Source organism: Crinia signifera, chromosome 3, assembly GCF_055691185.1.
Source record: "Crinia signifera chromosome 3, ASM5569118v1, whole genome shotgun sequence".
In the NCBI taxonomy this organism is placed as follows: Eukaryota; Metazoa; Chordata; class Amphibia; order Anura; family Myobatrachidae; genus Crinia; species Crinia signifera.
The window spans coordinates 262,564,074-262,685,969 of record NC_139219.1 but is presented as its reverse complement, the minus strand read 5'-3'; the positions used below and the strand labels follow the sequence as shown (position 1 = coordinate 262,685,969).

At 43.4% G+C, this 121,896-nt stretch overlaps 2 protein-coding genes across 6 annotated transcripts in view; one reads left to right on the top strand and one right to left on the bottom strand.

Moving 5' to 3' along the window:
* The first annotated feature begins 15,836 nt into the window (after positions 1-15,836).
* Positions 15,837-106,499, top strand: LOC146064466 (guanylate cyclase soluble subunit beta-2-like). 2 transcript variants are annotated; one of them, XM_083177986.1, is made up of 16 exons: positions 15,837-16,776; positions 24,401-24,474; positions 27,424-27,518; positions 53,205-53,365; positions 57,717-57,816; positions 60,839-61,017; positions 65,644-65,758; positions 66,252-66,355; positions 66,968-67,184; positions 67,396-67,716; positions 71,910-72,058; positions 74,252-74,398; positions 91,788-91,942; positions 94,549-94,766; positions 94,839-94,940; positions 105,041-105,173. In XM_083177986.1, the coding sequence occupies exons 1-16, from the start codon at positions 16,774-16,776 to the stop codon at positions 105,043-105,045; spliced, it is 2,145 nt and encodes a 714-aa protein (XP_083034112.1). In that variant the 5' UTR covers positions 15,837-16,773; the 3' UTR covers positions 105,046-105,173. The 2 variants fall into 2 exon arrangements, with proteins under 2 accessions (XP_083034112.1, XP_083034111.1); XM_083177985.1 differs by having other exon boundaries at positions 15,839-16,776; positions 105,057-106,499.
* A 4,421-nt stretch (positions 106,500-110,920) lies between these two features.
* CCDC195 (coiled-coil domain containing 195) overlaps positions 110,921-121,896 on the bottom strand; it is a 36,611-nt gene continuing 25,635 nt past the window's right edge. Inside the window, exons 3-4 of one of the 4 annotated variants that reach the window (XM_083177984.1) lie at positions 119,292-119,383; positions 113,252-113,392 (exon numbers count right to left, since the gene is read on the bottom strand). In XM_083177984.1, the coding sequence (XP_083034110.1) occupies positions 113,382-113,392; positions 119,292-119,383 (103 nt within the window). In that variant the 3' untranslated portion in view covers positions 113,252-113,381. Of the gene's footprint in view, positions 113,393-115,428; positions 115,832-119,256; positions 119,384-121,896 lie in introns of those variants that run through there. The other 3 variants (XM_083177983.1, XM_083177981.1, XM_083177982.1) reach the window with 3 other exon arrangements.

Below are 121,896 nucleotides of genomic sequence, written 5' to 3'. Positions count from 1 at the left end.
AAGATGCATGGGTGTCTCAGATGCACCTACATATCACCCAGATGGAGCGCCTCTCCACCGGCGTCCGCATCATCCACTCTCCACAGAAGACAGGATATCATGCAGGCACCAGCGCTATGTGAGAGGCACTCACAAGCTTAGCAAAGGCAGCTGTAAAAGTAAGGCAGCCGTTGGCCAACGTCAGAAGCCTAGGAGCGCTGATAACGTAGCTTAGAGCTGGCGAGCCGCAAGCTGGCGCCGTGCAGGCGCTACGTCTGATAGCGTAGCTTAGAGCTGGCGAGCTGCCAAGATTGAAATGGCAGAATCCAAACGTAGCGTACCGCAGAGCTGGCGCCGTGAAACTACACAAGTACTAACCCTACATAGTGCATACTGCCACAGCATCCCCCCCCCCCCCCCCCCCCCCCCTACTTCCTGGTTTAATTCTCTGCTCTCCTCCTCTCTCTCGCCGGTCTCTTAGTCTCTTGGTGCCGCCCTGTCATTTTCTCCTCGATCCGCCCCTGGTGTCATAATATGCATACATACCTTCTGTTGTAATAATATACAGACATAAGTTCCTTATGTCATAATACAGAGACACCTACCACATGTCACAATATGCAGACATGCACTTCAAATGTCAGACACACATGTTTCCTATGTTATAATTCTGTGGCAGAGAGCATCTCTCCATATGAGAGTAATGTGGAGGATCCAGACCAGATTTTGGAGCAGTAGCAGAAGGAAGGTTGTGTAATCAGCAGCACCTGTGATCTCATGATATAAGTGTTTCCAAGCGATAGGCCAGGGTGTGGGGCTATGCTAGGGACAACTGGAGCATTTTGGAGTCTGTATTATGATGTGATTACCTGTATACTGCTTGCTGTAACTACACTTGCCTGTGGAACTGATCTGGTATGCTGTGACCTGCTATAAAAAAATAAAGGCCAAAGACTTCATTTGAACCCAGTGTATGTGCTCCTTTTCACAACTGGCGCCTGAACAGGGACAGATCTCAGCTGGACACTATATATAGCAAAGAACCATGGGTAAGCTACTTGTGCTAAATGGGAAGGGGTTGTTTATTGCTCTTCTCTCTCTTACACATTGTGCAGCTGGCCTGGAAGCCAGGAAAAGGTTTTCACTTGTGGTGTGCTTAGTGAGTTGGTTAGCCTATTCAATCCAGCTGTGCTTGCAGTGAAAGAGGCATGTAGCCTTAAAGGGCCACTGCATTATTGACAGACTGTTTGCAGTTTCAGTGGTCAATAAAGCATGCAGGTGTTGGCTTGATCTGTTTTTGTGAGTCTGGCACAGTACTGTACATTAAAACCGCCTAAGTTGACTCTTAAAGGGGAAGTACAGGGTAACATGGAGGAGCTACTTAAAAAGTTTACTAAATTGGCAGCTGGGCAGCAAGCTCAGGTCCAAATGATGTTTGAGGGGCAGCATAAGATGGCTGCCAGTCAGCAGCATCTGGCTGAGCAACAGCAAAACCAGATACAGAACAACAAGCCCAGATTCATGAGGAGCTAAAAGAGATGGAGGGCAGTTGGGAGAGGGAACCGATGCTGTAAACATGCGCACAGTGTCTTCAAAAAGTCAGAGAAACTGGAGGCATAGCCAGCAGCTAACCTAGTGCTGCCCATGCCCCACATCTGCAAAAACAGGGTGTGACATTGTGGGTGTGCTGCAATTATAGGCCACACCCCCTATTTTCCCCGCAGCCAGAGCACCTAAAATTGGGAGGTATGCTTACACTCCTTAATCTATAAAAGTGTTTCCCAAGCCTGGAAGTTATAGCCCACTCACAGTCTAGGTACACAGCATAGCCATGCTTGAGCACAAGTGGATTAATTACCTCAGTCAGTTTGCTTTACCCTTTGTGCTGATGCAGGGATAGCACTAAAATCTGGCTGGTGAGTGTGCCACGAGGACTGGCTCTAGCACTAGCCTATACAGTACAAGGGATTTTCGGTCACTTCATCATGGAGGCTAAAGTGCTTACCAGCTATGCATTTTTTGCAACAGCGTGTTTCCTATGGAGCAATCTACTCAGGAGCATTGAAATAACTTTTGATTGCACAATGCCACATTTTTTTATTGTGTCTTCAATTATTTTGAAGTGGGTGAGCTATTTTATTTATTAACAGTTTCTTCTATAGCACAATCCGAAAAATATACTGGTAGGTCAATTGGTTTCCAACAAAAAAATTACCCCTAGAATGTCTGTGTGCATGTGTACATGTGGTAGGGAATATAGATTATAAACTCCACTGGGGCAGGGACTGATGTGAATGTTCAAAGATTCTCTCTGTAATGCGCTGTGGAATATGTATGCGCTATATAAGAAACTGTTAATAAATATATTGCATACATATTCCGCATCGCATTGCAGAGAATAGTTGAACATTCACATCAGTCCCTGCCCCAGTGGAGCTTACAATCTATATTCCCTACCACATGTACACGCACGCACAGACATTCTAGGGTTAATTTGTTGGGAGCCAATTAACCTGACAGTAATTTTTGGGACTGTGGGAGGAAACCCATGCAAGTACGGGGAGAATATACAAACTCTGCACAGTTATGGCCATGGTGGGAATCTAACCCATGACCTCAGTGCTGTGTGGCAGTAATGCTAACCATTACACCATCCGTATTATTATTTATTCATGCAGGTGCTTCAGGCAAGCAAACACTACTGTGACCATTTTATTGAGATTTAAGAGAGACGATCTCAGGTGAATGTGTATATTCTAAGCAGTTAGCCTCATGAGATAAATCATAATGATATTGCCTGTGTACTGTACCTTAGACCTACGATTATGCGCCAAGGTTTATATTTATATAATTTTGTTTTTACATAAAAAAATGGCAGTTTGTGGCCACTTTCCCTGTTATATGGTTAGAAGATGGTGCGGGAACAGAGGGACTGCAGTGCATGATGCTGATGTATGTGCTACGTGTTCTGTTATTATGTGCTTAGTGTTTTCTCTTCTATTGACAGTGGGCATGGTAGAGGAAAGCACTGCTTTAGCTGGGCTATTTATCTAAATAAGATGAGATGCTTGGGTTGATATATCACATTGGCTGTCACAATTCCTAGACCAGTGTTTGGCCATCTTATAACCTTTGGTATCTGTCAGACAATTACCTTCCATTACAGAGTGTGCCGTTTCAGTAACTATGGCTGTCTAGGCTATTACCTGTTCACACTTCACTGGTTACTCCTGTACATGGTTTATTTCTGTACATACATTCTGTTTGTTACTTTGAGTCATCACATTAACTGCACAGACTATTCTGCTCATTATATTGTAGAAAAAAAAACACATTTTATGGAAAGCATTGCCAGGCATAGCCCCACAGAACTTCCCATCCAGGGTATATACCTAATGCACCCGTTCCCAAACTGGGGTGCCGCTGGTGGTCCCGGACCAATTACAATGATTTATGGTCAATGTATAAGATATATTAGGCAAAGCCAGTGCTTGTGGCTTCCCACCATAAATATGTGGACAAACTGAATCCTGTCCCTCATCACATAATTGAACCTAAGCAAGCAAGCAGTATAAACACAATTGACTTATTGTGAATTTAAAAAATATATATATTAAATTAAGAAACCTTAGACTTATGCTGTGTACACACGGGGGCGATAGGGGCTGAAATCGCTGGGAATATGGTCGCTGAGCGACCATATTGCCAGTGATTGGAGTGTGCACCAGCGATAAATCGCCGGGTGTGCGCTCCCGTTTTCAGCCCCTGAATGGTCGCTGGTCGGAGGAGCATGCTCCTCCGACCAGCGACATCCCCTGCCTCTTCTCCTGGCAGTGTTTAAATTTTCATCTGCGACCATCTCTGGTTGCAGATGAAAACGGGACACGGGGCAATATGATTGCTGAGCAATATATTGCCAGCGATCATATTGCCCCGTGTGTACGCACCTTTAGAGGTGCTGTGAAAGAAATTCTGATACTCTAGGCATCGGATTTAAAAAATGTAGGAACCACAATGACGGGGACACCCTGTGACACCCGATGTAGCTGTGCCGTGAAAAGGGGGCATGGCTTCATGGAGGGGGTGTTGCATTTCATCCCAAACCATCACTCCAAGGTCCACGAGATGCTAGGCTGCCTCCGGAGACTGCTGTGGCTGCTGTGCCAGCTCCTATATAGTGACGGCAGCCAGGTGCTGCACGTAAAGTTACAGTGCAACACATGGCTCCTGTCACTGAGCAGAGGAATGCATTTTGGGGCAGTACGGTTAGCATTACTGCCTCACAGTGCTGAGGTCATGGGTTCGATTCCCACCATGGCTCTAACTGCGCGGAGTTTGTATGTTCTCCCTGTACTTGCGTGGGTTTCCTCCGGGTACTCCGGTTTCCTCCCACAACCCAAAAATATAATGGTAGGCTAATTGGCTCCCAACAAAAATTAACCCTAGAATGTCTGTGTGTGTGTGTATATGTGTGGTAGGGAATATAGATTGTAAGCTCCACTGGGGCAGGGACTGACATATATTCTCTGTAAAGCGCTGCGGAATATGTATGCGCTATATAAGAAACTGTTAATAAATAAAAGTAAATACATTTTGGTGTCACCCGAATGCTTGTGACTCCTGGATGTGGCATCCACCCCAATCGTGATGCTAATGCCACTGATTCTGAATTGCGTTCAAAGTTTAAAAAAAACAGCAAATATTCGTGTCTGGGACATGTTCCATCTGTCCCACCTGCAGTGCAGCTTGGTTTTACCAAGGTGCAAAGTTACTTCATTTTCAGGAGTAAAGGTTACATTATGGTGACCTCTTTGAGGGGAGAAGTCTCCCGCAATCCCCCTTGAGCCGCCCGGGAACCTTCCGAGCGGCAGGACCGCATACGATACATTGTGTAGGGGGTGATTCTGGTTGACTCATTAAGCAGCATATTTTCACTGCTTAGCAAGCAAACTGACGCCGCCCGTGCAAATGCCCCCCCCCCCCCCCCTCTGAGAAGTTCCGGACATCCCCACCCTTTTGCGAATGGATATTTTGCATAAACATCCATTCGTATGGTAGCGTACGGGGCCAAAATCATTCGATGGTTGCCCACCATCGAATGATTTTTACCCTCTTGCGGCATCCGATCCGAGAATGGGCCAGGTGGCTGACATCCTGTGACCTAAGCCGCCCGCCTGCGTTTGTATGGGGACGCCCAGCGTTTTTGTGGTTACGCCCAAGAAACGATGGGTGTCCCCATGCAAACGCCACCTGCCCGCCTCAATCCGCCACCCCCGCGAATTCCTCGTGACTATACTAGTCTCCGAAGTTGCTCGCACAGCAGCTCTGCACATGCACATATGCAGCTATGCGCAGAGGCTAAACATCAGTCCCCGGTGAAAATTTGCCAGGGACCAAGCAGATAAGAATGATTCCCCAAATCCCAGTCAAGCCGGTAATAATGATGTAAAGGAGCAGTTAGTAAGATTTAATGATGAAAACACACTGATACTTTCCACGGGTGGCTCGTGTATTGTGCAAGGTCATTCTAGTTGGTTTGGATTTTCAAGCAGACTGTTGTTCTGCTGATTTCATCGATAAATATTTTAATGATATGACAATAAATCGTTCAGTGCATGGTGGCACTGAAATATTATTTGCCAGTGGTTGGATTGGCAGAAAAAAATCTACAGTGTATGGTCTGCATTAGACATTAGTGTTTAATCATACCTCTAATTTTCATGGGACAATCATGTTTTTTTGGGACTGAACTGTGGCCCCCACCCCCTACAGGCACCAGTGTCCCGCAGTGGGAGGCGGCAGCTGGGAGAATCCCCTGTCACTTTCTGAGCAGCATCTAATTATAGAGACAGAGAGGCTAGGGGTATGGTCAGTAGCTCACAGAGCACTGGCCATACCCCCGTTGCCACGAAGCCATTGGAAGAGACTCAGGGCCTACAATAGTTATGATTCTGCGGCCGATTTTCTATTCAGTCGCTGCATCCTACTGTTTACCATATACTAATGCTGAAATCACTCAGGTAGAAAATCCATACAACTGCACAAGAAACAGACCCAGAAAGACTTGAGTTGAACCACTGCTCTATAGTGACAGTTTGGAGCTTAAAAACACTGTGAAACAAGTTGCCAGTATAACACCTTTTATAACCAATTACATTTGTAGTCAGCATCTCAGCTGGATGCAGAATAGATTTTTATGTGTTACTCCAGTTACATGTGTGATGTGAGGAAAAAGTAGGTTAAACGCACAAGTGAAAACAATTTCTGTGTACCATATTCTAGTGAGTTCTCCCATGGTCATATATTTCTAAGACACTGTAATTATAAATAAATACAATAGACAGTTATAAACGTAGCGTTAATTTGCAGCAGTTTCTGCTGTGAGTTGATATTATTATAATTATCATTTATTTATCTGGCACCACAAGGGTTCTGCAGAGCCTGACAATACGTAGATGAGCGAAAAGGACGACTTACAGTACAAGGAAATTCAGCATACGTACAGTAAATAAAGACACTGAAGTAGCTATTAGGGTGAAAGAGACCTAGAGATAGGTACCATTGCATGGAGAAAGGAGTTATAAAATAAACATTTTATATATATATATATATATATATATATATATATATATATCTTAAATACACACACATACATATTCTAAGAGAGGAAAAAGCACATGTGGAGAGAGGGCCCTGATCGTGAGAGCTTGCATTCTAATAAGGATGGGCAAACAGACAGTAGTGACACAGAAGGGGGTGGAAGAGAGCATACACAGAAAGTTAGGATGAGGGATGGCTGGGTTTAATGAAGAAGTGGGTCTTGAGAGCCCATTTCACAGGGAGGTGGAGATTCTGTTAGGGAGGGGTAAATAACTCCAAAGATAAAAAGCACAACGGCATTTCAATTACTTTACTTTAAAACAAGTTTTTAACTAGTGATTCCCTAACTTGGTCCTCAAGGCACACTAATACCACTTTTCCACTGAAGTGTTGTGTCTGACGAAAATGCATCAGATCCAGGACCAATTTACACGGTGGCACACGGGTGCAGTAGCAGCAGCAGAGCGTCTCAGCTGTAGTAGACCTCTACCAGGGAGAGAAGGCCCATGTGTAACCTTCTACGGCCGAGACCCCTCCTCTCTCCTAGCACCATTGTCCTGGCTCCAGTGTCTGAGCACTCAAACTCTATTGCTGTAAATGGGAGCCAAGTTCAATGTCCCAGTGTACCCGTTTACACTGCCCCTTAATCCGGTCCTTCCTGGAATTTAAGGCCCCCATACACAATTTGGGCAATTTCACTTGATTCCGACAGATAGGTGCCAAGAAATCATCCCAAATTGCAAATGTATGACATTTCCGATCGGATCCGATGCATGGTTCCGCGCCCATCGGATCAGAATCAGAGGTCGGACGGGCTGCATATAAGATCAGTCTTATGTTCAGCCATCAGTGGCACCCGCGATGTATCGCATCCGATACGGTGTGAGCGGCGGATGGTGGGGAGAATTTAAAATTCCTATTCTAAAAACTGGGTGGCCACTGATTGGCTGAGAGAGCTCTCTCAGTCAATCAGCGGCTGTCTGAATAGGAGGCCGCTGATTGGCTGACAGAAAAATGTGAAAAAATGGCACATCAAGTGTCAAATCTTAAGGTGCCCATACACGGTGCAAGGGTGCTATGCGATGCGATGTGCGCTCCCATGGGCATCCCATCGCACAGCATATAAAGTCTGTGCAGCCCTTGTTTTTTTAACTAGGTCCTGATCGTATTGCATCGCATCGCATGCGATTTGATCGCATGTGATGTAAGGCTATCTAGTTCAAAACGCACGGGAATATTGTACCGTGTATGGGCACCTTTAGTGAGCTCTTCTGGGATTCCTGGTCACTGGACACAGATGAACCCTTTTCCACTAAGACACAACCCACATTTTAGCGGCAGTGGAAAATGAGGATGTTATTCTAGGTTTTAAAGATGTTCATGGTTACTCACAGATGGGTCCATCAAAATGGCCAAGGTGCTAATTACAGGTGTGGTTGAAAGGATCTATAGTAAATAGATGGACAGTGAATAGGTTGACAACATATGGTCAACAGTTTCAAACGGCCGACATGGTCAAAAGATTGGCACAAGGGTTAAAGTTTTTGGGGTGCCATTTTGCAACACATGTGACCCAAATAAAGTATACCCTTTGTGAGGTCTCTTTGCTTGCCATGCTTTGGGCAAGGTGGTACGCTGCCCTCATCTCAAGTTACTTTCCCCATTTCTTATTCATGTGAATGAGAAATTCCTCAAAAGTTGAAAGAAAAAAATTAAGAATTTGTGTCATCCATTTGTGCATTGACCATTGTCATGTCGACATTTTGTACCTGTTGACCATATGGGATTGACCTACTGACTTTCTAGACCAGTGATGGCTAACCTTGACACTCCAGCTGTTGTTGAACTACACATCCCAGCATGGTCAAATAGTAAAACTGATGCAGGGCATGCTGGGATGTGTAGTTCAACAACAGCTGGAGTGTCAAGGTTAGCCATCACTGTTCTAGACATCCAGCGACTGGAACCCACTTAGGTCCAGGGTTCATTGAGGTGTGAGCTCAGGAGCTGCTGTACTGCACAGGGACTAGAAACAATGGGTGAGATTTAATAGGATGAGAGATTCAGAGAGTGAGAGATTTGTTGGAAATCTCCAGGTTTTTTTTTAAAGCAGCAATCATGTACACTGCTAAAGCAGTATAATTTGGCAGTATAAATGATTGCTGTTTTAAAAAAAAACGAGATTTCTAAAAAATCTCTCACTTTCTGAATCTCTCATCCTATTAAATCTCACCCAACAAGTGTAAACAGTCAGTGTATAAGCAGACTATTGCTAGCGTCCTCAGAAATAGGAGAAACAGCTGAATATATTTTCTTCACCTTGGGACTTCCCCCAGAGGAGCCAGTAAATCAGTTTGCTATCAGCCTGTTTTGAGTGATGAATAAGTTATCTTCTATTGTCTAGTGATATAACAAATAAGATACTGTATGCCAATTTTTGCATATATATATAAATGTATATAATTTTTATTTTATAATAGTTCCACAAAGTTTTAAAATAACTTCCAAATCGATTCTATTTGTAACAGAAACTCTCATAATTGTAGCTATTATAAAAATAATTGCTTTTTGATGAGATGTTTCCTGGGCTGAAGGGCATTGGGGAATGAAAGTCAAAACCAATTTTAATAATTATTGACTAAATATATCGGTTTAATAAAAGACTGTTGAGCGGTTCTATGTAACATGACTATTATCAAGAAAAGACCAATTTAGAATATAAAATCTACCACTCATATATTTTTGGGAGATATATACAGCACTCATCCAATAATCCATTATAATTTATGAATTGCAATGAATGCTGCCAGTCTACTCTGATTCTGTATCTCCTTTCTGGCATATTTCCACTTATTTCCCACTAAGTACTTTACATTCTGTATCATATACTATGGGGTGAAGAATAAAATATTTATATGTTCTTGACATTATAATTACATTAGACTTTTGAGAAAGTGGAGCAATTTGGGATTCAACACTTGCATGAAGGTACTGCAAACATGCCCTCTAACATGTCACCTAAACTCCATTACTAAATGTTCAGCTCTTGAACTCTGCATTTACTATTGCAGCTACCTACAATGAATTCATTAATTGATGTTTTAGAAACACACATTATGCAAACGAATTCTGCACAGATGACTGCAACATGAACTCGAGTGAGAATTTGGATACAGAACATTTTATTTTGAATAGAAGGAGATGTAATGTGTGCAGTAATATCTTCCAACAATTCCAATTTCTGCTGTGCTTGGGTAGGTAGGGGGAGAAGACTATTTATTTATTTATTTATTTATTTTTGGTTTAATATAATCTTGCTATTATATAACTTAGTGATACATCAAGGAATATCTTTTATACAGAATAAAATCTAAAAAACAAAAATTATTCCCAGTAACACTGGTCGGTTATTACTGTAAGACAACCTTTGGCAAGAATAATGAACAAAGACAAATGTTTAAAACCCAGTGCAGTCTATTAAATAATTGGGAGTTGGACATAATGAATGACTAAAGGGATTCACATTTTAATATCTACATTTGTATTGTTTGTTTGAGGAGCAATCTTATTCATGGCTTATCTGTAATGTGCTACAGCAAATGTTCAAGACCTTGCAACATTAACCCTTTGCCACACTGTGAAATTCTCTGCTTGAAGTACAGTCTATCTCAGTTACAGATAATTGCAGTTACTTGTGTAGAATTATATGCAGAGAAAAGTGTTTCTATTAACTTACACTAATCTGTCCCAGAAACCCACATTAATAAACTATAAATCCTGGTCTAGACCTTTTTATATCTGGTGGAAGGGTCTATCCTGGAGAAGTGACACTGCTTATAAACCTGCATAATGGTGATCGCAGTACAAATTTGTTCTCAAAATGGGCTAAACTATATGCACTGCAGGTGGGGCAGATGTAACATGTATAGAGAGAGTTAGATTTGTGTGAGTTATTTTGTTTCTGTGTAGGGTAAATACTGGCTGCAGTATTTTTACACTGCAATTTAAATTTCAGTTTCAACACACCCCACCCAAATGTAACTCTCTCTGCACATGTTACATCTATCCCACCTGCAGTGCACATGGTTTTCCTCATCTTGAGAACACATTTTTACTGCATTCAGATCTAAATAAGGGCCAATATTCCTGAATATTTTATTTTAGTGTTACAATTTTGACCATAGTACATGTCTAGCCTACAGGGGGCACATGTCAGTTCATAATAGTTTAGTACAGAGCCCTAGTTACCTGTCTGATGCAAGAGTTCCCAATCTTTCTGCTCCGGTGTCCAGAAAATAATATCCCATATAATATCAATTTATAGTATAGTATTATATAGAACTATTTACTGGAAAATGTGAGCTCCAGCACAGACACCCCATGATGAGGCCCTGCCACATCGCAAAAGCTCCAGTGCCAGACCAAATCCCTTATTCATTTTGTGAGATGCATAACGGTAACATACTTTTAGCTAACTGTGTTGACCTGTTATGAAACAATCTTTTTTTTCCAGATCCGTTTTATTGTACTTGCCTGGACAACAACCCCAAAGGAAGATGTAGACTAGTGAGATTGCCACAGGCAATAAGTAACATGACTGACGGAGACTCGCAATAAGTAACATGACTGACGGAGACTCGCAATAAGTAACATGACTGACGGAGACTCATCTTGAATAAGAATGCTGCCATATTCACAGATATCGCAGTGGTAAAGTTAAATTGACAACCTTATTGTACAGTATTTTTACTTTAAACATAATGTGACTTAATATCCAGCTGAATAGTCATATTTCACACTCTAAAGTCTGTGTGGGTAATTCAACTTTTGGCATCTTTATGGACTTTTAAGAGCAGATTTATTTTAATGTTGAATTTTAAAGACATTTAATACAATTCCGTTACATAAGAAAAAAACAACAACATTAATATCATCTAATACCAATAAATGTACACACCGGTTTACTCACAGGCCTGATTTTGAGATAGAAGTAAAACAAAAATAACTGTGCACCTCGACAAACCAAGGTACTGTAATGCAGGTGGGGCAGATGCAAAATGTGCTCAAAGATTTAGACATAATCGCCTACAGTATGTCTCATATCTTCTCTCCAGGGAAAGGCCGGATAGCAGATGCTGCCTGGCACTTCTGGGACAGGGGTGGATTGAGATAACATTAAGCCTGTGATCCACAGGGCCACTGTAGGGGACAGGGCTAAATAATACAAAATACATTTGCATATTTTAGTCCTGTCTTTTCCATTTGTCACTGGAGATCCCTTGTTAATCTTCTCATTCTGCCGCTATTGAAGCTCGGTGCCTCGCTACGCTTGGCACACCATTTTATTCTCCCACCACGCCCTAGTGGATGGTAGGGCATGAAATAGCTCAGGTGAAAAACCCCAGGTCGACAGTCAAAAGGTCGACATGGGGATTTTTACTGTCTTTTGAGCAGACATGTGCCGACAGGAGGTATTTCATGCCCTACCATCCACTGGGGCGTGCTGGGAGAATAAAATAGTGTGCCAAGCATAGCGAGGCACCGAGGCCGAAACATGGCGAGCACAGTGAAGGGATGCAGTGCACCTTAAGCTGTGTCCATGTCGATTGTGTCGACATTCGGGTAAAAAAAAACTATTGTTGACCTAACTCATGTCAACCTTATGACCCTGTCGACCTAACCCATGTCGACCTAATGGTGTCAACCTAATGACTGTTAAACAAGTTGCTGGTGACCAACTGATCCACAGAGTAGCATGTACTGTAGGTCATAGGTGATTGGCTGAGGGGATTCCCATTGACAAAAGTCAGTGGAAACCCCATCATTTACACAGAAAATCAGCATATGCAATCACACATGCTGCTCCTCAGTCCGACTGGTGCCTACTTTGGACCAAAGAGGACGCATCTATACTGGATTTAGGTTAGTATTTTTTCATTTTTACACAGGTAACTATGAATTCAACAGGACAAGTGGACCGAGCCCACATATTGACATTGGTGAGTATGTGAGCATGTATTTGTGTATGTATGTGGCTTAATTAAAGTTATATTATCATGGTGTGTGTCTGTGTTTTTATTTTAGTATTGTTTTGGCTGTAGATCTACAAGTACTAGAAGTCCCACATGCTGGTACCTGTAGTTATCCAAGTACCAATATGCAGGGGACGCTTGGTGGGACTTTTAGTCAGGGTGCCGGGGATGGCCCAAGGCTTCAGCCCTGGACCTTGGGTGTCCTGGAGGGGGGGGGGGGGGATTTTATTGGGGGGGGGAGCTCCCTCTCCCACAGGGACCCCAGCCAGGGCTGACCAGTTGGGGGTAATGTCATGGCTGCGGGACCTATATAAAAGTTTTGCCCAGCTGTAGCATTTCCTTACTGACTGGTGGAGCCTTGTGCTGGTTTTAAAAATATGGAGTACCCCTACTTGTTTTGTCCCTGTGTAGTTTTGGAACCAGGACTGGTCCAAGAACCTGGTGCTGGTTGTAACATACAGGGGGACCTCAGCCATTTTTTTTCCCCTGTATGTTGGCAATCAGCACTAGCTCAAAGAGCCCGGGGCTAGTTATGCTTGGGAGGGGGGACCCTATGCCATGTTTAGATTTAATTATTTTTAATGATTTGCACACTTTTCCAGACAGAAGCATGCACAGATCTCATGGATCTATTGAACCTATTACATTTGCAACTTTTAGAGTTTTCAATGTGAAAACATCTCGGTGCAATTTGATACAGTATGTATGCTTTTTTAGACTACCTTATTACAGTAAGTGTGTGATATTTTAGCGATTTTGCTACAAAAATCAGATGAGTTCAGATTATTATTATTTTGCTTTCATTTTTTTTTGCAAAAAAAGAACATACAATGCATACAGAAAATGTGCCAGGGCATGTAAAAATGGAATTCACTTATTATCTGATTTAAGTGTATATTAATATTTGCACGGGAATAGGCAGAGCTGTTTCCCACACCATATAATAAATGAAATGCAGGACAGTGGGGAATACTATTCCAGAACCAATTTCCCAATTTTCCATTGCAATCACAGTATATAGCTTTCATACTTGCCTTGACTGGTTTAAGCAATTACTCTATATTGTGATTATATCTGCTGATTTGTACAGTGCCCTCTTGTATGAAGCAAGTTCATATTCCTTTTGTGGTTCATGAGTTGTTTACCCATGAAGGATTGCTACTTTGTGGATTTCTCAATAAAACCAATTTTGGACTTCCCTATATTACTAGTGCTGGCTTTGTAACCTACAGCTGTTGGCAATTATAGCTCATTAAATGTAGGTAATTAAAGGTTATTTGTGTTACACATTTTAATAAAGTTGTGACTGGCCATTGTCCACAGAAGAGGATTCCGTTTGGTATGTGGTAATGGCAATAGCCATGAGATCCAAGTCTTTCAACCAGTTACCGTACCTGGCATCATACAACCACCAATGTGACACATTCTGTATCAGTCTATATACAGTAAGTGCTCAACAAAATCTGCAATGTTGGCTTATAAGTGGTGATGTGGGCAACTGCAAATTGGGGCTCCATGTATTTAGGGCCTATTCACTAGTGCAAAATGTGGCACTGGTTATTACCACAATACTCCGCTATCATAAAGCCATTATATAGAGTACCTAAAAAAACGCAAGGCTTCCTGTACACTTCTATAATGTATGAGGAAGAAAACTGCTTTTTTTGGGGGGGGGGGGGGGGGGGGGGGGATCCAATTAGTCACAGAGTTTGCTGCATAGGAAAAAAAACCTCACACCCAGAACTACTTATTTGAAAATACTTTTCCTTGCAGGGTAAACCCCAGGTTAATGAGCACTAACCCATTCATTCTGCATAAAGGGGGTAATTCAGACCTGATGGCATGGCCGCGAGTTTGCAGCAGCCAGCAATCAGTTAAGCCCTCGTCCTGCTCCATTGAAATCTCGCCTTGCGATTAAATGTGCTCGCTGTGTGAATGGACGTGTGCAGATGCACATCTGTTCACACCCATGTGAATACGTCCAAAATCCTGTGGATCAGGCACACCATCTAATGAGTTTTTCGTAGTGTATAAGTCATCGCAGGCACCGCATAGCCCGAGACTTACTCAGCGCTGCAATGAAAAACAGGCACATCCGGGCCAAAGCTGACATCACAAACCCTCCCCTAAGCCGGCTTGGCGCGCCGGTGTTTTCTCAGACATTCCCAGCATTTTTCTAGACACGCCTACGTTTTTCTTAGCACCCACTAAACAGCTGGTTATCACCCCAGATGCCACTTCCCGTCAATCACCTTGCGTACAAGCAAGTACTATGCAAATAGAAAAAGCATCAGGATTTCATAGCAGGATGGCCTTGCTATGGGCCGCACGCATGCAATGAGTATTGATACTCGGCCACTGTGTGAATTCGCAGACATGCAATCAGGTCTGAATCAGAACAAAGTTTGCACCCAATGTATTCCTCCAAAGATATCACACCCCAGGAAATTCCTTTTAAAGCTGGTTTCATGCAGGGTAAACGACAAATAGCCAGCTAACTGCATTCTCCCCATTATGTTTCACTGAACTATTCACTATTATCATGATTAGAAGACTTCTATTAGCTTTACACTGCTTAATACAAATAATGGTATTTTGGACATCTAATAGTGTGTACAGACAGTAAGATTTGGCTTCCGATGTAGCCGATATAGTGAACATCGGAAGCCATGCTTTTTTTGCGCTGATGATGTTCGCTCCTGTGTGAGCGCAAATCGGCAGTGAAATAGAGAGGGCAGGCAAGACTATATAGTGCAGATCTGCAGTATATAGTCTAAATTGTGCCCCTCTATCATGCCGTGAGATGCGAGTCCCGATGCGATCTGATCACATCGGGACTCACATAGCACGGCATATCGCCCCGTGTGTACACACCATAACATAATATTCAAATTAATTTATCATTTGCATTAATATTATTATTATTTTTATTATTATTGTTATTAATATTATTATTTTTGTTGTTGTGAATATTATTATTGTTGCTATTATTGTTGTTGCTTTTATTATTATTATTATTATTGTTATTATTATTATCTTTATAACCCCTTATTATAGATTTGATAAACAAGCGGTTAACAATTGCGTGTATTCTGTATTAGCGTTTCATGTAATGTGCTCCCCGTAACCAGTTACACAATAGGGCCCCATATGGCTCTGAAATGGCATAAAATAGAAGGGCATGTTGGCACTTACAGTTCTACAACAGCTGAGGAGCCACACGTTGCCTAAATGCTGCCATAATTACTCAATGCTACAGCTTGGCAACGTGTCAAATGAATCAGAACGCTGAACACAATAAGTCGTAGCAGGGCTGTGGGATATATTTGTTCCATGGCACGTTGTATTAATACCATTAGACAACAAACACTTCAATATGCAGCGCTGTTTATAGCTATAGGCTTTGGTATGTATCATAATCACAACGCATTGACTGCTAGCGTTCTTAGGAATACATTATTATTAGTACCTATGATTACAGATGCCAATGAAAGGAGACTCAGGAGAAGAATACATTATCCTTGTGTCAAAAGCTCTCCAGCAGACTGTGACTTGCATAAATGGTTTGGGATTGAATCCGGACCATAGCCGTGAAGGGGATATATCATCCTCACAGACACACTGGCTGGGGGTGCTCCTACAGCACAGACTGGTGCAGACTCCCAGGGAAGGACTGATTTCAGCACCACGAGCTGTGGACAGCAGCCCCCACACTGACTGCGGAGCCTGGGATTCATACACTTGCATTGTGTTTTCCATGGGGTCACGAACATCACATAGCACCAAAGGCTGGATATCCACCATCGTGCACTGGGGAGTCTTGCCACCATTGGATATCATTACCAATGCCTATAAATCAGCTCTGGGATACTACAGGCTTGTGGAACTTTAGAGAAAGCAGTGAATTCGCCACTACGCAGGATGCTCGTTGTGCTGTCTGCAAGGAGACGCTAACCCTTTCATTTACTATAAATCCCTGGATTGTTACACCAAGCACACTCAATGAGCAATGCTGGTCTGCGATTGGTATTCCCTACAACTGATAGTAACTTTATGGCAAGCAGAAGCCTAACGTTTATGCAACACCAATAATCTTTTTATTCTATTTTATTTTTTATTGTCCATTGTAGTGGGAGAGACAAGAGAGAAGCAGCCCAGTAAGATGGTAAGTCTGAAAGAGGCATTGCACGTGTTTTGTATGGAATGTAGAACGTACAAAGGCTCTTTTACACTCGGTAAATAATTAGGATGATGGAGCAACATGTATTATATACACTCGATGTGTTTAATGTACTCTGTTACTGTTCCACTGTTTATATTACCATCAATATCCTATCTAAACCATTAACAAAACCTAAGGAATGTTTATGATAATGTCATTTTAGAGGTGTAACCATATGGCATGATTTATATATTGACATTCCCAATATAAATAATATTATATAGCGATCCCAAGACATTCCCAATATACTGTATACATAATATACAGCAATCCCTAGAATTCCCAGGAATAATGTGCATGAAGCCTTATAAAGGTAACAAGACAGAACTGTGTTTATTTGCAGCATACTGTATTTTGATACCAAAATGTACACATTAAAGTGTTGATTACTTTTTTCACCTGTTTATCCAAGATGACCAGACCCACTGTACTATATTGAAAGCTTATTCATTCAATATACTGCAATTACTGCGTAAAGCAAGTACTGTAACTTAAAGGAAATGCCAATTTTTGTGGCTTGTGGATGTTTCTTATACATAATATTCATCATTAGTTAGATACAATCTGTTTGAAGTGTATCTAACAAACAGCAGTCATTGAATTTTCACACATTGTTAAATGCATTCCTACACACACACACACACACACACACACACACACACACACACCATTTTGTAATATTCAAGATGAAAATATATTTGTGCCATTATTTTAATAATTTAAACTGGAAGAGAAACATTTATGACTATACTGACTTTAAACCGCCAACACTCATCGCTTACATCACAGGTTCTCAAGTTCTGTCCCTGACTCCCCAGGGCCACACACAGTTAAAGTTCTCCAGACAGAATCACATGTGACATAATTAGCTCCACCTGTGGATCTTTTGCAGACGAGTAAAGAACGTACCTGTGTTCCTGCTAGTGTCTGAACTTTAGGTCAACAATAATAAGGGTGACAGTCAATAGATTACTATTGGTTGACATGCATTAGTTTGACAAACCTCTGACAATGGTCCACACACGTCATGGCTGATATAAGTTTTTCACTATCTCTTTTTTTACTTTTTCATACTTTACCATCCACATGGACTATGAGCGGGAAGAACAATATGTGCTGAGTGCAACAAGGCTTCTTGTTTGAAGCCACGAGCCATGTAAGGGGAATGGTACACTAATTGGGGGTCCATGTGTTACAAGACAAAACTGTAAGCCCCAAAAACTGCCCCTTTTTCACGTAGCAACCATTTTCATGCTGACATTTTCTATGTTGGCCTTGTGTTTGACCTTGTCAATCTAGACACTGTCGGCCTTTGCCTTAATGAACCAAACCTGCTTCTACCGGAAAATTATTTGGGGTACTGAGGAATGAGTGTGAGAAATGCTGTCTTGTGTGATCATCATTTATTTATACTGTTTCATGGTTAAATTGAATAGTGTAATAACTGTCATACAGTATTAAAGTGTTGGTTATTTCCAAAGTATATCAGAGCTTAAATATACTACTATGCCCAGTATACAACTCTGGTCAGACCACAATCACCTGCCAAACTCATGAATATTTAGAGAGTTATGTAAGGACAATTACCCCCAAATATCTTCTGGTCAGGAGCGTAACTACCACAGGTGCAAGGGATGCAGTTGCTATGGGTCCCGAAGTTGAAGAGGGCCCATCTATACTGTATATATTTGCTATATACAGTTGCAAAAAGTATGTGAACCATTTGGAAATACCTGTGTTTGGGCATAAATTGGTCATAAAATGTGCTTGGATCTTCATCGAAGTCACAACAATAGACAAACACAGTCTACTTCAAATAATACCACATAAACAATTATATGTTGTCATGCTTTTATTGAACACACCAAGCAAACATTCACAGTGTAGGGTGGACAAAGTATGTAAACCCTTGGATTTCATTTAATATAATAACTGGTTGACCTTCCTTTGGTATCAATAATGTCAACCAAACATTTCCTATAGTCTATCAGTGTAGTATATCAGACCTGCACAGGAGGAATTTTGGACCATTCCTCTTTACAAAACTTTTTCAGTTCAGCAATATTCCTGGAATGTCTGGTGTGAATTGCTCTCCTGAGGTCATGCCACAGCATCTCAATCAGGTAGAGGTCAGGACTCTGACTCGGCCACTCCAGAAGGCTAATTTTCTTCTTCTTGGGGCAGCACGGACGGAGTAATGGTTAGCATTACTGCCTCACAGCACTGAGGTCATGGGTTCGATCCCCCCATGGCTCTAACTGTGCGGAGTACATTATTCTCCCCGTGCTTGCATGGGTTTCCTCCGGGTACTCCGGTTTCCTCCCACAATCCAAAAAATATATACTGGTAGGTTAATTGGCTTCCAAAATAATAACCCTAGAATGTCTGTGTGTGCGTGTACATGTGGTAGGGACTATAGATTGTAAGCTCCACTGGGGCAGTGATTTAGGGGAATGGTTAACTATACTCTGTAAAGCGCTGCGGAATATGTGTGCGCTATATAAGAAACTGTTAATAAATAAGAAATGTAAATAAAAATTCTGTAGAAGCCATTCTGTTGTTGATCTACTTCTGTGCTTTGGGTCATTGTCCTGTGGCATCACCAATCTTATGTTGAGCTTGAATTGGTGGAGAGATGGCCTTAAGTTCTCCTGCAAAATGTCTTGATAAACTTGGGAATAATTTGTCAATTATAGCAATCTGTCCAGGCACTGAGGCAACAAAGAAACCCCAAACCATGAGACCCCCTCAACAATACTTCACAGTTGGGGTGAGGTTTTGATGATGATGTGCTATGCCTCTTTTTCTCCACACATAGGCCCTTATTCTGGTTGGTGCGGTAATATCCGCGTGCGTTCGTGCCGCCGATGTTTTGTGTCTGCGCATGTGCAGAGGCGTCTCTGCGCATGTGCGAGCGGGGCGTACGGCCAAATCCCGCATGAAATGTGAACACTCTGACCAGGGGGTGGAGAGGGCCGTGAAGGGCTATTTGGGCTCATTACCATATGCGTACGCCCAGCGTTTCATGGGCGTTCCCATGCAAACGCTGGGCGTACGTATGGTAATGCGGCCGTGACGCACGTGTATGGGGCGGACATATGACATCGCCGGATGTCAGCTGCCCGCCCAGATCCCTGCTTTTGCACGGAAAAATGTCTGTGTGGTCTGAGGTTGCGGGAGCTGGTGGAACACTCGGTCCTGCATTCGATGTTCTGCGACCATCGAATGATGGGGGAGGTTCCCTGAGATGGAGGAGGCGTATTCCATGAAAAATACACGTGCGGTCCGTTCGGACAGCTTCTTGCCGCGTACGGACGGAGTTGGCGATCCGTATGGAAGGCGGGGTTTCGCACACACGGTCCTGGCCGCATATTCGGATCCGGCCGCACCGATCAGAATAAGGGCCATAGTTTTGCAAAAAACTCAACTTTGGTTTTATCTGCCTTCAGAATATTTTGCCAGTAGTGCTGTGGAACATCCAGGTGCTCTTTTACAAACTTCAAACGTGCAGCAATGTATTTTTGTAGACAGCAGTGGCTTGCTCCATGGTGTCCTCCCATGAACTCCATTCTTGTTTATTGTTTACATAGCATAGATTAGTCAACAGAGATGTAAGCATGTGCCAGAAATGTCTGTAAGTCTTTAGCTGACACTCTAGGATTCTTCTTCACCTCATTGAGCATTCTGCGCTGTGCTCTTGCAGTCATCTTTTACAGGATGGCCACTCCTAGGGAGAGTAGAAAGAGTGCTAAACTTTCTACATTTATAGACAGTTTGTCTTAACGTGGACTAATGAACATTGAGGCTTTTTAGAGATAACCCTTTCCAGCTTTATGCAAATCAACAATTCTTAATCGTAGGTCTTCTGAGAGCTCTTTTGTGCAAGGCCTGGTTCACATCAGGTAATGCTTCCTGAGAATAGCAAACTAAAAACTGGTGTGTGTTTTTTTATAGAAAAACTTTAACCAACACCTTCAATCTTGTCGTATTGATTGGACTCCATGTTGGCTGACTCCTGACTTCGATTCGCTCTTGGAGAAGTCATTAGCCTAGGGGTTCACATACTTTATCCACCCTGCACTGTAAATGTTTGTTTATATGATGTGTTAAATAAAAACATGAGAACATATAATTGATTGTGTGGTATTAGTTTAAGCAGACTGCGTTTGTCTATTGTTGTGACTCAGGTGAAGATCAGAACACATTTTATAAACAATTAATACAGAAATCCAGGTAATTCCTAAGGGTTCCCATACTTTTTCTGGCAACTTTACATTTTTCACGTTTAGTTGGCACATAGGGGGACTTACAAACTGTTGGTACTATGCTAATAAATATCTTGTAAAGCCCCTGTTTTTGGTCCCAAAAAATAAGGCTAAGGATGGAGAAGATGGACAAAAGGTAACTTTAAGGCTCACAGCCAAAGAAAAAAGGGTGTCTGCAGGGGTGTTGTGTCAAGCTGCTCCTACTGGTGGTGTCAAACCTCTAAGAATTACTTAGCGGGGTGGAGCGCTAGGAAATTGATCAATTGGGTAATAAAGGTTAAAAATTAAACCACATTTATTTACAAAAAAATAATACAGTAATAGATGGGTATAAAAATTAAACAAATTCAGTTAAGTTATGCATACTGTATATATAAAGAGTATTATACTCAATAAAGAAAGGAAAATCAAAGGTTATATACTTATTGTGTGAAGTCCCATTTGTTTCCTCTCGAGAGGGCTCTTGAATGTTTGAGTAAGGTCAGTTCTCCCAAATCGGATCCATTGTGATGATAGTATAAATGGGGGAGTCCACTCACCCTTTCACCTCTTGATCCTGTCCCCACACACACACTCATCCTGTCACCTGCTGGACCTGTCCCCACACACACACACACACACACACACACACACACACACACACACACACACACACTCACCCTGTCACCTGCTGGACCTGTCCCCACACACACTCACCCTGTCACCTCTTAGACCTGTCCCCACACACACTCACCCTGTCACCTGTAGGTCCTGTCCCCACACACACTCTGACCCTGTCACCTGTCGATCCTGCCCCCCCCCCCCCCACACACACACACACACACACTCACACACTCACCCTGTCACCTGTTGGTCACTCTGAAGTCTGGTATGTGGCAAAAATTGTATTTGGTGCAAAAACAACAAATGTCTCAAAAGACCAATGTCTTGGGGCCACAAACTTTTTGGCGGGGGGGGGGGGGGGGGAGCAAAATTTATAGCTATGCCACTGTCACTAACATATTAAGCATGTAGAAGTGCAACCTGGGTGAGCAAGACAAATACAGTAAGGGCAATTTAATTTCTCTGAGGCACACCAAGATGTAGAGCCATCTCACAATATGTTTTTACCTGGAATATCTCTTTTGAGTACTGGGCAGCCAATACAACTATACACAATGATAATAATAATTCCTATCAGCAGCATGCGCTAGCTTCTTCTGACTGGCTGATTTCTATGCCTCCAGCTGATAGCAATTCATTAGCAGGGCATCTATGTTATGTGATGTCTATTCCCATTACTTAATTGTCATTTCCATTTGGACAAATGCAGGAAAGAAGATTCCAATTCAGATTTTTTATATGAGAGATGAAGAGATGCAGAGTTGTTTGTGTTTCATCATATTTTGTACTGAAATTGTGTTGTTTTCATATAACTGTGAAAATACTGTTCTCTGTTGTGTATATGGTACTTTATATACTTATTCGTAACCCTCGAAAGCCACATATCAGCATTATTGTGGGGCTTGTTATGCCTAACATGCATCTTCCACAGATTCGGCTGTTTTTTTTTTACAATTCGAAATAAGCAACGTAGAACATTACTGATGACGTGCTTTTCTGCCATACGTTCCGTGTACAAATGAGTCCAACTTGTGTTACAGTTACCAGCACTGTAACCAGGGGCAGATTGGCAATAGATGCCACTAGGAAGAACCTCAGTGGGCAGGCATGCCTGTGGGGGCTGTCTGTGACTGTTAGAGGATAGAGGGTGATAGACTGGTGATGTGAGTGTGTTAGGGGGTAGAGGGTGGTAGACTGGTGTTATGGATTTGCATAGGGGCTGATTCCAGGAATTTCCCAGGCTGGTTTTCCATCCCAATCCACCCCTGACTGTAACTGAGTAGCAGTGCACCCTGTGCTGGCCCCAGCCCTAAAAATATGTGATGTCATGCCCAGGAGGTGTAACTGGCAACTCTGGTAAGCAGAGATCTGTTCAGAGGATCCTAAGGACATTCTGTTCCACTCCACAGGCTGCAGGGTGCCAGCTCAGAGCACCACTTTGACACTTAAGACGGCAGTAGCATTATGCTGCGACATGTGTCGTACTTCAGCGATGATGATCCCCTTCCCCCAGGGCCCTGCAACGGCACTTGCTAACCCTTAGATATGATCCTGATAGCTTCATTCAAACATTTTATAAAAGGGCAATATCCAGAGGATATATGATCGGGGATCAATCTTCAACAACCAGCGCTTTAATATCTACCGCACATTCCTTAGGGATAGCAGACGTCTCCTTTTCTCCCAAATAGACATACACAATTCAGGGTTCCCTTCAGTCTTCAACGGACACAATGTCCTTTCCCATAGATGACATAGGAATCCAAAAGAGAGGAGAGATACACAATTCAGGGTTCCCTTCAGTCTTCAACGGACACAATGTCCTTTCCCATAGATGACATAGGAATCCAAAAGAGAGGAGAGATATAAAGTGTAACACCACTTTATTTCACAATGTGTCCCAAAAGTGAGGAGAGGAGTGGATTTACCGGAAAAGATGGAGAACCGGATAAAGGCTCTCATACAAGCATAGGTGGAATAGGATGAAAAAACCCGGGTAGGACCCACAGCAAATGCCAGATGTGACGCTAGAATCTCCTTGAAAAAGGACACATAGATGTCCGAAACATGTTGGAGGTGCTGTGCTTGGACATAGGGAGTGAGAGAGGTGGAACTCACATATATATCTCTCCTCTCTTTTGGATTCCTATGTCATCTATGGGAAAGGACATTGTGTCCGTTGAAGACTGAAGGGAGCCCTGAATTCTGGTTACCCCTGAATTGTCTATGTCTATTTGGGAGAAGAGGAGATGTCTGCTATCCCTAAGGGATGTGCGGTAGATATTAAAGCGCTGGTTGTTGAAGATTGATCTCCGATCATATATCCTCTGGATATTGACCTTTTATACTCTGCTTGTTTGCCGACTTGGGGAAGCCGGTTTTAGGGGGTCAGACCTCTGACCAGCTGCAAAAAAACTGTTTGCGCAGGATTGTGTTTAAAGTTGTGTTTAAAGTTGGAATCACCATTCTATAATTCACACATTTATTAAAAACATTAGTCTCATTCCATTTCAATCAGTGTGGAAGTATTTATTTATTTACAGAGAAATGAAACTGTATTATTCAAGGACAAACTTTTTTGTTTAGCGTGGTAAAAAAAAATGTGCAGTATGTTGTATCAAATGTAAATATTCACTGACTTTATTATGTAAAAAACTCTGCTGAATATCTTTGTAATTCCATTATATATTTCCTTCCAGTATGGATTTATTAACACCTGCTTGAAGTCGCTAGTAATCGAGAAATATGGTGAAGAAACATGGGAGTTACTAAGGTGATTTGTGGAATATATTGTATATTGCCTGTAATATCACATTCATATTTACATGTATGCCCGTAGTAGTTATACACCACCCCAGAATTACTGTGCAGGGCCAAGTAGGAGGTTGCACTAGTTCCACCTCACCATTAAAGGGGGTGGAACTCATGTAGAAAAGACCCAACGCGTTTCATCTCACAGAGACTTCATCAGGGGAATATAACAATCTTTTGGTTATGGTTATGATGTGTGAATAAAGTTGAGCCCTCTTTGGGTATGGTGACATCTATACATTCTTATATGGGGAGTGATCATTTATTTGCCCCTATTTATCTAAAATATCCATTTCATGTGATATTTTTAAAATTGAAAAGCAGTATTCTGCCTAAAATACTATTTGCTCAGGTATTTCGGTTAGCCTCCTCTATTATGGGCTTAATATCTGAACCTATGTTATGGATATATGTTTCCCCATCCAGTAATAAAAGTAACATGGTCTTCAATAACGCTTCTGGTTCCTCCAGAGAAGGCCGACAGCTAATGGTGTTTTGAGTGCACATTTAGATTTAGCTAGATACAGTAGGTAGCAAGTTTGACTTAGGAACTGATTCAGACTTGTTCATACGTGTGTGTCTGAATTTAGCTCCTTCTCCAATAGTGGGCGGTTTGCGAATGTGCGTTTATTTACCTAGTGCAAACCAGGGGCTTTGCCGAGCCATTCGCTCCAGAGAGGGGCGGCGGACACGTGGCTGGAGCAGGGGAACGTCAAGTGTTTTATGAGCATCCCTATGACAATACTGAGCGTTCCCCTGGGAATGCAGGTGGGCTGATGTCTGCTGGGGGCAGGCGGCTGATGTCACATGATGTCAGCACCCGCCCCCTTTTTTTCTGATCTGCGGCTGTAATAAGTCAGTTTAGAATGACTTTTATCACCGTAGGGGAGAGAAATCATTCAATGGCTGGCGACCATCTAATGAATTCTCTACCCTTCGGATGCATGCGAGGGGATGTGTTCTAATACACAATACTTTGCCTGCTAGCGAGGGGATGTGAGTGATGCTGGTGAGGGATGGGGGGCAGCGTTCATTCGGCAGGGCTGCGCTGACCTGTTTGCTAGGTTGCGAGTGTACACAGCCTAGTGAACAGGTCTGAATCAGGCCCTTAGTGAGGGAGTGTGTTCCACAGGAGGGTGATGGAGCAGGAGAAGTATTATGCCCCTTTCAGACCGCACTAAAAAAAACGGTATTTTGCCGATTTTTAACCGTTTTAAAACGGTAATATGTGCGGTCTGAAAGGGGCAGAGTGATTTTACCGTTTCCAAAAAAACTGTTTTTGGAAACGGTAAAAAAGCAGGGTCCTACCCGTTTCAGACCCGTTTTTTTGGGTGTCACAGCGGGTCTGAAACGAGATTCCTCTCCCCCCACCCACCTCTGGGCAGCGCAGGGCAGGGAATAATCGCACTGGGGCAGGGGGTCCCTGCAGTGTATGTAAGATCAGTGGCGGGGTCCCTGCAGCGGATGGGAACTAGTAGCTGCAGGGACTCCGCCATTGATCATATACTGCAGGGACCCCCTGCTACCAGTGCGACTATTCCCTGCCCTGGTAGGATCCGGGCTGTGTAGCTGGCTGCTGCTCCCCGTGTCCCTACCTCCAGGCTCCAGCGTCCACAGACTGCACTTAGCCTGAGTGAGGCTCAAACGGAAATCCATGGTAAGTAGGGATTTCTGCCCTTATCACGGGTGCCCCTAACACAATAACAGGCTGCTCTGGACACAAGCCCGGAATCTATGGGTTAATCTGGGCTAGCCATGGATTTACCATGTTAGGAGAAGGACTTGTAATTGAATAGCTCCAGGTATAAAGCTGCAAGCACTCTTCCTCACTTAGGGGGTGATTTTCTATGCCTCAGAAGGGGGCGAACTCGGTGAAGATGGGGGGGGGGGGGTGTCAGCACATGCGCTTACTTGCACATACGCAGATCCCCTGTGCAAACGCCTTCGGTGGGATGTTTGCATGAGTAAGGGTGGGGGTGGGGGGGCCTTCCCCTGGGTATGCAGGTGGGCTGATGCCTGTCGGGTGCGGGCGGCTGACATCACATACAGTGACTTTTATTTCTGAAGGGGAGAGAAATCATTCAATGGTCGGCGACCATCAAATGATTTCACTCTCCTTCGGCCACATGTGAGGGGTTGTGTTCACATACATCCCCTCGAGGGGGGATTCGGTGGTGGGGGTGTTTGGCCAGGCGGTGGGCGTCATTAAGCCGTTCGCTAAGCGGCAATTTACTGCTGCTTAGGTAGCGGCACCGAATCACCCCTATCTCCAGAATGCATGTGAGCCCTGGAATGCGGAGGGGAAGATGCTCACTGAATGAGGAGAACATCAGAATGGAGGGGGAGTAGTTTTTGTAGCAGCACCATTTGTGATATTTTCACATAGGATAGGGGAAGGATTGTAACGGGAGAAGCTATATACAGCAGGAAGCCACAGTGTCACCCTATGTACAGCATACTGTTCTCTTGTTCTACCCTTAATTATATAAGAGATGAGAAGAGAACCATTCAGTGGACCCCCACCAGTAGTACAAGACTAGGCACACACCTGTCTATAGGCTTCCAACTTGGTACATTCTTCATTTCTCAGTGCTCATCCGCTCTTGTGCTGTGGCAGGGGAGCTGTGAGTGGCATGTGCATCATTATGTTCCTACTGATAATTAAGTGCTGGCGCTCATGCAGATGATCTATGTATAGAAGACCTAAGCCAGATGTGTGCAGCTCATTGTAGTCTACAACGGCAAATTGCGTTTCTTCAGCCTGTTCATATAAATAACTGCAAACTCCCAGCGTTTCTGGGCAGAACAAGCTAATGTCACATCTGAGGATATTCTCTATTATAGATTTCCATTTGTCTGCTAAATAATGAATATTTTTACCAACAAAATGTATCCATTTGTCTTGAAACAGAATGAAAACTGGAGTGCAGGACACATTTATGACGTATGAAGTTTACAAGGATGAAATAACATTGCAATTAGTTGAGAAAGCCTGCCAGATACTGGGTAAGTCTGCATGTAAAACAGGCAATAATATTCTGTGTTCTGGATCAGTAAAGGTCTGATGTAGAACATACAGTATATGTGTATATATATAAATATATATATATATATGTGTATATATATATGTATATATATAAATACACACACACACGTCTGGTGTAGGACATACAGTACATAGATATACAGGTCTGGTGTAGGACATATAATATACAGTTGTGCTCATAAGTTTACATACCCTAGCAGAATTTGAGATTTTCTGGCCATTTGTCAGAGAATATGAATGATAACTCACAGACTTTTCTTTCCCTCATGGTTAGTGGTTGGGTGAAGCCATTTATTGTCAAACAACTGTGTTTACTCTTTTTAAATCATAATGACAACAGAAACTACCCAAATGACCCTGATCAAAAGTTTGGCCTGATCACATGCACACAAGTTGACACAAACTGGTTTGAATGATCTGTTTGCTTGTAATCAGTTTGTGTGTATAAAAGGTCAGTGAGTTTTTGGTCTCCTGAAAGACCCTTGCATCTTTCATCCAGTGGTGCACTGATGTGTCTGAATCCTGAGTCATGGGGAAACCAACCAAGAACTGTCAAAGAATCTGCAGGAAAAGGTAATTGAACTTTATAAAAAAGGAAAGGGATATAAAAATACATCTAAGCAATTGAGAATGCCAATCAGCAGTGTTTAAACTCTAATTAAGAAGTGAAAAATGAGGATTCTGTGGAAACCCAATCACGGTCAGGTAGACCAACAAAGATTTCTGCCACAACTGCCAGGAAAAGTGTTTGGGATGCAAAGAAAAATCCACAAATAACTTCATCTGAAATACATTTGGAGCGATGAGACCAAAATTGAACTTTTTGGCCACAACCAGGGGCGGGCTGGGCCGGGGGGGCAGGGTGCCTCACCTTCTCCTCCACACTGTCGGCGGCCGTGTTCCTGTAGGCTTTGAAAACATGGCCACGGCTACAGGAACATGGCCGCCGGCCTCCAGTGCTACGTGGAGGAGGTTCCGGCAGCCTATTCCCTTTGATGCGCCATGGGTGACAGACGCTGGGTGTGGGCATCATGACAATGACGCCGCCCGCCCAATGCGTCTGGAGCAGCAGCCAGCAGGCAGGCGGAGGAGTGGACGGGGAGTCGGGGACTGTGGCCGCAGGAACTTGGAAGCATCAAGCAGCAAACACTGTAGAGAAACTGGGAGCCGCCGCAGCAACAGCAGCAGGTGAGGATTAAACTCACATATATAAAAAAAAAAAAAATGTGCTGTTTCCTAAAGTGTCCTCCTTTTAATGTGTTAAGTGGGAGCAGCCTGTTGTGTCCTCCTGTTATTATGCAGGGGGAGCAGCCTGTGGTGTCAATAATGCCATGACACCACAGGCTGCTCCCCCTGTATAATAATAATGCCATGACACCACAGGCTGCTCCCCCTGTATAATAATAATAATGCCATGACACCACAGGTTGCTCCCCCTGTATAATAAATTATTATACAGGGGGAGCAGCCTGTGGTGTCATGGCATTATTATTATACTGGGGGAGCAGCCTGTGGTGTCATGGCATTACTTTTATTATACAGGGAGAGCGGCCTGTGGTGTCATGGCTTTATTATGATACAGGGGGAGCAGTCTGTGATGTCATGGCAATTGGCATGATTATTATACAGGGGGAGCAGCTTGTGGTGTCCTGTTTTTAATGAAAGTGAGCAGCCTGTGGTGTCCTGTTCTTTATGCAAGAGAACAGCCTGTGGTGTCCTATTTTTTACGCAAGGGAGCAGCCTGTGGTGTCCTGTTTTTTTACTCAAGGGAGCAGCCTGTGGTGTCCTGTTCTTTATTTATGCAGGAGAGCAGCCTGTGGTGTCCTTTTCTTTATTTATGCAGGGGAGCAGCATGTGGTGTTCTGTTCTTTATTTATGGAGGAGAGCAGCTTGTGGTGTCCAGTTCTTTATTTATGCAAGGGAGCAGCCCATGCTGTCCTGTTTATTTATGCAAGGCAGCAGCCTGTGGTGTCCGGTTCTTTATTTATGCAGGAGAGCAGCCAGCGGTGTCCTCTTCTTTTTTTATGCAGGTGAACAGCCCTGTGGCAGGGGCGAATTGCGATAACGGGAAGTCAGGCAAATTTTCAGTGTGCCGTGTCCCACACCCCTCTCAGTGGACATTCTCCTACCAAGCCAGGCTGATGCATACAAAACCTAGGCTGCCACAACCGGAGCTTCTGCACTTGCGCAAAATCTCAGTTAACCTGGAGCCACATGACAATAATGTGCTAGGCCAGGGGGTAGTGTCACTAGTCCCCCTGCATCATAAATTAGGCTGGCTGCAGGAGACTGTGCGTGTGGCAGCTGCGGCCACTCTCGCTGCCATCGGTGAGCAGCTCCGCCTCCTTCAGCTACTCAGCTGTTTAAGGAGGCGGAGCTGATCAGCTATGACAGTAAGAGCATCCAGAAGCATCCGCAGCCAGCTGTAAGCATGGCAGGGGGGTGGAGTGGTGTGTGCAAAAGCCCTCCGCCGGCTACTGTGAGTTTGTGTTTGCCAGTGCCTGGCTTTCCCTGATCCTTGTGCGGGTAGCAGCCTGCGGTGTCCTGATATTATACAGGGCAGCAGTCTGTGGTGTCCGGTTATTATACAGGGGGAGCAGCCTGTGGTGTCCTGTTTTTATACAGGGGGAGAAGCCTGTAGTGTCATTATATTTTTAACGAAAAACCTCCATTTTAATGATGGGCTGTTACTTATGGGCCAGTGCTCTAGACTTGCCCCCCAGGCTAAAAGTTGCCAGCCAGCCCCTGGCCACAACCATAAACGTTACATTTGGAGAGGAGTAAACAAGGCCTATGATGAAAGGTACACCATTCATACTGTGAAACACGGGGGTGGATCGCTAATGTTTTGGGGATGTGTGAGGTACAAAGGCACTAGCAACTTGGTCAAAATTGATGAAAAGATGAATGCAGGATGTTATCAGAAAATACTGGAGGAAAATTTGCACTCATCAGTCCGGAAGCTGCGCATGGGACATACTTGGACATCCCAACTTGACAATGATCCAAAACACAAGGCCAAGTTGACCTGTCATTGGTTACAGCAGAATAAAGTGAAGGTTCTGGAGTGGCCCTCTCAGCCTCCTAACCTCAATATCATTGAGCCAAACTGGGGAGATCTCAAACGTGCAGTTCTTGCTAGACAGCCCATGAATTTACAGGAACTGGAGACTTTTTGCCAAGAAGAATGTCACGACTGGGGATTGGTGGACCCAGGAGTGACCTTGGTGGATAGCTGACAACCAACGGAACCAGAAATCAGAGGCAGGTGGATATGATGAAAGACGTTTATTGCACAATGAAAATATGGTACAGGTGATAATGTTAAGGGAAGATGGGTAACAGAGTCTGTAATAGTCTTGGGAAAACTAGTGGAAATGGCTGGAGCTGGGAGAAGTCACTATGGGAGTTGTAGCTGGAGATGTAGAGGTATTGAGGACCAGAGGAACACAAGGGCTGGCAGCTGGAGGTGTATGGGTACTGGGGACTGGAGGTACACAGGTGCTGCAGCTGGGACTGTTGAAGATGGAGCAGAAGCACAGGTGCCAGAAGCCCAGAGATGATGCATCAGAAGCACAGGTGCCTGGAAGCACGTAGTAGCTGTAGCAGGAGCACAGGTGCCCGGAAGCACGGAGTAGCTGTAGCAGGAGCACAGGTGCCCTGAAGCACGGAGTAGCTGTAGCAGGAGCACAGGTGCCCTGAAGCATGGAGTAGCTGTAGCAGGAGCACAGGTGCCCTGAAGCATGGAGTACTGTAGCTGTAGCAGGAGCACAGGTGCCCGGAAGCACGGAGTAGCTGTAGCAGGAGCACAGGTGCCCGGAAGCACGGAGTAGCTGTAGCAGGAGCACAGGTGCCCGGAAGCACGGAGTAGCTGTAGCAGGAGCACAGGTGCCCGAAAGCACGGAGTAGCTGTAGCAGGAGCACAGGTGCACGGAGTAGCTGTAGCAGGAGCACAGGTGCCCAGAAGCACGGAGTAGCTGTGGCAGGAGCACAGGTGCCCGGAAGCACGGAGTAGCTGTAGCAAGAGCACAGGTGCCCGGAAGCACGGAGTAGCTGTGGCAGGAACATAGATGCCCGGAAGCACGGATTGGCTGTAGCAGGAACCCAGGTGCCGATGGTCACAGGTGCTGGTAACTGAAGGTCAGCAGTGCAGGTAAGAGGTGACCACAGGTGCAGGTAACTGAAGGTCAGCGGTGCAGGTAACTGAAGCACAGGCGCTTACAGCCAGAGTGGTTCAGGACTTGGGAGCTTGTTCAGAGCGAGCTCCTACAGCATGGAGCTTAGAAGCGACTATGCACAAGCAAGGTGTGTATCCAGATCTCAGAGGATAACCCCTCAGAGCATCACCGATTGGGCAGCTGGGTGATTGGGAATAGCAAAACCTGGAACAGTCTCTGAGTGAGGCCAACAGGGAACTTGCATGATTAAAGTTAATGGCTGAATCAGAACTCACCCAGGTGCTCATTACTAGCACAGGCTCAGATCACATGATAGTCTTGCTGCAGCAGGCTGGGATACACAGGACTGACAAGCAGGTATGACAGAACAAATATTACAGGTTGGAGGCTAGTTACAAGAACCTTTCTCCAAGCTGTAAGATCCTGGCACTTGTATGATAAGTATAGAAAAATATTTATATAATTAGGTGTCTTTCTTAACACCTACTGCTGCACTCGTCCCAGTGAGCAAGCCCACACTCAAAGTAGATAAGAACGACCAAAAAACACAGAAAAGGGCGCATTGCGCTGTTGGGTGAAAGATAATCTCTGAATAGCTCTGTCTTAGCAGAAATGAAAGTTGACACTTTTTAAACAAAATAGTACTTTATATATAATGTTGCACTTTAAAATTACACAATTAAATCACATTTCAACAGAATAAAAACCTTTAAATAGCATCCTCCACTTGGAATGAGAATTAGTCTTGAGAAAGTTTCCGGGCTATTGAAGGAAAAGCGTTTACGTCATCTGTACTCAACGTTGGGCCTCCCACTCCGATCTAACATGCTGTCAGCTTCAAATGCCGCTTCTAACAGCAGCTCCCGGCGGCTCCGGATTGTCTATCTCTGGCTCACAGTGCCGGTACTATACACAGCGTCTCCCCCACCAATTGCAGAGAAGGACTTGAGCCCAGCACCTCCAAGTCTGCGGCTCACTGAGCTATGTACAGCTACTGCGCACAGAAGCAACGCTACATATATCAGCGGCAACAGCCGATGCCAGTGGGTTGAGATAACAAAACTGTGCATTACATCTGCTTTGACTGCTAAACAGGATCCACAGGTAGCAGAGGGACTTTGAGCTAATACTAACTGCTTCATGCCACTGAAGTTAACCGGCTTTCTCTACTAACAATTAAGCTATCAGAAGTGCATGTGTGCCTGCATAACTAAGAACAGGCTTCAATACCTATTATATGCTCATTAACCCATTACCCTGCGGACCTCACTATCCACTATACAGACAGCTTATTATCATTCAGGAGTGATTGTTTATTATAATTTATTCATAAACCAACGGAGACCCAACGACCTAGTGCTATCATCTTTAGCTATTGTGTTTCTAGATGTATACTTTTTTTTCTATCGAAATGTGATTTAATTGTGTAATTGTAAACTGCAACCTTATATATAAAGTACTATCTTGTTTAAACAGTGTGTCCACTTTCATTTCTGCTCAGACAGAGGTATTCGGAGATTATCTTTCACCCAACAGCGCAATATACCCCATTCTGTGTTTTTAAGCAGGTATGATAGAACAAACACACAGAGTTCAGGCAGGATTGTAAAAGTACCCCCCCCCCCCTTTTACGGGGTGGCACTTCGGGAAACTTTGAAGAAATGTCACAATTCTGCCTCATCGTCAGTACAAGTGGACATCCATCATCGATGTAAACAGAATTCCCACTCGCTCGGACACGATAATGAGGATGACTTCCGTCCGAAAGAAACACTTGACTAGGTCGAAGAGGACCACTGGAGAGAGACGAGTCTTATTCTTCGTGGATAACTGAAGTATTTTTGACTGGAACTGAGAGACAAGAAGAAGATCGAGCCCTTGAGGCTAGGACTGCACTAAGGCTCAAATTACATCTTGTACGATATCCATGGGCTTTCTGATAGCCATCTGTAGCATCCAACTGAATTTTTCTCAGATGTAAGACATGGCAAGATGAAACAGCATTTTCATGAAAAGTACGGATTATTACCTGTTAATATGCTTTCCTCTACTCCACCATGGCAGCCACCAATGGGTTAAGTCCCCGAGGGTAGTCTATTGGAAAGGAAACAGAAAAAAAAGAACACTGGCCCCTATATAAGCCCCTCCTATACAGGTCTCAGTGTCTTGTTATAGAGCATAAATCATAAACATACATAATTTTTTGGGATGGGAACTATGCTGCCATGGTGGAGTAGAGGAAAGCATATTAACAGGTAATAATCCGTACTTTCCTCTACCTCCCCATGGCAGCCACCAATGGGTAATACCCAAGCAGTTTCATTCACTGGGTGGGCTAAAACAATACTGGTTATCTCACCTTAATCATGTAATCATGAAGATATATATACATAACGATTCTTCTTCTCTCTTTTTTTTTTTTTAATCTTTTATATATATATATATATATATATATATATATATATATATATATATATATATATATATATATAAAACAATAATTTTGGAGAAGCAGGCACTTACCATAGGCAATTTTTCAGGGTCGAAGCAAAAACTTTTATTCAGTCATAGCTGGAGTCGACGTTTCGATCCTCAACAGGGACCTTTGTCAAGACAACAAGTATCCAAAGGACTGGAGGCACAAGGCAGTGCAACAGAACTTAGCACTTTCAATTTTGCGTCTGAAGATGCCGCTACGTCCACCCTATAATGTTTCGTGAACGTGTGAACTGACGCCCAACATGCCGCTTTGCACAGCTCCTCCAAAGATGCAGATTCCTTCTCTGCCCACGAAGCTGACATTGCCCTTGTTGAATGGGCCTTCAGACCTACTGGAGGCTGCTGACCCCTAATTCTGTAGGCTTCAATAATTGCACACTTGATCCATCTGGAAAGGGTTGCTTTACTGGCCCCTAATCCTTTATTTCTTCCTTCTGTAAGAATAAACTTTCTGTTTTCCTACAGTCCTTTGTTCTCTTCAGATACACCTTAAGAGCCCTCACTACATCCAACTTATGTAACCTCTCTTCCTTAGAGTTGGTAGGGTTCGAACAGAAAGATGGGAGCACGATCTTTTGATTGATATGAAATGCTGAGACCATTTTAGGCAGGAACTGGGGATTGGTCCTCAGCACCACCTTTTCTTCAAAGAATTTCAAAAACGGCTGTTTTGCCCATAGGGCTTGTATCTCCGACACTCTCCTGGCTGAGGTGATGGCCACCAGGAAAACTACTTTAATTGTTAGCCACTTTAGTGATATCTCATGAAGGGGTTCAAACTGTGAATCTACTAACGCATTAAGCACCAGGTTCAGATCCCAGGGTGGTAATGGGTTATGGAATGCAGGTTTAATACGCCTTGCTGCTTGCACAAATCTTCTTATATATCTATTGTCTGCTAATTTCCAGTCCAGCATTGCCGATAATGCCGAAATCTGCACCCTGATGGAACTTGTAGACAAGTTTCTGTCCAGTCCTGCTTGTAGAAACTCCATCACTGTTGGTAACTCTTTTGGAGATTTATCATTTGATTTATAGAAGGTAACGTATTTCCTCCATACCCTATTATATGCTTTTGACGTAGAACCCTTTCTTGCCCTGAGAAGAGTCCCGACAACTTTACCTGAGAAACCTCTCCTCACTAACAGCTGGGTTTCAGTAGCCATGCCGCTAACGTCCAACTGAGCGGTTGACTCTGCCATACTCCATTCTGACCTATGAGGTCTTTCCGATTCAGCAATACCCAGGGACCGTCCACCTTCATCTCCAACAATTTGGGGAACCAAGCCCGCCTCGGCCAGTATGGCAGTACTTCTATAACTGTCGCTTTCTCCTCTTGAATTTTGTTCAGTAGTTTCGCTATAATCGGGAAAGGGGGAAACACGTATACTAGAGTCTCTTCCCACCTGACCGTCAGTGCATCCGCCTGCTCTGCTTGTGGTTCCCAATGTCTTGAGAAAAATCTCTTTACTTTCGAGTTCTTTCCTGTTACCATAAGGTCTATTTTGGGTAGTCCCCACATTCGCACCAACTCTTGGAATATCTCTGGCGCTAACTCCCATTCTCCTGGCCTTAACTGATGTCTGCTGAGACTGTCCGCTTGCCAGTTGTCCTTGCCTGCCACGAACACTGCTACCAGACTGTTCACCCGGTCTTCTGCCCAGGCAAAGATTTTTGACACCTCCGTCATCAGATCCCTGCTCCTCGTTCCTCCTTGTTTGTTGATATAGGAGACCACGGATTGGTTGTCTGACCTTATAATTACATCTTTCCCGACTAACCAGTCTTGCAGATGATGGCACGGAAGCGGTACATCTGTCAGAATGAACTTAGGTCTACAGTCATTAGGTCGACCCCACTAGGTCGACTAGCAGGAAGGTCGACCTGACTTAAGGTCGACATGGGCCAAGGTCGACATGACTTAAGGTCGAATTTGCATAAAGGTCGACATGAGGAAGGTCGACTGGTCATAAGGTCGACATGGGTTTTTCACTGTTTTTTTATTCGAATGTCGACACAGTCGACATGGACACAGTTGGCAATGAGAATCGGACCCTCGCATCGCTCGCTTCGCTCGCAATGCTTCGGGCACGGTGCCTCGCTGCGCTCGGCACACTATTTTATTCTCCCACCATGCCCTAGTGGATGGTAGGGCATGAAATACCGCCTGTCTGCACATGTCGGCTCAAAAAACAGTGAAAAACCCATGTCGACCTTATGACCAGTCGACCTTCCTCATGTCGACCTTTATGCAAATTCGACCTTAAGTCATGTCGACCTTGGCCCATGTCGACCTTAAGTCAGGTCGACCTTCCTGCCAGTCGACCTAGTGGGGTCGACCTAATGACTGTAGACCTAAGTTCATTCTGACAGATGACCACATCCCGATGGCACGCCATACCCATCTGTCTTTGACAGATTGGGACCAAACTTGCCCGTATTCGAGCAGCCTGCCCCCAACCGTCAACCTGGCGTCATTGGCTGAATTGTCTAGAGGAATATCTCCCCTCTCTTCCTCTTTGGCCACGAAAAAAACTTCTGTTTGCTGCCCAGGATCTTCTGTAGCTTCTCCCCGGCGTGTAGGTTCTTGCTTCCTTTATTTCCGTCTGCTGATATCTGAAAGGTCTATCCGAAAAACCTCTTTTTCCTTTATCTTGAGGTAGCCAGACCGATTTTCCTCCTGACAATTTTGTAATTATGTCATCCAGTTTTGCTCCAAACAAATACTGACCTTGAAACGGCAAGGCTATCAGCTTTTGTTTAGACTGTGTGTCTGCCGCCCAAGGTTTAAGCCACAAGGCTCACCTAGCCACATTTGCCGTGGCGCTGGTCCTGGCTGCCAGTTTTACTACATCTAACGAAGCATCACAGAGAAATTCAACGCCAACCTGAATATTATAATATGAAGAGTAAACACAGTTGTTTGACAATAAATGGCTTCACCCAACCACTAACCATGAGTGAAAGAAAGGTTTGTGAATTATCATTCCTATTCTCTGACAAATGGCAAGAAAATCACGAATTCTGCTAGGGTATGTAAACTTATGAGCACAACTGTATATAGATATGACTGAGTGGGATCTTGTAGCTTTACATATACATCAGGAATAAGCAACATTCCAGGGGTCATTCAGGTGCTTTGCGCACCTCCGATTTATATTATATGCAGTTATATGTGCAGAAGTTATCAGTGCAAGAGAAGGACCACTGTGATTGCCTAATTTGCATGATTGCAGAAACATCACTAACCTCATCATACATCGGTTCGCCACGTAGAGCCTGAGTAATTCTGTAGATGCTGAGCTGATCTCCGGGACACACAAATCTCTCCAGTAGCAAGTGTGATCGCAGCTACTAATGTATGCATTCCCAGAAACTGCCATCTAATTGGCCATGACATGCCTGCATTCACCAGACCACTCCCCCCATTACCACCTGAGAGTGAGGAGCGGGTACTTTCTACACAGGTCATGACCTGTTGAGAGGGCCCGGCTCTTGCTGCCCCCTGTCATTTCCCCCATTGGTCCATCCATCCGTTAAGAGAGAGCCCTGACTGCAGCTGCAGCAGCCCCTGTCCACAGGAAAGCACAGGTTGCTGTGCGCTGACTGGTGAGAGAGGCAGCCAGACATCTCTCCCTGCATGATGTTTGGGAGGTGGGGGAGCGATCGTACCCGCACCCCAACCGCTATACCTCCCAACTAGGGTGGCCAATCCCGGGATCGGCGGGATCCCGGGATTTGGCCTCCAAAATGCCGGGATTTCAATCCCGGGATTGGAGATTCCAATCTTGGGATTACACTGCACATGTGCAGTCTAATGCCGGGCAGCGTCTGAGCACCCGCTCAGACGCTGCCCGGCTTCTCCCATACCCGGCGTGCGGCCTGCGCAGCGTGATGAGGTCAGCTGTCACGCTGCGCAGGCCACACAGCGGAGCCGCCCACACACCCAGCAACCCGGCTTATCAGCACACGCCCGCCCACCCGCCAAGCTACGCGACCACCCGAACAGCTACCCAGCCGCCCAGCTGAAGCTGCCCGCCCGCCCAGCTGAAGCTGCCCACCCGCCCAGCTGAAGCTGCCCACCCGAAGCTGCCCACCCGCCCAGCTGAAGCTGCCCACCCGAAGCTGTTGCTGAAGCTGCCCACCCACCCGCCCAGCTGAAGCTGCCCACCCGAAGCTGTACACCCGCCCGCCCAGCTGAAGCTGCCCACCCGCCCAGCAGACATACCTGCAGCCCACCCGGCTCCCAGCAATATCTGCACTCTCGCCCACCCACCCAGCACCCGCAAATGTAAGTTCTGTGAATGTGCAGGGTGGCCGGGGCGTTTTTTTTTCAAATTAGGGAAGCCAATCCCGGGAATCCCGGGATTGAGCATTTTTCAATCCCGAATCCCGGGATTGAAAAAATGCCCCGGGATTGGCTTCCCTACTACCAACTGTCCTGATTACAGAAGGACAGTCCAGTTCTTTGAAGATTGTTCTGCTGTCCCTTGCATGGATTGCAGTGTCTTTTGGGCAAGGGGGCAGCTGGGGGATCAAAAGCAGCTGGTCATCGCTGAAGAGATGCCATTCAAATGCGAACTGCATTTCCTCAGTGCAAGGAGGCATCCGGGAGCTGGGAATGCCCCAGAAAATGATGAAAATAGGTGCGTGGTCTAGCACCACGCCCCATTTACCTAATGCCACGCCCACCCATCCTGTAGCTCCGTGCCATTTTTTCCAATTTTTGGACTAGCAAAAGTTGGGAGGTATGCCCACTGCCCTCGTAGCGGTCACTGTGCCGCCCCCTCCCTCCCCTTTTCACCAGTGTGCAGTGTGTGCAGCTGCTTCATGCTGCACATATTATATAGCTGCTACTATTTTCATGTGAGGAGGGTGGCAACACCCTCCTGCATTGGCCATGCCCTCTTTCATTACCAGGGCCCTGCACACGCATGCACAGTGGGAAAACATTGACCGCTATGCGTGCAATAGCCACTTGGTGTCCACACCTGATTGACATACATTACCAGAATAGAAAGTCATTATTGCAATTGCACAAAGTGAATCTACAGTATAAGATGATACAGGGTCACACAGTTTAGGTCCTTAACTGGTTAAATGTGATCACATATCCACCCAAACAATGAAAGTACCTTCTACAGGCTAATTAAACATTTAAAAACAAAGCAAAAGGGAGCAAATTTGTCCTTGGCAAACCCAGGTTGTAGTGCAGCTGGGGCCAATATGCAGCGAACTACGTGGGTGAGACGTGTCCAATCTAAATTACAGTGTCAAAATAAAGTGGCCTAGCATTTGTGGGCTGCATGCAGAAGCATCACCTGCTGTTTTCTTGGTTTGTCCAGATGCAGAGATTTTACTTTTTTATACTTTGCTGCCAACTCAGCCCTTCGGTATTACCTGTGCTTTCTGCTCACAGGAGGACATATACATTATAAATAAGTTGTTTTAGTTATTTGGAATTACTGTCTATCATACTATGGATAGCATTGAATCATGTATGAACGATCTACTTAAATAATATATGCAGTGCTTTGGTATGGGTCATAGGGTTGTCATACTGGAATAGGTGGTGGTGCCACGCTCTGTCACTGAAATTCTACAGATGTTTGATAAAATGTTGTTCTTTATTTGTTTACAAATGTAGCTTTTATACATATAGCAATTGGCCTTTTCAATACACTGTTCATTCAATCGGGCTGAAAGAGGGCATTCCTTCAAGGTCAATACAAAATGGTACATGAATGTTGTTCCTGAATTACACAATATCAGAATACAATTAAACGAAAAAATGTAAAAAAAAAAAATATTGAAGAATTAAATAAATTGGGTCATGGATTGGATGTCCAATAAATTGTATGGTGTGTACACTCGGGTTGGATATGCACACAATTAAGTGGTAATTCCTGAAAAAAAGTTTACACAGTCATGCAATGTGAAGCGGCGTCCCGCTATTTGTAATCCTTTATGATTTGAAATGCTTCCTGAAAAGGAAATGATGATACCTGTGCGCGCGGTGCTTCGTGTTCGGGAGCGGTTTTTTTTAAGTCGAGGTTGCTGGGGATCCCCGGACTGGGTGTGCTACGTCTGTGTACTGTAGAGGACTGGCAGCTCCGTGTGTAACACGGCTGACCGGGCTTCAGTGAATGCAGACGCTGCTCCCTGGGTCAAGGCCCAGTGTAGCAATGTACAGATGACTGAGAGAAGAAGGCAAAAGCCGAAATGCGTTGGAGGGTACATACCAATGACCACTGACACTTCAAGCCGACCAATAGACCAACACCTGTGAGAACCCCACAAGTAGGTGAGCGGCGGGTGCACACGCCGCCACGTAACGGAAGACGGAGAGAGACTGACACGGAGCAAGTGTACCGGCAGTGGTGAGTATCAAACAGGAGGGGGAGCAGGGCGAGCCAGCAGGGTCCTGTCCAAGAGGTAAGCGGTCACCGCGAAGGACTTCACATCCTGAAACGGTGAGCCGCGACACCTCGCCAAGACAGGGAGCAGCGTCTGCATTCACTGAAGCCTGGTCAGCCGTGTTACACACGGAGCTGCCGGTGCTCTACAGTACACAGACGTAGCACACCCAGTCCGGGACCCGGGGATCCCCAGCAACCTCAACTTAGAAAAAAACGCTCCCGAACACGAAGCACCGCGCGCACAGGTATCATCATTTCCTTTTCAGGAAGCATTTCAAATCATAAAGGATTACAAATAGCGGGACGCTGCTCCACATTGCAAGACTGTGAAAACTTTTTTTTCAGGAATTACCACTTAATTGTGTGCATATCCAACTCGAGTGTACACACCATACAATTTATTGGACATCCAATCCATGACCCAATTTATTTAATTCTTCAATATTTTTTCTATTTTCACATTTTTTTCGTTTAATTGTATTCTGATATTGTGTAATTCAGGCACAACATTCATGTACCATTTTGTATTGACATAAAAAGAATATAATCGGGCGCGATCTCTTTTAAAAAATCCACTACTCAGTGTATATATATGTACATATACATGCACACATATATACACAAATACATACAAACAAAAAAAGGGGGGGGGGAACAAATCTGGTAAGTTTAGATAATGGCCGCTCCCAGAGACAATTCTGGAAATTGTCAATAAAAATAGTAGAATAAATGATCTAAATTAGTAAATATAACAATGATTTAAATTAATAGAAGATGTTTAGAGAGCGCCACACAATTTTTGAAAAATTGATTACAGTTTATTATAAAAAATACATATAAAAATAAATATAAAAATACACAATTAGAAATAACTCATACTGTATAAAAAAGTCACAATAAATGACCAAGATATAATTAATAGTATCCGGCTCCAAATCACTCAATTTAGGAATATATAATGAGATTTCAAATTTTCTTAGACACACAACCCTGTGCGCACCAGGGTGTGTGTATTAATTGAAAAAAATAGTCCTTCAAATTTCTTTTTAGAAGATACGTGTATGGCAATTTTTGTCAGTGCCAAAAGAACTTTAAAACTTTGATTGGTGAAAATAACAGGACACCCTGAGAGTTGGATAGGTGTCTAATCACCATGAGGTACAGACTGTACAATATATTGGCTGCATGTTCCTCTGTATATGAATGTGAAATATACTTATTTGCCGCAGAAGAAAGGTTTTCAATAGGTGAGCTCGCTACGACCCGCTTAGGCTCTAGCTGTATGTGGCGAGCCTCTGTTGTGGGTAGAGCGGGGAGCAAGCCTCACTGACCTGTTGATGTTTGTGACAGGACCTTCTTCTCCAGTGTTAAACGGCTTGCAGACACTTTGAGTAGGTGGCAGCTGTGCGTTATAGAGGATGCAGTCGTTCTCAGGGAAATCAAGATGTGATGAGTGAGGGCTCTGGATAGGTATGGGTCACAAAGTGACAGTCCTTGACGCGTTTCTCCGCAGACAATAACGGCGGTTTCTTCAGAAGGATTGTGGTATACTCCTGGAGTGAAAACCCCGGTTTTTAAATGCATGGTAGCCAATGGGATAGCTTAATTGCTCAAATTGATTGAATAATTGCAGGTGTGCATTCAACTCTATTTAGAGTTAACAAAAAGTAGCAGCGGTAGTGGAGCTCGGTATAGATTCATAATAATACAATACTTAAATCAAAAATGAATATATAAAGAAAAGAAATACATTACAAATCATTAAAAATATTCAAAGAGATATATAAACACATAACAGCGTTTATTAGAGGAATGGCATCATTGATAGCAGTTTTCGCCAATCTGTATATGGGCCGCCTAGAGGAGGAGTTGATCTGGGACGGCCCATATGGGGCGAATTTGGTGTACTATGGGCGATACATTGATGATTTATTTTTTGTTTGGAAAGGGGATACACTTTCAGCACAAAAATTTGTTTCATTTCTTAACACCAATCAATATGGTTTAACCTTCACGAGCACTATACACCCCAAAGAAATTACCTTCTTGGACATCGCACTCTCGGCTGAAGATAACAACATCCGTACAATATCATATAAAAAAGATGTAGATTGTCAGAATTTCTTAAACTTCACCAGCAGTCATCACCGCCCCTGGATCAATAATATTCCTAAAAGCCAGTATTTAAGAATTAGGCGTAACTGCTCAGAAGAAAGCGATTTTATTAAACAGGCTGGTGATCTAACCATAGCCTTCCTTGAGTCAGGTTACCCGAAACAGTTACTTGAAGAGGCCCAAAAAGAAGCAATGACCCAAACACAGGTTTCCATCCTCAATAAAACTAGAGACAGAAAGACATCTAAGAATTTGGTCTTTGCGGAAAATTCTACACCCATTTTTGTTTCTAAATACAACACCCACTCTAGAACCGGGGTTAAAAACCGGGGTTTTCACTCCAGGAGTATACCACAATCCTTCTGAAGAAACCACCGTTATTGTCTGCGGAGAAACGCGTCAAGGACTGTCACTTTGTGACCCATACCTATCCAGAGCCCTCACTCATCACATCTTGATTTCCCTGAGAACGACTGCATCCTCTATAACGCACAGCTGCCACCTACTCAAAGTGTCTGCAAGCCGTTTAACACTGGAGAAGAAGGTCCTGTCACAAACATCAACAGGTCAGTGAGGCTTGCTCCCCGCTCTACCCACAACAGAGGCTCGCCACATACAGCTAGAGCCTAAGCGGGTCGTAGCGAGCTCACCTATTGAAAACCTTTCTTCTGCGGCAAATAAGTATATTTCACATTCATATACAGAGGAACATTGCAGACAATATATTGTACAGTCTGTACCTCATGGTGATTAGACACCTATCCAACTCTCAGGGTGTTCTGTTATTTTCACCAATCAAAGTTTTAAAGTTCTTTTGGCACTGACAAAAATTGCCATACACGTATCTTCTAAAAAGAAATTTGAAGGACTATTTTTTTCAATTAATACACACACCCTGGTGCGCACAGGGTTGTGTGTCTAAGAAAATTTGAAATCTCATTATATATTCCTAAATTGAGTGATTTGGAGCCGGATACTATTAATTATATCTTGGTCATTTATTGTGACTTTTTTATACAGTATGAGTTATTTCTAATTGTGTATTTTTATATTTATTTTTATATGTATTTTTTATAATAAACTGTAATCAATTTTTCAAAAATTGTGTGGCGCTCTCTAAACATCTTCTATTAATTTAAATCATTGTTATATTTACTAATTTAGATCATTTATTCTACCATTTTGTATTGACCTTGAAGGAATGCACTCTTTCAGCCCGATTGAATGAACAGTGTATTAAAAAGGCCAATTGCTATATGTATAAAAGCTACATTTGTAAACAAATAAAGAACAACATTTTATCAAACATCTGTAGAATTTCAGTGACAGAGCGCGGCACCACTACCCATTCCAGTACCTTGTACAAAACGGACCCAGTCATCCGTTCAAAGTGCAGCTGCTAGTCAAAGAAAACACAAATAGATTCAGTGCGCAGGTACAAAAACTTCTTCTATAGGGTTGTCATACATTAGGTCGATTGGGCTTATGTCGACACATGAAATAGGTTGACATGGCTAATGTCGACCGGATCAGAAGGTCAACACGAGCATTAGGACAACATTCAAAAGGCTGACGAGTTTTCCACTTTTTTGTCCCAAATGTCGACATAAGTTGACATGGCCATACTATGAGCACTATTATATTCTCCCTAGTGGATGGTAGGGTATAATATACCGCCTATAGGCATAAGTCAGCTTAAAAAAATGTGAAAAACTCATGTAGATCTTTTGACTGTCAACCTTCCCATTGTCGACCTAATGCTTGTATCAACCCTCCTGAAAGGCTGTAATTATCGGGGTGTCCAGCTTTTGTGACCCCTCGGTGCAGTATAGTGAGCTGCTGCTTTGCAGCATCACTTTACTGCATCGGGGGGTTGCATGTATTTTTTTTTATTATTATTATTTTTACACAGTGATCAGCTGATCACACTGACCCCGCCCCTGCACTGCTTTTCCTACATAGGGGCAGAAAAATCTGTGCGGAAGTCAGGAATCACAGGGTTATTATCACAGGGCTCATTGCGTTTTTTTTTATTTTTAGTCAATTTAGCCAGATCACATTTCCCATTATAAGTATGGGAAATGCGATCTGGTTACTAATGTATATGTGAATGAAAGGATTTGGAGCAATTTTTCTTGACAACAGTTCCAAAAGTCTAAAAAGTCATTTAGGTGATACTAAAATAATGCAAAAACTGTGTAAAAACACCCTTTTCACATTATTTTAGTTAGTATATCGGCCCCTAATTCACAAAGTATTAAGCACACCATTGATTTTAACAAGGTGTAAGGTTCACAAATTGTGTATCCAGCAAGACTGTCTTACATAGATCATCCCTGCATCATGCATATTTACACAACCAATGACAATCAATCTTAAATCCAGTAGGTTTCTATAGTGGTTTGGAAACAAAATGTCATGGCGCATTATTTAGTAAAGCCTTATTAAAAATGTTCTACAATTTTTAATCCAATCTAAAATTTAAATGCAAAGTAAAGTATCTTTTACAGATGGGAAATGACAACTGCATTTGCATATATAAATGACATAATTTGATAGTTAGTAAATTGCTACATTTGATTAGATACTTGATTAATGTTTGATCTATATAAACTTTTTATTTGTACCATAAACCTATCAAAAATGATGAAAGGACAATCGGCCACTAAAGGTATAAGTACTGGGTCCAATATGAATATAGATAATGTTTTTGCACAATTTGGTTAAACTGTTGAAGGAATTCGATATATTTAGAAATAAAATGAACAGGTCTAACACAATTAGATGTGGGCTGTGCATTCAATTACCTAGATAAGAAATCCTCTGTATCAAATCTAAGTGAACCCGTATAATCTGCCTGTAGTAAATCAATACGACGTTTCTTATCTTTAAAAGCTTTATGTAACCCTTTAGCTTGTTTATCGGAGATGCCAAAGTAGAACAATTCAGTCTACGGAACCATCCCTTAGGGATATTTCTGAGACATGATTTATGATAGGTGCTATAATAATGCAAAATATTATTGCCCGCTGCTGGGGTGATGCTGCTATAGAGCAAGGTGAAGCATCGCAACAAGCCTGTGTATCACACCGGCTGCCATGTCTGAGCTGCTCATTATAAACAAGCCTATGCATATCGGTGCTCAGAGATACAAGTATACTCTATTACTGTAACAGCAGCATCATTGGTTAGATTCCCTTCACCTAAATGTATCTATTTTTCATTGTCCAAAACAACACATTAACCCAGAGGTGGATTTTTCACAAGGCAACCTGGGTGCCTGCGTAGGCCCCAGAAGGTCCCAACAGGCCTCATGAAGATATCCTGACCATTTAAAAGATTCCTAGAGGAGGATTTTTTTACTACCATGTGAGTTCATATTGACCTGCCCACGCTCCTAAAGTCCCTTTGATGTTCATTGATAGGATAAAAAATCGTTGGACATACACAATGGTTTCATCCACTTTATGTGGGCAGTCAGTCTACTTTAAATGTCACACTGGTATTAGGCCCCTTCCAAAAGACCTAGAGCCTAATTAAAAGTTGTACTCAATGCCGATGTCCATGCATCTGAGCATTTATCGGTAGACTTTACATGTGTTAATTTACTCTATTGCTGCCACCTGCAAAAATAAAGTGCTACGGATTGTTGAGGGAGAAGAGCCTCAAACCAGTATCTTGCCTAGAGCCCCATTAGGTCTAAATGCACCTATGCAATAACCTTTGTGTTCCCAAAGGCATTGCCAATGTGATTCTATATGTGCCCCAAACAAAATCATTTTTCTGATCTGTTGTTTGCTTTTCATTAAAATGTTCATGAAAAATGCACAGGGAAAGAGAAAATGGTTTCCACCATGGGTGCATTTAGATATGTGTGAGCCCCATTGTAAAATTACACCCTTCCCTCCTATTCCATCATTTGTTTTCCCTGGTCCACTTACTGTATGCAGTAGTTGTGTGCTGCTTTGAGAGCAACAATCAGTCATACTCTTACTTAAATACTCCTTGTTGTTCCGGCAGTTACTGTAAAGCGCAATTTCCATAACAATGACCAGTATCAATCCCAATCACTTATTGACCAAATGCTGATTTAGTATAAATATATAAAGCTGTTCTAGTACCAATTTGTACTGTAGCCATATAGAGTACATCCATTATTGTTATTGTTAGGGAACTCCAGCACAATTGTTTAAGACCCCTAGAACTGGTGAGAGTATCTTCTGCCTATAAAAAACACCTATTGTTTCCTTAGGGTTTGATGAACACAACAATACTTAGGATGCCACCAAGACTTACACCTCTAGTAGTAGGGGCTTACTCAGTTGGCTGGAGAATGCAGGATTATTGGCTGGAGTAACATACAAAGTATGGATACATTTAGACATAAAGGGTTAAGGCTGCTTGGGGTCAGGACCACAGCAGATGCAGTTAAAACACAGTGAGTTGGTATAAAGTGGAAAACAGGAGGATTTAATCCGCACAGTCACGTGTATTTGTGTCAGTTCCCTATTAATTATATCACCTAAAGTTAGGGTATCGATATATAGGGAGGTGCTGCCCAGGAATTGGTCTAGATTTACAAACAAAGAAAGAGAGAAAAAGAATTCCTACAAGGGGCACTCTAGGCTGACATATTCGAGTATAATCAGCTTGTATTCTGTATATTGTTTCAAAGTGTCCCAAGAAAAATAGATTAAAACTTAACTTTTATTTATTCGTTTAAGAACTGCGAAATATTAAAATGGTGTGAAAAAAAGTGCATTAAAGTGATCAAAATTATTAAAATAGAGCTGTCCGTCTTTAATGTGTCTTAAGTTTATTGTCAAGTGACTTATTGGCTCTGTGGCTGCATCGCGAAATGAATGGGAATCAGTGTTAAATATGTCCCTTTAGTAATGTGGAGTATCTCTTATATAATTCCCACGTAGTAGAGACTCTTTGTCACTGTATGTGTTTGATGGTAGTTAATCACTATAGAGCTGTCATCTATGAGTCTCTAGATGCCAAGTGGTTGCTCAGTCCTTATAATATACAGTAGAATGGATCAATGGGATCTTGGGTTGAATAACCCTTTAATGATGACAAATATTTACCCTATATGATCCAATGTCTATCTGATAGTATTAGCCGATAAATGTGTTTCGCCTTGGATTGGTAATATATATGCCTGTGATTTCTCACTGATGGTTAATTTTTATATATATGCCATTTATCAGACTTCAGTATTGGGGACTGAGGGAGTTGTCCTTTGGTGATAACTGTTCTGTACAGTCTGCTAATTGCTGATGACTTCACAGTTCACTGGTATACTGAGGAATAGATTATATTTATTTATTAATCCTCTATCAGATATGATGAGGAATTAGGAAAATATCCTTTTATGCTGTCAAGTTGTCTCAGTATATATTAGGACATCCACTTGGTAGTATCCTCTGATGAATTTGTAGCCACAATTAGCAGTATAAATACCCGCAATTTATGCTTTCATAGTTTGAGTACATATGCTACTCATCAGAGTTGGATCTTTGGGATTAATGAGAATACCCCCTTTGTGGTTACTGATTCCTACAGTGCATGTAGGATCATCCTCCCAATATATTTGTGTAGTTTATAGCTGCTATAAGAGGCGATATAGCCACCCACAGTTTGTATCATATGCGCTATTGGTCAGAATTGGGGGATGTGAACACCGCTATTTAATACATACACTGTGTGTGAAATGATAATTTAATCACAAAAAGGTTCCAGTCTTATTAAAGCCACTTATAATTTAGCGGCATAGATATCCGCACTTGCTTACTGTACACAATATTTAATCATGTGCGTTAGGTTCAGGCTGGATAGTATGAATGATGGTGCTCATTTCAACATGCACTGTTAATCATTTATCACAGAAAGATGTTTCCTATTTGTGTTTAGTATGTCACTTTAATGGATATATTGCCTAATAGGTGCAGCAGTCCGGCATTGTAATTTCATGTTAATTCATTTGGTTGGCTGTGTGGTCCTAGTTAATTAATTGGTGACAGGAAATTCACACAGTCTGTAAATAGCGCTCCTTCATAAAGTCAGTCTGGATATCAGATACAGTGAACAGTAATCACTGATATTATCATATACAATGTTGCTTTTAATGAATTCTTTGCCACATTGTATCTGTATATATCCACTGACTCTATTATGGACAGGGGTCGCTCTATATGGGTGTGCTATATAGCGTCAGAGCTTCCCTATACTGCAAACCTAGTGCATATATACAATTTTAAACACAAAGGTACATGATTCTGGAGTGCGCACAGTTCAATAATAGTTATATCCTGCAGCGGGCCACGTGTTGTGAACCCGACTGCTGGACACAGTATAATCTATGTGACGCTGGTGTCTCACAAACGCGATGCAGCACAGACAGCCGTTAATTGCGGCTTGTGCTGTTACACATTATCTACGGCGGACAAGCTCTAGCAGGGCGGGTCGGTCACATATAACATCAGTGCCGTATCCCCCCTGCACTCTCCTAACGTACGTTTCGCAAAAAGCTTACTCATAGGTCCAACCATAGGCTAAGGTTAAGGCTGCTTGGGGTCAGGACCACAGCAGATGCAGTTAAAACACAGTGAGTTGGTATAAAGTACTGGGTAGATGGAATACACTTAGACCAACTATAAACTATAAATGGCAGAGCATTTCAGGAATGAGGGCATTAGCAGAGCCAGAGAAGGAAGGCCCTCTTTAGATTACCTTTATGCAGCTGCAGTCCTGCAAATATCACATGAGTCTATATATCAGAGAGAAGCAGCCCCTGGACTCCTTGCGGCTACACGGTGTCCCAGTTGCCTAGTAGCTCTGGGGTCATATCTGGACATGCACACAAAGAAGACACTGTAGTAGACACATGACAAGAGTTTCTGCGAAATGTAGGTGTTCAGACTAGTCCGTTTAATTGGTATAGCAGTGGATATATTGTTCAAGACATTAATTGCATGTTCCATCTGTGCATTTGATTGGGATGATACCCAGAAGAAAGACATGTTAATACCTAGAGCAGAACAGAGCGATTTCAAGAACTAGGCAATTAATTGGGTACCTCTATCTGAGATGATATCTTGTGGGAGACCATGCAACCAAAATATATGTTGAATGATAATGGATGCCAAATCTTTGGAGAGCTTAGGCAGCAGGACAAAATAGGCCATTTTCCTAAAACGACCAATTACAACCCCTCTAGTATTGTACTTAGAATGTAGTTTATTTTAGTAATAGAGGAATCTTGGACTTAAAGAAAGCTTCATTATAAGGCACCAGCATTAATGTTCTTAGACCCAGACCTGTAAGTGGTAATAAAATTCTGGCAAAGAATAACCTCTTAGCTGACTCAATGTTGGATACATTTTTGTGGTCAGTGAAAAGTATGCCTCACACCCTCTTACCAATGCCTCCAACTCCAAAATGCCCATTTAATGGCTAAGAATACCCGATTACCAAAATCATAGGTAACCTCCACGGAGGAAACATACTGGGACAGGAAGGCATATGGATGTATTTCAGAGTTCTTAGGATAACTCTGAGAAAAGACTGCTCTCATCCCACAATCCACTTCCCCTATGAATGGTAGATTAGGATGACAGAGGACAGAGGTAGATTCAAAGGCCTTCTTCAAAGGCCTGGAAAGCTTAGGTTGAACGGTTGGAGGTATCGTCCCTTTATTGGTCAACTCGGCGATAAGTGGAGAATGAGCAAATAAACCTCAGATAATAATTTGCAAAGCCTATGAAGCATTGATAGATTTCAGGCTGGTAGGGCAAACCGAATTAAGGACAACTTAAAGGTCACTGAGATCCATGGTGAATTTTTGTTGGGGTGATGATATATACAAAGAATGAAATCATCTCCAGCTCTACCCAATTCATGGTGCTCCAGGTTGGCATAAAGGTGATGTATTTGTAGAACTACTTTAACATGATGGCAGTGCTCTTCCAGAGACTGGGAGTAAATCAGGATGTTATCCAGAACTATGGTGTGTGTGGAGATAATACCCCCACTCAGTAGCGCTGCCACACTCAATAAATGGATACCCAGTCTTTTATGGGAAAAATACAAATATCTTTACTTGGGTGTCAGACCATAATACATTTTAAAATTTACACATTACATATACATAATATTACACTCAAAAAAGGACATACAAGACATACAACATGAAACATATATGACATGGGCTGGCTATGAGGCTTGTATTTGCATATACACTGTATATATGAGGCAATAATCTTATTATTTGTTTGTTTGAGCAAATAGTTACCAGTCCTCCTTGCGATCAGCAGCTCATGCTGTACTGGGTGCGGGTCACCAAGTCCTATATCTGAGCCTATAGGTGCTGTGTATTAGCTCACTCCCTGTAGGGGGAGATCGGCTCCAGGTGCTTGTTATTCCCACAATGTCCAGATCCCCACTGGGATATTTGTAATCCAAGGGTATACTTAGACTGGTTGTCTATGCGGCTAGAGCGGGCTCCAAGTACGCAATTCTCCGCCTCCAGATCCAGCTGAGGAGGCCGCCGAGTAAAGGAGGCGGAGAAACGCGTACTTGGAGCCCGCTCTAGCCGCATAGACAACCAGTCTAAGTATACCCTTGGATTACAAATATCCCAGTGGGGATCTGGACATTGTGGGAATAACAAGCACCTGGAGCCGATCTCCCCCTACAGGGAGTGAGCTAATACACAGCACCTATAGGCTCAGATATAGGACTTGGTGACCCGCACCCAGTACAGCACGAGCTGCTGATCGCAAGGAGGACTGGTAACTATTTGCTCAAACAAACAAATAATAAGATTATTGCCTCATATATACAGTGTATATACAAATACAAGCCTCATAGCCAGCCCATGTCATATATGTTTCATGTTGTATGTCTTGTATGTCCTTTTTTGAGTGTAATATTATGTATATGTAATGTGTAAATTTTAAAATGTATTATGGTCTGACACCCAAGTAAAGATATTTGTATTTTTCCCATAAAAGACTGGGTATCCATTTATTGAGTGTGGCAGCGCTACTGAGTGGGGGTATTATCTCCACACACACCATAGTTCTGCTTTTTCCACAGAGATTCACAATCTCTCTTTAAAGGTGGCAGCAGCCATACTCAAATTATATATTTAACAAAGGTGGGTCAGATCCCCCAGTGAAGACAGCCAGCGCTACTGAGTGATTATTTCACTCCTCCCCTCCCCCTTTCCCCCCTTGGTTAATTGTAACAGGATGTTATCCAGATACACAAAATCAAATATTCCTAGATATTTTTAAAAGATGAGCTTTAGATAAACCAAATGGCAAGACTAGATACTAGTAATAACCTAGAAAAGATAACTGGCTCCCAGAGCAGGTCAAGCAAAACAGAAATTAGGGGTGATGGGTATGAATTCTCGAATGTGACATTGTTGAGGCCCCACGTAGTAAATGCAAGGCTGTAGTGAACCATTTTACTCGATGAGTGAATACAGCCTTTACTGAGATTCTCCTGGATATAAAATCCACTATTGCCTTGGATTCTGGCATTGAAAGAGCATATAATCTGCCTTTAGGAAGCTTGGCACGAGACATTGAGTTGATAGCACAATCATATGGACAATGTGGTGGGAGAGAGTCTGCCTTTTTTTTAAAGAGAATACATCATGACAAGTATGAATGGAGACCAGTAGTCCTTTCAGAACAGACTGCAGGGTCCAAACCAATAGATAATGACATCTGGCAGAAGATTCAGCTCCCCAACGAATGAGTTTGAGTCTTCCCGTTAGAACTGGGTTATGGCTCCTCCGCTATGGAAGACCACAACTATTGGGTGTAATGGACTTGAGAGAAAGACAGGACCTCTGAATGTACTGTACAGTAAGGCACCTATTGCCAAATGTTGAGACGGCACCTGGAGAGTCACTCTCCATTTATGAGAGTCAAGATGGCAAATAGTGACTGCATAGTTTGTCCAGTTTCAGAGTTACAGTACTTACTGGATTTTAATGTGCTCCTAAATCAGATACAGCCCTTAGTCGTGAGACACTGCTTAGGATGAATCCCATTAGGGTTCCTTTCATTTTTCTTAAAGAACTATTAAATCAGTTATATTTGAACATTTTTTCAATTATTTAATTTTAAGGGATTACTGGGTCTCATTTAAGCACCACTGGGCATATTTAATACATTTTTTTCAATATTGTATATTTGGCTATTAATCATGTCCTTAACATGTGAACTAATACATATTCTAATTTTTAGGTTATTATAGTGAAGTCCCTTCATCTACTTGCATTCCCTTTGTAGCGCATTACTTTTGGTTTCAATTATATTTCCTACTGCATGTTGTATTTGCATTGTTAATAACTGTGGAGTCTGCTTCGAGCTACAGCTCTGATTATATAATGACCTGCTGTATTCCCCAGGTATTTCGCCCGAGGCTGTTCTGCAGCAGTTTGGAGAGTATTTCTTTGAATTCTGTAAAAGGTCGGGCTATGACCACATGTTGAGGACTCTAGGTGGAAATCTTTATGAGTTCATTGCTAATCTGGATGCCCTTCACAGCTATTTATCACTATCTTACCAGGTAAGACATGACTGACAACATGCTGTAGATTTAACCCAATTTAAAGCCTGGTAACAGTGCATTAACCTTGTACTGTAACTGGCCAATTTATTTGTTGGTACTTATGTAGTATCTGGGCTGCCGATTTTGTGATTGTATGCCTTACCTTAAGGCATACAATCAGATGCGATGCGATTCGATGCGATTTTGCATAGGATTCAATGTTAAGAAGGTCCTGTTCATTTCCCCACTATCCAAGTGGGCATAGAGTTGATTTTATATAGCGTGGCGAGCACAGCGAGCCACCGAGCCCGAAGCGTGGCGAGCGAACGCATATTTCTTAAAAAGTATTCTGTGTCCCCTCGCGGGGCTCGCTACGCTCGCCACGCTTCGGGCTCGGTGGCTCGCTACGCTCGCCACAGGTTTATATTAAACTCCATGCCCACTTGGATAGTGAGGAAAGGAAAAGGACCCCTTTTTCCCATTGAATTCTATGTTAAAATGGACTCAGACCATTTTAACATTGAATCCTATGGAAAAATCTTGACCATCGCATACGATTTGGCCGCATGCGATGCGATGCGATCCGATTTCTAAATCGGACGCCCAGATACTACATAAGTACCTATTTGTTTAGTTATTTATTTTTAACACAAGCCACTCCAAAATAGTTTTTAGTTTTGTTTTAAATGTAATTAAGCTTCAAACCTATTTAAAATGTAAAAATACCTACCGTAGGCGTGTCTCGCAATCCCCCATGTCCATAGGCCTGTACCCCTCACCATCATCCCCCCCCCCCCCTCCAGTGTCTATAAATTCCCCAGAAGCAAACATATCCCACTCCTCTAGGGTTGACCGATCCCCACAGACACATGTCTCCCACCCATAGGTGTTTATAGAACTTCAATAGTTTTTAACACCCCCCCCCCCCCAATTACATTGCTCCTCCCTGTGTAAGGGGCACTACTGTGAAGCGTAATGTGCATAAGGGGCACTAAGTGCTATGCAGGGCCATAATTAGATGTGCTTATTTGCACTGTGGGTACACCATTTGGCAGCACCACCTGCTTAACCGCACACCACTGATTGCCAGCCGCTTATGGTCTACTAGGAGCATTTTGCAGGGGGCATTACTGGGACATTGTGTAAGGGGCACTACTGATAGCATTATGTGTATAAGCAATAGTACTTGGGCCTTTACACATAGCTTAATGTGTGGCATAATGTCATATGGGCATTATGGTGTGCAGCATATTGTGTAAGGGGCATAATCAGGTGGGGGGGAGCTCCGGTGCTCACCTACCCCCCGGATGCTGTACAGGAGGGGGTTGCTGTTGATTGCGGCGCTGGGGGGGGGGGGCTGCGGTGCTCACCCGCCCCCAGCCGCCGCATAATTTCCTGGGGTTGGGGGGGTGGCGGGGGGTATAGGAGGCCGCTGGTGCCACTCACCTCGCTGGTGCCACTCACCGCTGCACTGCTCAGGACTAGAGCGGTTCCTTCTTCTGCAGCTGGTGGGGAGACCCGTCCCTAGTCCCTGCTGCAGCCGCTGACTGCCTAGCACTGCTGCCACAGAGGCACTGTCCCCCGCTGACGCCAATGGTGAGGGGCGGGCGGCAGCTGGGACCAGTGTCTCAACACCAGCGGTAGCAGCGCTAGGCAGCCATCGCCATCGCCAGCAACAGGGACCAGGGACGGTTTTTAGAATGGTGCTGGGAAAATAGAGATAGCACCTGCTGCTGGTACAATTATATTTGATTTAATTGTTGGGCTGAAGAGGCGCCCTCCAGTGGCCGGCGCCCTAGGCAGCTGCCTAAAGCTGCCTAGTGGTAGCGCCGGCCCTGGGCATAATGGTGTGTGGCATAATGTGTAATGGGCATTACAGTGTGTGTGGCATAATGTGTAAGCGCATCACAATGTGTGGAATAATGTGTAATGGGCATTACTGCATGTGTTATAATGTGTAATGGCCATTACGGTGTTATTGGTAATGTTATGTGGCCACGCCCCTTCTCCATGAAGCTACGCCCCTAAAAATGTTGCACGTGCCTGTGGCACACACTTTCCCCATTTTCACGGTGTTTAGTGGGGGCAGTCACCAGTTCTCTTTCTGGCACAGGGCACCAAAATGGCTAGTTATGTCACTGGTGTAATGTGAATAAGATTATCCTACTGTCTAGTGTAATTTCAAATGGGAGTACTATTGTGTGGCCATGCCCTTACTTGTGAGACCACACGTCTTTTTTTTTGTATGTGCGTGGTCCCTTTGTAAAGTATGAGAAGGTGCAAAATTCAAGTTTGCAGGAGGGCACTGAGCACCCTAGCACCGGCCCTGGTCGCAGTACTAATGGATTTATAAGTCAAGTAATATAAATGATCAACACTGACTAATATAATATAGTAACACTGAAAAGCATTAACTTTATATCATATAGGCAGCAATGTTATACACTATAAAAAAGACACACTAATGTATGATGTATTATCTACTAATCTAATATTGCTGATTGTTGTGAACATCTTTATCGTCGTCGTCATCATCGCATATAAATGCACCTTTATACTGTATGTCTTTGTAAGCATTTTCATACATGTACTAATTGCAAAGCGTAGATTCTGATTGGTTGCCCATAGCAACATCTCATGTACTATAAAATAGAACTCCTTAGAAATCTTAGAAAATGTCCCCCTTCAAGTAGTGTTGTAGCTAGTAGGTTACAGAGATCCCCTATAAACTAGTTCTAATGGTTCTTAAGATATCCTTTCTATTTTAGAATAAAGAAGGCATGCACATGTAAATGTATAATTATCTGGTAATAGGAACCGGCTGCGATGGGAATGCTCATGGCATTCTGCGACCCCTTCACATTACGATCCTGCTACAGTGCGTTGCTATAAGCAGCATAGCTGTAGAGGGGCATATCTATATGCTTTCTTTTTGAGATAATGATTTAAAAACAACTGTCCACTGTAGTGGCTTATATGCATGAAAGGGTAAAGTTATTAGTACATGTGATGATAGCATTATGCTGTTTTAGCAGGCACAAATAAAGATGTTTATTTAAAGAACAAAATTAACTTAAAAATTGTCATTCAGCCTTGTGTACATAGGGGTTTCTAGAATGGTGGCATTGTGCGTGGTGAACAAGGGCCTCTGAGCCCATGGAGGCCCACACCGCACATATTGTACCCTTGCTTTATTATGAGTCTTGTCCTGGGCACCAAATCAGTGGCAAAAATCTCTGCCCAAATGACCGCAGCGCAGGAGCAGTAGGGAATTTAGGGTGCCGATTAAGGATTGCTCATTCCGATACGAATTTGGTCCCAGCCCAAATGGTCAGGGTCTGCACATTTCTGCACATGTGCAAACCCCAGCATCGAATGGCTTCGGCGAGTTACACACTCAACCTTTCCATTTGCTGTGGGGAGGGAGGGCTGGGGGCATGTAGACATCATGGAAATGCCCAGCGGTTTATGGGCGTCCCCATAAAAATGCTGGGTGTTCCTCTGGGACCGCAGGTGGGTTAATGCCTGCTTGGGGTGGTTGGCGGACGTCAAATGACATCAGTGCCTGCCCCTATCTGCAGAATCCACTTTTATTACTGAAGGGGTGAGAAAACATCCAACGGTCGTATAGTACCGAGGGCATTTGGTGGCGGGGATTTTGACCCGATGTGAATAGATACAATGCCGCTACAGCAAGTCTACTTTTCATTTGGACACACCCTATACGTGAAGCAGCAATCTTTTTACCCCCCCCCCCCCGTGTGTGTGGGGGGAGGGGGGGGACAGGGGGCATCCAATTACGCCCCGATAAAACATTGGGAGCGAAAAACATAATTTTTCCCCAACTTTTTACAAAAAAATTTTGTAATCAGGATAGCCGAATAGATCGCCCAATAAAAAACACATTTCACTGTGAAATCACACAGGCTCGGTGTGTTTTAGGCTGCCACAGTCCTGTTTTACCTGAAAATAGCCTGCTTTTGCAGATGTAGTTTTACCTGCCTTATTAGCCCACGGTGAGCCTATTATTCTCTCATCGATCACGGGTAATAGGATACCGACATTAATCTTCCATAGAAAAAAATCAGTGAAAAGGTTCAAATGTTGAAAAATGCATTGCAATATCATGTCAAATCTTATTTCATCTTCCAAAACAATTTCATGCAAATGTAAATTTGCCAAAATCTCTTTTTTACACGTATATAAAAATTATGATTTTCAATATAGCAGGTTATTTTTCTCTGGCTGTTATCATGTGCATACACAACACTGGAATTGGCTTTTAATGTATTCATTTCTATCATGTATACTCATTACATAATCTTATCGTGTCATTATACAATAATATGTTGTGCATTTTTCTCTCCAGGCCATGAATGCACCTTCTTTCAGGGTAGAAATGAATGAGGATGGCTCAATGCATTTGCATTACTACTCAGACAGGAGAGGTCTATGTCACATTGTTCCAGGTACTGCAGTATCATTTACTCTGTCTTTCCTCTTAGGGGGATATTCAATCTCCGGCGAGCACCTCCCATCGGGGAGATGCCCGCCGGGCCCTATTCGTTCTGCCGAGGGTATCTCGGCAGAACGAGCCCGACATCACTAGCTGTCGGGCTCGTTCTGCCGAGAACAGCCGGGAAGTGATGAGCTGCTGGCTGCAGCTCGCCTCTTCCCGGCCGCAACTCACGGCCACGCCCCCTTTTCGCTCCCCGGCAGGCAGGACATTGAATCCCGCCTGCGTGTTCTCGGTCGAGCTGACCGAGAACGGGACTGGGTCACGGCGGTCGAGCAAGCTCGACTGCCGTGACCCTGACATTGAATACCCCCCTTAATGTCCTTGTGTGAGAGCTATAAGGGTTGATGTATCAAACAGTGAAACAATTGGAGAAGTAGATCAATATTAGCAACCAATCAGCTTTCAGGTAGCATTTATCAAGTACAGTCTATAAAATGTTAGGTGGGGTGACTGGTCATTATAGGCTCCACTTGTCCACTCTTGTCATTGATTGCTACATCAACGCTTTAGTGGTATTACCAAACCATATTGTTATATTAAGGGATGTATTTAAGTGTATGCTATACTTATGCCTATATATGTTTGTGTGAGGTAAAAATATATCTATATTATTTGCTTTGTACATTCAACCACCTGTAGTAAAAAAGAGAGAGTGGAGTAAGAGGATGGGTAAATACAATGAATACAATTAGATTTCAAGGATTTAAACCGTAGGTACTGGAAGGATATGGATCGTATTCTCAGTACTGAATTACCAGCAAAGTAAAATGCTATTCACAAGATTTTCAAGACTTGGGGGTATATTTCACTAGGCATAAAGTCTTAAATTGATTTAAATACCAATAGACATCGACTGAAATCTAACATGAGATTATAAACTGACCAAAACAACTGGAAACCACTGTTGCTATTCTGTTGGTATGACCATACCACATGTATATGTACATCAGAAGCCTCTTACTGTATATAAACATCCCAAATTTGGCACAGAAAGATGAGTGTGAAAGGATAACAGCATTTAGGCACAAACCAGGTTAGCCTGCTATAACACTTCTTACAGTACCTTGTTTTACATCACACAGCACCTGCACATTCATTGAATTAACATGTTGCCTATTTATGTAAATATGGCCAATATTATTAGGTGGTCTCAGCAAACTGTGCAGTCTATGGCTCCCCGGACATTAGGCATCTCAGGGAGATTGTAGAAGGCAACCCTTAGTTCATGTATCTGTGAATTCTGCAAGGCTTAAAGTAGTCCTGGAGAGGCGGGAAAACTCATCTTCCTCTGCCATCTACGTACCTCCCCTCCATCCTCTCCCACCATTTGGCAGAGCCAAGGCTAATGGAAGGGTTTTTAGCACCCCCTGAAAACCATAATTATGCTTTTCTGTTAGAATTAATGTGGAGGTCCAATGTGGAAGTTGAATTAGTTCCATTACAGTTGGTGGAACTCACCCCACCCCCACTTTAACCTCTGGACTTCTGGATGGGATAGAAGACCATGCAGTGTCTAACTGAGGCTGTGCTTTGAAGAGTCATACGGGTTCATTACGTTAATATGAGTGGGGTGAAAGACCTATATTACATCTCCACCAGACACTTCATTAAGGGTAAACCATACATGGAAGTACGTAGGCGTGGATAGGCTTTGCGGTATGTCAGGCAGGTGGTGGAGTGCTGCACATCTGAGATGCACTGAGGACCTTTGTAAAGCCATAGTTTCTTCAGGTACAGTGCAGCACATTGTTCAGTCCCTTTTTTAGGCATCATGATAAAGCGTTCTCCACTAGAGAGTGTTAGTACTCAAACACACCTCTACCTTGGTAATCTGCTATGTGGGTGGTTTAGCCTTCTCTTTTTGTTGGTTTCAGTCAGTTTTGCAAACCAATGCTTAGTAAATCTCCAATTATATATTTATCTATGTAAAGTTGTCGGTCATTTGTTTGGTTTTTCGTCAGTTTGGATTTTAGAAAATGATCAGTTTGCAAAACCAATGAATACAATGCCCAAAAAGCAAAACTGATGATCCTCCAGAAGTTTAATCTGTGATGAGGGGATTATTTACATTTGGAGGCAATGGAAATAGGGGTGTGGTCTGTGCAAGTGGAGGGGTCTGCAAAAATAATTGCATTTGTGAGTGTGTAGAAAGTGTCTGGCTATCAATACAAAATGTGCAATGAGGTGGCCATGTGCATGGGTACAATGAGGTAGCCATGTGCATGGGTACAATGAGGTAGCCATGTGCATGGGTGCAATGAGGTGGCCATGTGCATGGGTGCAATGAGGTGGCCATGTGCATGGGTGCAATGAGGTGGCCATGGGCACAGTGGCAGTGTAATTTAACAGTGTAATTCTGCGGAGTGGAAAAAATAAACTATAGTTAATTATGAGCGCTTGTCATGTGCTGTTAACTCAAAGCAGCTGCTTTAAAGGGAGTAATGAGCTTCCTGTAAATAGTATACAAAAACAAAAAGGAAAGCAGCGCTACACAAATAATATCTGGCAAAGGAATCAATTTAAAAAAAAGGGAAGTTTAATAATAAATTTAAAACACATGTAAAAACAAATATCAGGAAGATAAAAGACCTTGTGCAACAATGAATCAACCCAATGGGTAAGTTTGTAACCTGCCCTGAACCAATTGTCAGTCCCATGTGGAGAAGTCCTGATGCCGCTGGAGGTGTACTTCAACCATAGTGTGGAAGATTGTCCAGGTGAAGTAAACAAAGGACTTCAAGATGGTGGGATGTGAAGTTCAGATGAATCAGCAGGTGGAAGGCATATCTTCTGGCACAAGTCAGAGTTGCACTGAGGATAGTGTAGAGGTGGGATCCCAACTGAGCTGGCCCTATTGGCATAAATTCAGTTTGTGTATACATGACACCAAATAATACAAACTAAGCAGACAGGGATTTTCTAAGAAATAAAAGTGCTGCGCATATACAGTTCTCTCTGTTTCCTTATTCTAGGTATTATGGGAGCAGTAGCAATGGATTTTTTCAAAACTGAAATTACTATGGAAATAATCAGTGAATCGGATGAAGAAGAGAGAACGGGAAAGAAAGAACACATTGTTTTCCTTGTCACTCAGAAACCGATAGTTCCACCAAAAACCTCCAAACCGACTTCCCAGCAAAATAACAAACAGGTTTGCTCATTACAGCTAAAGAGTTTCATTGTTTTGTTTGTTTTTCCTAGCGGAAGAGGCCTAGAGGGATCCCAACATGGTCCTTCTCATCTTATCACCACTAGACAGAGCTCATTTATTCTTCCATTGTCTATTTAATGGACATTGTCACGGTGGCCTGAGACACATGCTAAAAGGGCACTTGTATAAAACCTCTGATGGGGATATATGTTACCCGCTAGTAATAGAAGAGCTGCAGGATGTCTTACAAACTGTAAAATATATCAGAACAAATGTCCCAGGAATTATGAGTTTTAAACTGGGTGCACTTTAGATTATTTTTGCAAACAATATACACAATAACGATGTTAACAATATTTTTGTGCAGATTGTTAACATAGCACACTTGTAAAATCTTTTAGTGTGTATCCACAATATTGTTTGTCGGGGAGTTCCAGGCAGTTCAAGAAAAATCATTGGCGACATTGCATTGTGGTGCTGTCTGATGTGTACCCAGCTTTACTGTAGTCAGGTTCTATTGTATTTACATTGCTGTCCAAAAACACACAAGTATTACTGAAATCTGGTATAATTATTAGGATCTGGATGATATGTGGGCATCATTGACAAAAGGTCGAAATAAGCCAAAAAATTGACAAGTCAATGGTCGAAAGTGGCAACATGAGTTTTTTTATGAGGTTTTTTTTCATTATTGGACTTTTTCATACTTTAACATTCCATGAGGACAATTTTGGAACAAGGGCGCCAAGCGCAGTGGTAGCGGATGGGGAACCTCGCCCAAAGCATAGCGAGCAAAGGTGTCAACACCAATATAATGTGAAAAACCTCTTGTCAACCTTTTCATGTGTTAACCTTTTCCATGCCAATGTTGCTTATGTCAACATTTTGTCAATATTGACTTTGTACATATCGACCTTTTGTGTCCACCTATTGACTGTTGACACAGTCTACCCTCTGATTCACACCCAGCATTATTTACTTTCTCTACAATATAACCGTGAAGTCACTTAAGCCCCGTACACATGGGGCGATTGTAGCCTATATCACCGGGGATATGGTTGCCAAGTGACCATACCCCCGCGCGCATGCGGTGACTGTCTCCGGGAAAACAAGATGCTGAGGAATATATTGCTGTGTGTACGGAGCTTTAGAGTGTCTTTGTTTGTCTTCCATACTTCCATGTTGTAAATAAATATTCAATTATGCAAATAAATAGTACAGACTTGTAAAAATAATGATACAGTTTGGGTATCTTATAAATGGCCATCATGAAAGGGAGCCTTAAATAGCTTAACGTAATTACAGTAGATGCTAAATGCATATTTATCTTAGAAATACGATCAAGCAACACATTTATCAATTGTACTATTACATCACATCGTTTATTGGCTTGTTTACACCTAATATTTGTATTTCTTATCACTGCTATTCCCAAAATAAGAAAGTAACCAGGTGAATATAAATTCAGTGGAATTTACTCCCGACCAGACCATAGATGTAATACTGCGTGTCAGGTGACTCACCGTAATGAATAACAATGGAACCTCGTAGAAGTCCAAGCATGTTTGCCGACACGTGCTTGGCAGGAAGCGCCAGCTAGATCCACTCACACAATGCATTTCAAGTGTCAGAGTGCTTCCTTTGTTGGAGAGAGACCGCGGCAGATATCGGACATAACTAATGCGTTCCCTTCAGTACATTCAGTGGATATATTTGTGGGTACTCACCAATTATCCAGTAAATAGTGTTTAATAAATATGCCCCCAAATAAATATACTGTATGTTAGAATATATACTGGGCCTGATTTTGAGTTAGATGCAAGAGAAACAGCGGACACATCATGCACTTATCAGCAGGCTTCATAAGCACCTTCATGGAGGATACTAGAGCAGAAGGTCCGCTCCATGCTAGGCCGCAACAAAAAAGTCATGTGTGTGTGTGTGTGTCTGTGAGTCTGTGTGTGTCTGTGTGTCTGTCTGTCTGTGTGTGTGTGTGTGTGTGTGTGTGTGTCTGTCTGTCTGTCTGTCTGTCTGTGTATGTGAAGCTTCTACAAATGAAAAAAGGTGATGTTGCCCATTGCAACCAATGAGAGTCCTGTCTATCATTTCTCTGTTGCATCCTAGACTGAATCTGATTGGTTACTTGGCAACATCACCTCTTTCCAATTTTAGAAGCTTTAATAAATGTACCCCTGTATGCATGTCCCACTCTGTCTTAGCAGAATCCCAATTAAACACAAGGAAGGCTCCTTCATATACTGTAGTTTTGTTTACTGAGAAACTCCCTATGTATTTTAGGTACTTGTTCAGTTTCACGGCGGCCAATATATCGGATGCGATATCGGCCGATCCAATGCGATCTAATGCGATTTTTTTACCTGTTCATAACCCCACTATACACTACTATATAGTGTGGCGAGCGCAGTAATCGGCGTCCCCTCGCGGGGCTCGCTGCGCTTGCTACAGTATATAAAATCAACTCCATGCGTAGTGGATAGTGGGGTTATGAACAGGTAAAAAATTGCATCGGATCGGCTGATATATCGGCTGCCATGAAATGAAACAAGTACCCTATTTTATAATGTTTTCTTGTAGTGGAACAAAAACAACTTAACCTTAAAATACACAGCCACAGTAAATCTATCATTTCATATGCAAAAATAGCAGCGGCGTCTGTACCATTATGGTGCCTACACACGTAGCGATCCCCAGGCATCTCACTAGATTGCTTAGAAAATGCTTCTACATCGCTCCGTGTGTAGGGGCATAGCCCCAATTATTAATATCCAGCACGCTGTATGAATCAAGTTAAAAGCCGGGGTCTGCCCCAGTGTTCTTACCGAGAAGACCCTGACATATCGCTCAGTGACACATTGCTCAGAACTCTCATTTCCCTTCATCTCCCCGTGTGTATACCGCTCTCCACTCTGGAACAGGAATTAGGAGAGCAAGTGATGTCCCTGCTCTGGCCGGGAGCGGTGGGGGTCAGGGGGCACAGTATCACCTGCACCCTTGATCTAGCTATGTGGCCATGCTGACAATCAGTATCTGTGGATAGCAATATAACATGACACTCCCTCTCTGCTGCAGTCCTCAAGGACAGACAGGCAAGTTATTATTTATGCGCCTCTATTTATTCAGTACATTTCTATAGATATATCTATAGTACATGGCATAAATCAACCCACAGTGTCAGCCCCCCTCAGACTAAAACACACACGTGAACCTGCAAGCCCACCAGTATATGAGCAGGTTTGACAATTAGTAAAGAACACATTTGGGACTTGCTGCTAGCCTAGCCAGCTATATATAGGTGAGTCTTGTGCCGGTACACAGGACAGTACTGTGCATAGTAAGTAGCCCAGCACGTGTTTTGCCTGCACAATGCAAGCCACTTCTTGGGATATCATCAACTAGAGAAGGTTTATTGTTACTGGCAAGTAGAAGGAGGCCAATGGCTATATTCAGTGCATGTATTCCGGTACTATCAAGAGCTGCAGATAACATAGATTGGACATAGCTAATAAGATGTGCACTATGAGTGAGGACCAAATCCATGTGACTATATTATATGGTTAACCCTGGGAAAGATAGCTGTGGCAGCCTTTATTGAACGATGTTATCTCTTAATATGGTTTAATTCTACATTTTATTGCTGCACCTGGTTTAAATAAAGGAAAAACGCAATCAATAAATGACTACCTTCCTCCAGAGAGCAAATTATGCAGCCAAATAATGTAGAGAGATAGCAGAAAGGGTGATTAACTTGGCGCACACTATTATCTGTTAAACAATAGAACAATAAGAAGTGTACAATTGACCTGAAATAATCTCATTCTGTGAAGGGAATGCAGGGGAAAAACCATGAAAGTCTTTCCTGTTACTCTACGCTTCAAAGCCTTGCCATAGTTCTGGCCATGTGATCGGGAAAGCTGAGCCTCTGTCACTCCAGTTTACGGACTTTGGGACATGACCAATGCCTCCTGTGGGAAGGATGCAAATGTATATAATGTATATTCCTATCTGTAAATGCCGTAAATAACAATTTCAGTCATGGTGAGTTTTTCTAGGGAAAAAAATAATGTTTAAAACATAAAACCGTTCAGTACTGTATATGAGCGAATTAGGATCTGAGTGTACACTAGTAAAGGTTTCCTTGGGTGCATACTTGGTAAGCCTCAGAATTGCTGAATAAAATCCATGGGCCTTATTCAGATCTGATTGCAGGACAAATTTATTCTCAAAATGGGCAATACCATGTGCACTGCAGGTGGGGCAGATGCAACATGTGCAGAGAGAGTTAGATTTGGGTGAGTTATTTTATTTCTGTGCAGGGTAAATACTGGCTGGATTATATTTACCCTGCAATTTAGATTTCAGTTTAAACACACCCAACCCAAATCTAACTCTCTCTGCAATTGTTAAATTTGCCCCACCTGCAGTGCACATGGTTTTGCCCATTTTCAGAACAAATTTACTCTGCGATCAGGTCTGAATTAGGCCCCAGATTCAAGGACCAATCACTTGATATTTTCATTATGGCTGTACTGATACAGAACTGAGATTTGTAGGGAAATGGTCATGTGATCTGAACCTCGCATCTTACTTTTTCATTTCGCTCCACAGAGCATTGAAAATGCTGTAAACAAGATTAGAGAGAGAGCGAACCATGTGTCTGTCTGCCCTGTCAGGAAGAAGAATCATTGGGGAACCATACGAGGCATTGTTCAGTTTGGAAGAGGTATTGAGTTTTTGTTCCCCTTCACCAAATACTACATACAGTATTGACACATATACTCACATCTACTTCTATAGATATTTTCAAATGAATAATACTCAACTTATTAAGAGGTAACTAGAGTATCTCCAAATAGGAGCATATCATGCTATTTATTATTATTTATTTCAAGACACCTAAACACTATGTACTGTAATTAGACATATATTAGAGAGAATGCTGCCTCTCTGCTGCCAATTCACAAAGTGCTTGAGTGATGTCAATGGGAGATGTCCTTATGGCAATTGGTTTAGCACAAAGAAGGCTGCTGCCACTATTCAGATGACTGTATACAGTAGATAATTTGTATTACCATTGGCTAGATCCTGTGCTACCAGTTAACATTAATCACACTGTACTGGACCTTCATTTTCTATTTGGCAGAAACTGTATAATACAACATATTTATATATCTACTGATACAATAAACGTTTTCATAATAAGAGTTTTGTTACAGGTAAAATGCTGCGGGGCTTCATTCCAGTGTACCCGAAGGCTCTCTGGATTGATGTTAAAACGTTTTGTGATGCGCTCCCCTTTCATATAGTATTTGATGAAGAGGTAAGAGACAACCAGGTGATGGTACACCTTGTTGCTGTACATATGTACCATATACAGTATGCCTGATTTTTGCTTACTTACAAACCATATAATTCTAAGTATTCATATCATACTTGCCTATTATCTATGACCTTCACCGAAGCTCAGCGCGACCCTCTTACCTCAACCCCCGGAAGGGTTTGGAGAGACCCACAGTAGGCTTTCCTCCGCCTTGCAACTCTTGGTCTATATTCTGTAACAGCTAGAATTAGGTTGATTACTATGGGCAACATCGCTTTGCATGTTTTTATTAGACATTTTCATAAATTTCTCACTTAGGGTCAGATGTATCAAGCTTCAAAAAATGAAAAAGTGGAGAGTGATAAACAGTCAGCCAATCAGCTCCTACCGGACATTTTTCAAACTCAGCCTGTAACGTAGCAGGTAGGAGCTGATTGGCTAGCTGTTTATCACTCTCCATTTTATCACTTTTGAAACTTGATACATCTGACCCATAGTCATGGTGACCCTCTCTATTTTCATGTATAATATGAGTCCCATATCAACTAGCATTGGCAAATCTGGTGTCACCTTGTTCTGGATATACTACATTACTCGTTGATCTATTTCCAGCTGAGAGTGAAGCAGGCCGGTGTGAGCATACAGAGGATTGTACCAGGTCTGCAGACTATGGGTATTCGGCTGGATCAGTATTTCAGCACTGTGCACCCGGAGGTCACACTGACCATATCCAACGTCAGAAAGTTCATCAACAGTCAGTTTGTATTTAGGACAAAAAGGGAGATGATGCCGGAGTCTTGGAAACAGCGCCCAATGCTAGAATTGAGAGGTATTTGCATTATTTAATAAAATAACACCAATAATCGCAATCTAACTGTGTTCCATTGTCAAGGAAGATAAAAAATCAACCAAATGGCGCTTGTGCTTGCACTGTCGATGTATGGGAAATAATACATGTGTTCCAGTAGTTTAATTTTAGCATTACATTTCTGAATGTCTGATACAGATGGAGCAGCATGTAATGATGTATTTATATACAGGTCAGATGATATGGATGGAATCTCTGAAATCCATGTTATACCTGTGCTCTCCCCTCTTGCGGAACTTGCATGAGCTGGAAGAGAGGCAGATGCACATCTCCGACATAGCGCCACACGATGTCACTCGGGACCTGATCCTGCTGAACCAGCAGCGATTGGCTGAGATGGAGCTATCTAATCAGCTGGAGAGGAAGAAGGAAGAACTGAGAATACTGTCCAAGCACTTAGAGGAAGAGAAAAAGAAGACGGAAGCTCTCCTCTATGCCATGCTCCCAAAGCATGTGGCCAACCAGCTGAAGGAGGGTAAAAGGGTAGAAGCAGGTAAATATATCCATCATTATAAAGATAAGGTCATTCAAATATGTCTCATGTAATATATATATATATATATATCATAATACAGTATATCTCCCAATTCCGGCAACTTGTTCTTCAAAGGCAATATTGAGATGAAGAGATAATTAACTGTAAGGTGCTGAAATTTATTTGAAAAATGTGCTTAAATATTCATATACAGAGCCATAATATTTTATTAGAACTGGGGCATGAAGGACACCATAAATCCAAGGACTATGCATGCATAAAACATTATTCTGTCTAAGTGGCAGGATTCCATACTCGTTGTCCCTTTCATTTAGGGATAACCAGCCCAGGCTATAACACTGGTGCTAAGAAGCGGTATTTCATTTTAGTCTTTGCTAAGTATATTCAAAAAAACGTTTATATAAATATATGTCAGTTATCATCATGAAGTTATTACTGTACCGTTACTATTGCTGCATCCACAGTATGTGCTCAAGGTTTTCATTCTGTTTCTGCTCTTCAGAACATAATTATGTGTGTACATTATTCAGGTCCGTTCGGATATTTGCACTTTGCGCATTTCTGTGCATGTGTTGGGTGCATGCACCCGTGGCGAACAAACTGTTCCCTGGGTGCACGCACCCATCTTTGCTGGTGGAGGGCAAGGGGGAAGTATGGGGTGGCAGGCTGGTCCATTAGTATAGTGGCGTTCATGCTAATGAAGCCATGACAGACATACGGGGGGCGGGCAGCTGACACCGGATGTCAGATGCACGCCTACTTCCCCTCCAAGTATACACGCATTGGTAAGGTTGCTCAGAGAGAAACCTTACCTATGCATGCACCTTCCACATCTTTAGATGGTCGGCGGTTCCAGTGGCATGTGCATGGATGTTTATGTAAAACATCTATTCGCAGCTATTTCGACCGTACGTGGCTTGCGAATGGTGGGCCGGCGTACCACCATTCGCAAGGCGGGATCTGGTTCACTCGCAAGGATGCAAATTTCTATCCGAGCGAATGAACCAGAATAATCCCCTTAGTCCCAAACATCTTACACTAAAATCCAGCTGCTGTACAGAAATATGAAGACCTGCCTAAGTCATACATGCATTTATATCATCACGCCTAGACTACTGCAATGCCTTCTACCTGGGTCTCCCATCAAAATAATTGCACCACTTGCAGCTGGTACAAAATGCAGCCGCCAGACTATTAACTAACCAGCCCCGCTCCTGCCACATAACTCCTATTCTCTACTCCCTTCACTGGCTACCTGTAAAATGGCAAATCGTTTTCAAGATTGGATTACTCACTTTCAAGGCCCTACATGACCAAGGCCCAAGGTACCTGCAGCAGCTGCTGATTCCTTACTCTCCTACTCGATTACTACGATCCGCTGAAGAAGGACTACTAACAGTACCCAGAATTTCCCAGAATTCATCTGGGGGTCGAGCTTTCAACTTTGTTGCTCCAACTCTATGGAACTCTCTTCCTCGCACAGTGCGAGAAGCCCCCACTGCAGAATGATTTAAAAATAGCCTAAAGACATACCTATTTACTCAAGCATTTTACTGATAGCCACTGTTAAGCTTGTTTTGTATTTTGAGCTGTAAAGACAATGGTAAATCACTTTGAGTCCTATTGGGAGAAAAGTGCTATATAAATATCATTATTATTATTATTATTATTATTATTATTATGCCCTAGAGGCGCCTAAAGGCCTACTTTAGTTTAAGGAATATTTTACAAAGGGTATAGCTGCGCCTAGTAGACTGCTGCACCGTGTATCACCCAGGGATACCAACCCCCAAAATGAATATACAAATACAGCTAAAGGTTGATAAGTTGACACTGGTGCGCTGTCTCTAAACTGTATATGTTTTTTGGACTGTTGGAATAAACCTTTTTACTGATGAGAACTACCTGGATTCATGATAATTCATTGATGGTCCATTCAACCTGGATGAAAGAAACAAGTGGTAACAGAAAAAGAGACCTTTATATGCCTATAGGGCCTGTTATACAGGTCAGTTTACCAGAACTCCCTGTTCCTCATAAAAATTTACATAGTGGATATTCCCATTGATTTGTTTCTCCTTTTTCTTATCTACGTGTGGCCACCTACCTGTGTGGAATACCCATCCGATGAGAAAGAGACTACGTCATATCCACAAATAGAGACAGCGCACCAGTGTCAACCTTTTGCTGTATTTGTATCTTCCTTAGTTTTAAGATGCCCACTTATAGCATTGTAGATATCAGTGCTACGTCCCAAGATGCAGCATCAAATCACCACCATGACCAGTTACCTCACCATGGGCCATATAAGTAACCCTAAAGTTACTCAGAAGCTGTTTAATCCCTGTTGCCAAGGCCAGTATAACATGCAAACACTGGCCTTGGGCATAGCTCTAAACTGTCCTGATTTGTGTGGGGCTGTCCCGCCTCCCATCCGGGGACAGCAGTGTCCATCGGGAGGGGGGGAGCAGTTAGAAGTCCCCCATAGGTCAGTGCTGCTCTGGGAATAGATGTAGTATGCATGCGCACAGTGTTTATTCACTGGACAAGGGGCATGGCCAGCAGCTCATAGTGAGCTGACCATACCCTCAACTGTGACGAAAATGGGGGCGAGGCATCGCGATCGTGGCACTGTCGCAAAGCCATGCTTCCTATCCCTGAGGCCACGCCCCTTTTACGGAGCATGTGGTGGGGCTGCGCATGGAGGTCTCACCGGGTGAAGAACAAATGGAAGATATGTTTTGGGATTTCCACAAAATGGAGGCAATACACTTAGGGGGTACTGCAAGTATTCTTGATGAACGGAGTATATATACTGTGCATGAGCAGCTCACCAAACATCTGAGTTGTCTGAAAGCCCAATAGTCCCTGAATGAGCCCCTATATAATGGAATGGAATATATAAAAGAGAGAACAGTATCCTGACAGTGGGCCTAATTCAGATGTGGCTGGAGTTACTATAGCTGCTGCTTACATAGAAGATAGCACTAATATGGTAATGCAGCAGCAGGTGTCGAGCCTGCTGCTGCATTACTGATCCGAGTTGCATCATAGGAAGCAGCAAGGCTTAAGGTGGTCATGCAGAGGTGGGGGAACTCCTTTCTCTATGCCACCTAATTACCTCCCTCTCATCCCCCCATTAGGCAGAAACAGGGCCAGTGGTAGGGTTTTTGGCATCCCCCTGCAAACTAGAATGCTTTTCTGTGAGAATTACTGTGCAGGGCCAATGTGGAGGATAAAATGTTCTACCTCACCATTAGAGGTGGTGGAACTCCGTTCCACCCCGTCCCCCCTAACTTTAAACCCTGGGAAGCAGTATCAGATTATCTGTGACACCATCTGCCTACCTACTTGTAGCAGGGGGACTGCTAATACCATCTTGCCTGGAGGGGAGAGGGGAGGAGACGGTAAGTTCCGGGCACCTGCACAATGGATCTAACAGATGCTGGGACTTTGCACATGAACTCAAGCCACAAGCGAATGCACAAACACTGGCTTCCAACACTGCAGCATTGGCTGGCTAGGACTGCACAAGAGAAAGGACAAGATGTACTAATCTATGAACAGTAACAAAATGGTCGGTGGCAAATGATTAAACAATCAGCTTACAACTGACAATTTTTCAAACCCAGCCTGTAACATGGGAGTTAGGAGCTGATTGGCTTTATCACTTTTCAAGGCTTAATAGATCTCGCCCAGAAAGCACACTCTCTGCTTATGGCAGCCTGTACTTTCAGTCCAAGAGGGAGGAAACACCTCTTAGTTCAGAACATTAAAGTACAGAGCGTTGCAATGTGAATCAGACTCTGTGTTATTAATAAATGCAAAGTAACCGTTTTTCATTTGAAAAATAATGAAAAATATCAGTCTGCCTGTGGCTAAAGTGACATATTATAGCTGCAACTCTATTGAATGAGGGTTCAGTTAGTCCATGGGGTAGAGTGAGCTGTGGGAAGAGTTACACTGTGGGCAGGCTCGGGTTGTGGGAGGTTTTAGGTAGTGGGGCGTGGGAGGGAAGACTGTTGGGATGCTGATGTATGTACCACATATAATCCAGTAACATGAATAATACGACAGAGTGCTGGAACCAAGAGTGCTGTAACCATGGGTGTCAGATTAACAATGGTCTATCTGTATGAGGAAATAATTTTGCATCTGTATTAAAATAACATATGTTTGATGTGTTACAGGTGAATTCAAGGAGTGTACAATATTATTTAGTGATGTGGTCACATTTACCAACATTTGTGCTCAATGTGAACCCATCCAGATTGTCTCCATGTTAAATTCTATGTATCTCCGATTTGACAGACTAACAACCGTGCATGATGTCTATAAGGTATGGTGCTAGGGCAGAAAACGCCATCGCCATCTTTGTTTTGTGAAATTTCTTCTCGCACCGATCCATGAGTCAGACAGCGGTGCATTGATTAGAATAGCTCCTAGAGCTCCCTACCGAAGCTATTCACAGCACTGAGAATGGAAATTACCCCATAGTTTGTGTTTTTAATATAAAGCCACGTTTAATAGAATATACAGTAACTGCAGTCTCCATGTTGTGCCTGTAGTCGGGCCAGGTTCCTGCAGTAAGTTTTCATTTTTTCTTATAGAAAAGGTAGCCTCCATATATGGACAGTCTCTATATTGGAGGAAGATGAATTATCATCACTGTAGTAGAGCAAAGAACATTTTTTGTGGGGTTAAAGCAATGTGTGTGGGATAGTAATCACTGTGACAACCCTACACACAGCCCGTTCTGCATGCTTTCGGATTTGTGACTTAGCTGCTATAAACAAGTTTTTGGTCAAAAGTGCGTCTTAGAGAATGACTAAGGAATGGCTACAGAAATGCAGCATGAACTGCATAATAACACGTATAAGGAAGGAAATCATGAGGAGGACATGGAACTCTTCTAAGTGATTTGTCTTTATTTCTTAATTTCTCTAGATCGCTTAGAAAGTAAGCATACATCGCTATGTGTGTAGAGCCCATTGCGATAGACTGCGCATTGCTATAGTTGAAGAATGAGCATGTACCATAAATCTAGTCAGATCGCTTAGCAAATGACTGCATATTGCCCGTGTTTTGTTTAGTGGGCGATAGCAATCAGCGATCTGCATTAACTTGCTTAACTGAAATTTGTGTGTTTTTGCGTGGTGTCTCTTTCTTAAGCTTGCGACTAGGTCGCCTCTGGTTTGCGAAGTGGTCACTTATACATTTAGAAGTCTCACTTCCCTGATATTGGCTCAGGAGCCGTTAGTGTTTTTTTTCAGTCAGGTCCCTTTTAGTCAGTTTTACCTTTTGACCTGTTTCCCTTGAAGATCACTGATATCTTGTCCCTGCTTAAGACCTGGTTGCACAGAAGTTGGGGCAGACTTAATTCACCCCTTCAAACGTGGCAATTATAGGTGAAGTCCTAGTTATAGCAGGTATCGGTCATCTTACAGGGGAGGACAACAGAGGCAGAGTAGGGTGCGCTGTGGCCGTTCTAAACAGCGGTCATGGCTGTAGGGTAACACCGAAAATCCATAACAATAAGAGGTCAGGAAGGATATTTAAAAAAGGATTTTAACACACTGAAGCTGAAGTTAGGAAGACTGACTGGTACAATAAGGAAGAATGTTATTGCGGAAAGGTGACAGAGACACAGAACAGCATCTCAGCAGTTGTCATGGAAACTTATACTGTAACATAATGTAGTAATGCTGATGGGGCAAACATATTACTGCTGTTCTCTATTTGCAATATAATTCTATTTTCTTGAAAAGGTGAAAGCAGGTCCAATTAAGTTATGAAAACAGGCTTGTTATAAATAAGTATTTAGAATAACATGAATATATCATAGCTAAGTGGTTTGCCAACTGTGTGCTTAGCTGGGAAACTTACAGGAGTCCATATCAAATTATTTATGGTTAATGTCAAGTCTAAGGATGACTTAATTTAATATTCTTTCCTAAATTTCTCAATAAGAAACTTTTGGCCTAGGGGTGCCATGAAAAAATTCTGAATCTCAAAAAAGTTTGGGAACTGCTGCATACCTCCAAAATGTTCCGATTACAGCAGGACAGTCCCGCTAATAGGACATTATCCCGCTGTCCCACTCGCGGGCATCAGTGTCCTACAGGCATGGGGGATACCATTAGGGGAGCACTGCTGCTCTGCAAAGCAACCACGGAATAGGTGCCATGTGCACGGCATCTAGTAGTGCAGAGAGGGGAGCTGGTGGCTGCCCAGCTGCTCAGGGTGCTGGACCACATCCCTCTACCAAAGGCCAAGCCCACCATATTATAGCCCCTCTCCTTTCTGGACTGACCGCACCTCCGGTATGGCAGGTCCCGTTTCAAAGTAGACTAAAGTTTGGAGGTATGCTACTGTCATAGAGTTTATGTATTCATTACAACTTGAATGATTCCATTTATTTCATACATAATTACATTGGCTCTCCTTATGGTCGCCATAAATTGGAAACGGCTTCTGTGCCATGGGTTGCAGTGTTTGTCACTTTATTGAATATGGACTTGTTATTTTACAGGTGGAAACTATAGGTGATGCCTACATGGTGGTGGGGGGTGTTCCTGTCCCTGTCTCTACTCATGCAGAGAGAGTTTCAAACTTTGCATTAGGAATGATACTTACTGCAAGAGAAGTCAAGAATCCAGTAACGGGAAATCCCATTCAGGTAAGTTACTGGCTTCTAGCACAGCCACAAGTGCCACAGCTAGAAGAATAGTTCATAGTAATTTAATAAAAAATGTGGGCAATTTAAGTTTGGCACCACATTACATACAGATACAGGCCTGCCGTCATGCGGTCCTGCGGGCATCTCATCGCACAGTACAAAAAGTATGTGCTGCGCATACTTTTTGTACTGCTCTCTGATCGCATAGCATGCAAAACGCATGCGTTGCGATGTGATACGATCCAGCCCATGGCACCCTGTATGGGCACCTTTACCCTCCCCACCACTGCTCAAACTCACCATGCCAAGAGAGTGGTGCCAGTCATTAAATCCTCTTCTTGGTTTAACTGCACGGTGCTTCAAAGTGGGCTTCCGCTTTGCAGCATCACTGGAGCACTGTTCACCAGTACCTGTGTGTAGGGAAGTATAATAGTTTATTATATACTTTTTTACCCCCACATACTTATTTCGTCCAACTGACACACATAGCTAAACATGCTGGCTGGGTCCCTGCAGCTGGCAGAGAAAGCTATGCGGGGGTTTGGATATTGCAGTGAGCCCTGTCATTATGCTGGCTGCAATTTATTTTTGTGAATTTGTCAAGGTTGCATTTCCCATTATAGTTATGGGAAATGCGATCTGGTTATGATTATGCGATCATGAAAACTGTTCCACAAGCCTTTTAATGCATTTTATTGGAACTGAAATAATGTGAAAAATGTATCTGCCCATCACACACACGATACATACATGTCGGTACTTATGTAATATATGGGCGCCCGATTTTTTCATCGCATCGCATGCAATATAGTGGCATACAATTCATGCGATGCGATTTTTCATAGTAAAGACCCGATTTTTAATTGTATAGTCACCCATGGGTGATTTCATACCCCCACTATCCAACCACGCATGGAGTTGATTTTATATAGTGTGGCGAGCTCAGCGAGCCACCGAGCCCGAAGCATGGCGAGGGGACGCAGAATACATGTAAAGTAATCCGCGTCCTGGGGTTCCCTTCCACCTACAATGACGGAGGCATTAATTATTCTAATATTAAAGAAGGAAAAGGATCCTCTTTCTCCAGACTCATACAGACCCATTTCATTGCTGAATACAGACGTTAAAATTCTGGCTAAGGCTGTTGCCACAAGGTTAAGTAGGGTTATGACGTCCATAATCCATCCAGATCAATCTGGATTTATACCAGGAAAAACCACCACCCAAAATTGAAGACGTTTATTTTGCCACCTACAGAGAAGCCAGAATGTGGAGTCGGGGGCCTTGGTGGTATCCTTGGATGCCGCCAAGGCCTTCGACACTGTTAATTGGAATTATTTGTGGGCAGTGCTCCAGAAGCTGGGGTTTGGATTTATTAAATGGATCCAAATGTTATACACCTCCCCGTCCACGAGGGTATCAATAAATGGATATGCGTCGGACACTTTTGGTCTGAAAAGAGGAACCCGACAGGGATGCCGTCTGTCGCCAGCATTATTTGCTATGGCAATAGAACCATTAGCCTGTAAAATCCGTTCAGAGCCACAAATAAAGGGAATAAGGATTGTAGAAATTGTGGACGTCATAGCACTATATGCTGATGACATGTTTATTTTTTTACAAGAGCCAGAAAATTCTATACAGGCTATGCTTGACCTGGTGAACAGTTTTGGCGCAGTCTCAGGACTGCGAATCAACTGGGAAAAGTCAAGTATACTCCCAGTATCAGGTAAAATACCAGAAGAACATCGAGATTTATACCCATTGAGGTGGACACTTAAATTGAAATACCTGGGAATATGGATAACTCCAGGGGTGAAATGTAATAGGATGAGAGATTCAGAAAGTGAGAGATTTGGTAAGAAATCTCCAGGTGTTTTTTAAAGCGGCAATCATTTACTCTGCACAGCCAGTTTGATTTTGAACAAAAAGGAGGGACGGTGAACCGAATCAAAGCGCTGGAGTTCTGCAGGTGGGTATGGAATGCGTGTGGTAACCCCGTACCACGAGAATAGAATTTCAAAGGGTAATGTGTACTAGACACATGTGTTGCATTCCAGAAGTCCTCCTGCGAGCTTTAGAATAAATGTATGGATGAAAAGCAATGTCCCTATCTTACAAGGAGCGTTCCTCTTCTCCGCCTCAGGAATGTTAGATGTATATTTCACCACTGTGTATCTTTATCCCAAAAATATAGAGAAAGGTGTGTGACCCTGCACCGCACTCCAAAGTAGTGGAAGAGGTACCATACGTCCCTTGTGAGGGATTGGCGTCTCCTCTTCTCCAAAATGATATTATATTTCACCAACCACTGGATTACATAGGTATCCTTCCTTTCTCCATATAATTATCCGTGAGTCCGGAAACCATATAGGAGTAAAATGGAACCAAATATAGTGTAATACAATCTTTTTTATTAGGTCACAAAATATATTTAAAAAGCAAGTAAAAACATTAGTTCTATGACAAGATGGTAAAAAAGGGCCGTTTGTGGGGATTCAATCAATTACCAGAAACGGTGGAGAACTTGATGGAAAAGTTCTCAAACGAGCATAGAAGGTGGAAGTCCCGGAAACTTCCTCACTTCAGGCAAGTAAACACCAATGAAGTCCTGGCAGAAAGGTCCCCAGATCGGCGGGTAGTAGCTTGGATCCAAATAATCATTTACACTTCAAAATCAAACTGGCTGTGCAGAGTAAATGATTGCCGCTTTAAAAAACACCTGGAGATTTCTTACCAAATCTCTCACTTTCTGAATATCTCACCCTATTACATTTCACCCCAGATGTGCATAAATATACAGAATTAAATATTGACCCAATTACAGCTGGGTTCAAGGAAAGGATGCATACATGGAGGAACAATAACTGTAACTGGACGCATAAACATGTTCAAAATGATTATGCAACCAAAGTATTTGTACGTATGGCAGAACTCGCCTGTATATATCCCTAAATCAATATTCACAGCTATAGAAAGAATACTATCATCATTTATATAAACCGAAGGAAAAGGGAGGGCTAGCCCTTCCGAACCTAAGGAATAACTATGCAGCATCACAAATGGCATCTATGCAAGCTTGGGTGACTAATGAACTAGAGCCAACGATAAGAGCCCTTGTAAAAGAACAATTGGGAACATGGGAATTACCAATACACTTTCTGTTATCGGGGCACTCTCTAAAAGGAATTTCTCCAATGTTCCGGCAATAAGCACTAGTATGGCGATATGCGCATACATTTTCTGAGTGGACAGGACTAGAGGTAGAGTCCCCCATATGGTTTAATAAAAAATATCCAGAATTAGACAAGCTATCTATTGATAATATATGGCAAAAAAAAGGTGTAATAGAGATAGGACACTTATATAGCAATGGTCAATTTAAATCATTTAACCAATTGCAGAATGAATTTAAAATATCAAACAGCTATTTGTTTAGATATCTGCAATTACGGCATGCCATAGAGAGACAATTTGGAGGGCATACTCTAGAAATTTCCGTATCACCTGTTAAAATGAGTAAGAGAGGGCAGGTAGCATAATTATACTCTAATATTAACGCAAACCAACATCCTCAACTGTTAGACCAGCTAAAAACTAAATGGGAAGATGATATAGGCCCACTATCAACAGAAAATTGGAAAAGAGTACTGGGTCTATTAAAATATGCTACATCATGCGTTAGATACCAACAGGTCCATTTCTTTATTTTGCATAGAGTATATCGCACCCCGACGATGCTATATAGAGCAGGCTTAAGGGACAATACCAGATGCCCTAAATGTGCAGAAGAGGGGGCGAACTTCTGGCATTTAATATCGGGGTGTTCTTAGATTCGATTATTCTGGGAGGAGGTATGGAGCGATGTTAGGGCCACGGTGCCCAATATTGCCCAGCTGGGCCCCAGGATATGTCTATTTGGATTAGGAATGGAGGAGGTAACTCACCACAGCTGTATTCGTATATTATTAGCTTAATCACCTTAGCAAAAGTGATGATAGCGCGCACTTGGTTTTCAATAGCACAACCAGAAATAATTAAATGGAGAGCCCTAGTGAAAGATGTGATCAAACATGAGAAACATGTTTCATACAAGAAATGCAATGGCTAAGTTCCATAGTAAATGGGATAGATGGTGTGATTCCAACATATACTGTATAGAACAAGTGAAATAGAAGAAGATCTAGAGGAAGGAGGGTGCTAGCACGGACCAGTGCAATCGGGTAGATATCCGTTTAAAAAATAAAAAATAAATGAAAATACTGGAATATGATACACAATAAGTCTGGAAGTCTTAAAATGGTTATGATTAGAAATATAGAGCACTAATATATATAAACACAATTAGTGGGTATGGATAATTAAAAACGTCACAAAGTATGAATAAATTGTAACAAAGTAAATATATATATATACATGCACACTTGAAGATATATAAACGCTCTATGTAATATTAAATAAGACACTCTAATAATAAAAAAAATAATAAATAAAATAAAAAAAACACTAAAAACACATACAAGATTAACAAGAGGATTGAATTGTTATATAGATGAGCACTAGTGGATATAACCTATAAATATATATTATTCCACTAGGTGATTCATCGCGCCCTACGGGCGCTCTTCACACCGTCGTAAGGGGCTGCGCCCCCTTAATTTGTGAACGTTTGTATATGAGAAATATGGTTAGAATTGTATGAAAGATGCCCTGTATTGCAACTTAGGTGTCCGCGAATCGCGGGAGGGGGGGTCGCGGAGGGTGCCGCGAATTGCAGGAGGGGGGGTCGCGGGGGGTGCCGCGAATTGCAGGAGGGGGGGTTGTGGGGGGGTGGATGCTGCGAATCGCGGGAGGGGAGGGATTGCAGAGAATCGCGGGAGGGGGGTCGCGGGGTGGGTTGCCGCAAATCGCGGGAGGGGGGTTACGGGGGCGGGGGTTGCGGCGAATCATGGTAGGGGGGGTCGCGGGGGTTGTGCCGTGAATCACGGGAGGGGGGGTCACGGGGTGGGGTGCCGAGAATCGCGGGGGTGTGTGTGTGTGCCGTGAATCGCGGGAGTGGGGGTTGCGGGGGGGTGGGGGGGTGTGACGCGAATCGCCACAAGAAAAAATCAACACAGAAAGGTCAACACATGTAAATGTTGACATAAGTGTGGCACTTCATTGGTGTCCATGTCGACACATGAGAATGAATATGAAAACATTCAAAAAATGAAAAAAAAAACTTCAAAAACTCATGTCAACCTTTTTCATTGTCGACCATAGCCATGTCAGTGTTTTCCATGTGCAATTTAATTCTGGAGCTGCCGCGAATCGCGGGGGGGTGCCGCGAATTGCGGGAGGGGGGGTCGCGGGGGTGGGTGCCGCGAATCGCGGGAGGGGGGGTTACGGGGCGGGGGTTGCGGCGAATCATGGGAGGGGTGTCACGGGGGTGTGCCGTGAATCACGGGAGGGGGGGTCACGGGGTGGGGTGCCGAGAATCGCGGGGGAGGTGTGTGTGTGTGTGCCGTGAATCGCGGGAGTGGGGGTTGTGGGGGGGAGGTGGGGGGGTGTGACGCAAATCGCCACAAGAAAAAATCAACACAGAAAGGTCAACACATGTAAATGTTGACATAAGTGTGGCACTTCATTGGTGTCCATGTCGACACATGAGAATGAATATGAAAATATTCAAAAAATGAAAAAAAAATTTCAAAAACTCATGTCAACCTTTTTCATTGTCGACCTTAGCCATGTCAGTGTTTTCCATGTGCCATTTAATCCTGGGGCTGCCGCGAATCGCGGGGGGTGCCGTGATTTGCGGGAGGGGGGGGGTTGCGGGGGGTGGGTGCCGCGAATCGCGGGAGAGCGGGGTTCATGGGGGTTCCGGTGGGGGGTTGCCGCGAATTGCGGGAGGGGGGGGGGTCGCGGGGGGGTGCCGCGAATCGCCGGAGGGGGGGTTGCGGGGGGTGTGACGCGAATCGCCACAAGAAAAAAATCAACACAGAAAGGTCAACACATGTAAATGTTGACATAAGTGTGGCACTTCATTGGTGTCCATGTCGACACATGAGAATGAATATGAAAATATTCAAAAAATGACAAAAAAACTTCAAAAACTCATGTCAACCTTTTTCATTGTCGACCATAGCCATGTCAGTGTTTTCCATGTGCAATTTAATTCTGGAGCTGCCACGACATAAGTGTGCCACTTCATTGGTGTCCATGTCGACACATGACAATGAATATGAAAAAATTAAAAAAAATTAAAAATAAATCTTCAAAAACTCATGTAAACCTTTTTCATTGTCGACCATAGCCATGTCAGTGTTTTGCATGTGCCATTTAATCCTGGGGCTGCTGCAAATTTAGGGGGGGGGGGGTGCCGCGAATCGCGGGAGGGGGGTCGCAGGGGGGTGCCGCCAATCGTGCAAGGGGGGGTCGCGGGGGGGTTCTTTTTGCCGCGAATCGCGGGAGGGAGGTCGCGGTGGGGGTGTTTTTTTCCGCGAATCGGGGGGGGGGGGTCATGGGGGAGGGTTTGCCGCGATTCGCGGGAGGGGGGGGCCCGGGGTGGTGGTTATGCCGCGAATTGCGGGAGGGGTCGTGGGGGGGTTCTTTTTGCAGCGAATCGCGGGAGGGGGGGGTCGCGGGGGTGTTTTTGCTGCGAATCGCGGTAGGGGGGGTCGCGGGGGAGCTGGTGTTTTTGCCGCGAATCGCGGGAGGGCGCGGGGGGGGGGGGGTTTGCCGCAAATCGTGGGAGGGGGGCGCTCACCTGGTGGCTGTGGAGTAGCAGTGCTGGGCAACATGGGAAGGCAGTGGGTGTCTGGCACTGTCTGTGGGCTCACTGGGCTGGTTCTCTGTCACATACCTCCCAACATGACCCTCTCCAGGAGGGACACAATGCTCTGTTTCTAGACTTCCCCTTAATGTATGATTGCCATCACCTGTTTTAAACAGGTTAATTTCTCAGAAAGGTGTTCAGCACAGATGAAGGCAATCACACATTAAGAGGAAAGTCCAGGAACAGAGCGTTATAGACACAGACACTACTTTGAGTGACAGATGTAGCCAAATATATAGGAGATGAGTAATAGAATGGATTTGGGCCGTTTGCACTGGTCTGAAAAGGTCCTACAGAAGGACATGCTACCACATAGTTGAACTAGAATTGATATAAAGTATAAGAGTGAATATTATATAAAATGGTGACCTGTAATTGCAATTGTATTGTTTTTAAATGTATTTTATCTGTAAAGTGAAATTGTCTTTTGTATGTAATGGAAACTAAAATAAAGATTAATTAATTGAAAAAAAAAAAGTAATCCGCGTCCCCTCGCTGCGCTCGCCTTGCTTCGGGCTCGGTGGCTCTCTGTGCTCGCCACACTATATAAAATCAACTCCATATAAAATCAACTCCATGCGTAGTTGGATAGTGGGGGTATGAAATCACCCATGGTTGACTATACAATTAAAAATCGGGTCTTTACAATGAAAAATCGCATTGCATGCCTTAAGTAGTGGCATGCAATGAAAAAATCGGGCACCCAGATAATACATAAGTACCTTCATGTCATATATCACATTAATCAGCACAGTCTCCTCGTGTGTTCTTCTCAGATCATGTTGGTCTCATATATGTCATATATCACATTTTGATGGTAAAAAAAAAAAAACACTTCCGGCACTAGCAGCGCCTCACTGTACTTGATGCAGCGAGAGGCGGCAGCATCCGACAGGGAGCTCTGGCAGAATTGGGCGCATGAGCGTCTCGTGCGTGTGCACCCTCTTCTGGTGGCTGGCAGTCGATGGCGGCGGCTGGCGCCAGCCCCAGCCTGATTGACAGGCGCCACATCTGTAGAAAAAAGCTGTACAGTAGAATACCTCCCAATGGTCCTGATTACAGTGGGCCAGTCCCGCTAACTGGAGACTGTCCCTCCCGCGGCTGGCAATGTCCTGCGTATGGGGAGGGGGAGCAGTTGGGGGGAGCCACTGCTAATCACTGAAGAGATGCCATTCATCTGCGCATGGCATCTCTTCAGTGCAGGGAACGGGCCGGGTGCTGCCCAGCTGCTAAGAAAGCACTGGGAACCCCCCAGATAATGCAGAGAGCAGGGGTTATGGCACTAGACCATGCCCCCTCTACATTAAGCCACACCCACCTAGTAGCTCCACCTCCTTTTTGGACCAGACGCGTCTGCGGCGTGGCAAGTCCCGAATATTGAGTTCCAAATGTTGTGAGGTATGTAGTAGTTGTCAGCATCATGTATTGGTCTAGTACATATCCTGTCGTGTTGCGGCTCAGAGAAACATCTGATTTAAAGCTCCAGCAAAATCAGATTGGTTTCTGTTGCTTTGCTAATACTAAACTGTAAGCATAGATACTCTGATAGAACATAATCCAGTTATATAGTAGCAATATCTGTTTGATACTGATAATAGAACAAGTTCCCAGGACATTGTGGCATTACTGTGGCCGGCAGTACAGTAAGTACTATTTTTTTTTTTTTTTATATATATAATTTTTATTGAAGCACTAAAATTTTGACATTGCATAGGTCCAGGAACTCCAGGTCTGGGGGTGGATCGATTAAATGAAAATAGATAGATAGAGATATATATTGTATTTAGAAATGAAGGCACTCACAGGTGACTTTAAAATTAAACTTATCTTATGGAAAGAACATTTTGGCCCAGAACAGATTCAGGAACCCAGTTCCTGATGATGTCATATTTAATAAGAGGTTCAGGAACTGAGGGGTGAATTTATGAAGCTTGGAGAAGTGTTATCTATCCCCATAAAGAATGTTATGAGCAAGGTGATAATGGTTCAGCCCAATCAGCTCTTACCTGTCAATTTACATATTGTAGCTGATTGGCTGAACCATTATCACCTTGCTCATAACGTTCTTTATGGGGATAGATAACACTTCTCCAAGCTTCATAAATTCACCCCTGCTGAAAGCACTGACTGTGGCTCCATCATAAGCTCCGTATACACTAGACAACCTGCGCCATGGGCAATATAGTGAACGATATTGGCCATGGGTGGGTGAATTGCTCATAAACACTGAACAATATTGGTAAATTATATTGTTCAGTGACGTCACCGGGACCCACTGAACATGTGGGTTGTTGGCTATATAGCCAATATCGGCCTGCAAGTTCGGCCAACGGGGTTAGGTTGTTAATGATGCATGGGAGATGCGCGGGACATATTGAGTATAAACACTAGATTTTTTTTTAAAATTGTCAGTGTGTATGGAGCTATAGCTTAATCTAGCTATTATCTTTATTTTTATGTGCTATATCTGGTATCCATTTACACACACACAGCATCTTCTGTTGCTAACAGCTGACAACCTGCTCTGATTCTTAGAAAGATTTGGCAGGCCTTTCTTGGCTGCATCATATGCTGAAATGTATCATTTCTGAAATGATCTTGGCAATGAACAAGATGCTATCAATATAAAAATATATATCTTCTGTAGATTGCCACCATAGGCGCCGATTCTGTGGGTGCTCAATGGCCAGAGCACCCACAGGAATGAATGAGCACCCACGTGCCCGTAACTCCAGAGTCCCAATGCCGGGCCACTGTATTTGCTTGTTGAGCCTTTCAACAGGCTTGAGCACCCACCAGCAAAAACATAAATCGGCACCTCTGATTGCCACTATTGGACAACAGACATTCTCAGAACTGTAGTAACACATGAGGTTCTAATCCAAGCAATCAGAACCATGCATGCTGTAAGTGTTTTTGAATTGTAAATAGCTTAATCCATCCATGATGTATTGCAATATTTAGCAGTATCACCTACACCAGTTTGGGAAGAAGACAAATTGTAGCCCCATACACTAGGGCGATTCACATGCAATTTGGGCTCTTTTCATGTAAAACTGGTGATGAATCCCATGAAAAACATCCAAATTGCATGTGATTGACAGCAGGTCTGAGGCGATGCACAGTCCCGTGCCCATCGCACCAGAGCCTGACGGTTGCATCGGCTGCAGAATCAATCTGTTGGATTGCTTCTGAGTAAGTGCGCAAGTGTGCTGCCGGTCCATGGAGATGGCAAGAGGAGTCCGGGTATGGGGGATGGTTTCAGCTTCTCATGCCAGAGTCACATTGCGTTGTGACCAATTATCTACTCTAGTTTGCACGGAGGCTGATTATCAATGAACTGCGCATGCATATTGGCTGCATGATGCCTGGCTGTGATCAAGTCCTGCAACTTTTTATGATCGCTGGCTGTATGCACGGTAATTGACATGCAGTGGTAGTTGGAAACCAGACGTTTCATGGGAGTGTCAAGAAAAATGCTGTTCCTGACGAAAACAAATTCAGGGATTGAAAGGGAAAACGCAGATGTACATAAGCGTGTTAGAGGAGGGCTTATGATGTCAGCAGCAGCCCGCATATGTCGGTTTTTCATCGCAGTGCTGAGTAAGTCCTGGGCAACGTGGCGCCCGCGATGACTTGAGCCTAGTGTAAAAATCATTAGATGGTGAGCCTGTTACAAAGGACATATTTGCATGGGTCCAAACAGATGTGCACCTGTACACATCCATTCGCACTGGAGCATATTAATTCGCAAGGCCACTGTGAAAACATGTCTGAATCGTGCCCTATGCTGGCAGGTTTGTGTTCAAGATATAGGTGTGCAGTGGCGTTTCTACAGGAAGGCTAGCGTCTATCACCGCCTGCGTAGCCATCCGCGGTGAGTGACAAGGGGGATCGGGGATACCTGCACCCTGAGCCAGCCGGAATTGTGACAGAGTGGAAGTGCCTCTTCAGGGCTTAGTGCCCAGCGGGAGCCTCAGTGGACTCCTGGAATTCCACTACTGACTCCAGTTCTGGGCCCCCATTCTGTCTGTCCCAGAGACTGGAGTCCTTGCAGACCCCACCAATGGCTGCCCTGACTAGGGGTGTGGGCCACACCCAGGAGTCATCCGCCCAGAGGTTGCACCAAAGTGCTGCCCTGGAACATTACATTGTGTGCAGCACTCAGCTCCTGTCACAGTGTAGAAGCTGGCACTGCAGCCACAGCAGTCTCTGGGGAAGCTCCATGAAACTATGCCCTCTCACATAAATCACATCCTTGTTTGAGGCACGTGCAGCTTAGAGCTTTTACAGCTGCACTGGGTTTTAAAAGGGTAAGTGACATTCCTGATTAGGTATACCTAAATACTGTTTCAGACAATAAAATCACACTCTCCACTGGTTGTACGCATCTGATTGCATTTGAAAGTATTTTTTTTTCTAGAGTCCTAGTCTCGTCCCAAGCCATAAACCGTGGTGATACGTCTCTATTTTTTGTGTTTTAAAATATGAAAATGTGTGTAATTGTGTATACTGTACATGCTTTCTATGCATACTTACTATACTGTACCTACTTTATGGTTCTCCCAAGGGGAGATACCCAGAGAGAAGAAGTAGGTGGGAGGCAATGGGGGCTGGGCCAGGTGAATTGCACCATTAAGCCTAGTGTCTGGGAGAGGTATGCACCCTCCCGGGGGTGAGGGGGACTACCCCAAAAAGCGTATGGTTATGTGTATTGTTAGGGCATACCAAGCACCTGTATTTACCACATATATACAGTATGTAAGTTATGAATTGATGGCCCTGTTGTAGGGCATATTAGGATGGTATTCAATCCGGGATTCCGACTGCCTGGAATGTCTTGAAAGTCGGAATCCCGGGCCGTTTTTTTCTGATCCGATAGTAACTTCAATGTTCCGACTGTCAAGTGTTGGAAAGTCCGTGGATCGGCAAAAACAACGGACGTAGATTGTCTAAAAAACGGCCGTGAATGCGATGATCGACGTCTGTTCCCAACAAAAACAGATCCAACTTAAAAAAAGTCAGATCTGACAGCCTTCAATGCTGTTGTTAACGACAGCATTGAATAGGCGAGTTCCGATATTTCCCCTATCGGCACAGATTGAATACCCCCGTGTCCCTAAACATTGAGAGTTGATACAAACAATGCCTACAGATGTGCTCCGACTTTCTGTTGATCATTGGAAACACTGGAGAATTTCTATCTGACCTGTCTAATCTGTCTATATATGTGTCCGTTAGTGGTGGCAGCAGTCAGCATTGTAAATTGGTCTACGAGAGTTTCCTCTTGTGCTGTGGCTCAAAGAGACATTTGATTGAAAGCTTGATTGGATTTAGCGGCATTGCTAATATTTACTGAGCTTCTAGTATGCTCATGCTGACTGACAAGAATCTAAAGCACTCAGCAAACACATCTGTTTAACACCAGCATATTTAACACCAATTCTTCACTTGGAATTTAATTGGTTTCCTGACCTGGTTTTAAATGAATATACTGTATGTATATTTAACTGTATTATGATTTGGGGAATTTAATAAGACTGTTACAGCAGAAGGCAGAGGGATACAGGATCACTTTTTCAAGGCTTTGTACATTTGCCCCATAACATCTACTCTAAGCATACCTAGGTGTAGTTATCTCCGTTATACAGCAATCCTGGTGCTAGAAAGAGAAATAGCAGGATCAGGTTGAAATGATCAAAGTTAATAATTCCAGCCGTGACATAGAAGGCATTATAATCAAGATTTACAATCTGAAACAAACAACTATAACAATAAACTAGAGGAGATTGGGGTGGCCACAAGTGAATGCGTGAAGTAGATCGTACCTGCTCATTAGCAGGTACACTTCTTTCTCATCCTGGTTGCGTCTTGCATCCAGGGCTCTGCTACCTGAATCACATGCTTGGGTCGTACATTTCTCTTTTGCTGACCCATACAACTATCCTTATCCAAAAAGGAAGCCAATTTAACTGCTTGGTCTCCTTTAACCTGTAAACTTTTTCTCCTCTGAAGCAAGCCTATATTATTGCACTTGCACCCATGGGCGGATTCATTTATGACATAGCTCATTTTGTAGCTGAGGACTGGGGTTTTCCAACGAGCCTGGCCTTGAGTCGCTATTCTCCTGGGAACCGGAGATAAAGCCAGACAAACCTGGAACGTTTTCCCCATTGGATAACATGGGACCTGCTAATTCCAACCCCCACCCAGTTCCGAAGGCTGCCAGTTTCCCACCGGCATCACAGAAGCTCATTCGAACCCAAATCGCTGGGCCTTCAATCTGATACCATGCTTGTCCATATGGATCAATTGGTTCCGGAGATATTGTGGGTAATCCGATTGTTTTTATTTCTGAAATGTAATTTCATGGCTGTTCATGTTCTTTGAGGGCAGATTTCTCTGGAACCAAATGGCCCAGTTTTACGTGACCAAAATAATTTGAAGCCCACTCAAAAGTTCTTCAATATGATACAGGTGTAAATGGGCCAGTTAGTTCCAAAGATATAGCCGGTTAAACGATATACTGTAGTCGGTTAAGGGGGGGTCTCTCCCCCTCACACCAGAAAATGCAGGCACTAGGCTAGTGTAAAAGGGGCCAACCCGGGAATGTCCCTGTATGATCCTGTGTAAGTCCCTGCCTTTTCTGGTGTGAAAGGGGTATTATTTCAAATAGCTGGGACCTGCAGTGCTCTGAATACAGCTGGGCAGCCCCCCGCTCTCTGCCCAGCTGTCAATGGCTGTCACTTCTGCCCGGCGGCGGCTGTCCCCTAGTTACCGCGAGCATGTATTTCCCCTTGGCAATGAGCATGCAATCCCACATGGCAACGAGCATGCAACCCCTGGCAATGAGCATGTAGGTAAGTAGCTCTTTTGTAGCATAATTTTTAATAGGCATTATGGTGTTTGGCCTAATATGTAATGGACATTATGGTGTGTGGCTTAACGTGTAATGGGCATTATGGTGTGAATTTTTTAATGTGTGCCTTTGGCACACAATGTCCTTGTTTATGAAGCATATTGTGGGTTTTGGCTCAACCAGTGTGGCATTATATGAATTTTGGCTCAATCCGTGTGGCATTATGTGAATTTTGGCACAATCCATTTAGCATCATGTGTAAAGGGCAAGTATAATGGGGTCTAGTATTTTGTTGCATAATGTGTAGAAGTTGTATAGGGTGTAGTACACTACACTGAAGGACACGGCCCATTTTGAGTGGCCACACCCCCTTTTCCGGAGTGTGCCTTCGGCTTGTGCACAACTACCTCCTTCACTTTTGTCACCTAGGTGGGCCTGTGTACTTTAAACGCCAGGGCCTATATTTATTCCTATTCCCGCCCTCTCTCTGCTCTCTTCTCTCTCGCCGCTTTCTTAACATGTACACTGGCACCACTAACACCCCCTTCCCAATCCCTCTCCTATCATGGTGCCCCCCTTTGTCATTTTCTGCTGGATCCGCCCCTGCTTGCACCTATTATGATATGATTTTCTTTTCTGGCAAAGTTTCCACCTCTGAATCAAGTTACAGTGTTGAAAATGAAGACCATCCTCTCTTCAAATGGACCTAACTTAGATTCAATACTCTGATTTAGGATTATTAAGATGTACACTATAGCTTTTTAGTTGGATCTACCTAAATTATAAAATATGTCCCAGGATCTTTAAGGGTTTCTTTTTCTTAGAAACTTAGACCTAGACATTCTCATAAACCTTCTCCAGTATTGATGGTCAACAATTATTCTTGTTGGGGAAGTTTTGGGATTCAAAATGTGTTGAGGGTCAGATTCATTATTTACTGTAATCCACAGGAAAGGCTATTCATTGGAGGAGAGATCTTGGATTTCTGCAATAAAACTTCTTGCTGAGAGATTGAGGAGGTCTTTTATAAGCAATTTCCTACTAAATTGGTTTCTACGAGAGTTTAAATCCCATATCAAGGGAATATTATTTGGAGCTCCTTGCAGCAGTTTGCTAGCAGTGAGCCCCTACCTCTTCATTTCATCGGCATGTTGCCTAGCAACTGGGATACTGCTGCTGAAGGTACTGGTGGCAACACCATAAATGTGTCACTTGTTCGACGCTCACTTCTTGAGTTTCCTGATCAGTCCTAAGGGGTTAAAATAGAAGGGAGCTTCCATGCCAGTGGTAGTATTCCTGCTGATAAGATAAGTGGGTGGGGCCTGCTACAGTAACAGGAAATAAAACTTTTCCTGTCTATAGCAGCTGCAAACTCCCTCCCCAAGCCATTCATAACAGGACAGCCACGTTGATTTATGCATCCATATAAGAACCTGGCAGCAGTACCTTCTGGGTGGCACTGTGCATAGCGGGTGGAATCATATGGTCATGTCCCCACTTTGGAAAAGTTGGTGAGGCCACTCAAAAGGGGGGTGTCCTTGAGCCATGTAACACACCATATGTATACATATTCTGCAACAAAATAGTGGACCCCCTTATACACATTATGCCACATGGAATGAGCCAAATTCATATTATGCCACACGGAATGAGCCAAAATTCACATTATGCTACACAGATTGAGCAAAATTCACATTATGCCACACGGATTAAGATAAAATTCACAAATATGGATAGCAGACACAGAGATGGCAACGACGCGGGGATGCAGGGACATAGATGGCGGGGATGCAGGGACAGAGATGACTGGGACACAGGGACAAAGAAGACCGGTATGCAGGGACAGTGACGATGGGGAAGCAGGGACATAGACGGTGGGAAAGAAGGAAATTGGGGGTCCAGCAGGGGTAGCCGGCAGAGGGAAGTGCCATTCTGGCTTGGTGCCCCCCCCCCAATGAGTAAAGGAAAAGATACTCGCATATATCCAGAGAGCGACACAAAATTGGATATAATCAAAATAAATGTATTACTAAATAATAGCACACAATATAAAATTATATGGTACAGACTCATAAAAATAGGTATATAAAGTATATATTAATATATTTTGAGTATTCGCATATACCTTTTCCTTTACTCATTGCATTCCACTACAACTCTGAACTATTAATTGGAAAATACAGCTTACTTTAGGTGAAGACCTATATATGTCTGATTCTAGGGATTCATCTAGCGCTCAGCAGAGGTTCTAGCAGTTTAGATGAAAGAAGTCTCTTCCTGCAGTTGAAACACGTGGTAGTAGGTTCTGGTGGGTATCATTAACAAAATCATCATTGAGATCTGACATGTTAAGTTCCAATTCATATTTAATTCTCCTATTTTATTTCTCCCTATTCATAAGTAATTGGCATTTACATATTGTAGCTGTGGTCTCTAATTGCAAAATAGTAATACTGTTTTGGTGCCCTCTTATTGCATACAGTAATAGAGACAAACATGCAGTCAGGCATTACAGATACATTATAAGTAGCTCTTCTTGAACGTTCAAATATTTTGTAGCTAAGTTAATAAAAAGGCACACTATGAGGTTACAAACTATCATTTCTGCCCAGAAAAACATGCTGTGTGGGTCTTCAAACAATATTATGATGTAGTAAATAATTTAATTGGTGCATGGTCTACATCTAAAAACTTATCAGCAATGACTAAAACATCTTAACATGTATAGTTTGGAGCAGAGAAGGTAAAGGTGGGACATGACAAAAACTTTCAAATATATCAAGGTATCTTGTTTAACAAGGTACAGGAGGGAGACATTCCTCAAAGGAAAAAAATGACTAGACCCCAAGGACAATGGCTGAAGACGGAGCTAGGTTCAAAGGAATTTTAGGTAAAATTACCATACATAAAGGGTAGGTGATACAGAAGGTGGAATAATCTTAATCACCATCAGAGGTGGTAGAGCTTAAGCAATATAAGCATGCATGAGATAGGCATACAGTAATTATATCCTTACAAAACTATCCATCAAATAAATTGAGATTACCAAAAGGTAAATAAGGGTCAGACTAGGTGAGTCAAGTGGTTCTTATCTACTGTAATCTCGGAATACAAACAGATGACCGGAAGTAGGGATGCCAGCGTTCAGAATACTGACCCCGGCATTCTGATGCGCCGTTAAACACTCACCCTTGCAGCCTAACTCAAACTCTTCCTGTTAGTAACTAACCCGAACCTTCCTACCTTGCTGCCTAACCCTAACCCTTCCCTTCTAAGTGCCTAACCCTCCCTCACTGCAGCCTTTTCCTAACCTTCCCCCACCTGCAGCATAACCCTAAGTCCCTCCTCCTCCCTGGGGAAACCCTAAGCTTTCCTGCATAGTTATGTTCAGTATGCTGGGAGTCAGAAATCTGGCATCGGTTTTCTTATAGATTTCAGGATTCCGGCTCTGGTATTTTGGTCGCAAATCAGGCTGCTGGTCTCAGTATTCTAACTGCCGGCGCCCCATCCTCCGGGAGGCTAACTGCATTCCAACAAATTCTATGTAGTTACAGTATATTATAATATAAACTGATCATGTCAATAAATTGACTATGTTAAAATGCAATATTACTGAAGATACTGTATGCTTATGTAAATTCCCTTTCTGCAGTGCCTATGAGCCAGCCTATGGGTATCTAAGCATATAATAGTGTTGTGATTTGTGCCTGCAGATACGGGTTGGGCTGCACACTGGTCCAGTCTTGGCTGGAGTTGTAGGAGAGAAGATGCCACGATATTGTTTGTTTGGGGACACAGTAAATACAGCTTCTCGGATGGAAAGTCATGGTGTTCCTAATAAAATTCACCTCAGTCCAGATGCCTACAGGTACAGTAATACACCTACTAATCCAAATGTCCTTGTGGCCTTAGGAGACATGGTAATATGCAGGTGATGGGATGCTTGTTGTGATTTTGGAGGAAAATATTAGAACTGGAAAAATGTAACATTGCAATTACATATACTAATCTGAATGTTCTAATAGTCCCTTTGGGAAATGTAGATGGGTTGTCAAATCTATTTCACTTCCCTAAAAATCACCCATGGAAATGTTTCTCCTTTTTATATGCTCAAATATCAGCAAATGGAACACAAATAGTAACTGTTGGGAAACTACAATGAAGCATAGAAAGGACAAAATATTGCATCAAGGTCCTGCAAGTATATTAGGTCCACTTCTGTACTTAGATGTCTATACTTACTGCAAATATACTGTATTATAAAAAAAAAAAAGAATTCACAATGGAAAAATGAATATTGTTACATGATTTAAAAGTAAATTCAGATAATGGGCCATTCTGGCGAATTGCTAGAAGCAGTGTAATAGTGTTAAACCATACTTGCCTACTTTAAAATTCTCCTCTCGGGAGCCTGATGTAGACGTCATCAAGGGGCTATGACACTATTTGCATATTTAGCCCCGCCCCTCTCGGCCAATAGCCACAAATTGCGGTAATTAAACGATGCAGCCGGGAGGGTAAGGCAGAATCCGGGAGGATTGCCCACCTTTCCGGGGGGGCTGGGAGGGGGACCCGATTTCCGGGACCCTCCCGGCCAATCCAAGAGGGTAGGCAACCCTGTGTTAAATGCTAGCTTACTGGTTTGGGTTCTTGGCACACACTGTGCATGAGGAACCACAGTAAAATAAGAGTCCATAGGCTAATAGAGGGTAACGTCATCTGGAGGTGGCATTATCTATGGGGTCTAAGCTCCAGAAGGCTTCCCATATAAACCTACGAGGGCTGAGTTTGCAGATGAAATATGGAGGGGCCACTTCCTATATTGGAGATATCTACTGTGATCCCTGCACTGCACATGTGGGGGATAATTAATATTTACTGGTACTCCATGAAAACAGCTGTTTACAGGGTATATCATGTAAATATTTAATGATACATAGACCCTTACAGTATATCACCTATCACCTGTGCCTCGCATCATATGTTGATTGAATGATAACTCTTCTGTCCTTATTCATGATATAATGATGATTACAGGTTGTGTTGTGTATGGGGTCTTTCTGTCTTTTATATATGGAAAATGATCCCCATGTTCTATTTCCGGTGATTTGCTCATGCACAATAAAGGTGTCTTCGGCAATGTACCTAAGGCCAGGATCTCTGCACCACTGAAGAGGAGGGGCCCAAAAGGACCCTGAGCACGGACCCCCTTCTCTCTTAAGCTGGCCATACATCAGAAGGATTTCAGGCCGAACGGACGATTTCGATGGGTCGTATGATACATTGTGGTTTTTTGTGCACATCGTGAGTTGTTTAGGTACGATGTGCGGTCCCGCGGGTCATGAGGTGGATCCATTGATCTTATGTGCTGCACAGAAGATCTGAATATGCTGCTGAGGACCAGTGTGGTGGGAGTTGCAGATCTTACAATAGATCTTACTTGAAATTACACACATGAGATCTATCGTGTGTCTGGGAAGCTGCCGGGGAAATCGGGACACTATTGGGATCGCAAGCTGGTTGTTCTGATGAATGGCTAGCATAAAGGCGCCACTGCTGAGAACAGTGCTTTATGTTGGAATGAATGGTTTCTTCTCTAAAATGACACCAGCCTTAGGAATCTGTGACAGGTCCATTACTATGGGCATGCACAGGACCAGTCCTACATGTGCATGAATGGTTCCTGCAACATAGGACACAGAGTGGTTGCAGACTGTCAGTAATTGTCAGTTTTCTGCCCTCTGGTGGTCATAGTGGGAGCAGCAACAACCTCTGTTTGTCAGGGATCTCAGTTGTAGAAGGGCTGAGTGATCCGAGTGGCCCTAGGACCCAGCTGGGATCACTACTGCAGTAGGAGGCATCTGCTTGTAATAGACGCCTCCTGCTACATTACAGCTCTGTTGCTCCCAAGGAATCCTTTACATCCCAATGGATCCACATGGGGACCCATGTATATACTGGGCACATTATTAGATTATGGGAAGGTATGCTAAGCTAACTAGGATGCTTCTCTATTCCATATGATGCAAGTGCAAAGATTATAGAAATGCCTAAATGAATGGCTAACTAGCACAATATAAATGTGAAGTATTGGTATATACTGTATTGTGTTCAAACATATAAGATCACTACCCATCAAGGGGTCTAACGGTTCTGTCCCCAGAGACACGTAGAGTGACATAAATGCAGCTCTGTCTGGAAGGCATGGCAGTGACTCCCTGAATGAAGGGCATATCAGACCCTGGGAGATTAGAATTTCTTCAGCTATAAAACGTCACCAAGACAGAGGCAGATATTTATGTGTTTACATTTCTGAGGTTCCTTTATGTCTTCTAGGTGTAAAATGAAAACGCAAGAGAATTGTTTTAGAAAGGAAAAATCTGGCATTGGTTTTATTCTTTCCATTGTTGAGATGTTGTGCCCCAGAGACAGTCATAAATAATCTCTTCTTGTCTTATCTGTCTCCTAATATAGATGTCTTAGCGATAAAGAATTTGAAATAAAGGCACGGGGAGAAATCGATGTGAAAGGAAAAGGCAAAATGTGTACATACTTCCTGGTGAGAAATGTAATGGCACAAGAAAATGAGATTTTAGGAAGGCCGGGGAAGGAGACAGATTCAGGCCGGGAATCTTCCCAATCTCTGCACGATGATCTCAGCAAGGGCATCCTGCAAATGACAAGCGCTCAAGGTAAAATCCGTAGGCACGTCAATTTACAGCTTAAATACTGAGACTGATAAAATGTCTGCTTTCCCTGTACAGCTGCGCAGGAGGAATACGTCCAGAACTCGTGTCCCCCTATACCAATGCACTATGAGGATAACCCACTCTTCAGTGACAAGGGAAGACACAACGATCTAGCAGGTATATTTATAAATATATTGCTTTCATAATCAAATTAAAGGAATACCCTGAGTCCCATTAAACGTTGACTAACAATTTAGTTTTTTGGGAGATGAAGGGGTTAAAAAATTGAATTTTCTGTATAAAACCTATTCTTGGTTTATTTTGGTTGACAATTACATTACATATGCTAATACACCTAGTGTTACACCAGGGTGTGGCATAAAAGTTGATGTTCAGAAAGCGTCGACATGAGAATATTGACATTGTGTGAATGTCAACATGTACGGAAGAGCGTGTGAACATTGTGAGTGTTGACAGGTGACATGTTGACCATGCGGTTTTGCATTCATGGCTTAAAAAACCCTAAACCTATATCTAATCGCAACCTCTCCCTAACCCTAATTACAGCCTAGCTCTAAACCTGACCTGAACACTGACTGCAGCCTAAGCCTATCTGAAGCCTAACCCTAAAATTGACTAAAATCTGCTGTTAACAATGTTATTATCATTTTGAAAGTCTGTCATTGTCAACAGTGTCATGGTCATTCTGTGCTCCAGACCCCAGAGGATATAATAGAAGCAATGGCGGCATTGGCCACAAGATGTGTGTTATAATTGGCAATCTGACCAGAGGCGTACCTAGATATTCGTAGGCTCCATAGCAAAAGTTTGTAAGGGCCCCCTATTTAGCAACTGAAATGTATGTAAAACATATTACTTAGACAGCAAAGATGGGCCCCCTTCAGCTCTGGACCCCATAGCAGCTGCACCCCTTATACCTATGGTAGTTACGCCCTTGCCTCCAACCCCTAGATGAGGGTTTTGGTGCACCACTGTTGTATCGCGCTCAGACGCATTGAGGTGCGTTGAGGCAAGCCATACAATATGCATGCGATACACATTTCCACCACTGGGTGGACTGTGCCCTTAGACATGTAAAACTTATGCCATTGCTCGCTCCATGGAGTGTTACATTCCCCACAGCAAATGTGTATTAGAGGCATACTGTACTATAGAAATGACCTACTGCACAGTAAGTCATTCATTGAATAAAATGTATTATGCACAGTACTGTACTACAGTGTGTACTGTATGTACTGCACTGTACAGTTGTTGCATATTGTACTTTATTTCACACAGCAGGAGCCCCATAGCATACACATACAGCAGCATCTCCCCTCAACCCAGAGAGTCTGCTGCTGCCCAGACCTATTTATCATTTTATCAACACACCCTGTACGTTACCTTGTAATTTGTTTTTGTTTGCTATGTACGGCGCTGCGGACACTTTGTGGCGCCTTATAAATAAACAAACTACTACTACTTAGGCTGCAGGAGGGGAGGTTAGGGTTAGGCTGTGGGAGGGGGGTTAGGGTTAGACTGTTGCCTGGGAGGAAAGGGTTAGGCTGCGGGAGGGGGAGGCTAGGGTTGGGCTGTGGGAAAGGTGGCTTAGCTGTGGGATGGGAGGTAAGGATTAGGATGCAGATGGGAGGTTAGAGTTAGGCTGTTGGAGGGGTTGATCAGGATGTCTGAGGGGAGGTTAGGCCCCCTGTGGCAATAGGCATTTAACTCCCCCGTGGCAACGAGCATGTGATCCCCCTTGGCAACAAGCCTTTAACTCCCCAGCGGCAATGATCAGCTCACTACCCCGAGGCATCAAGCATGTAATCACCCTTGGCATCGAGTATTAAACCCCCTTAGCAATGAGTACGAAGCCTATTGCAATGGGCATATAACCCCTGGCATTGAGCAAGAAACCTCTAGCTATAAATGGCACTTACAGTATGTGGCATAATATGTAATGGCCATTATGGTGTGTAGTATAATATGTAATGGCATAACAATGTGGGGCATTGTGGTGTTTGGCACAATGTGTAATGGGAAGGGCCAGATATAAGGGTCAGGCTGCCCCTAGGCACAATATTTTTGTCCGCCCCCCCCATATGGAGTACAGACTGACAGATGGACAGGGGGATCAAAGACAAACAGATGGGGACAGAACACCCTAGTTAGAAAAATGGGGGACATATATGGACAAATGGTGCCATAGACAGATGGGACAGAGCACCATAGATAGAAACACAGATGGGTGGTGGGCATAGATGGATGGAAGGAGATAGACAGATGGGGGAGAGCACCATAGACAGAAAGACAGACAGACAGGTGGTACAGATGGAGCGGGACTTATCTATCCAGGGGATGGTGATGGCGACGCCAGCCGCCATCCCCTGCCCCGCGCCATCTGTATGCCGGAAGGGGACGCGCTGCTATACAGCTACAAGAGGACGGCTGTGTTCCTACTGCCTGAGGCCGCTACATGGTGGAGGGTGCTGCCTTATTGTGTTCGCTCTACAGCTACACAGGTAGCTGCCCCCCCCCCCCCCCATTTTTGTCTTAACCATGGAGGCATTATCGATGATGATCTGATCTAATGATTACATTTAAGGTGTACATTCTGTCTACCGTCTTGGGTGTCTGATTTCAAAATCAATTTCACCAAATCTGTAGCAGTGAATATTTTGACTCATCCTGTAGTGTCTGATCTTAGATCTCATTCCCATTTCTTTGCCACCCCTCCCAACTCAAATATCTAGGTGTCCTGTTGATCCCTACTGCTTCCAATCTGATTCAGCTGAACTTTGATCCGGGAGCTGATTAAAAAAGACTTCCACACATTGGGGGAGATTCTCTAAGCTAGAAATGCGGTAAAAACCCTGTTATCGGGGTTTTTACCGCATTTTGGGATGCTGTAAGCGGGGGGCATCGCGGCGGGGGGCATCGCCAGAAAAATCTGGCGATGCCCCATAGAAGCCAATGGGCTTCTACCGCAACCCTCCGCCGACCCACCGCCGCCCCGCACGGACCCCCGCCGCCCCGCATCGCCCCCTCCCCCCTCACCTGTGTCTGGGCAGCACAGAGCTGTGCTGACCGGACCTGTGACCTCCTCCCTGCACTGATCCTCTTCCGGGTGCATGGAGGAGGAGAGCCTGGCGCAGCAGCAGCAGCGCCGGGTGTGTGAGGGAGGGGGGAGCCGCCGGGACCTGCTGGGACCCGGCGACTCTCACCGCAAAGGACAGCTCTTAACGCAAGAGCTGTCCTTTGCTATAATTATCGCATATGTTACAACATATGCGATAATTATAATTGCGATGGGCGGCGAAGGGGGGGCGGAGATTCTTAGAGATTCTCACCCATTGTCACTCTTAAAACTATCTCTTATCGTAATATTCTCCCTAAGGTCCTATACTTATTGCAAGCCTTACCTTTATTCATCCTAACTTCTTTTTTTAGGCATTTAGGGCATGGTGGGACATTTTGTTTGGGCACTGTCTAGACCTCAGATATCCCGACATTTAATTTGCAGCCGAGCTAAGGCTGGCCTTCATCTAATGCATTTTCTCATATATTACCATTCTGTCCATCTAGCCAAAATTGTTAAGATATCAAAAACACCAATTGTGAGACAATGGGCCCCTGTTGTGAATGCTGGGACACCTGCCCTATCCAATCTTCTTGCATGGATTACCAAATGTCCTAATTTCATACACCACACAATGTGGCCGACACTTCAGTATTGGGAAAAATAAAAAAATCTCCCCTTCTTCAGCCCCAGAGTTTCACTTCCCATGCCTCTAATACCGTGTTCTCACTGCCAGTGAGAAATACACAGATTTTACACGGCACTAAAATGCCGGGGACTGCAGGAACTGAGCCTCGTTCTCACTGCAAGGCAAATTCCCGGGTGAAAAAGTTCTACCCGGTAATTTGCCTTTTAACATGGGTTTTTATACAGTGAGAACGGGTCAACCTGTGTCAGCATACCCGGATCTCAAACACAGGTAAAAAGAAGGGTTTTACCCGTGTATGAGAGCCGGGTATGCGACCCGTTCATACTGCAAAAAAACCCGTGTTAAAAGGCAAATTTCTGGGTAGACCCGAGAATTTGCCTGCAGTGAGAACGGGGTATTATGCACAACCCTGACTTTCCCCCAGGCATGTTAACACCAGGCTCCTCCTGTTGGTCATCTGTAGGATTATTACACCTACATCATTTAGTTACAGACTGTGGTTTGCAATCATTTGTTGATCTCCAGCAGGAGTGTCATCTTCTGCCACATTTGTTCTGGTACTACCTCCAAGGTCGTCACCTCTCTTAATGCGGATATTCCCAGGTGAACTCTAATTAAATTGTAATCCTTCTGTATGGTTATATTCCTCAGAAGCATTACATTTCCTATTTATACTGACTATGCCTGGATAGGCTGACTACTAATTTACCCTCATACAGTATGTGTTGACTAAGCAGGGAGAGATGGGACAGGATCTGACGGAAGCCCAATGAGACGGCATTTCTTCCTATACTTTTGTAAATTAGTCACCACTACACATCTGGTGGATCTATCCCATCCTGACTAACGTTTGGTGGCCCATTTGAGAGTTATCCTGCTTGGGCACCGGCCTGGCATTACCAGACACGCCTGATTTCGGTTATTTAATTTGATTGATGTACAGTACCTATCTTGGTATATTAAAAAAATATATATGTTTTCGGACACTTGACGAATGCTGCAAAAATGACTAATGCATATTATTGGAGAACCTCAAACTATCCTCCTATCTCTTGGTGGTTCCAGAAGATTGACCAGTGTACTGTATGCTGATGGAAGACCTACTCTCTCTCATGAGACTCCCCTTTTTATCTATCTGATTTGGCTGGCTAGCTAGCTTTTAAAGAAACTCCTGCATAAAGCTGCCATGTTGCCTCCTCTCATTAACATAGATGACCACCCTCCTGTCTTCCTTCACCCTTCTCCTTCTATTTCCTCTTCTTTTTTCTTTTCCTTCTTAAAATCTAGCTATCAGTACCATATTTTATCCACATGTTTGTTGAACTGTTTTTAGCTTAATAAACACAGATTGAACAAAAGAATGTAAACTTTGTCCTTTTATTTTTGTTTTACACATTTATACCTACAAGCCATGCAATGTATTTAGTGGTTTATGGAAATAATTATGATGTGAAATTTTTGCACAATAAAATTACAACACTGCAGCCCACTAAACGTGTTGGAGGAACACCATCTCCTGTAGGAATAACATGTAGAAACAGTGAATAGTTTGGCGCAAGTGTTGCAAAAAGATGTTCCACTCCGATAACCTTTAAAGGTTACAATGGTATACACAATATATTTAAAAATAAACATACAATAAATCAAAAAAATATTATAATAGAAATTACATGGGCCACAGCATGATACCCGGTACAATATAATGACAAGCAATCACAGTACAAAAAATATACCCCATAGAAACATAGAAACACCCTATGTAGGTGCTGCGGTGGGCTATCCTTATGTGAAGTCTGCTGCACCACCGCAGATGGCTAAGGGGGTGAGGTCCCGGATGAAGAGCAAATGCGTCCAATCCATCTAGTGGATAAAGTGTCCAAGTGCATCCAAAGTGCCTCTTTATAAAGTGCTTGGATGTGATTAGCAGCTAATCTCCTTTCTCAGGCTGCATACATTATTTTACTTCTATCCCCATATTTATACCCATCTTAATGGGTTCTAATTAATTGAAATTTTGTGATTTACTGTATGTTTATTTTTTAATAAATTGTGTACACCCAGGGCCGGTGCAAGGCACTGGAGCGCTCCAGGCGGGGGGCACTCCAGCGCCCCGGCGCTCACTGACTCCAGGGGGTCGTGATGCAGCCGCTACGCGCACGCGCGCGCGGGGGGGTGATGTGGCAGGAGATGCGGCCGTAGCGTCACGCTCAAGGGGGGGGGATGTTGGAGGGAGATGTGGGCTCCAGGGGCGAGGGTAGAATTACTCACCATGCTCTGGTTTCTCTTCAGAACGCACAAATCTTTCGCCTATTTCGAAATACTATACAGGGTCTCTCTCCTCTCCACCTGATCATAAGGGGCAGTAACTGGCTCTGCATCACAATTGAAGAGCATGAGAGATGGTCAGAGCTGAAGCGGCTGAGCCATCAGTTGATATTTTGCCGAGGCAATTGATATTCGAAGTAATTTGGTACTATAGATAAATCGATATCTTGCTGAGGATATCAAATCTCAGAGTGCGACTAGAAATTTTGTTGCACATCAAGACAAGCGATTGGTACAGCTTGTCTCTCAATGTATGTTTGTCTATGTCTTGTCTCAATGTTATATGTGAATTCTGATTTCTGATGGACAGTCAATTGAATATGCATCAAACGACTGATTGTAAATCAATTATTGCTCCCAGTATTTTAGTGTAAGAAGCCTATTAAAAGTTATGTTTTAATGTAATAATCATATCGAATATTGTACAATAAAGAGTGCGCCCAAAAAGGCACATTTGTCTTTTGGTCTGCTTCTTGCAGACAACCCCCCTTCACTCAGTTACTCACCATGCTCCCAGGTGCTTTCCTCCTGGCTCCTGCTCTCCTCTGCGCCATGGGACCCTTCCTGTTCCTGCTGCTCCTTCTGGCTCCTGTAGCTCATTACCGCCCTCCGGCGCCCTAGGCAAATGCCTAAAGCTGCCTAGTGGTGGCGCCAGCCCTGTGTACACCATTTTAACCTTTAAAGGTTATTGGAGTGGAACATCTTTTTACAACACTTGTGCCAAACTATTCACTGTTTTTACATGTATTTAGCTGTTTCCAGAACTACTAAAGGCAATGAAGGTGGTCATCTCTAGACACCAGCCTTGAAAGACACCAGCCCCTACTGATTTACAGTGCAACCAATCTGGTCTAGAGCCAATAGTATGGGGAAAGATGAAAATCGCAAAGCAACATTCTAGGAGAAAGGTCATTGGGTGATGCGAGTGAATGAGGTGGGACCATCTTGCCCTAGGGCCTTAGGATTAAGCTATGCCTCTGATGTAGAGGTGGAGGCAACACTTCCTCACTTTGTATGGCTAAATAAAGTTGTTTTTTTACCTATGAAGCGGGTGACTGCTGTTTCACAATGCCAATGCTGTGCTGGGAATGTGTAGCTTCGCTACGACAGACAAGTGCCACCCTCCCTTTCTCCGAAACAGGAGATCCTAAGCTCACCTCCTGAATCTTAAGACAATATGCAGCGGAGGCTGCATATTTTTTTTTTGCATTAAAGTTTTTATTGAAAGAGGTGTACATAAAAAAACATAGGTAACATATCAACCGATGCAGTTGGGCTTTGTATATGAGAGTTCTTAACAGAGTCTTTACTAGACATAATAGTTGAATACTTGTTAAGTATAGGTGCAATAACCTTTAAATATTAAAGACACAGGGCCGGATTAACAATGGGGCTGATGGAGCTACAGCTCCAGGCCCATTCTCCAAATAGGCCCATTCTGTAGCTGAGGGCCAGAGCTTTCCAACGAGCCCAGCCCCGTGTCGGTAGCCCCCCGGGAACCGGAGATACCGACAGGCAAACCTGGAACGTTTTCCCCATAGGATAACATGGGACCCGCTAATTCCGACCTCCACCCGGTTCCAACAGCTGCCAGTTCCCCCTCCGGCATCACAGAAGCTTGAGGTTGATCTCAGTCGAACCCAAATCGCTGGGCCTTCAATCTGATACCTGGTCCATATGGGTTCATTGGTTCTAGAGATATTGCGGGTAAACCGATTTTTTTTCATTTCTGAAATGTAATTTCATGGCTGTTCATGTTGTTTGACATATTTCTCTGGAACCAAATGGCCCAGTTTCACGGGACCAAAATCATTTGAAGCCTACATGTAAATCGGTCAGTTGGTTCTGAAGATGTAGCTGGTTGTTTAAAGGGGGGCGGGGTTTTTTTTCTCTCCCCCTCACACAAAAAAAAGCAGGGACTAGGCTGGTGTAAAATGGTCCAGTCCGGGAATGTCCCTGCATGATCTTGGGGCCATATTCCCCGGGTAAATCCCTGCATTTTCTGGTGTGAAAGGGGTATTATTTCAAATAGCCGGGACATGCAGTGCTCTTAATACAGCCAGGCAGCCCCCTGCTCTCTGCCCAGCTGCCAATGGCTGTCATTTCTGCCCGGCGGCGGCTATCCCCCAGTTACCGCAAGCATGTATTATTGTGCATAATAGGCCATTGATACCGCAAGCATGTATTTTCCCTTGGCAATGAGCATGTCATCCCACATGGCAATGAGCATGGAACCCCTGGCAATAAGCATGGAACCCCTGGCAATGAACATGTTGGTAAGCAACACTTAAGTAGCATCATTTTTCATAGGCATTATGGTGTTTGGCATAATACGTAATGGAGAATATGGTGTTTGGCTTAACATGTAATGGGCATTATGGTGTAAATTTTTAATGCGCGCCTTCAGCGGGCAATGCCCCTATTTATGAAGCATAGTGTGCATTATTGCTCAATCTGTTTGGTATAATAATGTGTATTTTGGCTCAATCCATGTGGCAAAATGTGTGTTTTGCCTTAATCTGTGTGGCATAACGTGAATTTTGACTCAATCTGTGTGCCATAGTGTGAATTTTGGCTCAGTCAGTGTGAATTTTGGCTCATTCCATGTGGCACAATGTGTAAGAGGCAAGTACAGTATAAGGGGGTTACTATTGTGTTGCATGATTTGTATAAGTGGTATATGGTGTGGTAAATTTAGGTAGCCACATAAAAGGTGTTGAAATGTTGTCTACCAAGTTTCGGCTTTCAGTATTTTTTTTTATGACTGGAATGCTGCCTCACCCTGCAAGTATCTTAGAACATCGGTATCCTGCATGTGCACCTTTGGAGGGCACCCGCCAATATATCTCCCTGCATTTTTCTTATGCCAGCCCCCTGCCTTTTCCAGGCATATATAATTAGTTGAAAGTATTTACACAAATACAGACACACCCATGAGCAGGCCACCCAAACAGAACACTGGTCACGCCCCCCACATTATTAGGTGCTGACCACAACCCCTATTATTGTGCAAAATAGGCCATTGATAATTTTCAGCTCCAGGCCCATTTAGACCTTAATCTGTCTCTGTAAAGACATATTCAAATTTTAATCACAACTGTAAAAGGAAAGGGTCTAAGACGAGTCGCCAGACCAGTCAGGATAAGGGGGAAATGGGTAAGAAGGTATGAGAGAAGGGGTCTGAGTGTAAAGGAGGGGGGGAATGGGAATTGCCCGGGGGAGCGTTTATATGTTAATAGTTTAGTTCAGCACAATTTTAATAAAAACATTTTTTATTTTTGGTAACAAACTTTTGGCTTAGGGGTGCCCTGAAAAATATTCTGATACTCTAGGGTGCCGTGATTCAAAAAAGTTTGGGAACCACTGGACTACACAATTCATTTTGCATTGTCGAGTGGTTGGGCTATGTCTGAGAACATGTAATAAGAAATTCTGCTGGTGAACACACAGGATTTCATAGCCATAGATGGACAAAGGTGATTATTCTCCGGAACTTTGTGGAATATTTTGCGATCTTCTCATATTGATATTGTTGCCACTAAATATGGCTAAGTGACTTCTGGTTGACACCAGACATGGCCTGATATATCATTCTTCTCAACAGATATGCGTTTTGTTTTTTTGACCTGGTTTCCAATAGTTTGCCAAGATATGGTTGATTTGTTTTCTTAACTTTACACCAGATAAACCAAACAGAAACTATCTGGCATCTAATGTATGGTATACTGATGTGTACTGTGTAGCTCTATTTTGTAGTCTGTTTTAAAAATGTAAGACTGGGCTGTCGGCATCATTGTATATTGGTCAGCACTGGTCACAGTGCAGTATATGAAATTTAAATGTACATATACAGTATATGAGAGAGTGGTAGTTCATTGGACAAAAGTTCTTGGAAAATGAGAGAGTTCACATGGGTATACAAAGACTGATGAACGGTGACAGAAACGCAGTGTATGTGCAGAATGGACAACGTTAGACAGGTGGATGCAGGATGATGTTTTTGTTATCTCTTTTTTTTTTTGGGTAGTGACCCTCAAATAGCCAACAGAAGGGAAGAATGTAATAACACACCCACGTCTTATGGTGTTGTCCTGATATACTTTCATACATTTGTATTACAAGTAACTATTTCATATGAAGGTTTCTGCAATGTTATGGTCTCTTAGCTCTGTTCATAGGATCTAGTCATCAAATTGATTACTTGTACTGTACTATTGTTGACAGAGTGATCTGCTTTCAGGCAAATCATGTGATTCAAGGATCTACAGGAGTCTCGGTAACCTCCGGAGGGTAGAAGACGATCATGTCAATAAAGTATCAAGAGAAAGACAGGAACCCGAAAATGCTCATGTCAGGTCACACTTCTGCACTGTCATTTAGTGTATCCTCAATACCTTGTACTATAATAAAACGCACAGAATGTATTTTGTATGTCGCAGGAACAGTCCAGTTTCATTTTGAGTATTGCAAGTAATATATATAATCTGGGCACAGAATGATGGGGGAGCTTTCCATCTTACCCTCCTACAGTTGGAACAGTCAGGCTATGCACCCAGAGATAACAATGAGATTTTGCTTCTATTACTAAGGGTAGAGATTGTGCTTATTTCATGGCCTTTCTGTGTTTGGAAGGATTGTGAATATCAGTGCTGCTCCATGTGCATACAAACATGCGGTGGCCATAGTGGCACAGTGTGCAGAAATATTATACATAAAGCAATATACAGTAGAAATATATTGACATTGATATAAAACCAGCTGCAATATTCACTTGTATTCATTAGAAAATGAATAGGGTTAGTTGAGAAGTATATTGAGATATATGTAACGTATACTGTATGTTTTAACTACTGAGGAGGAGATATTAATGTAATACTAGGTCACACTTGATGTAAGTGGACAGCTCTGAATGTGATACTACTGTAGGTCATAATTGGTGGAGGAGAAGCTCTGGTTGTGATACACAATCAGTGCTGCAGAATTAGATTGTAAGTCACACTAGGTCATACACATAGGCGTGCGCACAGGGGGTGCCAGGGGTGCACAGGCACCTCCTAATGATGGGCACCCCCTGACAATTGCAGCGAGAGCCGACATCAGGGGGAGCGGAGCAAGCTCGGCTGCAGTGTGTGTGACAGACGTGGCAGAGCCGGGCTGCTGCAGCAGGATACAGTACAATCTGTATCTAGTGAGGCCCCTGGCTGCCTCTAGGGGGAGCTGACGTACACAGCTTCGCTGCCTGGGTGAGGAGGGACTGAGGACTTCCTGCCTGCTGCAGGTCTGCTCTGCTCTGCTTACCGGGACTCAGGAGGTGCTGGAACAGGGGGGTTTGTATATCATCTGGCAATCTATGGCTTTGTTTTATTGGGAAGGGGGGGGGGGGGGGGTATAAAAAGTTGTTTTTATATTTGTCTTTAATGATGCTGCCTGTTTTTTATTGTTATGCCAAAAGGGTGTGTGTGTGTGTATGTATCAGATTTTTGTATGTATACTGCATGTGTGTGTGCATAGAGGGGCTGTGTATATGTATGCTGTGTGTGTGTGTGTGTGGGAGGGGGCTCTGTGTATACTACAGTACATCTATATGTGTGTGCGTATGTATGATATGTTTGTGTGTGTGCATACAGGGGGTGTATGTGTGTGTATGTGTGTGTATATATGTGTGTATATATATATATATATATATATATATATATATATATATATATATATATATATATATATATATATATATTTTCTTATGCAGGGTCCGGCACTCCTCATTCAAACGTGCGTCTATTTTGCCCAGGTGCCCATCCGGAGAGAAAGTACTTTCCACCATATACACTGCAAATAAGGATGTCACTCCGGGTCTTTCTTTGTGCAAAAAAAGTTTTTTTATTGCTGCCTACGGCGTTTCGGGACTAGCCCGTCGTGTATGTCCTGAAGACGGGCTAGTCCTGAAACGCCGTAGGCAGTGGTAAAGCACCTTTTTTTGCACAAAGAAAGACCCGGAGTGACATCCTTATTTGCAGTGTGTATATATATATATATATATATATATATATATATATATATATATATATATAAAAGCATACTGTAGGGGGCTGTGTATATGTATACTATGTGTGTGGGGGTTCTGTATGTATATACCTGTGTCCTGCGTGTGCATAGGGGGCTGTGTATATGTATACTATGTGCGGGGGGGGGGGACGGACGACTCTGTATGTGTATACTATGAGTGTGTATGTGTTGGCTGTTTGTATGTATACTATGTGTGTGTATCAGCTGTGCGTATGTATACTGTGTCCTACTTGCCTACAGTCTCAGAATGGATGGGAGGCTCATAAAAATTACAGTGTGTGGCATAACGTGTAATGGGCATTATGGAATGTGGTATACTATGTAATGGCTGTGTGATGTGTAATATGCATTACGGTGTAAATTTTTGGCGCGCACCGTCCCTATTATGCGAAGATTTGTCAAGTCCTGACATAATGTGGAATGGGCATAACTGTGAGATGGCATTACTGTGTGTGGCATGTGTGATGGGCATTATTGTGTGTGGCATTATGTCTAATGGGCGTTACAGTGTGTGGCATTATGTATAATAATACGCAATGATGAACACGCCCAGTAGGCGTGATGGACACGCCCCTCCAATGGTGCACCCCCTAAGAAAATGGGCTGCGCACGCCTATGGTCATACATGGTGGTGGAGTGATTCTGGTTGATGGAAGCTCTGAATGTAATACAAAGGCATTCTTAGTAGAGGTGGAGGTCTGATTGTAATTCTAGGTAATGCATGGTGAAAGGGAGCTATGAATGTGATACTGGGTCATGCTTGGTGGAGCTGGAGGTGTGACTGTGATACTAGGTTATGTTTGGTGTAGGCGGAGGCCTGAATGCACTAATAGGTCATGATTAGTGGAGCTCTGAATGTAATACTAGGTTGTGCTTGGTGTAGGTGGAGCTCTGGATGTTATAGTACAGTAGGCCATGCTTGGTGGAGGTCTAAATCTGATACTACAGTAGGTCATGCTTGGTGGAGGTGGAGGCGGAGGCCTGATTGTAGTACTACTGTAGGTCATGCTTAGTGTAAGTCTTATTTTAATACTAGGTCATGCTTGGTGGAGGTCTGAATGTGATACTACAGTAGGTCATGCTTGGTGGAAGTCTGAATGTGATACTACAGTAGGTCATGCTTGGTGTAGGTAGAGGCCTGATTGTAGTACTGTAGGTCATGCTTAGTGGAGGTCTGAATGTTATACTAGGTCATGCTTGGTGGAGGTGGAGATCTGAATGTGATACTACAGTAGGTCATGCTTGGTGTAGGTGGAGGTCTGAATGTGATACTCCTATAGACCATTTATTTACTGTAGGTCCATTAGGTCTGTGCCACCTGTCTATGTTTGGAGCTGTAAAAATAGGTGTCATTTACTGTAGGATCGCTTGAATAATATTTGAACCATAATCGTATTTGTAACAACTGCCCTCCCTCTATAAGTTACATTAGAGGATAATACAAGGGTAAAACACGTGACAGTTCTTCAGGTATAAATGTAGCAATAAAAATATGGACTGTAAATGACAACAATTCTAATGCTTATATACAGTTCATGTGTGAGTTATACTGTACACGTCTATAGTTAGCTGACCCCGGTAGATGCCGGATAGTGGAGATGTACAGGTTGCAGCTACAATCTGATGCATGACATGTGTACAGTATTCCGCTTCTGCAGTTTACTTTCTGTCTAGCGCCAGCTTCTCCTAATATCTGTCTCTGCAATTTCCACTTCAGTGTTGAGGAAGAAATCGGTTTTCTTTTTGTTTTTATATGTATGTTCTCTCATATAAATTAATTGATTTCATTGACTGGAACAAATAATTATATTTCCCCCTGAGATTGCCTGTCCCTAAGCCGCACATACTTGCTGTAATGAGCCCATAGATCGTAACTGTTAAGTGTGAAAAATCTATGCAGTTATTTTGTGCGCTGTCCAGACGGCTTAATTAATGATTAACATATCTGCAGAGAGAAAACTGGATACCATATTAATGCTATCAGCGAGCCAATCAGCTTTAACTATGATATTGAACTTTAAATGATGTGACGTGACTGGTTCAGTATGCTCTTTCTGTGCTAATGGTGGCCATTTACTGTCTTTGGAGCACATCAGTGAGCCTTCGGTAATGAGTTTGCTGAGCGTGACAATTCATTTAATGTAGCTCTGGCGATATTGTTTCAATATTGATGGAGAAAATGCATTTACCTGTGTGTAGCACGATTGTGATTCCTGCTGTGAGCTGGGGGTGGTGTGTGAGTTAACAGCTGGTGGAGAAGATTACAAATTACAGGTCTGCCAGGCACTAAAGCTTTGCTCTGTAAGGATGACAGCTCTGAAATAGCCTTTCACCATTGCTGCTTTTATTATGTGAGGACATAATGAATAAAACATGGCACGTGTCAAGATTTAACCTTCAAATATCTGCTCTGTAGGTTGAAGCCGTAGTGATTGCACAATCTGTTAGCAATATATAAATAAGGACAGTGTGGCATTCAGCAACATATGGAGGCTGCAGAAACAAGTCATTTGACAGAGTAGACATAATGCTATTTTTCCCTATGTGCACCTGTCTTCTTGTTCTGTCCGTATGTATACTTTACTAAGGCTTCTAATGGAAGGAAGACATTGAAGGACACTCACTGTATGGAGCCCAACAGGAGACAGTTGTGATATAATTCCATATCTGTGTCTAGTGTGAAGTAGGTTATATTCTGTCACAGTATAGGAATTTACATATATGTAGGATATGTTACCTACATATGCACAGACATTCTATATTTTCACACAGGATGAGGTTGTACCTTAAGTCTTCAAATAAAATGGCTTGCGGCATGAAGCCACCCCCTACACTGTGTAGACATTTTATTTGTTCATTTCAAGTATTTGAAGCTTACATCTTATATCTTTGTTAATACGTTGGTATTTCATTTATTGTTTAATATTCAAATACAGTATGTCATGTTACAACGTTATATCATGTCGGCAATAAGATTAGTTGCCACATAGGGCCTGATTCAGTCCCGATAGCACAGCTGTGATTTCACAGCACGTGGGATTATCGAACAGCCCCGTATGCCCATAGTATGCTGTATGCAAGCCGTCCGTGTAAAGGCAGCCAGCGATGGCTAGCCATCGCTGGCTGCTCGTAGGGCGATTGACACCCTGCAGCCGTTTGGGGGCAGAAACCGTGCATTTTCTGGGCGTACCTAAAAAAAACCGCAGGAGTTCCCCAGCCGTTGGAAGGCAGAGTCACTGACGTCATCAGCGGCCTCCTTCTCCCCACGGCCATCACAGCACCGAAAATATAGAAAAACCTTTCGATGGTGAAAGATTTAGAATGGTTTTCCCCTCATGTGCGGCTGCAATCGCATTGGCAGATGTGCAATTAGGCAGGGGGGGGCGGCATTTACCTGATCGCTGGGCTCCAAAAACTCAAAGCAAAGCGATCAGTTCTACATCCTGTTCAGTTGCATCAGCCTCTTCTGTATAGCAAACCTTGAACTGGCATTCAGGGGTAAAAGGGAAACCTACAGTGGGCCCTCTGCCTGTAGGGGGCCCATAGTCTCCTCTAGGGATAACGTACTAGACTGTTCACTTAAATTATACACTGTACAGTATGTTACCTAACTTACCTTGTACTGCAGAGGACTATGGTTTCTTTTTTTTTTTTACAGTGCATTGCAGTTATTTATCTAATACATTATCATAATGCACTAGCAGTATTTACTGTATATACAGTATGTATCAATGGTCTCATCCTAATAGTTAGGCAAAACATTGTGGAGAGAGGCCACGACCTTAAATATGGGCCCTTACCATAGAATTCCGTCGGTGGGCCCTTCATGTCCCAGTCTAATGGTGTGTACACACCGGCTGCTGATATCGATTCGCTGCCAGCATCCGTCCCGGACCCAGTGGAGTGCCGGCATCGGTTGGCAATGAAGTAGGAACGGTACGCATGGGGTGAGCGTTCCTAGATAGTAGAAATAGACTGTGCTGCACAGTCTATTTCTACTTACGATTCTGATGCTCATCGGGATCAAATATGGATCGGGTGTCGGCAAACAAGGTCCAACTTGCTATCTGTTTGTCTGTTTGTATTGTCTATATAGTAAAAATTTGCACTAAGTGTACACAGCTTTACACTGCAATTAGGCAAATACCGTATACTAATTAATGCCACTGAGTAAGCCAGAGAGGGTGTCTGTCGTTATGTGTTCTGCAGACCTAAAAAACCATTTGAGCTTTGCAATAGCGTCTAATCACCCATTGTAATACCAACTATTAATAAAATATGAACCCCTAAGACTAAGAAAATATATGTGTTTAATTGTAATGTAATTAAACCCATAAACTGTTTTCTGCATTCTCCGTTCCAATCTGCCCTACAATGTGAAATGTTAACATGTTACACGTAGTGTTCGGCCTGTTTCCCGTATTCTCTTGAAATCTGTTGATTATTTTAAGGTGTAAATATACTTTTGTATGGAACATTTTTAGCTGGAAGTGTTTGTGTGTATTATGAGTATATGTATACAATGTCATCCTTTTAATAAAGACACACTTTTGCATAGTCTCTTGAATGTTTTTTTTATTTCCGAAGTGATTGCATATCCATATTCTGTGTTTCTATTTCATTAATCATTAAGTTAATAAATTGAAAGGGAGATGCACATGATATCAGAACTAACGCTCAGTCTGATGAAAAAAACTTTTTTTTTTTTGTAATCAGACATAATCATATTTGCATGAGGCAATTTTGAAAGTAGATCCCTCGGGTATAATTAGGAGCATTTCATCAGTTACAGCAGGAAAAACTTGTTTCTTTCTCTTTATATTGCAGTATTGTACCAAATCAACATTCCTTTATTATAAGTACTTGCAGATGTATCAAACATCTGGGAGAGATAAGGTCATTGGATACATTTTCTCTTTAGGGTTTGTAAAGGGAAAAAGATTTGACATTAGATTTTGACTATATAGTCAAAATCACATGCAGATCGTATGCATATTGTAAGCAGATCGTATGCAGATTGCACCGGTTTTTTACCTTGCGATCCCGATGTGCGCTCCCGTGACAGCAAATATCGAAACCCAGATAGACAGGGCAGCAATGACTATATATAGTGCAAATCGAATACTGATTGTATGACTTGTATGTAAATAGTACAGAGATAGCAAAAATTGCATAGCACCTGAATCTTAAATCGAATAGCAAGGGAATCTCACCGTGTGTACACACCATATGACTGCTCACCTGGGACTCTTACATGGGCCTTAATGTCATCAGCATGGCCAGGGCCGGACAGGCCTACAGGTGCATGGTGGGTGGTGGGGGATCTCCAGTTGGCCCTTCATCTAGAAGTCAGGTTCCACATTTTGCTATTTTACTCTAGTAGAGGATCAGTAACTTAGTGGAGCAGGTCCATGGTTGGGTGAACTTGGGTGTTTGAGTAGTAGTACTGTAGTTGACCAAGTCCCTCTTTGATTGCTGGCCACACCCTCTCTGGTTACTGACCACACCCCTTAAGCATGGACCAATACCACTGCATTTTCCAGTGGGCCTTTCATTCCCTAGTACACTGAGTCTGGCCATCTGCATCATGGCTAGAAAGGGCAGAAATGGTTCCATAAACATTAGAGTGAATTCAGCAGAGCTCAATTCTAATACTCGTGGGACAAGATGGTACCAACTAAAGTATGTAGTGTAGGATCAGGCAAGCAATGCGAGATGACTTGCAACAACTATAGGAAGTGTCATGGATCACATTCTCAAAGCTTGGGTTATTCATGTAGCATTCAGGCTGTAGGAAAGACAAGCTACTAGGTAGATATGTATGTGTATTATTTGCATTCTAATAGCAAATCACTTAATTCATTAAGTTCTTTAGCTGTAGAGCAATCTCCTTCAGTGTGAATAGCTCCTGCTTTTGCAGGGTGATTGGACAATGTAAAGACAGCCAGTTAATCCAGGAGGACTGGCAATGCTGCAAGATGACTGAGTAGTCTGCAGTGGGATTTTGCATTGTTTATAATAAATGTATTCACTTATTAGACTTTGAAATGTGGTTTGTAATGTTATTGCAGCTATATGCATCTTAGTATGTTTATAATAACTTCTGTTGCCATAGAATTCCCAGTGCATTTAATTAACTGGCCAGTGAAACAGAAGGAAGGTTGGAATAATGAAAAGCTGTATGTAAGATCACACCATAATACCTCTCTGAACTGCCTCAGGTTTCGGATAACAAAGAACCACTGGCCCAAATCAAACGTTTTGTCCATATGAGAAGGCAGCCTGCCAGAGTATTGTGTACAAAATGTAACCTTAGATCCGGCTATCTTTTTAATGCAGGCTCATCAGAATGAGTCAGATGGTCTTAAAAAATTTACCAGTCACGGATCCTTTTCAATTATCGTGCTCAAGTGATTTGCACTTTGATTTTGAGGAGTCTGGAAAGTCATTTGATTTTCAGCATATGCTCTCATATCCACTGGTAGCAGGAACGTTACAGCCTTTACTCTGCCTCTGAAAGGAAGAGGACAAGGTATACAGTTCAGAAGTATACAATGATCTGTTTAGACAAGATACCTTGTCACCTAATACCCACTCAGTACCTTGTCTAATTGCACAGACACACACATAGTGCTAGGGACACCACCCACCCAGTCCTGTACCTTGTCTAATTGAACAGTCACACACATATTGCCAGCGACACCACCCACCAGTGTTCCCTCTAAGCTGTGCGCGTGTGCGCGCGCACACAACTCGCCGAGACCGCGCACAGACATTACAACTGAGCGCACAAAGGTTAAAATCTTGTTTTAGTGTGCCACGAGTTTAATAAGGTTGAAAATCACTGCTATAGTCTATATGTGTGGTGTGTGAAGTCTGTAATTATTCAAATTGCTTTATTAACTCAACAGAACTCGAAACCTAGGCCTGTATACGTTATGTGACGCACAAAAATGTACATTTCCTTCCAAAGTTGCACAGCCAATATCTTTTTCTGCACAAAGCCTTCGTAAAATTAGAGGGAACATTGCCACCCACCCAGTCCCGTGCCTTGTCTAATTGAGCAGACACACACACAGTGCCAGCGACACCACCCACCCAGTCCTGTACTTTGTCTAATTGAGCAGACACACACATAGTGCCAGCGACACCACCCACCCAGTCCTGTACTTTGTCTAATTGAGCAGACACACACATAGTGCCAGCGGCACCACCTACCCAGTACTGGTTTCGGTTGATAGATCTAAAGTGTCTAGATCAGGGCTGGGCAACACCGGCCCTCCAGATGTTAATGAACTACACATCCCAGCTCCTGACTGGCCTGCTGCTCGGCGTTGCTATATGTGTGTCCGATGGCCGCTGTGTGTGCGTGTGGCGTAGTCCTGTGTAGCCGATGCTTAGCCTGTGCATAGCAGGCGCCAGGCACGGCCCATCGCTTGTGCGAATGGTTGCAGGACTACACCGCACGCACACACAGCCACCATTGGGCACACATACAGCAGTGCCGAGCCTCCCCCCACATGTCACTACAGCCGCAGCAAAGCTGCAGAGGATGGGTAAGTCGCCGTGACTGCATGGGGCTGCAATTGGCACCAATTTTTAAGGGTGGCACGCAGGTGTTTGGAATATCTAAAGAGGATAATTACAAGGACAGAAAAACTGTGTCACTGTGTGGTGCACCACAAAAAGATTAATCACAATAAAATATAACTTTTATTAATAAATTTAAAACTGTGAAATATAAAAGGCATGTGAACACATAACAAACAAAGTGAATGTGGTGCGTGTTAAAAAGCACGTACGGGGATACTGTGTGTTACTTGAATTGAAAGTCTATGTTTTAATTAATCAAATGCAGTGTTTTCATATGAAATGGTTGCTGTTATCTGTCTGTTTCAAACAGCAACAATGTTCACAAGTGTCAGTTTGTAACTATATTATGTATCCCCTATACCACACCCATCCGTGCAGAGGCTGACTGTTGAACAGTAGTTATCAACTATCTCATCAACTGGGACGCACGCGTGTCCCAGTCAGATGGAGCGCCTCTGCACCGGCGATCGCCAGCGCAGGCATGCTGGCGATCCCCAGCCAAGGATCAGAGGCGCTCCATCTGTACCTTCAATTAAGGATGGCCCAATTAACTCTTGCTGTGTGCGCTTGTATAAAAATACTTGAAATTGTTGCGAAACAATGTTATGTTCTCAATTAGCAGGAAAGGTCGACATTATTGGTGACATTTAATGAGATGTGAAAACCGTTTTTTGGGGATTTTTTTCGGCAGAATGGTCCGTTTTTCCGAAATCGCACATTTAATGAGATGCGGAAAAAGGCAGATTTTGCAGCGAAATCGCACATTCTGAAGGTGCGCTTTTTAGTAACGCCAGAACTCGCATCCAGATGTTTTCCCATTATAAAAATTGCCACACATGCAGACCAGGTTCTGACAGGCAAATTTGCCAGAACTATGCACAGACCATTGAGATCTGTGCATGGTCCTGTCTTTTTTTTTTTTTTTTTTTCAAAATATGTTTATTGATCCACACAAATCTCGACAAACATATGCATTAAGATTAGTACAAAGGCATTGAGTGAGGAACAACTCACCATTTTCCAAATTTTCCATAACAAACATAGATAATGAAAAGGAATATGTCCTGGTAACCTTAGCATTACTACAATATTAAGCCTAATATTGGTTTAGAATTGGTAATGGTTTGCATGAGGTTAGATAGTATGACCAATCAATGAAATTGGGTTACCAAGAATTAGCAACAATAACAAAAGTAACTATGCAAAACTAAAAAAGGAAAAAATAACCAATCCAAAAAGAGAAAAAGAAAATAAAGAAAGATAAAAATAAAAGTAAAATTGTATATATATTTAAAGAATAAAACCTTAACAGTCCGCTTCCAACTTCAACCCGAGGACCCATCTATGGACTGATCCAGCCTTTGGCAGAGAGGAGGAGGAGAGGGAAAGGAGAACACAAGGGAAAGAGAGTAGATGAGTGAATGGGGGGTAGCTTGGGCCTAATAATTAGATAATTATGGGGGGTCTATTTTGAAGGAGTTGAAGACTATACCATGAGGTGGATTGGAAGCAGGTCTGGATGGCCTCTTTTGTTCTCTGGGGCAGAATCTGAATGTATTTGTTCCATACCCCAAACAGGGCCGGGGTCATAGATTCTTTGTGTAGAGATGCCTCCAACCAGTCCATGGTAAATAGGAAGAGTAGTCTAGAGGTTGCCATCTCTAGGGAGGGCGCCGTGTCCTGTATCCACTGTTGTAGGATAGCCTTTCTGCCTACCGCCGACAGTAGTACAAGGAGTTTTTTGTCATGTTTGGGGACAGCTGTTTGGTCTGCCACATATCCGAATAAAGCCCAGGAGTCACTGCACTGGAATAATACTTTTAGTGAGGAGGCAGCAAAGTTATGTAACGAATTCCAGAATGTTTGAATATGAGGACATGACCATAGGCAGTGATAAAGGTCTGCCTCAGGTGAGTGGCATTTTGGGCATTCGGAGGTTTCAGCAGCTCCTATCAGATGGCGGCGTTTAGGGGAGAGGTAAGCCCTATGTAGGATTTTGTAGGACATTTCTTGATACGAGCTGGCAGGAATAAGCTTCAAGTTCAAGAGGAATGTTGATAAAATGGTTTCGGGGTCAAGAGTCGTGATTTGTGAAGCCCATTTTTGAAGGGCCGGGAGGTCTGACTCAGGATCTAATTCGGGGCGTGTTCGTGCGTATAAAGTGGAAATGGTATGTGTACGAGTACGTATGATAGAATCGAGAGGGTTTGTGATGTCTTGAGGTTTTAACTTGGGCAATATATGATTCAGGTAGTGGGTGGCTTGGAGAAAGGCGAATCTGTGTTGGGGAGCTAAATGAAAACGTGTCATGGCTTCGTCGAAGGTCAGCGGCTTGTGTGATGTGTTTAGTAAATGACGTAGAGACAGGATGCCAGAAGAGCGCCAAGAGGTAAAAGGGGTTTCAGCCGTGCCATTTTGGAATTCCAGGTTACCGACCAGAGGGAGGGAAAGAGAATAGTAACAGTTTAAATGCATAGATTTCCTTACCCGTCTCCATGCGTATATTGTAGATGAGATGAGGAGGTTATCGTATTGGCTAGATTGTAATTGAGAAGGCCTGGCATGTAGGATAAAGCTAAGGGAGAGGGGGTGGCAGAATTGAGAGTCTAGGGATACATCTGTGAATGTGTTGGAATCATTAATCCAGTCTACGGCGAAGCGGAGAATGCAAGCCAGGTTGTAGTATTTGATGTTGGGTAGATTAACACTCCCCCTTTGGGTGGACTGCATTAGTTTATGGAGACTGATCCTAGGTTTTTTAGAGTTCCAAATGAATTTGGAAATCGCAGAGTTTAATGTTGACAGATCAGATTTAGTAAGTAAGATTGGGGTCATTTGCAGGATGTATAAGAGCTTAGGGAAACTAGCCATCCTAAAAAGGTTACAGCGTCCCAGAAAGTTAAGAGGCAGGTTCTGCCAGAGGGCCAGTTCCTGCTTTATGTTTTGGATAATCGGGGTGACGTTACAAGAGTATAGATTATGGGGATGTGGGGAGAGATTGATGCCCAGGAAGGTAATGTGTGAGGGGGCCCACTTGAAGGGGAATGGGGTGGACCATCCTATGCGTGCTTGGCCAAAAATGGCCAGAGCTTCCGATTTTTGCAGGTTAATTGAGAATCCAGCAAAGGAAGAAAATCTGTTAAATGTATCTATCAAAAAGGGGGTAGAGTATTTGGGATTAGATAAGAAGAGGAGGATGTCATCCGCAAAGGCTACGGTGCGTAGCTCTCTGGTGCCTATGGATATACCTCTCAGGTGGGGTGATAGTGAAATGAAGCGGAGGAGCGGTTCAAGTGCCAAGTTAAAGAGTAGAGGAGAAAGGGGGCAACCTTGACGGAAAGGATGGGGAGGATACATTATTGACCGTTACTTTGGCTATGGGGTTGGTGTATATTAATTTAATGAAGGCACGAAAAGACTCCCCAAATAATTGACTGGCCAGAACTCTATGGAGGTGAGGCCAGGCGATTTGGTCAAAAGCCTTTTCGGCATCTAAATTTAATAGAATGTTATTATGTGCCTGGTGTGAGCGGGTATAAGAGATTGCGGCGATGGCTGCACGAATGCCCATCACAGACTGCCTCCCCTTGACAAAGCCCAATTGAGCAGGTGAAATCAGCCGTGGTAAACACTTCTGCAGACGGTTGGCCATTAATTTTGTAAGAATTTTAAAGTCCTGGTTTAGGAGGGATATGGGGCGGTATGAGCCGACAAGGCCCGGATCCCTTTCAGGCTTTGGGAGAACTATGATTTTGGCTTCATTAAAATTATGGGGTAGGGCTTTGGAGGTCAAAATATGGTTAAAAAGAAGGGCCAAAGTCGGAGAGATCTCAGAGCAAAGTAGCTTGTAGAACTCCGCACTAAAGCCGTCTGGGCCTGGGCTTTTACCGTTAGGGAGGGCCTTAATGGTGGTACGTATTTCCTCCTCTGTAATAGGGCTATCTAGCATATCACTCTCCTCTTGTGAGAGGGTGGGCAGATTAGAGGCCTCTATGAATGTCCCATTTTCAGTTTCATTGTCCTGGCCTGCCGAGTATAGTGTCTTATAAAAGTCCATAAATTCTGCACATATGGCATTGGGGTCAGTTAGTATCGTCCCTGGTTTCTTTATCATGCGGACCCATGTGCGAGAGCGTGGTCCCTTGATTAGGTTGGCCAGAAGTCTACCTGACTTATTCCCAAATCTGTGTAGTTTATTTTTAAAATGGTTGTGATTAGTCTGGGCTTGCTCCGTGAGAAATGTGTCGTAAAGCAGCTTAGTGGACAGGTATGCCTCCTTGTTTTCAGGAGTGTCTGAGTTTTTGTATGTTCTATATGCTTCAGTTAGAGTCTTGCTTAAGTCTTTCAGTCTAAGTGTAAACTTTTTGCGGATAGAATGTACATAAGACATGATGTGCCCTCTAAGTACTGCCTTTGATGCATTCCAAAATAAAGGGGGGTCATCGGCATGGGCGGCATTATCAGAGATGTAGTTGGACCATGAGTGTTTGAGGTGTAGAAGAAAGTCACTAGAATGGAAGAGATGGGTCGGGAAGCGCCAACATTTTGTGAAGGATTGGGGGAGAGACAGCTTAATGGATAACAGAATAGGGGCATGGTCAGAAATTATGATATCGTGGATGGAGGTATGCGTCACCCTGGGGAGTAAATGGTCCGAGAGGAATAAATAGTCTATACGAGAATGAGTCGAGTGGGGGTGGGAGTAGAATGAGTAGTCTTTTTGTAGGGGGTGAAAAATACGCCAAGGGTCAGTCAGAGAAAGCTGAGAGCAAAGAGGCGAGAGAAGATTAGAGGAGGCTGGAGGCTGGCGAGAACTCACCCCTGATCTGTCCATAGATGAGTCCATGACCGCGTTGAGGTCCCCTCCCAGGATGAGGTTGGTAGGGTCCCAAGAGAGCAATTTCTGTAGAACTAGAGAAAAAAAGGAGTTGTTAGGGTTTGTGGGAGCATAGACATTACATAGGGTGTACGTAATATTATCTAGAAGTATGTCTAGCAAGACAAATCTACCATCAGGGTCAATATATTTCCTGACTATGGAATATTGTAGGGTCTTGTTAATTAAAATAGCTACGCCCCTGGTCTTGTTGGTGTATGAAGCAGAGATGCATTCGCCTAACCAGGAGGCTCTAAGTTTGGGTTGTGAGCCCTCCACCCAATGTGTCTCTTGCAGAAAAACAATGTGTGGGGACATACGTTGTAAATGTGTAAGAACCTTACGGCGTTTGATTGGGTGATTCAAGCCCTCTACGTTCCAGGAAATAACATTAAATGAAAGAAGGGGAATATCCCTCTCAGAGGATATGGATGGGGTATTTTGGTCAGTTATACTAACCAATTCCTTCAGGCGGGATCATTTGAAAAGGAGTGTGTGATAAGGGAGACCCCCCTCCGTCCCAGCGAGCAGAGGGGGGGTGTCCCATAGAGGGAACGGGTCCAAAATCAGAGCAGACAAAAACAAAAAACATCTTATAAACTAACAAGAAAAACATCATCAGTAGGACAGGTATATACCAACGGTCGCCTATCAAATAAACAGTATATGCAAACAATTGTGTATCATGCAACAGTCACCATACAGTTAGGCAGAGGTATGAGGACAGCGGCATGGTCCTGTCTTAAAAAATGTGTAAAAGTTAAAATTTTAAATAAAAATGGTGTGAGGTCGACCCTCCTGAGCATAACCAGCCTCGGGCTCATTGAGCCGGTCCTGGTTCCAAAAATACGGGGGACAAAAAATCTGGGGGTCCCACGTATTTTGAAACCAACATCAGGCTCCTAAAGCCTGCGGTGTCATGCCACAGCCGGGGGACACTTTTTACATAAGGTTCCCCGGCCAAACCATGAGCACCATGGCTGGTCAGCCTTGGACAGAGTACCTGGGGGAGTGGGGACCCCAATAACCCCCCCCCCCCCAGGCTTCACCCGTCACCGGCATCCCTGGCCATTGGACACCGGCCTGATAGTGTAAAATCATTCATACATAACATTGCTTTATACAGGTGAACTACAAGTTCCAGCATGCAGGGCATTAATGGGCCCACTAGGACTTGTAGTCCACCTGTAAAAAGAATGTTAAAATAAAACACACACACACAGAAAAATAGAACTTTATTACACACACACACACCTCAATCTTACACCAATACACTTACCGAACCAGGGTCCAGCGCTGCCCTCCCTCCTCCAAAGCCAGCTCACCCCGCACTGACAGCGGGGTGAGCTGGCTTCATCCAGCGCTGCTATCAACTTCTATAGTACTGTCCCAGCACTATAGAGGCTATTAGCGTGGTTGGCTTGATGCTTCTCCATGGAGACGCATAGCTCAGCCCTGATTGGCTGAAAGCGTCTTTTCCTCAAATTCGCACATTTTCATGACAAACAATTCGCACATTATTGCTCCTTTTGGCACAGATTTCGCATCCCATTAAATATGTGTATTTCGCGGGAAAAGTGCAATTTTGAAAAGTGCGATAGGGTGCGATTTTGGAAAGTGACTAAAATTCGCATCCTATTAAATGTCACCCTACAGGTCAATTCAAAGTCCTCTACTGTCTATGTATGCTTTTAATACAAATGCATAATTATATAGACTACAGTTAGCAGGAGTTAAGTACTGTTTGTGAAGAGGACATTGGATAAAGTTTAATACAAGACGGAGGGAGAAGAGGGTAGTAGGTGATGTGAGAAGTGATTGGCAAACCGATTGATCCACACGTGGTGCCCGGTATGTGATAATCCCTTAGGATTTGCAGAGAGAAAAATTATTATAAATCCTATCCTGCAATTTTGTGCAGTAATGGCTATTGTAGTAATCCCCACGTTCCTCTATGTATTAAGCTGGGGGAGACGTTATTGACTAGTGAATTGAGGAACGTGGGGATTACTACAATAGCCATTACTGCCCATAATTGCAGGATAGGGTTGATAATAATATTTTTTATAACACTCAAATAGTCATATAGCCTGTTGGTATTGTTAACATTTATACACATAGTCAGGGCCGGTGCAAGGCACCGGAGCGCCCCAGGCGAGTCGGGGTGGGGGCGCCCCGGTGCCGGGGGAGGGGGGGGGGAGGTACCTGTCCTGCAGCGCTGTGTATTTAAAGCTGGCGGCGGAGGCAGCGAGGGGTCCCTGCACTCAATAAGGAATAACGAGCGCTTCCGCCGGGCTATGCGGAAGCGCTTCTTTTGTGAAAACACTGTCCGCACGCTGATTGGCTGAGATCAGCGTGCGCCGTGCGGACAGTGTTTTCACAACAGAAGCGCTTCCGCATAGCCCGGCGGAAGCGCTCGTTATTTCTAATTGAGTGCAGGGACCCCCGCTGCCTCCGCCGCCAGCTTTAAATACACAGCGCCGCAGAACAGGTACCCCCGCAGCACGGGGGGGGGGGGGGGGGGCAAAATGCCGCCCTCCAGTGGCCG

Coding starts and splice junctions, on each gene's coding strand:
- LOC146064466 (XM_083177985.1), top strand. Junction 24,475..27,423: donor GAAACATGGGAGTTACTAAG/GTGATTTGTGGA, acceptor GTCTTGAAACAG/AATGAAAACTGGAGTGCAGG. Junction 74,399..91,787: donor TAACGGGAAATCCCATTCAG/GTAAGTTACTGG, acceptor TTGTGCCTGCAG/ATACGGGTTGGGCTGCACAC.